Below are 144,179 nucleotides of genomic sequence, written 5' to 3'. Positions count from 1 at the left end.
TGTAATTGGTTATTTGGTACGGCCAGCACTACTAAAAGTAATAATGAACTCACTCTGGGTAAATTGGTGCATTTACTAGTGCCAGGACAACAATTACAATTTATGTACATATTGTGCCCTTGCTGATAAATCTCATGTGTGGTAATTACTCAAAAAATGTTGTGTTATTGACCAGCCAAGAGTTTAAACTGTACCTTTAAATATTCTGAAAAATTAAACTGGAGGATCTTTCAAAAACAGTTGATAATTTAAGTCTGAATATGTAAACATTATAAACAAATATGATAGTTGTAGGAAAATATGTCCCATATTTTTGTTGATCACTAAAGAGTGTATTTGATAGTATATGAGTGCATGTCGCTCTGTATGACAACTTAATGATATAAACATGAAGCATGTAAATACACAACATATCTTTTGTTTCTTCAGATCCAAAATAATTATAAGATTTGCTACAGGGCTAAGCAGTTGGTTTCATTTGTTCCATAGTCCATTTCTTACTCTGTGTTTTCACTTATAATGCAAATGTGTAGCTAAAATATCAAGGACAATAAACATACATTTCAGATATATATATATATATATATATATATATATATATATATATATATATATATATATTTATGTCTAATATCTTCATCATTTAATTTAATCTTTTCGGTCCACTACCGTTCAGCAAAAAGTATTTATTAAAAGTCTTGCAGGTTGTGTGTTCTCAAGAAGATATATAGGCAGACTCATTTGTACTCATAATAAAAAAGCAAAACATCTCTTTAAAATTGTCATTATTCATTTGAACTGGTTATAACAGGATGTTATGTGTTATTTAATGTCAATGCTGTTTGATGAGGTCTTTTACATGTCATTTCCAAGTCTTATTTGTATCCTGGTTATATTCTTATGGCAGAATCTCTGACTATTATAGAGTGAAGGATTTCAGTTATTTACTGTATCTCGCACTTTCCATTTCTGCCCAGGTGTCACATTGGAAGAAAACAGAAATGTCTTTATAAGGTATGGGCACATAATGTGAATATTAAATAAGCCATTACACATTGATATTTGTATGTTTATAATCTTTATCTACTATGTGTAGTATTGAAAAATAACAAGAATCAATTATTCAAAAAAGAAATCAATAAAGCAGGTTGGTTTCATTATATTTAATGTTGTCTTTAAACTTAGACATATATATATACAGTAGTGATCATTGATCAGAATGAATCAGTTATTGAACCTATTATTAACACAAAATTATTATCCTGGCAGTTGACCTTTTGTAAAAATAAACATTTTGAACACTTCTTTTTAAAATTTCACTTTCAGCAGTATTGGATATGTCATATTCAGTAAAATTTCAGTTTCATTTTTAAGGCCTCCAGAAAATGATTCCTATGAAAAATTGCACCCGTATACAAACAATGACATCCAGATGTATAGCTCACTGAAGATCCCTCAAACATCCAAAGGTAAGTTCATCAGAAATTTTTCTTTCCACTTAAACTGTATTGACCATGAAATAAAAAGACTAGATCCTAATCTTGTAAATTTGCCTGCCTACAACCTGTAACTGCATATGATATATAGCTTTGATACAGTTTGTCAAATAATTTGCAGGAGGCATATTTATCACTTTGCTGCTACACTGTCCAGTTGTCAGAATTCTATAGTTACCTGCTTCCCTTTACGTTCATCAATTTCACTAATTGTGCGTGTGAAAACTATTTGCAGTATACAGTGTTATTTTAATTGCTAGTATCAATACAAGGTGTTATCTGCACTGCATATATATTGACAGTGTCCAAATTATTGAGATCAATGTATACTTCGACATAAAGTTGACTATCAGTTAGGTTTCCTCAGTTAAGTAATGTTAAGTTGCACATAGCCAGTCAATGCACAAATAAACTTCAATTTGTTGCATTCTGTTATCAGTTTTACTTTAAATCCTGTTATATTCTTATCATAAATGATATCTTCTAATACATACATTGACCTTTACAAATGGTTTATAATAAAAACTGAGCTTATTTACATTTTTTTTCTTATTTGCAGATTCTGAAGAAAAAAAATGAAAATACATGGATAAAAAGGCCTGACACAACTGCTGAGTACCAAAACCAAAATTAGGAGCTAATAGTGACGTTGTTTGAAATTCATGGCCTAATCAGTGTTATTAGAATATTTTTTTATTTACAAAAATGTAGTTCTACAGAACTATTACACATCAACTGTTTCCAGTATAAACTCATATGCTATTTTATAGGGGTGAAACGATTCGTTGATATATCAATGCATATATATTTTTTGTCAAAAAATACACATATCAATTTAGGAGACTGAAAATAGATACAAAATGATACTTACCGTATGCATGTTATTTAGTCTTCAGCAGTCCAGATTAATTACTCTTAGTTGCCTTGTTATTCTATCAAGTTATAATCCATCTGAATAGCAGTTACAGTCACATCCACTCATCTTTTCTGTAACAACAAAAAAGACTATTTGAGAATAGCCACTTTATGTCTACCAGTTAACACAAATTATGGGCCTCGAGTGGCTAAGTGGTATACCATCTCACCTCTGTAAGCATGGATTCGAGACTCTGATTAGACCAATGTGGGTATGTGAGATAAACTTGCTAGTAGCTTGACGTGGGTTGGTGGTAATTTCTGGGGTTTTCCCAGGTTCTTCCTTCAACATTAATACTGACTGTCACGTATAGCCTATCTTGTGCTGAAAATGGAGTTAAATCCTAAAACAACACAAAGTGATATGGCTTGTAATATGGCCCCCCTCTCCAAATCCATGCTAATTATCTTAATCTAGAAGTATGTTCAGTATATACTTAGCATTCCAAACATTTTTTACATGTATAGTGAAGTAAATTTATTTATCATATAAACATCACTTTCACGCGAAGTTTCCACTTTGAATTGCTTCTTGACTCCTTTGGTAGATTTTAAAGCAAGGTGAAATATGTTCCACTGAATTATCATTTGTGTTTATTGCTTGTACCAGTCCATATTAAACAATAACCAACAAATATAGATGAATGTTGCTTATTCTCTGCGTGACAAACAGGAAGTATTCACAGAGCAAGAGAGAGACTACATGGGGAAGTCATTAGATATGTCATGTACTTAAGTGTATGAGATAAAAATAATACCACAAAGGCTGATAATTCTGTGCAAAAAGTTTCGCATTACTGTATGCTTCTTCAGGCACAAAATGTTTTGAAAAAAATGGATGATGTATTTATACTTTAAAATAACAATTAAGTCATTTACATAATGTCATAAATGACATGATCAGCATTACAACTGTATATGTATATGACAGGATCGTAAAGATACATGAGTCTCTAATGAAACCTGAATCAATAAAATAATAAATTAGAGACAAACAGTCATACATACAATTATATTTTTATAACATATATACAACATATTACTTTTTTTAAAAATTTAATATTTTATGCAAATGTATATAGTGCATTGGTATCAAGGCCATTAGGATACAAAGTATCTAACTTATGAATCCAATAAGTTTCTTGTATGAGTCTATTCATGTCACCATGCACAATCTCTATTGACATGAAAGAAAATCGAGAGAGATTATTGGTATTAAAGTGTTTGAAATAGTAGAGAACTGATGATTTTATAATATTATTATATGAAAGTGATGATTATTCACTCTCTTAGAAACTTGTTGAAGTCTTACAGGTTATCAAATAAATCACATTAGTTTTTATGCAATTAATGTTATAACGTAGATAAAATATTTCTTTTGTATTGGCGTTACTAAAGATACACTCTTATGTTTGCACATTGAGAGCAACGATGACAAAAAATGTCTTTTATTTTTTTCTGTCCACTTAATTCTAATTAAAAAATCTTGCAAATTCTTGGGTCTTCTATAAGCAAGAATTGTTTTATTTTTGTCAAGTGTTTTTATGCTGTTCTTATTTGATAAATATAGAGAGTCCAATATTTATCAACTATAAGGTCTATTTTAGGTAATGAAGCATTATATTGATTGTGAAAAGAATTATATTTTTCGCTATTGCACATTTTGCTGTTTTTATAGTCTCATGTTGAGGAAAATTACGGGCTTTTCTCAACACAGAATAAATTAATTGTATAGGATAATTTCTGTTTTGGATTTTTTAAAAATTCATTCAACCAAATTTTGTATCTGAAATAACATGTCGGTATATTTTGGCCTGAATGTATGGTATACTGTTTGTACATGAGATGGGATCATATGAAGAAAATACAACATATTTGTGGATATTGGTTTCCTTGACATGAATGTTGTAGATATAGTGTTTTCAATATTTTAATTACATTTGCATCTAAAAGTGGAACATGCATACACGATGTAGTACAAGTAAATTTAATCATCAAGTGAAAATTATTTAGGCGATCAATGAATTCTTTTTCAATTCTTCAGATGAATGGTTCCAGAGCCTAAAGATGTCATCTAAAAATTTACACCAAACAGATAGATTAAACTTTTCGTTTTGATGAAAATATATTTCTAATTTATCCATGAACAGGGAAGCGTATGAAGGAGTCATATGACTTACCCATTATTTGGATGTAATTTGTATTACTAATTGAAAATAATTATTTTCCAAAATAAGTTTTATTATTTTACAAATATCTTCACTAGATCATGTGCTAATATCTGGAGTGTTATCAAGAAAATATTTGCATGCTATAATATCATCTTTACATAGAATGTTGATATATAAAGAAGTTACATCTAATGATACCAGGATTGAGTTATCCGATAGTTGTGGAATAGACTTCAACAGGTTAATGAAACCAGTAGGATTTTTAAAGCATAAAGGAAGTAATTTCATTAAAGGTTGTAAAACACTATCAATACATTTGGATAGGTTTTCAAAATATGAATTGCAACTTGATATAATGGGGCGTCATGGATAATATAAATGTAAATTATGGTAAAGACTTTAATGAGATTTGGGTAATATATAGAACTCATATGTACATATGCTAAGAGGGAAAGTATCAAATTCTTCATATACCGAATTGATTTTTCTTGCGATATCATTAATTGATGTTGAATTGTTTTATTTATTTCTATTGATGGGTCTTTGTTAATATGTTTGTATTATTTTTCATTATTAAATTGACTTTCAACTTCTTGTACATAAACTTCTTGATTTATGATAACATTAGTGTTGATTTATCAGCCTTTTTAATCACAATACTGTCGTCATTCATTAAGTTACATAAAGACTTAATTTCATCCTTAGAAATACTACTATGATATTGGTTTAAATGATTACCAGTTAATATCTCTTTTGTGATCGCGTCAATATAAAAATCTAATATGAATTATGTCCACTAGGTGGTGTAAATGATGATTTAATTGTGTTGAAATAACACTTTTTTAGAATAAAAAGAATCTGATTTGCTCTCTGAATTGAATGATTTATAAAATAATTTTTTTATGCATGTAGAAAAATTAAAAATTTCTTCAACTAATCTAATTTTATTGTGATATTTCGGTTCGGGACAAACTTTTAGCTCTTTGCCTACCAGTGTATAGTCATTATCAGTTAATCTTCTATGTGAGAGGTTTAACATGGCTTCTTTACCTCTCTTAATTTGTTTTCTTTGCTGTTTTCTTTCCTTCACTCCCTTCTACTTTTGAATCTGTTGAACCTCTTATTCTTTTTTCTTGTGATGTCTCCATTAGTCTTTGTAAAATTTTTACCAGGTTTGACAATCGGTTAGAATACAGGAAGGGCGTGGTCTTTAAGATTATCAAAGCACTGGACTAATTATAGGCAAAAACGAGAGTTCAGGAACATTTATCTGGCGCTGATACTGTTTTCTGGGTAAAAGCAGAATATAAAAATCAATGGGTAAGATTTGCTTCCAAAGCTGTTAATATTCGTTTATGCATGGTACTTATTCCATCCATCTTTTCGTTATTTCTAATATTATCATTCTTGTTACTGCTTTAGTTGTGTCGATGTACTACAATGTTCACAGATCTGTGCTCATTAGAAAACATTGCCAGAGCCAAAGCCTAGCCACTTCAGGTTGTAAACCCTATTATGAAATTATACTTTAGGAAAGCAATAAACAATGTGATACTTATAAACACACAACACATTATTTGTTAACTAAAGTGCTATTATTTAGAAATGTTTTAATGAAAATAATATAAAAGTATTTCAAACGCGTGTTGATTGTCTTAAATGAGTTCTCATGGTCGTTTTTCATATTTTTTTCATATATATTATTTATTATTCTCTGTTCTTGTTTTCTGACATGAAGGATTTTGTGTCAGGGAAACACAGTTACACGCACAAGTTTGAATTGATAGGAAATAAAACAAATTACCAGTATCAGGTTTCAACTTATCAAGATGTGGGAAGGGAGAATTCGGAAAACATATCAAGATCATTGACAGTTTATGAGATTCAGGAATGACAAATCTGCGAAAATGGGTCATATTCTTCTAATGCTGGTACAGCACCGTCTAGTTATACAGGGGCCTGTCCTTCATGAGTAAGGATTAGCCAATCATATTCTCTACGAAATGAATGTGGGGGTTGCTATGTATATATGTATGTATGTATGTATGTATGTATGTATGCATGCATGCATGTATGTTGTTGTGGGGTTTAACGCAATTTTTCAGCACGCGATAGGCTATACATGGCGGCCAGTATTAATGGTGGAGGAAGAACCCGGGAAAATGCCGGAAAGAACCACCGACCCACGAGAAGCTACTAGCAAGCTTTCTCACATACCCACATTGGCTGAATCCTAGACTCGAACCGCCGCAGACAGAGGTGAGATGGCAGTGATCTGTAATGAAGAGCGCTTTAGACCACTCGGCCACTCGGGGCCCCCTCATGCATGTACGTATATATATATATATATAATAAGCAGACAACCATATCATGAAACCATGTAAACTGTAATGTAGAACTTCACCCCGAACACACTGCGTTCATATGAAAGATAAGTGATACTGGATCAGATGATGAGAACGCTTCCAGTCAGAGTTGCCTTGTGTCCCAATTGATTTAATATACCCATATTAAGTCAGTCAGAGTTGCCTTGTGTCCCAATTGATTTATTATATCAATATAAAGATAGACATATAAATTTAATTCGCCTGAACCGAGTTAATAACCACTAGCACTGTCCATAATTTTCATTTTGTTGGTGTCTTACTTCGCGCAGCACTCATCCTTTAAGATTCTTTTTGCATTCATTTACTAATCTATATCATACTTTTCTCATTATGAATGACAATAAATGATAACCTTTATATGGTAACTTTTTTATAGTTTGTACATGATTTAGTATAATGTTACAAACAGATATATACTGATATGTGTATATTCAAAAGACAGGTCATACATGTATTGGAAGCTCAAAGAAATCTTCAGAAGATTAAATGAAATATAATGATGATAAAGATAGAAACAAACAAAAGCATATTAATTATTTTCATATCGAGTCTAATTATTTCTGTTTAAAACAACTGTTTATATAGAAATTAATTTAGCAACATGCACAATCTGTATATTTTCCATTACATTAATTCGGGTCCATGATTGCTTTTCTACGTCATTACAGTAACTATAACTTTTTAAAAACTCTTAGAAATAACAACCAATAAATAAAATGTATCCATATTAGATACACAAAATATAAATATCTATGCTATTATATTTAATTCTAGTAATATACATTGTGTTTAATTTGTTACCAATGTATATTATATAGTCAATAGTTTACATCAGCACCAATATTTTTCATATTAATGTCAATGGATAAACAACAACACGAATATGAACGTTAAAATGTGAACAAGTACAGTTTATTTTTATAATTTATTGTACCATAACTTTAATTTCGTTTGCATTACTGTATTTCATCTGTTACAATATGTGTATATATGGAGAAGGTTAATGCAGCATTAAATGTGTGCAGAGAGAAAAGACTTGTAGTTGAAGGACTCTGTTAATATTGATCAAGTCATCTCCATATCTTATTTATTTTGTGTTTTCCAACTTATACAAGTAATTCTTATGCATTAGTCTCATTATAATACCATCATTCCACCCATTCCATTCCTAATGTACAAAGACTCAATGCAGAGGTGGTAACTGCTTATTGTGTCTATCTGTCAGATGCATTTGAATTGGGACAAAGTAGTTCGTCAGTATTGACCCAGATATGCATGTCGGGATTTAACTGTTGTATATTCTGAGGTCAGTCAGTTATTTGTACATTTTCTTTTATGAATGAATATACCTCATGAACTTTGTGATAAGCCATAGTCAATTAATTAAAGTAAATGAACCCTTGCTTAAACAACTTCAGCATACCTTTGCTGCCATTGATCTTCAAGCAATTGAAATAGCGGACAACATATTTTGCAAAATCATTTGATTACTTCTGGATATACTTGAATAAGGAAAAAAGGCACCATAGTAATGTAGTGTGACTGAAGCAGTTAGACTATAATCGATGCAACATTGTCAACATTGTCAACTATACATGTAACCTCAGAAGATGCTACGCATCACAAGTTCTTGTCCCATAATGCAAGAGATTGTCCCTGATATGCATGTCTTATTACATATACAATCAGTTCTGTATAGCTTGTTGGGAAGTCAGTTGATCTAGGGTATATAGGTCACATTTTTAAGTATTATCTCACATAGCTGGCAGTGTATTCTCACAGCGTGAGAGGGCGTAGACAGGACCACAACTTGAAGTTTTGTGTGCACAGGGATGAGTTCACACATCACATAAGACCCTTTCAGTTTTGGCTCCTACTATGGGTAGGGGCTTTGGATAAGGAAAGCTTGCCTTTACAGATCACCTCTTAGATGAATGTTTGATAAGGTGCTATATTTTCAGATAACACTGGATATGTTGTTGGACATTGTCCGCCTCAGTTGTACTTTCATCTGACACAAATGTTTAAACATCCAGCGCTGATGTATAAGTTAGTAATGTATACACGATTCTATGGTTAAACATTAGCCTGGTTATGTCTTTTGACTAGCAGGTGTTAAAAAATTAAAGCCAGAGAATACAAATGTGTTTGTTTTTTCTTCATATTTTAGCACAATTATAATGGTGATAAATTGTAACAATTATTCCTGGTCTGCTCTCATTTTGTAGTTACTTGATAGGCCCAAATGAAAACCAGATTAGTCCTTCGTTTCTTGACAATGGGCTTCCTTTCTATCTTTGGTTTGGACAATACCCACATTTACTAACCTGCTATTTCCAATGACTTCATATACTGTAGATTTTGTAAAAATGTATGATATAATCCTACAAACTTTCCACGCATGCTGTAACACTAAGCCTCAATAAGTCTAAATTAATTTGTATCTCTGAATGATAATTGTAGTCCATACCTAGTTTTCCGGCAGCTCATTGACCCTTAAGTGTAAAGTTCATCAGATGTGCAAAAATGGAATGAACTTAAAATAAAAAGTAAAAGTACTTAATAATACCTTGTAAACTATGCTATTGTATCTGTACTTTCCCATTTTTATTACATTAATTTTAGTTGTCGTCTTAATTGTTACTGAATGCAACTGATATTATTTCCTGACCAAAATGCATGCTGGTTTAATTTCTAGTCTTACCTGGACAAACAAATACACGGATAAGATATTTTCTTAAGAAACTTTTTTTTCTGTCTTGATTTATTGCATCCTCATTTAGTTAATTCACATCAAAATGGCCATTTATAAAAAGTGGAATGTGTTGGTTATGTTTAACACTGCATACTCCTTCATATTACTGTTTTAAACTATGAAGAAGTACAACTATTAAAATGAGGCAATATAACCACTCAAGACAGTGCATACAGAATGATGTCGTAAATTGATCTGTTTAACAGTCATCCATTTATAAGTCATTGCTTGTTGTGATTAATTCAACATCAGCAATATTGATCATAAACCAGAATATTGTATGATCTATAATATGTGGTCCTTCCATTAGCACAATTTTATCAAAACTCCTCATAATTCACTCAGTGGGATGCCTTGAAACATCATTCATGCATTCATTCCATTGTCTACTTTTCTTAGACCACAATAATGCTGCTCACAAATCCAATATGGTCACCACAATAGCCATCTTGATAATCTGTTATTGCTACACCCAAATCGATGATCATACCAATATTGAGTTTTCACAAAACAAATGAATTCGTATAATCTTTAGTTGATCCAAAATGAATATGGTACTGATCTGCCATTCAATATGTCCAACTCGGCAGATATCTTTTATCGATAGTACTCCTGAATGGTTGGTTGTATAAACATGATGTTTCTGCTAAGAGATTTTTGTGTGATGTGTAGTTGGTCATACATGAAAATGGCATTGATTTGAAATTCAATATAGATAACATGGCAGACATATTCTAAAAGGTTATCACTACTATATTTGAATGCATGATCATAGCAACATCATAAAAGGCTTCTTGTGATCATAAATTAATGTGGTTTCTTTTATATCCAGTTAGAGTCAATTCTTCACCTGGCATTATGTATGTTGGATGAAGAAGCTCTACAGCTTTGAATAATGCAACTTGCAGCAGAGACTAAAAGTTTGTTCGGTGACAGAGATCGCTAGTGATGAGAAAAGCTTGAAAACGAAGAATATGAGGGCTATTTTGGAGGAGGGATCCTTAGTTTTGTGACAGAAGATCAATCCTGTGAGGTAGAGACCTGGGTAGACCAATGAACATGTATAGAAATCCCTTGAATTATGATCATTTTGTCAATGAGAATTATCTGAGCAGTGGAAGTTCTGACTCTTGGAGAACCTGAGTTAGCAGGGGGGAATGTTGGGAAACGGTATGCGAATAGTAGATCCCACTGAAGGTCAAAAGTGTTTACTGCTGACACTTGCTAATCTTGGAAAGGAGATGACAACAAAGGAAGCCTGTTGTTGAGGTTCATCCTAAATAATTCTACCAGAGGTTCTCCCCAAGTAGGTAAACAATCTATGTTATTGAGTGGTGAAGACGTCATTCCATTGAGATGGTTTTACCATTCCAGGACTGAGGCAGTCTAGTAATATATTCTTTATCCCCGGGAAGTGGCGACGCCATAGGGTGATGTTCTCCAAGATAGCCCAGCAGGCACGTTTCCAGACCTCCATGCAAAGAGAAAGAACATGTGGTGTTTCCCTTACTTCAGAGATATTCTACAACGGACGAGTTGTCCTAGGCGACCATGACACATCAACCACTCACTCTAAAGATGCACCCAAACCACGCTAGAGATACTGTCTCTCTAAGTTGTTGATGTGGAGGGACGATTCAGTTTAAGTCCGAAGACCCTGGAGAAATATGCCCTTTGAGCCTAAACGAGAGCCCCAACTGGAACAGCAAACAGAAAACAAAGAGCCTCTTTGCATGCATTTAGTCCCCATCCAGGAATCTGACTGATTTTTTCCCAGTGCAAATGATAACGAAACGTTCATAAATAATAGATTGTGGGTGATACAAAATACTGTGTGGTTTCCATATTGCAAGAAGGAGGAACTGTGTAGAAATCAAGTCAGCAGTTGTGTCAGAATAAGTTCGCACTTGTCCAGGTTGGGCAGAAGACCCAATCAAGTTAACACTGACCAACAATGGAAAAGGTTATGTTGAAGGGAGTAAGTATTGAACATCACCAGTAAATCAATGAAATGCTGAAGAATATGTGATTCCAGTAGCCGGAAGTATGCCACTATTACTCACATAACAAGGGCAAGGCCTCTTGAAGTGGAAGAGATTCTGAATGGCACAAACCATGTTTGATAATGGACATACAGAAGATAGATGGAGTCCGCCCAATCTTGTGGGTGAAGAGCATTCCAGATCAAGGATGTGGTTTCCTTATTGAATGTTTCTTCCATAGGATAAAGCTTACAAAGGGAAAACCGATTAAAATGCAAAACCTTTTACCTTTTTCTTAACCAGGAAGATTCATGAATATGCAGGAGACGGGTCATTCATGACCCTCTCAACTAACCTGTTTTTAAAATGTAAGTTCTCACTTTAATTTCACTAGGTTGGACTTAAAAAATAAAATAGGGGTCATTAAGGGGGTTGTTCCCACAACTGGAGTCTGTAAAACGTGATCGTGATGGAAACGATGCAACTATCATCCATGATGATCGACAAGGGCTCTGAAAAATGGTCTAGCCGAGTATCTACACTTTTTCTACAGGATGATAGGTAGAACGATGTAGGACTGACCCTTCATTTTCAACGGGGATAAAGGAAGATAGGTTTAGCACTTCCTCTGTGGCATCTGATTCCTGAGATCCTCGAAGCTGACTGATGGCGAGGTCTAGTTTAATGTTGTGTATTGGGTTGAATCTGCTTTACTAATTTGGCGAGCGGTTTCTGGTGGCTATTCGCATCTAAACGTTCATGGTGGATTGCTGTGGGCTAGGAGCAATTGTGAAGGATTGATTTTGGTGATGCATCAGGTCTTGATACGACATTGTGTTGATACGTCTCTATAAGAGGGTCTTGGCTTGAAATAGCGCAGTACTAGAGGGTCTTAACTATGGTTAATCAACGCTTTCAAAGAGTCCAAAACATCGTCATGACTGAGATGTCGAATATTTCGAGAATGACATTGCAACAGAAAGTGCATGTTTGAAAACTTTGATCACAGCTTCCAGAAAACACTGTAATTATTTTCCAACAAGAAAAAGATTTATTTGGACTGTGTGCCAGATAGTCTGGGTTTAAGAGGCAGTAGACAATTTACTGCCTTGTCAAGTGACCAGCCAACTGACAGGAATGCTTGAATTTTGTTGGAAGTGTCATTGACGTACTTTTTTCACCAAACTAATTGCCGTCAACTGGGAAAGAGAATATATGATCATCAGCCAGCAAACTCAGACAATGATTGGTTAAGAATCAGTGACGGCATCGGCGCAGTCTGTGTCACGTCCCATAATTTAAAGTGCTTAGGCGTGGCAGACAGGATCGTTTGTCTGCCCTGGATAATGCAAAACCTCTAGCGTCCCGATTTGAAGTGACGTGATGTAGACGCGAGCCACATCATCATCTTAAATGTGTGTGTTAAGTGCAGTAGAACACGCGAGGCATGACTCTGAGGTGGAGAGCTCAAAATAGTTAGAATATACTGTACATCTGATCCTTCATATTGGGTACCAGACATTTTAGCTGTACGAGAGAGAGGTATGCTGATCTCTGTATTGTTTCATTACCGATTCGTAGGTTTCGTCGGAGAAACCCTAGGATAATGTTGCCTTTCTTAACAAGCTTGTCAATATGATGTTGCTATTGTATATAATATCCCAAACGCATGGTCCATAGTATTTATCAAAGGAACAGAAATAAATGCACGATTCAATCAATTATGTCTCACGACAATTTTGAATCTCACAAAGCCTGTCCAATACAGTATATACATGAGGTATACTAGCATATTGAGAACATCCCAAAAGCTAGTGGTGAAAACACTCCACCTTAAAAAGCCATTTTAAATTTAAATGATAATGCAATATAAAATAAATTGAAATAAGACCTAACATTAACACGATATACAGTTTAGCCCAATAAGGAACACCGTTTTCTGATATGGAAATGCTTTGTGCGCTCAAGTAGAAAAACAGTGGTAAATTTGCTGATAATCGTAAAACCCACCTCGGGGCCTGAGATTCTGTACCGGCAACCAACACGTCTTGAAAAAAGTTAGTGAAGATCTGAATTAAACTTAAGTCATTATGTTCTTAATGATAGAATACAATTTAATGATACAATCATACCTTCAGCAAACTGAGGGAAGAACATGGGTTTAAAAGCCCAGTCAATTAGCGACTACGTTTTAATATGACACTAGACACCCATATATTTGTTGGCTTAATACACATGGAGACAACGATATATACCACATACTCGTGTGGTCTAAGTGTTTGCTTTGCTTATCACTGATATATCTGTGTGGGTTCAAGTCTTAGCTTGGTGAACATTGGTGTATGAGAAAGCTTGCCATAGACCTCTCATAGATTGGTGGTTCTTCTTGTAGTTTTACAAGATTCTTCTTCAACCAGATATACTGGCCTCCATTTATTCGCTAATATGTGCTGACAAATGGAATTCAACCCACACAAATGAAATGAAATAATTAAAGCTGTCAACGGGTACATGCCCGTTGATAATTACCCGGGTAAGAAACTGCGCCATATAATTCAGGCAATAATATTCTTTAAAAGGATAAAAATGCTTGTGGTGCATATTGGGTTGATAAAATTCCTTTACTGAAGTTAAAGCTGATCACTTTGATCAATATTATTGTTTTCGTGGTCAGTTTAATCGTGGTCAAGGATTAATTTTGTTTCTTATCAGATATCATTATTCATTAGTAGGACAATGTTGATCAAAGATAATGATGGACATATTGCGTTTGTGTTTGATTGCATCCCAAAGAATATTTCTGAGGTCGGAGAGAAGAATGCTTATGTCACGTTCTTTTAGAGTTTCTAGTAGTGATGTACGTATGCAATGCTTGGTTACATCGAAACCTAACATATCAATAAAATTTATTTAAGAAACAACAGAAACAGCTATAGCACCTACGTTTGGGGCTGCCAGTGTCAATGTTACACAATGTGAGGTCAATGCACATAAAACATTTTGTTTGTGATATTTCTGTTGGATTTTTAGCAACTTGAAAGAGCTGGGCTTTCTTGAACCTCCTATTAAATCAAATATGTATATTTTAAAATAACCAGTAAAATCAACATAACTACTATCAAGTTGGCTAAAATGCAATTCTACAGAATAGTACGACATTGTTAATGTGTACCTATATAACCTACTGGTAAAGATGACTACAAGTCTGTCGAGTCGAGAAGTATAGAGTTAGTATAGATGACCTGGTATATTATTAAGGCAAAGGTCATTTACTTCACTGGATATATCATTGTCTTTGATGGTCATTTTGCTGTTTTGCCCATTACCAACTCAGGGATTTAAATTTTCTTGCACAATGCCATACAATAACTTTTAATTCATTGTGTTAGATTCTTCACCAGATTGTCATCGTGCGTCTTCCAAAGCGATACCTTACTCGATTAACTTTTAAGGTGCTTTGCATAGGTATTGAATATCTTTACATCATTTCTTTGACAAATTGATATGACATTATCATGTGGAACAGTTCTTTGATGTTTTCTTCATGCTCCAAATGCAGTATTGGATGGGTAATTTGTCTATCGCATTAGTCGCGTTCATGTTACAATGTGAGCTAATCATTGGCACGTTTAAAGACATAATATACGATCATTGTAATTATCTGATATCATATTATCAAACACAATGAAACCATCACGAAGGGGTGTGGTAATTGATAGCATTACTTTGGGAATCAAAGGCATGATGCTGTCTTAGGCTGTTGCACATCATTTCATACTGGTAATATACGTGCTCTGATCAGAGTCCAATACACTACCTCTCAAACATTTTCCTCAAGATTGATTCAAACCCGAATGCTTCCATTCATTGTGCCATGCTTAAGCTCATTAAGCTCATGCCTATTTTTTACATTTAAGGAAATACCTCGCATGAAATATGAATAGCCTTGGCAAAAAATATATGGTACACCCCTATCCGTGCCAATGTGAAAACGAATCTTATTTAGAATTGCCACCTGTTATCTCTTATTTCACTGCTACTGTGTCTCTTTCTTAAATAATTATAGTTTACATGTCTGATTGTCATTAAAATGATAAAAAGGATTCTTAATCATCGCGGCTTTAAGGCAAATGTATACCTCAAAAATTGATTTTGGCCCTTGGATGAGCAATAATTGGATTCATTTTTACATTTTCGGTTATTAAGTTTGACTAGTGGGGACCCAATCCAGGAAATTTTAGCTCCACTTATGAGATTCATTGGCACACGGAACATTCATTTCTGATTAAACGCTATCATGCGACATGCATCAAATTTATGCCAGTATGATATTATCGATGCTGAAAGCAGAGTCGCGATCAATACATCAGCAAACTTTTCATAGGAAGCAACGGGGGAGGGGTTGATTCAGCTCGGAAACCATGGTAGGTAATAGTGGTCAGATTTTGAAACAAACAAAACTATTAGTTTAGTACCTCCTATGCAAGTAAAAGAAGTAGATCAATCTTTTCATAACTTTGGAAAATTGCTGAGAATCAGAAACGATCAGGAGAGTACTGGACCGTTATTACATAAAGTGTTAGCAAAGTTCGTCAAGTATAAACGTCACTCTCGTTAATAAAGTACTAATTATGATATAGTTAATGTCTGTATCTTGGAAAGATATGAGTTGGCATTTGAGGCATATTGACAGATTTTAAAAAAAAGAATTGCAAACAAGAAATCAGCCACACCTATGAACAGTTTAGTCGAAAAAAAAGAACAATTATTTGATAGGTGGTGTGCACCTAAATATAATAATACAGATTATGACAACGTTTATTCTCAAATTAGGCAAAGAGTTCAGGAATGGAATCTCCAGAGATGTACAGACCAAACTGGATGAGCAAAAGGCAGGAACTTTCGATTGTTTTCCTCATACAGCTGATGATTCTTCCTTGAGTCACCAAGTCACCTTTGTTGGTAGATTATCCCCTGTTAGAAACAAACCATCGCAGTCTCACTTGAGTACTCTTAAATTTTACATTGGCACAACGTATATGAATAAAACTTCTGGTTAAACTGATGCGAAATCATTATTTTTCGTATGAGCACTTATAATACGAATTCGGAGCATCTTATTTCTGATTTCTAAAAGCTGAAAACTAAGCAGCATACTAAAAGAGATGTTACGAATCTATCGTCACAACTGAGTAGCAGAAAGAAGAAAAATAGAAACAACAACGTTCACACAACTTAATAAGTAATTTAATTCTCTAAATTATACAATGAAAATTTAAGAGGAACGGACCGTATTATGAATGCAGTCTCTTAAGTATATTTAATTGTATTCTTTGATGGCTTTTCACCGTATGCGTTATGCAAATCTTTTCTTAAATAATTGACCTTAATCCAAAATCAAGTTAACGGGCTTCCTGACTTGCGTCATTTACTTTGCAAGGAATATACTACATCTCTAATGGTCATTTATTAAATATTCAGATCATTGTCATAGATGGAAAAATGTTTATGTGAATCTGAATCTATGGCATTAGTTATTTCACTTGGAAATGACTAATCTTGCTGAAAACCTTAAATGTTTTAGACATGAAGCTTACATACATCCTTTTACTTTTTTATCAACGTTGTTTATTGGATACATTACTCATTCGTACCTTGACATCCAAAGTAGAGGCAGTCTTAATGGTATGTTTAGTTTTCAAATTTGGGTGGATGTATTTATTTAAATTATTCATGCGATTTACAAAGTACTCTTTACTAGCACTTGGTTAAAATCATTTTTTTTTAATTTCAGTGAATTTATTTAGAGCCATTTTGGATTATAGGATTGTGATACATCAAAAGACTGTGACCACATTCCATTCCACTGGTACGTTAGCACTTTCGAGATACAGATATTTCAGCACATTCAATATTGGAATGTATTTGGAACGTCTTTTGGAACTCCATACATCTGGACTTGTGCTACAAATCGTATCAATATTTGTTATTTAATTGACAATACAAGTTTTCTTTCTTTAAGTGTCACGTTGTAATCTCGGAAAATAAATTAGTTGTTGAATTTTACAAAACTGGTTGGTTGTTTGGTCTTTTCTGTTACTTACGTAAAGATCACACAGCGTTAACACTTTGAAAATAATCCTAAAATGTACTACAAACGTCCAACAATAAATGAGTGTTCCCAATGAATTCCAGGTTATCTAATAAGCGGATGTACCCACAGTCTTCATGTATCATAATTTCACTGTCCAGGATTAAACTGAATGTATTTATCACTGAATAATATTTTAATCTTTTGAATATATTTGTAATTCTAGTCAATGATCCAAAGAAATGTTTCCTGTCAAAGTATATCCAGATAAATATTGATTACATCTGCAGACTAATATTATCGTAAGAACACAGGAAATGGGAATGAATTAACCGTCAATTTATACACGTTATGCTCTTACATACACCCACACGGCACTAAATCGATGCATCACGTGACCCATGTGATCGACCCATCCAGTGGAAATTGTCCCTACCAGGGTTATTCTAATATTAATATTAAGGACCGTAAACACTTATTTAGAGTTCCTAAGCAAGCTGCGGGAAAGCACAAAAAATACAATCACAATACATATATACATCAGACAAAATTATTCCGAATGTTGTTATCAGTACCAGTTCAAAGCAATAATAATTTACTTGAAAATTCTGACTTTATTATGGGTAATTATTAACCATTCATTTCGAAAGGTTCTATATCAGTTATTAGTGGCTCTGCTGATCCTATTCCTATTAAAATACTAAAGGACACAGGAACTTCTCATAGTCTTTTATTATCAAGTAATTTGTCATTGTCTAAGGAGTCTTCTTCTTAAATCATTCTCATTCAGGGCGTAAAGTGCAATGTTATTCAAGATCCATTCCATAGTGTAAATTAATCATTAGGTACTCTCGGGACCTATTAATAGCTGGGTGTGTATTTTTTTCCCATGTAAGGCGTTCATTTATTGCTAGGAAATCTTGACCAAAACATTAAAATTTACAAACACAAGAATATATATATATATATATATATATATATATATATATATATATATATATATATATATATATATATATATATATATATATATATATATATATATCTATATAGATATCTATATATATATATATGTATATATATACCTATATACATATATATATCTATATATATACATATATATATCTATATATACATATATACATATATGTGTATATATATATCTATATATACATATATCTATATATTTATATACATCTATATATACATATATATACATACATATATATATATCTATATGTATATCTATATATACATATATATACATATATATATCTATATGTATATCTATATATACATATATATACATATATATATCTATATATATATATCTATACATACATATATATATACATATACATATCTATATATATATATACATATATATATCTATATATATATATCTATATATACATATATCTATATATATATCTATATATACATATATATAAATCTACATATACATCTATATATACATATATATATCCACATATATATATCTATATATATATCTATATATACATATATATCTACATATATATATCTATATATACATATCTATCTACTATATATATATATATATATATATATATATATATATATATATATATATATATATATATATATATGTGTACATGAATACTTTATTCCAGATGTTCGAACCCAAACAAAGAAAATTTACCTTGTCGCTGAAATTGTAGATTACTACTCATGTGAATCAGTATAGGTAAAAGACGAATCCTCTCTAGGAACTTTGAGAAGAAATAAAATCACTACTTTTTGGAAGATGTTTTTTCTTTAACCAAGTAAAAACGACTATAGTTCACTGTGTATTCTTTTGCCGAAGCCCACTAATACTTATGTATGTGTACTGATTATAGGTAAGTGGACTGTTTCATCAAAAATAGCTTCATTTCTAATATCAATAATCGATGATTGATTAGACAAAATTGGAAATACGAACTATAAACAAGTTTTACCGATTGAAAGGATTTTTAACAAGTTCTACGTACAGTGGAACGGAAGGAATCTGTCATTTGCAATTCTGGATGTACTTTGCTGATATAAAATGATAACATTTGGTATGAAAATTTCTCTTTAACATTCCAGCTTTTAATGAACATGGTAACATCTGGTATAATGGCTATGACGCATAGAGTGATGAAGTCATTGCATACTGGGCACTAGGAAGATAGGATAATTTAAGTAAAAGTGAATATTTAGAGTTTGTATTACATTTTTAGGACATGTTGTGGAATATGGCAAAGTGAAACCTTTGGAAGTTCAGGTTAAGGCTATCTGTGAATTCTCTGTGCCTATCACTTAAAAGTAGATGATGCAATTTTGGGTGTGGCTGGATATTATCGGTATTATGTTTTCAAAATGTTTCCATGATTGCTGATCCCCTAAAACATTTAAACACGAAGACCACGCTTCGTTGGTCTGACACATATCAAAAGCCTTTTGACAGATGAAAGGCCATACGTATGAGCTTCAGATTTCAGTCAATCATTTCTGTCATATTAATTCAGTGGGAGAAGCTACTGTCACAAGGCAAGTTGTTTTTCTTCACCGAAGTCCTCAGATGCATTCGTCTCAAGTGATTTATCAGCAAAGGAAAGTTATCAAGCAAGTTATCATTCATACCAGGAAACAATCTACTTTGAGATCTATTCTGCATAGTGGATACCATTTTATGATTGGTGCAATATGAAATATCCTTCTGCAGTCACATATATGCTTTTCTTCTTCAGCCTCAACAATGACATATTACAGAGCAACCCTTTCAAATTCACTTAAATTTTCCAAATTTTTTCACCATGCCACATAATCTCAATTTATGGATCTCGTTAAGTACTTGGTGTAGCAGTGGCCAGCGTCTCACTCCCATTTGTTGTTTTGTGGACCTTGGTCAAAACCACAAATGAACCTTTGATACTGTTACAATCAAAAATATCTTTCTTCTGGCTGAGGCTTCAGCGAGGATAATAAACGAATTGCACACTACTCTGTAGAGAATTTATCGTCATGGGACAGAGAAAATTACAATTCTGTTTCCCTTCTGTGTCAAACAGGTTTTCTCGCAAAAGACCAACTTTCCTCAATATTGATATCTTATATATAGATTCCCAGTCCAGTTCTGTATTTTCAGGTATAGTTTAAAATCTGCATCAAATTATACCGTCTCTTAATTGTTTTCATATATATTGTATTTTTCAAAGAAAATAGATATTATATATTATTTTATTGAGGTTTGAATTTGCAGTCATCTTCTACAGGCTTGTATAACTAGTTGATTTATTAACGATTGTATTTCCAGTCATCTTAACCAGGCTTGTATAATTAGATGACTTATTCTTGATTGCACAATGTTACTTATTTGGTACTTGAGACATACTAACCCATTTGTTTGGTAAAACACCAAATGAACCTTTAAAGCATATGAACTGTTATGTATAACTTTTAGTCTTTTGTCCACGATTGTCGATTGTACTTTAAAATAGTGGTCATTGTAAGCATACTTTTTTACCTAAATTTGAGTTAAATACTTGACCTTCTTTAAGAACACGTAAGGTTCTGGAAACGACATTGTTTACAATCTTTTAGAATTTTCCATTTGTTTACCAGCAACTACTACTGCGACATAGGTCAAGTATAAAAGGAGCTTTTTTTAAACAAAGTCTTCATTCCTGTTTCTAATATCAGTATTTGGGGCTAAATAATCATTGTTCTTAGTTGTGTTCAAGTATAATTTGAGAGGAATTGTTTTTTAAATTTATTAAATGGAATGTCAAAGTGCTCATTGATAGCTTGGACAAAAACTACATTTTGATTATTTTTAATTCATTCAAAGGCATTTTAGATTATATAATTTTGACATATCAAGACTATGGGTACATTAGAATATTCAATACTGACGGTATATCAGCACATTTAAGATTATTGGAACTCATTGGAATATTCTGCCCTATTGGATGTGTGATTAAAAAATTAACATTAATAGGGATTCCTTCCACCATTCTGCAATTTCCTTTTGTAATATTCACTTTGTAATCCTGGTTTTAAAAAAAGTTTGTTAAATTTAAAAACAAAATTAATGGTTGATTTTTTTTAACTTAAAAAGACTTATTGGTTTTTGTTTCCTTTCATTATTAGATTAAAATAATAGAATCGTAGCGGAGTGCACACATCATTATAATATTCACAATGTTGCTCCAAACTGATTGATAATATTCAATACAAGTCCTTGATAAAAAAATTCACCAATCAAGTGTCTTCTTCTATACTTTTCTCAATATCTTTATGTTGTTGCTTTGGGTTTAGTGATATTTTCAGCACATGATAGGCTGTACATGTCGACCAGTGCAACTGGTAAAGGAATTCACCAAGAACTAACAACCTACGGGAAGTTACTTGCAAGCTTTCACACATCCCCGCACTGGCCAATTCGATACTCTAACCTGACTTTACAGACTTGGTTGGTAAAGGCGTTTAAGACCATTGTCCAGCTAGGCACCTCTGGAATATTCTGAGAACACTGCTGTCATATGTATCCTATACTGTGCGTAACAATGACATTGAACCCAAACTACAAAAGCAACAAGAACATATCATCGGAGGATGGAACTAAGGCGACATTTTTGAATTACTGTATTACCTTCTCCTCCTACCTCACTCATTAGCAACAAAGAGTAGATATTTCTTCTAGGACTCATTTTACCTTTGGTACATCATGTGACCAAATGAAATAACCAACTTTCTGTAAAGTGGATATCTCTATTAAATGGGGTTCGTCTCTCCATTTATTTTTTAATCTATTTGAACACATCAGCAAACCGTCCTGACCAGTTCAGCTACTCAACAGCGACAGTAAGCTGTTGCTGCTATTAAAATGTAGTTTTTGGAGGTGACTAATGCCAGCCAACGACTAATTAATAATTGTCCACTCTGGGAGAGGACATATTTGCATCAAACGGACAAGTCCATTCTGGTATATAAAAAGAATTGAATGCAATATTTACAGGTAAGTATTGAATGATTAGTTTTATGACCATCCACTCAAGAAAAGGCTACATCTAAAACATTATCTACAGCCGAACTTGGTGGATAGCTTACACTTTATACGTATGAACCCTATCATTTTAGGGCCAATATGTCAATGTTCAATGACAATGTCTGGAGAAAGAAAAACGAAACAATTTCCACAGAGTAACTTGAGTTCTGAACTATCAACAGTTACTAAACCTTGCAAATGACTTGTAATTGGAATAAGAAACAAACTTGTTGATTTGGGCATTTCTCCAAAAGAGCATTTGTACTGATTCGACCAAGATCAAATTGTGATGGTAGCTTGCAAGTGAGGTAAGACAGAAGCCAGTCAATTTTAGCGTCAAAAGGCCACATGTCAAGTTCGCTGTCATCCATGAACTCGATATATTTAGCTTCCCCATGGAACGCGGTTTTGGAGTTATGGTGACTAACTGAAGAAAAATAAAATTAATTCTACATCAAATTCTTAGACAGATATTGTCTATACCTCGCGCCTGGCATAATATTTACACGTGTTGATTTCAGGGTCAAATGGGAACAGGTCAGGGTCACTCTTACTGAGGGACATACAGTGCATTCGTCGAAATAAGTTTTGTTTTCAAACATTTACCTTTAACAAACTATATTAATAGCAATCTGGATTGGACTAATAAAGCCTATTGAATGTGAAAATCCTTCAGATGATATGAAAATCATTACGTAATACTTATTTTATCCAGATGAAATTCCAACAGTGACACTGACTGCAAGCCGTTCACCTTACTTTGACATTGGAGGATCCTTTTCATCCACATGTGCTATAAATGAAGATGGAGGCATTAAGAATGTTTATCTAAGCATAAACGGAGCAGTCTATGTCTGGATCATACTAAACAGGCCATTTATCTGCGTGCTGTTTAAGATGACTGTAACAATTCCTCATACCTACAACATCACTTGTGAGCAAAGGATGAGCGTCCATATAGTAATGATTTGAACTGATGCTACTGATCATAACGTAGAGTGGGGTTGTTAAATGACAGCTCTATCAGGAATATGTAGTAAACCATGTAACAATGTATCTAGTATCAGAACTGTTCAGAGAGATAAATTAGCAAGTTAGCCACTTGGGTAAGAGAAATGATTAAAGTGCAAACCTTTGTGACTATTATTTGTCATTCAGGGTGGCACTCCTTGTATAACTTTGTTCAAGGGTTATAGTAAATTGAAATAATTGGAAGTCAAAGCTTCTGGGGCTGAACTTTTTCCTATCCTTCTGCGGGCAGTATGAATTTCCTTGTCACTTGTCCAATACAAGCTGATACAAAGCTTTTATGAAAATGGAAAACAATAGCACATTGTCTTTCTCCAGAACTACTTTCAAATTTAATTAATATGATTGATCCAAATATCTGGCTAAACACTCCACTTTTCTAGATGCCAGCTAATTGTTCTGATCATCAATACATATTTTTAAAAAACGCAAGAGGCTACTTCTAGAGTCATCTGACTGTTATGAGCAGGCAACACTTCCTTTCCATCGTAGTTTACAGTGTCATTAAGATAGTGGTTCGGTCTAACATCATGTTTAAGCACATAATATGTTATACATTATGGCCAGTATAACTGATCAATGAAGAACCTGGAAATATCTTGGAAAGAACCACAGTTGCACCGGAAATGACTGACAAATTTTCACACAACCCACATGAGCCACTCATTATGGTACTATTACTATCAAAACCTTTAGTGCTTACAAGGCGTAGAATGCAAAGCATTATTTAGTAATATATACACCTGTATGCTGTTTACTAGTTGTGATCAGTTCAAATATACAGCAAGTTATATCAGACAACTACAAATGATTTCAGTAATTATGTTCATAACGCATATCTGTTGCAAAACATGGTTATATTTTGTAATGATGACAATGTATTTTGTAAAGGAATACAATGTATTTATGTAAAAATAGACCACTTTCAGTAAATGGAGGGAATGAAAGGGAACATGCGTTTAAAAATAGTCAATCAGCAAATGTTTTCTAGCAAGAAACTGGAAACTTTTTTATTTTAGGCTGAATATGCAAATGTGGTAATGACACATACCAGTTAGTCGAGTGATCTAAAGTGTTTTCATTTACATATAACTGATATCCGACCTTTGTCTGTGTGGGTTCTAGTCAGCCCGGTTAGCATGGATATATGACAAGCTTGCCAGTAGACTGTCGTGGGTTGTAAATTCTTCCCGTGGTTTTCCCTGAATGTTCTTTAACCAGCTATACTTGCTACCATTTATAACCTATCGTGTGTTGAGAAATAGATTAAAACGCACAAAAACATAATGACAAAATGTTGCACATAAGTGCTCCATATTTTCGTTTCCGTTGAATGTTTTACCATGCTCATCGATTTGTTTTCACAAGCCTACTTTTGTCAGTTAATCAGGTGATTGATAGGCAAAGGTTTCGCTTGGAATTTGATCTATCTATCTATCTACATATCTATCAAATGTATTGTGTATGTCAAAATATTAATTTATGGTCATTTCATATCAAAACTTCATATTTTGTGGAAATGGAAATTTCGTGTTGAAACTCAGTTCAGTCAGTTTGAGTATAAAAAAGTACCAGAAATAACCCAATAATATATGCTGCTGACAATTACTTAGAGTCAAACAGATGCTGATAAACTATCAAATTTAGCCATAGTACATAAAATACAAACAGCTTCAATTATTTACTTTTTTGACAACAAAGATGATGTTATGAAATTTTATGAAAAGTGGTCGTTCTTAAGACCTTGTAAAATCATACCAATCTCTACTGAAATCTGGCAGCCAAAATAAAATACTAAAATAATGCTGGTCTGACGTTAAATATTGTTACTATAACTTGTTATAGAAAAAGCTGTCATTTCTAAATGCTTTGTTTACTTGTAGTGTACGTCTTGTAAAATTAGTAGCCGTGTGAAAAGCATGCACATAACTGTCAGCGATAATAGAACCACCACTGAAATGAATTAATGTTCTGCTTAAGAAAACACTGAATAGGATTTTTCTCATACTTTCTTTTTAATTTACTATTATGACCTATTTTCATATAAATGTAGTACTGTTCGGAAACAATATTAAGTTGACAAGAATTAATTGCACTGTACATTTGAGCTGATAATGCTGCAACAAATTAGTTTAAATGCGTTGTTTACTTCTGAAAATATGTTCACAAAAGCCTGTTGATGTTTCAAGTTTTCAAGCCACAAAGAGATTCTTAATCATTAGAAAACTGGCATCGCCTCTGTATTTCTATGGAGTATACAAGATCGCCCTATCCTTTTCTAACAAGTACTCACCTTTATCAGCATGATATATAATTGCAATGTTAATTATATTGTTTTACCTAAATTGACACCAGGTTTTAAAAATATGATTTGCAAACTGAATACTGTCATAATAAGAGGAAAGACATAAGTAAATAAAAATAATTCTTTGGTCCACAAAACGTGGTATGTTCACTACCAGTGTCTTACATATAAATTTCTCAGTTGGCATGAATGCCTATAAGTAAGCATTTCGGCTATTGAGCAATTTCCTACACAATTTGTATAGTACCCAAAGCTAGCGGAAAGGCGGATATATGTATGTATGTATATATATATATATATATATATATATATATATATATATATATATATATATATATATATATATATATATATATGTGTGTGTGTGTGTGTGTGTGTGTGTGTGTGTGTGTGTGTGTGTGTTATGAGAAAAATATCTCTAAACATTTGGAATCTTTACTTTGATGATTTGGTGAGTATAAAGGTCATTCTAGTATATGAAATGACTTTGTCTTGGTTTTGTAAACATGTGTAAACATGTTTCTCAAAACTTAAAATTGCCCATGCACTATAGAACGTTTGTAGAAGTACAAAACGGAATATTTGACCAGAAACGTTTCTGCACATTATCAAGTTCTAGCATTTAAGAGGCAAATGAATCTTGCATGTGGCCCACAATCCCAAACTGTCTAAGCGGAATTTACTTTTTTAATGTGCATAATGGGTTAGGTTTGAGAACTGTATTTCTTTGTATAAACGAAATTATATTTATTGGATATAGTCAGCATGCCTCGAAAGGCTGATTAACGTGACACCTTTATTATGGACCATCAACTATTACACTTCATTACACTGAATCGGTGTACAGCTTAAACATAGCAGCATTTTTACACATTTTACCTGGAAAAAGTTTTGTTTAAATTTCGATGTAGTACAACAGTTTGATTGTAAAACGAAATCAAATATAACATGTAAACAATAGAAATAAAATGAACGTGTCAATCTAATATCGCTGTACATAAAAATTTGTATTAACTCTCGAAGGTAACAAGCTAGTTCTCTTTTTTTTTGGGGGGGGGGAGCGATCAGTAATATCTAACCTTTGCAGAAATTTCCTAATTCAAGCTAAGATCTTAAATGCACTTTTCACATGCCTGAGGCCCAACTATCACTTGCACCACATTAAAAAAATTTTGTTACCTTGAGCCCCCAATGAATATTTCATTCAAACAAAACAATTTGGCACGTTTTGAGAACGATAATTTACTAATTGTGGCTTTTTATATCAAAGCTTGCAGCGTCCTTAAATATATCATTCGGACGACCAATGTTGGGATATATCACAGTTTTAGGATCCAAGATTACATGTCCTGTTCTTGATCGATCACCAGATCAGTTGTACATAAAGTATGAGCATCGCAATGAAACGTTTGAAACATTCTCCTTCTGTGGTCTAGTTGGTTCTAATTTAAAACGATGTGAATGTGACGTACTGAATGACCACCATGGCAGTCATCTTCTGTATCATCTAGTTACTCAGATGAGTATATCAGCATAGAGTTCGCACGATAAGACATCTTATGATGTATGTTTGCTACCACGTGAAAATGATTGGGATCTAAACCCCAATATGAATTCCCCAGTGAACATATTGATAATCTTGATATTCCTTCTTCCCTATTAATATCATTTTGACAAGCGTTTATGATGAAAACATTTATTTTCGTGACTACCTTGGTATATTTTTGTCTAAAAAAATGGAATTGATGCGACGTTTCATGAAAAGGCGTCTTAAAATGACTGATTGGTTTCCAATGAAAATGACACAGATATAGCAACCAGTATGGTCACAATGGCAACTATCTTGAAAATCTTGTTTCTTTCTATGCATCCAATACGCATATTGGAAATCGTAACAATAAGGTTTTCACAAGTTGTCATGTGGTATATAGTTGGGCCTAATTGAAATGATATTAATCGGAAATCTGATGTTAATATGAAATCCAATATTGATATCATATTAAACTTAATTAGCTATTCATTGGTTTTCACCAAAAGACGTATAAAAATCGGTCCAGTTGGTCATAAATGAATGAAGCTGATTTTATATGGACTTAACAATGGTTAATTGAAAAGACTGTTGCTGCTAAAAATAGAGATGATTTCCTGACTTAGGAGTTAAATAAAAGATATGATTGTATCTTGAATTCATTATGTAAAGGAAAAAATTAAACAACTAATTTTTCAGGCTGAAGATTAAAGGAATTTGTATGGGTAGGTATCATCTTGTATCGTTTTTTCATCCTTTCTAAAACCATAATGGATGAGATAACCTTCTGGGATTGGTACGTGAAAATGATTTGCTTAAACATTCTTAAAAATGACTGAAACAAGTGCTTATTTCCATATGTTTCTACATTTTTTCTTAATGAGGTATTAATTATGCTTTTAAGATCATCAGAAACAGATGTGGCACATACCGTGTTTGCCGGTGTATTAGTCAGTATGTTTTGACTAGACATTCTTTGCTTTGCCTTATACTCCAGATGGACGTATGTATGGATTATCATGTAATTTTTTTATGTAAACAAATATCTATAGAAGTACGAAAAATATGGTGTAAAAATATTTCATTTTGGAGAAGAGATAGTTTACAAAAAGTTATAGAACGACACATTGACAAGAATTTTAAAATATATATATCATCGTCAGTATTCAATTAACTTACATCAGCTGTAATTGCGCTAAGACTGTATGTAATAAAATGTTTAAATTTGATTACAGATATAGAAAAGCTAGAGAATGCATAACCATGACAAGGACAGGCATTCCCTTACATTGTTCTTCTTGCGCCCCGTGACGAAACAAAATATACCCCGAGATGAGAGAGGATTGTAATCTATATTTTGTAGTTAGCATACAATTGTGATAATACTCGTTTACAAGTGCATAATATTCCATTATCAATTAATGTCACTATAAATTATTCCGTCTAGTCTTGTTGCCATATCCATTGTACCGAGGACCACATGGCTCTGAAGTGTTATTTACATGCTAATTACATATGCTACAGCAGTAATCAGGTCATTCAGGCTTACAAGTGTTTGATATCAAGATTTGTTGTATTAGTGAGGCTACCAATAGGAAAATGATGTTGGTCACGAGTCTATGCTCTCAAAATAAGTAACAGAAAAGAGTGAAGACAACAAACGTTGTTCAATTTAACAAATAATTTATTTTTCTCGACAACAGAGTAACAAAATAAGAATCATAACTTACGGTATTCCACGAATTAAAACATAAATCATTGCAGTGAAATGTTCTAAGTGAATCTCATTTCAAATCCCAATGAAATTCCAGACTGAAGGCGATGACGTCTGTAATATTTGGCGTTGTACTGATGTTTCAATAGTCTCTTGTTTAAACACAGTTAAACACAGAAAATATTATTCCAATTTTTGAATTCTGAGTAAATTCCGGTAAATGTCTTTGTCCAAGAATTATCTGTGCATTTTTGTATTTCCAGGGAAAACAATTATAATACACTAATTATGAATATTTAAACTTTGAAATCAAAAGTTATTTTATCGGGTAATATTTTCATTTTTATAAATATTTTCTCAATGTCCTGTGAATGTTTTAGTACAGCTTGATGAGAATTGCTGTGGTTCTATAGATTTTGAAATATGATTGCTAGATGCCTGCACTTTTAAAAAAGAATAAACTAGAGACAAGAACAACAGATTTTGAGTGAAATATACCTTTTCCATCTAGTTCCAGAGAAATGGTACCATTGGTATTGGTAGAAGTTGTTATAAAAGGGACCACATTTATGTATTGTAACCATTAGCAACATAATGGTAAAACCAAATGTGCTATGGTTTATTTCAACAAGTTGTTGCAATTTTAGGTGTATTAAATAATATTTCTTTTCAGTGATCGTGCTTTTTGTTTTTCCTTTCCTTTGGTTATTTTCAACATGTGCAAGGATTGATGTTGTTTTCTATCACATATCATTTATTATGAAAATATCGATCATATATTACTGGAAATATCACTGTGTTTAATTGCATCCCAATGAATATTCTGAGGTATGAGAGAAAATCGTATTTGTCATATTTTTTAGGTTAGTAGTAACAATATTTATATAGTATGCCTCGCCACATTGATATAAAAATAATAATAAAATTCATAAAATTAACTACCACAGAAACAGTTATAGCACCTAAGTTCAATGTTGCCAGTGTCAAAGACAGACAATGTGAGATCAATGCACATAGAATAATCTGTGTGTTATTCTTTGCTGAATTTTTTTGAACGTGTCTTATCAAACACATTTATTTTGAAGTCACCAGCAGCATTCAAATTGCTACTATAAGGTGCGCTAAGATGCTGTCCTGTAGATGAATACCATCCTGTCTTTGTTAATGAGTACCTATATAAGCAACATGTAAGGATGAATAGTAGTCAGACCTTATGGAGCAGTGTATATATTAACTCTTGGTAATAAAAGATGTGTGCTTCTTTCTTTTAATTTTGATTTATGAGTTCATTACAAGATGAAGACAGACAGTCTAAATAGGAGTATTGTTAAAAAAGAGACTGACATATTGGGGTCCTGTAAAAACTTTGAAAATGTGATTTTATTTCTAAGATGAATTTTTCAAATGATTCCCTAAGCCAGGTCTTGGAGCGTGTGAGTATGTCAGGTTTGAATTTTTCAGAAAGACTGAAGATTTCTTCCGAAAAGTCAAATATATTTTTAAGAGACTGGTTTGCTGAGAGACTTGTGGAGTTAAGATTCTCCATTAAATTTTCTCCAAACTGGCAGCTAGCCAAATTACACCCAAATATTCCATCACTAAGATATGCACCAATCAGTGCATCCAATCCATTTCTGCTTATGCATCAAATAATGCTGAATGCCTTGTGCCACTTATTTAGCCATTCAATCTTTCATAATTCAGTATGTCTTTGGTTAACTTATCACATATAAATTGATGCCTTTCTTGAAACATCATTGTAGATTTGTACTCATGTTCCGTGTGAATTTTTCCAGGAAACTTCAGACGGGATTCTTAAGCTTCTCATGCCTAAATGATACACTACTCATATTAATGAAGCTTTAGCGAATTTCAAGCGGTCTTAATGTGGATTCAACATGACATTTAATATGCAAATTGGTTGTTATAAGATTTCACTTAAATAAAAAAATCCATATAAGATTTCAGCCTAATATAAAAATCCACCTGCATAAAATCTAGTTTGAAATTAAAGCCCTCCTAAGATTTTCACCTGAAATGAATGTCCGCCTGAGGTTTCCTTCTACATTGTCCACGTAAAAAGCCTCCTATACAAATCTACTTCAGATTTCTTTTAAGCAAAATGATGATACTCAGGAATTTCTGGTTCAATGGCCGTCTGCGTGGGTAATTTTTCACAATAAGCAGTATACGCCTTCGGTAACTTGGATGTCAGCATTGATGTGTAACGATCACAGCGTAGGCTGGGTATGTCACTCTTGTCATGTTCTGTGAAAACTAACTGGTACTGTCGATTCAGTATAACAGCTTTGTCGCGTGCCAATGAATGTAGATTCGGTTCGGTGGCCTTCTGCGTGCGTAATATTTCACAATAAGAAATATACACCTTCGGTAACTAGGATGTCAGGCATTGATGTGTAACGATCACTGTGTAGGATGGGTATGTCACTCTTGTCATGTTCTGTGAAAACTAACTGGTACTGTCGATTCAGTATATCGACTTTGTCGTATGTTAATAAGTGTAGTTTCCAGTGTGCTTAAAGGGGTGCCACACCGAATCTGTATCTCCGTGCAGACGTATTGTAGTTCCGAAATCTTGTGTGCTTGTTAGGTTCGTGTTCTTGTTGGCACATTCCAACTTCTATAAAGTTTTTAATATATATTCAGCAGGCCTAACGTTCTAAGCATAGAGAGCTTGATTTTATTTCTTTGTAAAGTTTCCGGTCTCTGGCCTTTCCTATTGTATTCTGTCTTGCAAACAACTTGTTCCACATTATGTGTTGGGCTTAAGTCGATCATTCACGATAACGCTTGTTTGTCCTGGTTTTAGATATTGTCTTAGACGCCGTACATTTATTCTTTTCCAAAACTTCTGCAAGTGTCGTTTGCATGTATGACATTGGTTTCTCAAATGAACGACACTTGTGACGTTTTTTATTCGTCATGGTTCTGGCCCTCGATTGCCATCCTATACTGGAAAACTTCATGTGAGGTTTTCTTCATTTCCATTAGAGATAAGCTGTACTAGATATAAACTGCTTCATTATCAGCAATTCCTGGTATGACATCACACTTGGTGAATGCTGGATTGTTACTTGTGAAGAACAGTTGAAACAGATTTGAGGAAAATTCAGTTACCCGTGTTGTTCTATCTAGAACCTATTACATAAATGAGACCTTTATGATATTCATTAGCTGTGGGCATTGGTCATTGTTTGTTGCTTGTGGTAGTGGCCACGCTCTTTTTCAAGTCAATATCTAGCATGTTGAAGTCTAGGTGAGCACCGTGTGGGAATTTTGTAAGGCATGAGTGAAAGTGGTCTAGTTAGTTTTTGGCAGTTAATGATAGAGTTGTTAAAAGGCGTCGATGTGCAGTTATGTTGCCGCTTTCACCTTGATTGTAGCCAAATCTAACTCAAAGTTATTGTCTGCCTTAAGTTCTTCTGACACGCAGCTGGAAGGCTCGTCAGATATTAGATACTGCCAAAATAGAATCCCTCTGGACGACCTGAAGCTGAAGTTTTCAGTTGAATTTATGTTGCTATGTAGCCATGAATCCGTACTAATAATTATGGTGGCCTGAGTAGAGGAGATCATACTGCTAATTATTTCCTGGTCCTTTTTTTGATTGCCAGTGGATGACGTATTCTCATGGGCAAGTCAGATCTAGTTCTAGTGGGGGCATGCGTTATGGAAGTTTTTCGATGCTTCCGTGGAGATGTAGTAGCAGTTTGATAGCTAGAGCTTATATTACTGACTGCAGTGGTAACTGCTGCTATATGAAAATGAAAAAGTGAACAATACTCCATTACATAAATTTGGCGACCAACATTGAATACATTCCCAACTTAAATTGGGGAGGGTTTCAAACATTGCATATGGCATACCCATACACTCTTGATGATAACACACGTCAAATGAGTCACAGTACACACAAAGAGTTGCTGTCCATTTACATGCTTTGTCACAAACCCCACAAGAGGAGTTGATGGTTTTTGGTCGGGATCATGTAATTCGGCCATCAGTAGGCTACATAGATAGAGAGCTAGTTTTTTTTTTTTCCTGGAGACTAGTCATTTTACCTTCGACATATATATTGCACCTGGAAATAAGATTACACTTATAAATTTTGGGGGTTAGCATCACCTTGACTGAAGAACAAACGAGTGTTTTCTTCAAACAAACATGATTTTGATATTTTCTTCAATAAATTTTGTAGATGACAAGCATGGAGAAAGATAGAACTACTGGTTTTTATATCAAAAGGTCAAGTGACAAGGTTGCTGGACAGAAATAGAACAGCATATTTTGCCCAATAACTTTATTTTGGACCATGCATTTAAAAGTCTTACATTTGAGGTATGGAAGAAGTCTTTTGATTTATGGTCAAGATCATTGTGGCATAGAGAAACATGGGTATGTAGAATGGTTTGCACTTGGGGTAATACAAGAAACCCTATAGCTTCTTGGGGCTAAATTTCAGATGTTTAAATAATGATGGGTCTAATAAGAAACTAACGGTTTCTGTACAACATATGTAATTCAATATCACATAAGTTGGCGAAAGTTCCATATCATTAAGATTCATTGGCCAGTAATCAATAGAGTCTACCCTTCTATTCAATTACGGATGAACATTTAATGTTCATGGTACTCACGTTAAAAAGAAAATAGTGTTTATTCATTTAGTCAGATCTAAAAGACCAATGAAATCTGTACCAATTAACAAAATGATTGAAAGTGATTTTAATTAATCTTTCATTGTCGTGGTAATGTTCCTTTTTACAATTCCATTATCTTCGGTACAGGTAATAGATAGGACTGGTCATCCGCTAGTTACACCAGTGCCTGTACTAGATGGATCAAAATACATATTTTCGATGTAATACACCCTTTAATTAAAGCCGACCACGTACCTTTTCTAACTGGTACAAACGATCAGAAAATCAGTCACCAATACTAATCCAGGATCAGTCTGTTTCCACACCAGGCCAGAAACTAGAGGTTGAAATGTTGAAAAGATATTTTACAGTACACTTAAGTGATATTGTTAGATTATGTATATATAATATGAAGCAGGGGATGAAACCAATAGCGGATACATGTCAGGGGCAACAGATGCTCAGCTTAACATTTTGTACACGTACATCGATTTAAATTTGATATTAGTAGCATGTCGTCACATCATTTAGATGAATCTTTGTTTATTTTCCTGTAAACAAAACGTAATAAAGATATTTAGCTCAGGTGTTTGACTTTTGATGCATATTGTGATCTCAAATTGATTTTCCGCTATTAAGATACACTTCCTGTATTCCTGTGTTACTTTGATTCACCAATGAAAGCATAGTACGTCAATCAGTACATGGCACTTTCATGCCAAGCGGGCATGATCATGTCGATGGGCAACATAGGCAAACAGGCTATCATTCCGTAGTGGTGGCCAAGAAAGTTCAATTTGCAATAGTCATGAAAATTGGACAATCTGACTTTAGGATTGTACGCCGTGATTGAGCTGTCATGGGATTATTGTATGTACCTTTGTACCTCAACAATGGTCGCATGTGGGTCATACTCTGAAGAAGAAATTTTGAAAATATAATAGTGAAGGTATTAATAAAAGAATTGGTTTGATCATATGTAAATTCGTGCTAAATCCGTGTTTCTCAAATAGCAAAATTAGTCTGAATGTCAGTTATCATTAGCATGGAAGTTGCAAAAGCAATGCAACAGTTTACTGTGTTGATGTAAATGAATTTTATTACAGAACACCAGAGAAGGTATCTAATTTTCTGCAGATAAAGAGATGTTCGTATGGATCCATGAATATGTTGAACAACAATTCTATTTAAATCTTCAAAGATGGAACAATTGTTTGTAAAAAGAGGATAATCTGACCTCACACAATCAGTTCTGTGGATGGGCTACTGCATTTTCATTGTCATAAATCTTGCTGAATATAGGCTTGGAAAGGTCTCCACAATCTTAGAAGGCATCCTTTGGCCATTTGATCCCTTACCAAAGTATATATTTTGACACATATCCCTAATGAAAAGGTGAGACAATTGTTCTTCTTTTAAAGAATCTTTTGGTACTTCATCAAATATCAGTGATATTTCTCTGAAATTTCAGAGATCGTACCAATATTTATGAGATTTTCAGATTGTAATTTCATAGGTTTTTCATTATAAATCTCAACAAGAAACATTGACATAAACATGGACCTCTATTCATCCTGAACGCAATTTATTTTCAGTTTATTATGTATTAATTTAAACGTGTTTTCATGTAAACTAATAACCTTCGTTTCTAATTGCTTAACTTGCATTGTTAGATTTTGACACAGGAATTTCCTGATATGCTTTGTTTCATCCTTTTTCTCCATTTTTAATTCACTGAAGATCTGGCCTGACTAGAAAAAAGAAGAAAATTCTTAATCAAGTATATAACTGAAACAGTGAAGTGATGTAATTAAGTGTATAATGCTTGGCTCCCACACCAACAATTATGTGTTTCCTATTGGATTGTTTTTTGCATTATGGTACGCAGGTCATTTTGTTTGGGGAGGGGGCCGATTTATTGTGATTTTCGTGATTTTCTCTTTTTAACATTCTTCAAAAGTATCATGGTCACATTGACAAACACGGACAATAGGCTGACCACAAACACATAGTTTGCCTTTCATAAATGTGATTGGCGAAGGAGAAAGTTTCCTAAGTAAAACTTCACATGGAAGTCAACATTCTGCACATTACGATAGGAGCAACTTTAGGCTTCTTGAACGTCTGGCCTTCAGACAAAAGGAAGGACACCTAATGTATCCCACTAAACTGGTCCACTGTCCCTAGCCAGCCGACCAATCAAATCAAATTATGCCGACCTCAGCGTCCCCGCAAAACCTCGCACTGTCTTATCTCGAATTACTATCCCACATTAATATATACAACATTAGACGTCATAAACATATTTATGAAACAAAATAAATCCTCTTATCTAGTTGACATGTGTTAACCATCAAAGAGAAATTGTTTGCCTCTCATTGCCATTGTTTTTGTAATTTACGTAGTTTTAAGTGAACATCTAGTACTGTTGTATTGTGAATTAACCATAGCAGCCTGGAATGGTTTGTGCTTCGTGAATGGTAGAAACGTTAAGTATTTGCCCTGACATCAAAATCTGTTTAATTTATTGTGTTTCTTGAGTGGTAGAGTTTTTACGATTGTACCGTGGCAGCCTGTTCTTTTCAGTTTGTTGTCCTTCATGAGCGAAAGAGGTGTTATGATTTTACCATGACAGCTTGAAAATTGTTGTGCTTCATCAGTGGTAAAGTTGTTATCATTTTACCATGACAGCCTGTACTATTCAGTTTGTTGTGCCTCATTAGTGGTACAAGCAGTATGTCAACCTTGTCAGAACTGTAGTTGTTGATAAAGGTTGGCTGGTGTAATTTGGAACCCGTTTATTCCTGGGAAATCAAGTATTCTGAATTTAAGGAGTATATATGTAAGAAGAGGTATAGTTGGCTTTAATATAAAATGTAAATCAGTTGTATGAATCTTCCCGATGTTTTGTCTAAATCTGACTATTTTCCCCATCTTATAAAACAACTTGTCCCAGCATTGTTACAAGATAGTATGTGATAGCTGGATAGGAATGTAATATCAACGCTTATTAGTTGTGGAGTTTATAGTTATTTGGTTGTATTACTCATTAGCATGTTAGCTAAGGTAACCATCTTATTCGGACGAGCATGTTGATGTATACAGATTATGCAGTACAGTAATGTATTTGAAAAGATTCTTGACTATTGAGAAGTAGGAATATACATGTGGTTGAAGAGGGCATGAATGAAACAGTTCCTGGAGACACTAGTGCCCTGCAAAAGTGAAATAAAATAGGACATATGTGATAGTCTTCGTGTACAGTGTAATTTGGCTGTTTCAAGGCATCAAATCTGTTGTTAAAGTGTATGCATTTTAAAGATTGTGGTTATGCTTCAGAATTAGGAATGAAGGCAATTATATTAATAACAATATCGAGATTGAACAAATAGAACAAAATTAACAAAATATTCTTAATAACATATACGATGACAACCCAGTTTGTAAGGTATTCATTTGTACAGTTTCTGATTTTCGAAATCTGAATACCTTAACAGAGCATCTATACAATTAATGGGAACGCAAACTGATTGACACTGACAATGTATTTGCTACTTAGTCTGATTTGATGCTTAAACACTTAATGGCTAAGGACATAACCCATTCTAACAAAAAAGGACTTTCACACCTTCTGCAATAAATGAACATGTTCAAATATTCTAAGGCATTTACATTAATCAAAGATGTTGCAGGACGTTCATAAAACCAAACAATCTGGAGAGGTGTTATAATATGAACCTGGGCATGGCTTTGATGCATGCAGACATACCATGAAAATTCAATGTTATTACTGTTTGGAATATGGACAAATGGACGTATACTGCAAAATGTTTCTTTGTAGCGACAGGTACTAGGCTTAAGGCTAATTTATCTACTGTTTAATACTACTAAGTTAGACCAATTGAATATAGTATTATCATCTAAGGCCCATTATAGTCATATTATATGTTTAACAGAAACACAAATAAATGAAAATCATGCAAAGGACTTGTTTATTGATGGCTATGACACACCATTTTGACGTTTCAGAGGTTCAGTTAGTGGAGGCGTTGATGTGTATGTAAGTACTGTTTTATCAGTTGAAAGGATATATCGTACAGAATCAGATGAAATTATAGAAATATGAATCCATTTAAATCAATCAAAATCTAAGCCAGTTTTTGTGGACTTTGTCTATTTCTCCCATTCAGCGAAGGTTGAATGGAACGAGCATTTTGAAAAGCAACTAAATAAAGTGATTTCTGAGCAAAATGAAATATATAATTTAGGTAATTTCCACAGAGTTATTATCAATAATCAGATTAACAGACATTGTTTGAATTTCACAGAACGTGTTGGTCTAACCAAATTAGAAGAAGAACCACACAGAGAAACTGACCTCCCAAAAGCAAATATGAAACAAATATATATCATAGTGATCAAGTAACTAACAGAAAACACATTTACAATCCAAAACTCATAAAAGCAAACCATTTAAATCATTTAATATGATGACAAAGACACATTTCAGGGTGATCCCAGTAATGTTTCTTGGAATATTCTCTATGTTTGATGATTTGGATGATGTTCTTGATATATGGAATCAACTTTTTATACAGGCGGTTGATAAAAATATACCATTAATTAGATTTTGAACCCAACTGGGGTACTCCAGGCATTCTATATGCCATGAAAATCCATGATTATTTCAAATATGTTGGTCAACTAGCACATTATAAAACATGGAGGAATAAAGTAACCAAAATGATCAATCTGGCGAGTTACTATAAGTTGGCCTTAGAAAGTAAATGCAAAAAGAATTCTTTGGTGGAAGATTTTAAAAAACTAGGTAAACGTTCCACAAAGATGTCCAAAATCCAACAATTTAGCCAGGAATGCCAGATTATTGGTGATGATGCTGAAACAGCACATAGATTTGACAAAACATTTTGTTAGTATATTCTCCAGACATAAGGAACCATTTAAAACTCTGAAAAGAAAAATTTCACCTTTCACAAATATTTTTATATCTAAGATACCAAATGAAAATGTTTCAAATTTTGCAAACTATTCAGGCAAGGAAATCAATATATCTAGATAATATTAGACCACATACCATGATGGCTGCTGCAGAATAATATCTTACAGCATATCCTACAATCAAAGCATATCCACCTCAAAGTTTCCCCAAAAATTGAAATTGGCAAAGTTATCCCCATTCACGAGTTCGGCGGCAAAGAAGATATCAATAACTATAGACTCATATCTATCTTACCAACTCGTTCCAAAACTACTTGAAAAACATGTTCATCACATTCTTTTGTAAGAGTCAACAAATATTTCTTTAACTAGAAACGTAGGGGAAAACGTAAAAAGAATTTACATAACTTTTAATTAAATCATAAATAATCCTCGAGATACTGACACAAGTCCTACAACTTAAAGATCTGAATAAAAGTTATCGTTATTCGGAGAAAATAAATCCAACTCTGAAAATGTTGATGTGCCTGTGGTTCCCTTACCAAGGTGGTGTATCAGCAATATTTTGGTGAGTTCTACTGTTACAGAGAACAAATATATCCTTATTTAAAATTTCACAATAAATCCATGTCTTTGTATTTGTAGCTAATACATAATTTGAATCAATAAATTCTAGCCAAATAAACAGCTGGACACAACATTATTACATATGTTTCTGCCTCAAGATATTATATCACAAATACACAATTTATAGCAAGACATGATAATATAGTTCTCTAATTGACCCCGGGTCAAAAATAACATTTTGTAAAAAGACCTAATAGCCAACAGTAGGTTGCACATATTTACAAAATGAAATCTTTAATATTTAGAGAGATTACATTTGTTAGAAATATATGGTATACAACTAAACATAAGAGTATGATAACCGTCTGTCTTCATCTTGTAATGAACTCTAAAATCAACTCAGGTTATTCTAGTCTTATGTTTAGTTGTATAGCGTATATTTCTCCCTTGAAAATAAGTCTGAGTGGTTTCTTTTCTACAGTATCTAAACCTTTGACGCTACGCTTTAGCCATCAATATATGCTCATTGATCACATATTATCACCACTTTGATCTGATGAGAATGAAGTGTATACTTCACTGGCTTTGCCAATAGGTACACTTGCAATATCAAAGTACATTGCTCTCCCTCTTCTTTTCAAATTTGCAGCAATTTTCTCGAAACTAAGCAATATTTAACTACCTCCTTCTCTCTAAAATGTGTATGCCACTCTAACGTGTTTGGCAAAACCTGATCCCCTGATCCTGTGTATGCAAGCGAAGAGTGCTTTATTTGTCAGATCCGATACCTTTAACTTAAACTGAATTCGCAATTCCTTCCTTTTACATTTTTATTTTACTCTCTTACTTTTGCATTTGACTGTTTATCTGCATTTTTTCTTTCTGCATTCACATCTTTCGGGACCTTTTGCATTTGTACTAGCCTCTCTTCCTTTTCTTTTTGCATATACATTGTTCACTCTTAATTCGGCTGCATTGTTTCCTGCTGAAACAGAAGCTTTTGTAAGTCAAATTCCATGAGGTTCGTTAACTGCAATTCTCTTTATGTCCTATACAAATGAGACGGAAATTGCCTGATCAAACTCAAAACACTTTTATCAAGAATACTCTTGTTCATATAATACTCTCTCAAAATACCTTTGATCTCTTACGAATAGGTCAGAAAGATTATCAATGCTTAACAAGCTTAGGTAACTCAACCTTTCCTAAGGACCCTAATCTTTCCTGGCTTGGATAATTAAGTTCTCTCCTTTTGATGTCATGATGAAAGCTTGTTGATCTATAAGAATAACTTTCCCCAATATATGAAATTAAAATACCTAAGACGAAGAAAATTAAAAATCAAAGTCAAATTTAAATTTCAAAAACAAATGTGATCCTTTAACAATAAAATATCTGAAATATTAAAATCATGAAAATATTAAAAATAAATTCAAATTTCCGAAATGTTCTTAAGAAATTCAAATCACAGACAAGTACCCTAATTATTGCTTATGATCTTTAAAAGGAACTTATTGGTTAAAGAAATCCTATGAATATAAATCGTTCTATCAACTCCAACAACTCCAACAATTATAAGCAATCTGAATATGTTTCAAAGGTATTCCAAATGATAACTGAAATGTATTGATGAACCAACAATACAGAAGACTTCCTATGTTATAAACCCACATGTCTTTAAAATAATTTATGGTAATCACAACTATAAATCAACTGTAAATGAATTCACAGACATTCCAATGCAACAATAAATCCAGATGTTTCTAAATGAGTTCACCATAAATCCATACAGCTAATATATATCCAAATAGTACTGGAATGTTTCAGCAACATAAGTACAATAACTGATAAAAATTAAATGAATCGATCTGCTCAGGTAACTGCTACAAGAATGGTTCATAATACCTACTTGAATTTTACTATAGTTACATTCCGATTGTAAATGAAGTTCTGTGAGTACAGGAACGATTCATATTTTCGCACTGATTCACACAATGTTCAAATTTGTGAAATGATATTCCTTTATCTAAACAATGCCTTAGTCCGCATAGACCAAATGATCACTACATATATGTTCCACTTGTCGCTTTAACCAATCAGAAACTATTACCTTTTTAGAAAACACCTAGCTGATGAGCATGGAAAGCATGAACTGTTAAAGCATCATTAATGATTAACCAAAACAAAAGGGATCAGAGTAGGAAAACAGTTATGTGTAGGGATGGTTACTTTCTTCATAATTCATTGCGACAGTAAGATAGGATGTCTTTCCCAGTTAACATTTCAGAAATTTCACTTGCATATTCGCTTTATCGCGTTCTTTAACGGCGTTTTATCAATATCGTTTAAAAATGTGTCTCAACAGAAACAAAGTAAATGTAAAGAAAATACGGACTTACTTTTTCTGAAAACTCAACAGCCGCATTTATTAAATTCAGCACCATATCTCATTTACAAGTTCTTGGAATGAAATTACCTTATTAAACTTATCAATGACGTATTTTGCAACTATGCGTTACTATATGGGGTAAAATGAAATAAATACAATTTTTCATGTACCTGACATTAAGCAAAACATAATATCTGTTGTTATTGTCAATCCTTTCAAAGTTTGGTTTTGCATAATAACTTGAGTTATTCACCATCTACAGTTACCAAACTTTGTTTACCACTTGCACTTTAGGTAAGTACAGGGCTGTCATAAGGGGGAGGTGAATCGCGAGACGACCTGAGGCACCAAGCGGTTGGTGGAGGCAGCATTTCGCAAAGTTTGTCATTTCAGAAGTGCCATTTTATCTACTGAAAAGTGGTCGGGATATGCAGTGGGTGACTGGTTCGTGTTCTGGACTCACAACCGAAAGGTTGCGGGTTCAAATCTAAACAGAATTTGCGGATGGCCTACACTGGTTGTAAGGGAGAACCCTGCTGATTATAGAGTCAAAAGATGTTCAAAACGTGAGGTTGCTTTGAATAAAAATCATTTATACAACACAGCATTTGTTCAACATGACATTGCTTCCGCTTGTGATAAAAAAGTCCTGTTAATTTTGGAGCAAAGGTCCAAAGGGAAGGTAACATCATTATATGTATTAAACACTAATAGGTTTGTAGATAATGTTTGGTGGAATGTGTATTGAGGGCAAGCAATGTCGATGACGACTGCAGAGAGAAGTAAATGATTAGCAAATAATTGTAAGAGTTTGTCAAACTTGTCATGTAATGTCATTTTTCGATTTAGATGTATGATTATAATTAATTTGCTTTCATTTAGTTATTATTTGTACCATATACGGAGAACATCCTTGAGAGAAAACACTGGCCAAAATTATATCCAAAGAAACATTCAGCACTTTTCATAATGTCTAACAAGTTTGGAGGAGTGTGTTTGTGTGATTTGGATTTTTATCGTAGCTTTAACAATTTTTCAGTAGACCTCTACTATGTCTACAGGGTGGCAGTTTATATTGATGTCTAGCACTGATGCATCAGACATCCAGCATGATATCCTACCCAGTCACATTTTCCTCATACCAGGCAGAACAGTCCTAACATTAACCTCTTAATGCTGAGCGCAATGTGAGGCAGCTGTTAGTACTATTTTTAGAACTCTTTGGTATGACTCGGCCGGGGTTCGAACCCGCGGCCTCCGTCATCCGGGGAAACGCTCTAACAACTTAGGCCAAATAGCGTCAAGAGGTGTCTACTGAATCGCTAACTGGGTCGCCTAGTCGCTTACCGGGTAGCAGAGTCGTCGACTGGATCGCTGAGTGGGTCGCCTAGTGAACCACTGAGGCGTCGATTGTGTCGCTGGCGTGGTCGCCGAGTGGCCGATTAGGTCGCTGCGTCACCGACTGTGTCTCAGTTTCTTCGACCGGGTCGCTACCTGGGTCTCCATCTTTGTCGTCGACAAGGTCGTGGTAGCGCCTCGCTATTCGATCTAGATCAACAGAGATAGAGAAGAACAGTACGAAATGATTAGAGAAGAGATATCTTCAGTTAAAATGTTTATTTTTGCAAGGTATTGGTTCCAAAAGTTTCGCGATTCTTGCACGAGCCTTGTAAGGGCTGTTTTCTCGTCGACGTACGATCTCGTCCCTACACTTTATTTATAATCTCTGGCATGGCCCTTTCATGTTGGCAAAATATGACCAAATGTGCTTTCAAAAGTGCAGATTTCTGTGTATGTTATCCACTTACTTAGATTGTGTTGTTTATCTAGATTACGACTATTGGAAATTACTGTGTATGATATTTATCTGCCCACCTTTTGTATCTCATATTGTGTGGTACTGCTTTATTCTACAAAAGTAATGATAAAGTAATAATAACACAGACACTAACTAGGCCATCATTTTCTGCCAATATTTGTAGTTCATAGCGTCCTGGTGCCGGCAAACTCGAAAGAAGATTGATAAAGTGTGAACGTGAACATGATCATCCCGATGCTGTATTTGAAATTGTATTTGGCACGCTCTATAAATTTATATATTTTAATATTCGCATTGTGGAAAGTGCACATATCCATACACGTGTCATCCAATTGACATGCTTTAATAAAGCAATGTAAGAAGTTACCTTACCTTTACATCAGCTATATAAGTAGTCAGTGCTAGATTAAAGCCCATAAGCACTGAAAATATTATGGTGCCACCCCCACTTCCTACAAAATGTGAAACTCAAATAGACAATATTAACAGCAAAATAAAGCTAATTAAAATACTTATGCTGGCATGATCAAAGTGGTTATGTACAAGTCATTCAATATTTATCATCAACTGTTAATCAGAATTATTTCTGGTGCTCTAAGCACATGCATAGTGTACTTAATGGGTAATATCCAGCACCGCAAGTATTACATAAAAGAAGTAATGAAGTACCAACAATTTTTGTTTGGTTGATTGAAGAAAACATGATTTGTGTTTAATTAGGCAATGTACCTGAACATCTTAGAATATCCTTGAATGCTTTAAATAAACCAAATTGTATGATCAACTTGAACAAAATAGTTCAAAGTTAAATTAAATGGTGGTCTTAACATAGTACATATAGTTTTCAGTACTAATGTATCAGTACCAAAGCTAGTGTTAAACGATGTCAGCTGCAGAATGATACACAGTGATGATGTTTTTGATATATCCTGTGTATTTATGAACAAAATGCCAGGATTTAAAACAGCTCTGGCACATGTATATTTTGAAGACAAAAGAAGAATTCAGCTGCTAAATTTATGTTAGTCATCCTTGAGTTGTTCTTTGCTCTTCCTTTTGAATATGACTTTGCTCTTACTTTGGATGTACACTATTCATGACCAGGAAAATGTTAAAATATATTAAGTAATAAATTGGCCATAACATATAGTGTCTTACTCATTTCGATACGATATCAGGAGACAGAACTAGTTTGTTTTGACTGAATTGAAAGCATCTACATTAACTTTGATAAATATGAACCTTTTGATTCTAGCTTGTACCGGGTATATTGAATTATAAAAAATGACGTGCATATATTCACACAGCAAAAGCTAAACTTACAGCAAAGTTTTATTTGTATAATCACTGCTTGGTTGTGAAGCCCATTTAACACATTATTAGCATTATTATTTTGAGAAAATGGAAGGTAAGTACATTTCAAATCAAGATAAATATAACTCTTGACCTTAGGATTATGAGGTCAACAATCTACCAAATGAGCTGCCTCAGTGCTCCTGTTCTAGAGACTCCAGCAAAAATGATACCAACCAAGAAGAACCTAAACAACCATTCCTGCTTGTTTATTAGATGTTCACTGAAAGTATTGGATATGCAAACATTTTTAAATGAATATAATCTATCTTTAAAACATCCATGAATGGTAGAATGTTTTACAAAACAGCAAGTCTTATCCAGTTCATACATATGTACATTTTCAACCAAATTCAAAGTTACATTTAAGATGGGTGCCAATTTATAGATTTCAGTAATTGTTCTAGATTTTCTGTATCACTATTACCCCAGATATAACTGTGCTATTCTGGGACATATCATAACACATGCAGAGGCAATGTATTTCCCTGACCCTGAGGGAGATAAGATTGTATTATGTTCAAGAGATAAAGCAGTGAGTTTGATTTGTTATGACTTCATCGTTCTATATTTTCCAGCACAAATATTGTCTATCATCAAGCAAAGTATTATTTTACTATCAGACTAATGTATATCCATTATTTTTTATTATTATTTTGAAGTCATCTTTCACAGCATTTACTCTTGCTCAACTACCTATGATCATGACTTTTCATTTTTCTGCATCTATATTCATACCAGTGCACTCAGTCCAGTTATATTTACCAAATCGAATATAGGGCTAATCACATTGTCATTTGGTCCAATGTTATACGATGTCATTTCATCTACGAACATGTTGGTGGTGGATAGCTCATTGTGATATGATAAATCATTGATCATCAGCAGAAAGAGTGAATGTCTAAGAATTTATTCTTCTGGAACACCAGTCTTTCTCTGTTTTTTTATCTCAATGTTTGTTTAAAATATAAACTTGTTTTTGTTTACTAAAATATTAGGTTTGAAACCACATTAAGTTTTCATGGTTAATTTGATATATGTTGAACTTTTCCAGCTGAGACGAAAGTTTTAGGAATTTAACACTTATATCATCTAGACCCATAGCTGTTCTGACATTAAGTTGGCCTAATTCATGTAAACAGAATTCAATACTTACTTTTGATATTTTAAACATTCTTCATTGCTACAATGTTAGGAAATATGCTTATTTAAATCATCAATGGATAATCTTTTTATGAGTTGTGAGGTCACCAGTATTTATATATATATATATATATATATATATATATATATATATATATATATATATATATATATATACACAGACTAATCATTGAGTGCATTTGCAACATCAAGTTCTTGCTGAATATCACCATTTTCATGTAAATGGCAGGTTATTGACAGATTTGCCCTTCAAGTCATTGAAGGTTTTCCAGAATTGTCTAGGGTTCTTTTTCGGAATACAATTTGTTATTTCAGTGGCATAGTACGTTTTCCTTTCCCTTTACTCAATGATTTGATTCTGTTTTTCCATAATCTGTAATTGTCAGTATCTTTTAATTGTTGAAATATATCCCTTGTCTTATTAGCATTCAGTATATCACCTGTAATCCAGTTTGGTTGATTTTGTTTCTTAACTCCTGTAATTCATAAGAGCATGGGTGTTCATGATCTCAGTAAACATATATATCCAGATGTGAAGAGCATCTGATGGGTCATCAAAAGATTCAATTACTGACCAATGGTTGAATTTCAGTTCTTTAAGGAATATAAGTGAATCAAATCTTTTCATTATTTGATACTTTATATATTTGTGATGATATTGATTTTTTTACTTAATATTCTACTTAATTTAAATGCACAACACATATAATAATGATCACTATTGGGGAACTGTAACTTCTATAATTCTGTTAGTGTTTCAGAAACCTCTGCTACTTTAGTGGGTAGAAGATCTAGCTGTGGAAATTTAAGGGAATTTATGATTTAAATTCAGCTTTGATTGGTGCATAAAGAAAATTGTAATATATTAGTCACATTCGGACTTCTTTATTTTCTATATGCAAAGGTTCAAGCTTATTTTTAAATATAGTATAACAAGCAGTGTCATTGTTTGGTGGTCTATGTACACAGTCTAATAATAATAATAATAATAATAATAATAATGATAATAATGAGGACTTTGTATAACGCCTAATCTTAAGAAGCTCTAAGCGCTTTACAAAATTAGACAACACCAATAAGATAAGAAACATAATAATATTATTACAAAAACAAACAACATGACATTAGAAAAACGTTAAAAAATAAAAGACATGCTGAGAATATTTCAGGTAGGAAACATTATTAGGTCTTTAAGTTAGTTCTTGCAGTCGAAATAAGTGAGTTTTGAGAGCCCTCTTGAATGCGATCATTGTCTTTGTGTCTAAGTTCAGTGGGCAATTCATTCCATGTTGCTGGGTCCTGATATGCAAAAGAACGCTGTCCATATGACTTTGTTTTCATAGTGGGAATAATGAGTATACGATTGTCAGAAGAGGAGAGTAAGTATCTTGCTGGTGTGTACACATGGGTGAGGTCGGATAGGAATGAGTGGACAGAAGGAAGAGAACAGGTCCAAGAACAGACCCTTGTGGAACACGACAACATAGATCAACTGGGCTGGAGTGTATTCCATTTGTGGATACAATTCGTGTCCTGTTGACCAAGTAGGACTTGAACCACAGTAAGGCTGTATCATGAATGCCAAATACATGCTGGAGATGATGAAGTAATATATCATGGTCTATTGTGTCAAATGATGCAGACAAATCAAGGAGGGTGAGGACCCTAATCTTTCTGCTATCCAAGGCAGAGAGAATGTCATTAGCTACTTTTAGAAGAGTAATTTCAGTACTGTGGCAAGGCCGATATGCAGATTGTACATTGCTAAAAAGACTATTTTAATTCAGATGAGATACAAACTGGGATAGAACAACCTTTTCTAAGATTTTTGAAATGAATGGGAGATTAGAATATGGGTGGTAGTTCTTTAAATCGTTATGGTCTAGTGTTGGCTTCTTCAACAGAGGCTTTACAATGGCAGTTTTGAAAAATGATGGGAATTACCCAGATGAGAGAGAGGTATTAATAACATCAGTTAGCGAAGGCAATACTGGATCTAAGCACTCAATCAGCAGTGATGTTGGAATTGGATGAAGTTCACATGACTTTGGTGCACTCTTCATCACGATTGTACGTATGAAATCCTTAGAGACAGGTTCAAATGCTGCAAATGGTTGCCGCTCAAATTCTGTATCCCAGCTGTATGGTGACGACGAGTCAATTGAAATTGCGGTGTCAATCTTATCTCTAATGGTTCATACTTTGTCACGGAAGAAATTTGCAAACATGTCTGGAAGGTCGATTAGAGAGAAGATAGTTGGAAGTGGTGTTGATTTGTTCCTAATTGACATTAGCTTTTTAGTAATCTCAAAGAGCTCTTTGCAACTGGAACTTTCCATGATCATAGTAGTGTAGTGGGTTGATTTCGCTGCATGGACTATATTTGTGACATTCTTCTTAGAGACTTCATAGATTTGCTTATGAATAGTGAGTCTGGTGGAAAGCCAGAGCCTCTCAGCTTTATGGCGGTCTCATTTAGCAGTGTGAAGCTGGTCCCTAACACAGCTATACCATGGAGAACACTTTTGAATTGATACTCTGCACTTGGTAGCTGGGGCATGTTTGTCAAGTAATGAACGCAGACAGTTGTCGAGTTGTTCTGCGGTAGGAGGTAAGCAAGTTGTTAGGTGTGCTTGGATGTTGTGCATTAGTTTGGTTATATTTATCATACGGAGGTTTCTCTTAGTAGCAGATAAAGGTGGCGGGTTAGGGACTGATACGTCAAGATGGCATATAATGTATATAATACAAGTAATGTTTGGACAATATGTGGCATTTGTAGCCAGATTATTTCTGTATCATTTTCCTCAATATCATATCATTTGAATGAAATACCATCTTTAATGTAAAGAAGAAGCTTGACACTCTTCTGGAAAATTGTATCTTTTCTTCGAAAATTGTAATTAGGAATTTCAAGTTCATCATTATGAAAAGGTTCATGTTAGAAGGTTTCACCTAATGCAGAATTATCAGTTAGTGAATTATTTCCAGAGAGAAGCAATTTGATTTTGTCTAGTTTCACAAAAAAGATAATAGCTGTTCACATATAAAACTTTGAGCCCTTTATGCTGAAGTCACTAATTTTGAGACAATTCTAAGTGCTGATGGTCTTAAGATTAATGGTATGTCGAAATTAATACTTTCATTCTCAGCATATAGACCATGAGATCTCTCTAAATGTGTTCTATACAGTGTCCTAAATCCTATTATCAACTATTTTTCTTTTACAGAACTGTTTTTATTGAGCCAGTTAACTCAGTAGCAGTTAACACATTATGGTCACTGATTTATCAAAGCAATTAATGGGTATCATCACTCAATGGGGTGTCTGTAGTTTATTTTTTGTCATCACATTTGATACATTTTATAGTTTGTTTAAAGTTTCTGGAAAATTGTATTTGGTAAACTTCTGACCTCATCTTCATTTTAATAATCTTAAGACTGCATAGATGAGTGGAACATTGCACTGTGTTTATGCCTTATGTCAATATTATAGACAGTGATGACAGGTGAAATTTGCTTGTATGTCTGCATGATTGCCTATTATGCCCACATTCGAAACAGTTGAAACATCTTGATATCGGATCATAGTTAGAACAGTTAGCGTGGTTCCAATGTGATCGGTATTTCTATGCCATTGTTAGAGGAGTGGCAGATGACCTTTAATATTGGAGAAAAAAATCTCATTTATGTCATGGACAAAGCGGGATAACCACTTGTTATTCAAATGGATTCTGTCTTTTGCAACTAGGTTCTCCAGGACTAATCCAGACTTCATCACAAATGCATGTTCAATGTCTGTCATTTTTTAATTCCACTCATGACATAGCTGTTCAGTTGGATCATTCAACTCATGAATTTATGTTTCACTTCTTGGGCATGTACTGCATAGAAAAACATAGCAAGTAAGATTATCAAAGTATATGTTGTATAAGATGTTATAAAATTTGTATTCAATATGGTCAGTAGGAACATTGTTCCTTACATCATTGCCACCAACACTGATGATAATGGTGCCATACTGAGAAGGGTCACTTTTCCCTGGATGGAATCAAATGTATGACCTGTTTTAATCCCCAGTTTAAACTTAACTTGAACCCAAGGTTTCAGGCATCTTTCATTAACATAGCTGATAATGGATGGAGTCTCCAGTTATAAGAGCGTTTATTCTGAAATTATGTTGTCTGATTTTTTTTCTCCCTATCACTCTGGTGGGTTAAGTGGTTAGAGCATCTGCCTCACATGCATAAGGTTGCAGCTTTGACGTCCAACCGAGTCATACCAGGTGCCTCACTTTGTGCTCAGCATGTAGAGGTTAGTGTTAGGACTGGTCGGCCTGGTGTCATTATGTGACTGGATGTGACATGATGCCACATGCCTGCAACATGATGCCCCAGTGCTTGAAATCACTATAAACTGCAACACTGCAGACATTGCAATGATAGGACTAAAAGTGTTAATGCCACGTTAAAACTCCAAAGCGCACACACATTTTCTCCTCTGCATTTAGTCAAATCTTGTGTATTATGAAATCTGAATCTGTTATGTCTAAGATGGGAAGATACTTTACTGCTGTTTGTGACATTGCTTCGTTGAATTTTGTACTGTAGCTTGATGGACTTAGGTTTTTTCTTTGAATTCTGGGTGAGGTTGGAATTATTTTATTTCAGGTCGTTTTTTCATGTATTCATAATCCAGTACATTTCAGTTATGTGCTTTTGTTGTTATTGTCTCTGCGTATTGACAATTTCTGTTTCACATTATAATGTCTTCCTGCACTGTTGTTAAAATGTCCAGAGGCAGCGTAGCCATATTTAAGCTGAAATCTGACAGCTGTTCTTCAAGGTTTCTTATGTTCATGACAGTGAACTCCTCTTTGGTTTTTAAAGACTAGCATTTTTTGACAGTTTATTTGATTTGCTCTCATTTTGTGCACATTCTTGTTGAAGCAATTTGTTTTCACTCAAATAACTTTCACTTTCTTTAACTCCTCCCTGCAGTTCAAAGTCTTTACCTGACTGAGTTTCAGCTTTTTTGATTTGTCTTGGGGAGCAATTAATTATTATTTCTATATCTAGCTGGCTCCCCATAGTTTTCCTGGCCAATGTGGTCCTTAGTTTCTGTTTCCTCTAAGGGGAATTTCCCCAAAGTCAATTGCTATAAGAACACCTATTTCCATATCTGAATTCCCAATAGGAAGTTGTACATCATCAGCTGTTAAATGAATAGTATACAATATAGATAGAAATAGGTGTGTTATTTTTATATTTTTCATACTGTCTCTGTGCAAAGTATTTCAGCAATCAAACACACTTCTTGTATTCCAGGGAGGACCTACTGTACGTCTCCTTTGATTAATTAGCCAGGTTGTGTAATGGAGAAAAGGACATCATTATTGAAAACTATATCTTAATAAATATCGTCATATGATTATAATTAAATAATACAATAATCTGCAAGTTATAAGAATTTCAGACTGTTAATCTAGTATATTGCAGCAATTTAATGTTTCATTGTCATTTCAATTACCTTATGATGTGCAACTGAATCTAGTATTCAGCACATATTTAAATACAGCAATCAGCTACAAGCATGCATATTTGCTCAATTTAAGACAGAAAATAAAATGTCTCAACACTGTACAAGCTATGACTTAATCTGATGATTAAATATACGCGAGTCCATATGTCTTTATACTGTGGGAACAATGATCTGATCAATGCATGTGGCCATATTGTTAACACTATGAGAACCATGATTTACTCTAATGAGTAATTTTATATGTATATTTTCGAGTACTTTATGCTGAATAACATAAATTATTTACAATGACCCCTCAGCTTATCAAAACGTTTGTGTGAAAATGGAGAGACTTGAACTATTCCTTAGGCCATCACATCTTTAGCAAGGGACAATTACACTTTGCATTTTCATAAATGTGCTTTTATGAATTGACAACTTTTACTTGATAACATAATTATAATAATACATATGTATTATCAGTTTTTCCACAGGAAACAAGTTTAGATGTACCAAGCATATTTATCTAAGTCGGCCATTTATTCTGTCACGTGAAGATTGTTGAAGAACTAAATAAATAGTGTTGTGCTGCACATATCAGTATGCATGAATTATACACAAGGATTAAATGAAAACAGTATAATAAATTAACAAATGAAATACTCACTGAATTATAAAATATGTTTAGTCTCATGATTTACACCATGCAGATATATTTAACTTCCTGGTTTTATTAAAATCAAAATGTTTATGTGTGAAATCAAGTGTCATTTGTGAATAATAAAAGTTTTTCCTCTTTGATCGCACCGTGGAATCTTAAACTCTCATAATGGTCATTCTTTATCCTCTATTAATTCTTATTCAATGTGAAAATTCATCTATTTAATAATTCTTCTTCTTGTCCCTCCTTGTGTCGATTATCTTTTGCTTTTCATTCCTTCATTTCATTTGACTTTTGTATATCTACTCTTTTTCATACCCACTTATCTGCTTCGCTGTTTATACGTTTTTTATAAATTCATTTTAATAATAAAACTGATAGATGAAGTTGAAAACTAAGGAACCAGATTTGTAATGGCTTTTTTTCAGAGAGAATATTCTTAAGATTATTTTACTAAATTTGTCATTAAGACAAATATGTTTTGAAGAACGCTTACATGAAATACCGTCTCTCTCTCTCTCTCTCTCTCTCTCAATAGACAGTGTCTGTTCTGGTCAACCGTGTCTTATAACTTGCAGTGGAGGGATAAATACCTATAAATCACCACTGTGCCCTTACATGTTCATCATTGGCAACTCCACTGTAGAGGGACTGTTTGATATTACTTATTGCCCTTTGAAAAGCCAAGGAATGTAACACATCCATCATCGGGCCATGGAAAGAACATTAAAGACTGAATTACTTAATTGACACTTATGAGGAAACTAAGTTTCTGCATAAATAATAAATAAAATTATGACATTACACATCAATAAGACGCAGTTATGGAGAGGGTAGCTCAGGAAATAATACACCATTAGAGCTTATGAGATGGTCTGTTGTCCGTAGTTTGTTGCCTCTACTACTCATCCTAAACAACTTGAAGGATTACTTTACACATTCCTCCTATGGTTGAGCTAAATCAAACTTGTGTTTCTCGGACAAGCAATATGGCTGTTATAGCAGCCATTTTTAAACTTATGTCAACACTACATGTCCTGAATATATATATACAATTATATACCATGAGATGTATAAACTGTTCATTAAAAGGAAACGAGGCTTTCCAAGTTTCCTTTCAACGAAAAATTTATATGAATGGAATAACATTGATACAGCATACATACTATACATATAATATATTTTAACACATAAAAATACACATATTTGCACTCTGAATGGAGATACGTTATGCTCCATGCAACTGTGTATTGACGAAGTGAATGAATTAACTCACATCCCTGCGAATGTGTCCGCTACAAAATGTATTGCTACGATTTTTCTTGTTCACCATCACATATGCAAATTATAAGTTGAATGTTTCTTTTTGAGTCCCTTTTTTATTCCGATTTATTAAATAAATATAAGACACTCATGATTAAACATCAAATATGTTTTTTTATGAAGAAAGTAGTGCACTGCAAAACACGGTTCGCTTCTTGTACCCTGAACCTGAACCATCAAGCATTCACATACTGGTGTATGGAAATTAACGTGGAATAGAAACTAAGCGAAATGACAAACCAACAAGAGGTAATTAAAATATTTTAATATATTGACAGTTCGTCTAAGTCATCATTCTGCTTTAATTAATATTTATAAAGCTATAAAATCTCTCTTTCTCTCCTTTGGATGGTTTGACTAAACTATAGGTCCAGAGACACCATCGTATGACACGAGCAAAAATCCCCAACGCTTGTATTTTCATGGATTTTTGCCAGTATCTAGCTATGATAATCCAGAGAGGAGAGGCAGAGGTGACCATTTGAACATTTGTATATCTAACAATTAATAATCTTTGTTTAGAACATTATAATAGGTTTAAGAAACAACAATGCATTAAATACTCTACAGTATGTGTGCCTCATAACCAACAAATGTAACATATAGGCCTAGTGTCGACTAAATATTGCAACCATGTATCATTGCTATTATGAACACTGGAGAAAGTGTAAACATATTGTTACGATGAACCAGATTACTGTCTAATGTATGTGGAAAATAGAAAGTAGCAGATATTTGTTTTCTGCTTTCTAAGTAGTTTGTAATTTATTTGTTACACTCTCAGATGATTGTGTGTGGTTCTGTGTGTTTGTGTGATTTGGATTTTTCATGTAGCTTTAACAATTTTTCAGTCATACCTCTATGATGTCTGCAGTGTGACAGTTTATACTGACGTCTAGCACTGGGGCATCATGCTGCAGACATGTAGCATGATGTCCAACCCAGTCATATTATCCTGACACCAGACCGACCAGTCCTAGCACTAACCTCTTAATGCTGATCGCCTAATGAGACAGCTTTTAGTAGATGGTATAGCCTACACCTGCAGATTTTGTGTTCCAAAGTTTCATACCTGCTAAAGTTAGTGTACCTTTAACTTGTTCAGGCAGATTTTCGAGGACAGGGGGACGGCTATTCTGATCAGCTGTTTACTTAAATCATGCATGATTTCCACAACTACAACATGTCAAGAAATCTCAAATACACGTGTTATAGATCTAGATTAATGGTAAGATTCTGCTGAATCCACCTAGTCTATATTCCCCATCAATTATTTTAAACATATGTTAACGATAGTTGGAGGCACAGAGCAAAGTTTTAATCAATGTGTTTCTAAATAAACATGATGGGAACGTATAATAACTGGTGACTTACATATTCAACTGGCAGATATGTTATGTGATTGTGTGACAGTTGTACCAGCAAGGAAAAGTGCTTGGTTGGAAGTATATTCTCGTGTTAAAGCTGAAGGCCTGTTGAGCTGTTAGTCTCCATGAGGACAATAGAAGAACTGTGATGGACCCTAAAAGTTACTGATGCAAAGAAAATAATCAAATCGGAGCAACAACTGCATGATGAAATCACCAAGAGGACCATTCTATTCATGAAATACCAATGACTGTGTTACCGTCAATGTGATTTGTGGACTCGTGTGGGAATAACCATTGGCCATGGTGTGGCAGGAATCACAAGTGACTGTGGCAACTATACCAGACACACAAATTGGAATTGTTGTTGGAGTCACATCAATGGTAACTAGTGTGACTGGCAATGCTAATAAAATAAATGCCGTGACCATTCCCTTTGCAAACTCCTGCCGGTTTAGAACTTCTTGAGGCTTCACAAAGCAGTATTAACATAAATTTTCATTGTTGTTATTCTTTTATACATAAATCGATATTCTTTATCTAGCCACTTTCACCCTAAAAAGAAGCAGCAGGTCGATCTCATGTGACCGTACCTTTTTGTTGATGCATAGCCCAAGATGTATTATGTGATGGCTGGGTTGAGATGCTTGAACTTATCAATATCACTAACCGTTACAGGAATGTCAATGCCAGCAATGATCGAGCTTGCTTGGGTTTTGACAGTACATGCCTGGTTAGCTGACGTTTGTATCACATGCTGGGTAAAGTCCAGACATAATAGTCTACTCAAAATAGCGATGCCATTGTTTGTCACATTCGTGGCAGATCATGGTAGAATGCACTTTGGCAATGGAATGTAGCATCGGTCTTTAAGCAGCTGATGCTGCAACATAATAAGATGGACTTTTCAACAAGGGCAAAGGTGTTGCATATGAAATAGGTCTCCACTTTTAATGACGCCTCCTGGCTCATTCTTTACCTTAAATATTTTCCAGGTCTTGTCATCTTTTTTCAGCTGCACCATGAACATGAGACTGCACTTATGTCCTCCTAAGCTCCCTTGCAATAATGTCCTGCACGCTAAGAACCACGTCACTGAGATATATAGCATCAGCTTTGAGCTTGTGCTTTTCAGGTATAGCAGACTCACACATATATCAGCTCTTCTGGAATCTCAACCTGTACATGGGAGCTGGAACTGGCTATTTGGCTGGAAGCTCAACCCTGTGCTCAATAGCCAGAACTGGTAACTTGAACAGAGGTTCAATAGTAGCCATTGCTGGGGCTTACCACGAAGCACCACATTCCTCTAATTATATATGAAGCCTATCACAAATATCAGCAATCGCAATGACTGTAAGGGCTATCGCCATTCATCCAACCCTACAAATGCCTTGTTGAGAATCTGCTGTTCACAAACAACTTCAGTAAACTGCATCCTTGCCTAGGTTAGTTTAGATTTCTTGATATGATGTTCCCCTAAAACGTGGGCAGAGTCGATGGTGGGTGCAAACATTCCTGCCCCAACTGGTGTGAATGCTGATGTGAACATGCACCTCTCTCTCTCTCTCTCTCTCTTCCCCAGTGTTAAATATGGACATTTCAATTTACCCTAAACTCCATGTTTTTGCTAGGCAATTATACCCTCTTGCATCTATTTTTTTAAATAAAAAAATGCTGCCTCTCAGTGAAGACCAATGAAAAGGAATTATCTAGTGTCTCCACAGTCTGAGTCAGGCTTATAATGAACCTAATCTATAAGTCTACACCTTTTCTTAAATATTATCTTGTATTCTCTCAAATAATATTGTATGACAATCTGATCATACTTTCCTTCCATCAAAAAACATAAATATTGTCTCCTGATGTATGTATGTATGTATGTATGTATGTATGTCGCTATATGTGTATTTATGGGATTTAATGGCACATAAGCACAATCCTAGCTATATAGTAATGCTGTAAAAATAATAATTGTTCAAATCTTCATGCAAATAAAACAAAAGGTAAAAGTATTAAAGTTCTTTGAAAGATTAATTAATAAAGGAGTAACAGAGACAATGATTAAACTATAGGTTAACATGTTATTATTATATTTAAAAAAACCTGACTTAAAATATTTAATTTGCATCCTATATAGAAAAAAGGTTTAAATGAACTGGCGGAAAATAAAAACCCAACTGTCTCACAGAGTGGAAATCCCTAGTTTTACGGTCCTTATTATAATATTTAGTAGTCAGTTTCCATAAAAATAACTTTTTTAATGCAAGAGCTGAATACCTGTTGACTAAACATATTTAGCCTTAATACTGTTGACAAAAGCTTTGACTTAACATCATCTGTATTTCAAGACAGTGGAGATATATGTACACACACACACACACACACACACATTTTTATATAAGAAACCTTATAATACAATGTGATGTGACTTTGGTGATATTGATATGAGACAATTTGATTTATCAATGTCATAGTGTATTGACATACACATAATTCATTGTTTTCAAAGCTTAAGTACCATTTAAGTCCAGCAGCTTACGAAGCGAGTTTGACATGTAGCTGTATCTTGGACCATTAATTTGACCTGTCCAGTCTTGTTTTACTTGCTTTATTTGCCAATGCCTTCATTCCTTACAAATAAATAGTAAGAGTCATCTTTGTATTTTTAATATTACATGGATGGTTGAGTGTGAACTTCTCATGCATGCAAATGACAAAAGCACATGATCAAAATAATCATCAAAGAATGAGTGGATCACTTCTCCAAAAACAACTGAAGCTACTATTCAATCTAAAATTAAGATCATTTTCCATGTCCAGCATCCCTGATCATTTCAGTTTGATATTTGGCAGCAAATCTTGCCATATGATAGATGTCTGAATTTTCTAAGACACAACATCCCCCAAAGTCCTCTACGGCGTCTGTAGCTGATAGTTCAGATCTTTTTCCACTACATGTTTCTTACAGAGTTTTCAACACATTATATCTTTAACTGTAGACATAATAGTGTTTTTTGATAAAATTGAAACAATGTAAAAAAACATTATATGTCCCAGTTTCTTTACATCATCATAATGACAAGATCTTGGACTATACTGACTTACAGTGAGTTGCAACCTCATTATAACGTTGTCCATGGTAGCCATAGAGTCATCTACTTTATAGTGAGTAACTCCCTCATTACAACACTGTCCAAGGGAGTCATAGAGTATACTATATTATAGTAAAACTGTCTTTTAAGGAAGAACATTATTCATAATATACTGTTACCTAACATAGTATGATCCATAACCAACACTAACCTGTAAAAGGAATCCATGTTTATAATGAAGGATGATATATTGAAGGAGTGCTGTACAAGATTCATAAAATGTTATTACTGGACAAAATTATATAAATTGGCTTTTAATTTCACTACCATTAATGTGGAAATTACAGTACATTTTCATGTTGAGACCTAGTCACAAACAAAAACTTAAAACCCACTGAAAAGTGCATAAAGAGTGTTAATAAAATAACAACCTTAATAAATCAATCAGAATGGGAATTGATTCAGTCATGCATCTATGAAGTTTATAACAACTGCTATGTAAAACTTACAGACAAAGAACAGCGTGTAACATAAAATGAGTTTATTTCCTTTGACAATGAGTTTTGACCTCTGGGTTCAACAGCAAGGTTACTTTATTCTTTATTCTCTACTTTATAACCAAATTGTTCTCTTAATTGCATCTTACACCTTCTTTGCCACGCTACAAATTATATATTATAAATTCAATATGTTTTTCTTCTGAACATGTCTTTTATTTTGAAAAAATAAATCAAGCACCATCATAAAATAAATGAAAATTTCCCGCAAAGATGCCTGGATTGGAAATTGCATAATTCTTAATTTGTATAATGAAAATAGACAAAATGAAAAATCTCACTTTATTATTATTATTATTATTATTATTGTTATTATTATTTAGTTTTTGTTGTTTTTAACTTTGCTATTATTAGTAGTATTATTTCTTTTTCATTTATTTGATTAAGTGATTATTTGTTCATGTATTTTATTGATTTATTTTCCAGTCTTATTGTATCACATATTTTCAACTTGAGACTAATGACTGGATGTTTTGTTAAGGTACCAGGTTTTGTTATGAATGTGGTTTCACTCATCACTGTTGACTAATAATGTAAGAAATGAGAACTACATCAGGAGTCATCTGCAAAAGTCATCTACATGTACCCTTTTGAAGAGAAAGAGTTTGAACATTTTAATTAAACTGGCATTACTATATATTGTAGGAAGTGTTCTAGCGAAAATCCCATGTAGATATGTCTGAAGTTTAAAAAATATTTTCCATACTTTCTTTTCCTGTTGGGGTTCAGATTGGAACCATTTTCATTCATGTATACCTATGAAAATCTATCATGCATATTACAGCTCAGTTTCATAAAGTGACCCTGCAAATGGTCTTAAATTAAAGATATAAATTGTGATCTTCCAGCTATTATTGCATAAACAAAATACATGAACAAGACATGATTTATATATAGGTAGTATCAATCAAATTCACCATATCTTTTTTTTTTAAATCAGCAGTAAGTCTTATACTGTGGACAATAATAATAAAACTCATAATGTAAAATACTTCCTCAGTTACCTGAGTTTCATTGTATCTACATTACAGGTTCATGGTAAAAAAATGTTTATAACGTCCATGATTCTAGTTTAGTTATGGCAATTATCAGTTCACTAAGGATGCAGAAATACCATCTTCTTGTTCATGTTTCGACTCTTGTGTTTTCATAAATCTTGTTTTCACCTGTAATATTGAAATAATTTTCAGTACAATATCAAAAGAAAATGTGTTAATTAATATTTAAACTGAATCCCTTCTTCCTCTGGTTTGTCATGAGCCAATTTTGTAAAAATCCCTTCTTACCCAAGTTATTCAGGTACTATTGTATTACAAATCCCTTCTTACCCTAGTTATTCAGGTATCATTGTATTACAAATCCATTCTTACCCTAGTTACTGACCACTCCAGTGGTCTAGTGGTTAGAGCTTCCACCCTGGATGCAGGAAGTCATGGGTTCAAACCCCAACTGAGTCATATCAAATGCTTATAAAAACAGTACTAGTAGCTGCCTGGCAGGGCACTCAGCATTAAGAAGTTAGTGTTAGGACTGGCCGGCCTGCTGTCAGGATAATGTGAGTGGGTGGAACATTATGTCTGCAGCATGATGCCCCAGTGCTAGACATCACTATAAACTGTCACACTGCAGACACTGTTGCATTATAACTGAAATATTTTTAAAGCTATGTTTAAAGTACAAATCACAGATACTCTAGTTACTCATAAACATTGTATTACAAATCTTTTTTACCCTAATTACTCAGGTACCATAATGTATCAGAAATCCTTCCATGCCTTAGTTACTCATGAATCATTGTCTTACAAATCCCTACTTACCCAGGTTACTCTGGTACCATAATGTATTAAAACTCCATCCGTGCCTTACTTATTCATGAACCATTGTCTTACAAATCACTACTTACCCAGATTACTCAGGTACCATTGTATTACAAATCCCCTTTTCCCTAGTTACTTATGCAAAATTATATTACAAATCCTTTCATGCCCTACTTACTTAGATTACGAATTCCATCTTTCCTAAGTTCCTTGTGTACAGAAATTCCTTATTTCTCTAGTTACTCGTGTACTAATATATTACAAAAGATTGTAACCTTAAACCACATAATGTGCAAATACTTTTCTGTTTATGTAGGGTGTATTTATTGTTAATTTAATGAAACTTATATTTACAATTTTGAATGATCACATGAGATGAATATTCTTCAAGTATTTGTTAAAATAATGAAGCTTTTACACACAGATTGTCTATCTATCATAATATATATATATATATATATATATATATATATATATATATATATATATATTCATATTCATGTTTCAAATTATATGTTTATGGAAAAGTGACAAAATAAAGTATACATAGATGATAACAAGAAATTTTAAAAAAATAATTAAAATCAGTTTTAATTCAAATGGAATATAAAATGTTAAACCTAACCATCTGCACTTTAATAGAGAGACAACATGGAGATTCAGAGAGCACGTACTGGATAAACATGGTTTCAAGTCAAATAGTGAGCAATAGTCAAGGTCATCAATTGTGTTATTTTCTTGAACTCATAATTCAGTAATAATAATAATAATAATAACTCACAGTTACCTTTTATAAAGTTTCCTTGATCCTGAGGGATACAAACTGTCTCCTTGGTATTAATATATGTTGGCTGAATTTCAGTGGTTTTGGTATCATTCTCTCTGAAGTAATAAATGATCCATATGTACACGATACTATTTTACACATTGTCTTCCATGTCACAGTTGTCCTAGATAAAGACATTCATACACTTGAAAATAAATTCCTCAACTATCCACTCTCTAACCTATTTATAACATTACTGACTCAGGTTCCACTGAACTATTTATCTATCAATGAATCCATTCTTACATGAGTATTTGATTCATGCACATAATTATACTCATAGATGTGCATATGCACATCATTTATGTATGAATACATTATCCATGTATCTGCCTTATCCATTCATCCACTTATCCATTCATCTATTGATCTGTCAAAATTACCTGAAGCTGTTTTTGGTGTCAGCACAACTCTTTATATCTGAAAGTAAGTTTTATTTGAATGAAAATTATATTCACAATATAAATATTACATGCGTGTAAATGGCATAATTTGTATTTGATACCCTAATGTCTAGTTCTGATAAAAAATAGAAATTATATTTTTAAGAATAAAAATGTAATATTAACTTAATTTTCTTTGAATTCTCTTACAATACCATAACTTCTTATTGGTTTTCAAGTTTCAATGACACATTTTAAACTGAATCCATAAACAAAATTTCCTTGTTTGGATACCTCTTACAGTTCAGTGTTACATTTATTTTTAATGATATAATACTTAATGCTGATAGTCTACTGTCATACCTGTTACGTGTAATAATAATAATAAAAATAATAATGAGGACTTTGTATAGCGCCTAATCTTTAGAAGCTCTAAGCACTTTACAACATTAGACAACACCTATAAGATAAAAAACATATAATGATATGATCACAAAAACAAACACCATGAAATTAGAAAACATTAAAAAAAAAATAACAATCATCCATGGGAAATTGACAAACTAACCTTTGTGCAAAAGTGACCTCTAAATGCAGGCTTACCTTTCAAATTTCCTTCTTGAAACCATCATTCAGTGAATATTATTATTATTATTATTATTATTATTATTTCAGGAACAATTCCTATTCAAGCAATTCACCATATAGAATTTATTGGTGGTAAATTCTGGCATAAAATAAATTCATTGAAGGGAGTTAGCTAGTTAGCTCAGTTGCTTGCATATTGTATCTGGAGTCCATTGTCTAAAAAGTAACAAGCCCATGACAAATACAGAAAGAGTCAACCCAATGATTGACAGGTCTCCTTTGTTCAAAGGATGGTAATGTCTTCTAAGTTTGAACACTGTTCTGTTCATGTATTTAATATCAAATATGCATAGGTTTTCAATTCTGTGTTCCTGCAGAATTCGTCAGCACATTCCTTGAACATAATGAATCAATCGAGTATCATATATGAAATAGTGAATACCTCAATGGCCAATTATCTTTTCCTGGATTAAAATAAATAAACTTATTAAATGTGTGCCAGTCAAAATTTTAATTTTGAAGTATGTCTGTGTATATAATGAAGATTTGACAGAAACATTGCGTTTATCAGCTCATTTTCCTCTGATCAAAATGCATTTCTTAATGCAGATTTATAGTGACTTTGCCACACTGTTATAATAATTTGACTGTTATTTTGCTTAATTATTACAATAATTACAGACTATTTATTTAACAAAAATTAGTAGAATTTTAAAATTTGAACTTCCTTTTCACATCTTAAACAATAATATCTAGAAAGAGTTTACCATGATCTTATCCCCAAACTATTATTATTTTGATATCGGAGTACATTTCTGCTCCCAAACTTATTTATCATTCAGTAAACACTGATATATATTTTTGAATCTGTCAAATTTGATAAATGTAATTAAGGGGTAAGGCTACAATTATTTCTTTATTAACCCTGTCTGTCTAAACATGAGCATAGTAACCAATGCATCCTCTCCCCCCAAACAAGGCGTGAAAGGGGCCAAGAATGATAATTTACCTCAACAATAAACACATGAGAAATTTCTTTACAGAATGCCCTAAACAAACTGGAAAACTGGTGCACATGCAATGGCATGGTGGTAAATACTGGTTAAACTAAAATATTACTTATCTCAACATGGCAAAGAAGGACAAATCTTAATAGTGATGAACTATGTCTGACATGGAAGGATAAAAATTTGCAAATGGTCTGTCATGAAAGACTACTTGGTGTTCTGGTACATAATAACCTATCATGGACTGAACATATCAAACATATCAGTAAAAATGTAAATTTAAGTGCATGGCTTCTCAGTAGAATAATACATTTTCTCCCTGAAAGGCACAGAAAACTATTTTATAACATTTACATACAACCCTATTTAGACTACTGTAATACAGTATGGGGTAATTCAAATGATGAAAACATAGCAAAGCTGGCACATCTTCAAAAAAGAGCATTTGGGCTAATATCAATCAGAAAGAAAGCAACGACGATTTAGCTGGTAGGTTAAAAATATTACCTATTAAAGATCGAATCTGTTTGAGAAAAGCCAAATTAATGTACAGGATATCTCATAATAGTGCTCCTGAATATTTATAATCACTATTCCAGTATAGGCTACTTGGTAATACTCCCCACCTGTGATCCATGTCTACCAAACAGTATAAAATTCCCAAACCAAATAAGGAGTTATTTAAAAAAGTTTCCAATACTCTGGAACACTGCTCTGGAATAGTATTCCAGTTGAGATTGGAAATGCCCACTCTATTTCCTTCTTCCAAACCCTATATATCCAGTGGCTTCAGAGATGCAGCTTAAATAAATGAATTCCTTTGTATGAGGGCCTCAAGGTACATTAATTCTTCGCTAATTGTGTTACCCTTTTTAAATAAGGTCATTATTATTATTATTATTATTATTATTATGAGTGGCTTTATTCAAGTTCTTAGCATAGCAATACAATATACAGGTTTCCCAGTTTAAGGCTATACTGGAAAATAAAAGTATAATTTGCATGACAGACACCCTTAATGTATTGCTTGAAGTGGCAATAAACCACTGTCTAGTTAGGAAAAACCTGTCTATTTACTGTTGCAAGTTGGTCTCCATGAAAATATATAACTTTTGTTTGGAACACTGCATGGTGAAACGTTGGAATGGCAATTGAGACCAGGTGACAACTATATAAAGGTGACTATTAGGGCATGTTGGACATTATTTGAGCAAATAAAGTATACAAAGTAGGTATATCGATCATTTAAAGTGTAAGGCATAAATTGCCTTTAGAAATGCAACAATTTCATGGACCTGGATAATTAATCAATTAATTAAATAAAACAATAATAATAATAATAATAGCAACAGTATGACTATCAGAAAGATCAAATAGATTAACACTGGGAATGATCCAAATAAAACATGAAAGAAGTTAAAATAGAAAATATATTGTTGTATATTTATATTGTGCAAATGTTTGTAAATTGTAAATGAAGATTCTGCCTACCTGACTTTGTCTACGAAGTTTTTGCAAACTTGATTTGTGTCATGGGGTTTACTAGAATTAGATTTCAAGGCCTAACCTTGTTTACAAGTTTAAAAGGTTGTGGAAGTTAAATTATTTACAATTAGGTTGAATTTCCCATTGAAAATGTGGATTTTCCAGAGAAATAGTTAACATGTTTGTCAAATAGGGATGTGTGAGTTTGGTAAACAAGCATTCAATCTACTCAAAGATCAGTCTTTAGGATATAAATTGTTGTATTTACTTAAACTGCCCGTTTCACTTTCTTTCTGTTACATATTTTAAGATCTAGAGTCATAACAATATTAAAACACACTATTGTAACATGATCACAGCAACATTTTTGAAGTGTAAGAAAAGGAGTTGGTAAGCTCCCTCCTCAACCCCATCTCTGCTCCCTCAAACTTTGACATTTAAAGCAGATTTTAACACAAGAAGCCATATATTGTACTAATAAATTATTTGGGAACAATTAACTATGTGTCTTTCCATTTTGCTTCTTCAACAACAACAAGAACATTAATAAATACTCCTATTACTACTAATTCAAATGCAATTTTTACTATTATCACTATTACTCCCACTGCTAGATATGTTAATGTTGTTCTACAATAACTCACCAGAGAGTTCTTGGTATAAACTGCCTTCATTCTTCTTGGCTTGTAGGGCCTCATAGTCCCCAGCAGTTGGTATGCAGGAAGTACCTAAATTGGCATTTATATTGATTTTTATCGATTTGTTTAATGATTTGGAGAAAAGATAATAATTCTGTTCTAAAAATAATGATAAAATATTACCAGAAATAATGTATTTGATGGAAGTATTTATTACAACACTTTCAACTGTCAAAATGATAGTCACCTAGATGTACTTCATTTGTGAACAGTACTGCAAATCGCCTTTTGAGCATCCAGCTTATTTATATTGTCTTCAAATATTAAAAGTGCGAAGGAAGTCTTATTAATACATATGTCAGCCTTTTGGTGTATATATTATTTTATATTGCATAAAATGTCTTCAACATTTCAAGCAGTTGAATCGCTGACTAACAGAGCTTGAACACCAATTAGTAATATACAGGACTCACAAAATGTGTAAATGTCATTGTAATTAAGCTCTAAGTTACTATAAAGGATGAAATAAAATTTCTCCAAAATCTAAACAAATAAAAGCCTTTGGACTAATTTAAAAAGAAATTGCATTACTTTACTACAAATGATATTTAATGAAAATGTAGCCAGGGAATACAATTAAACTCTAAGAGTAAGCAAGGTCAAATGAAATGATTGTTTCAAAAAAACACTAACCACTAAAGGCCCTCAAAAAAGAAAATCTAAAAAGTGAAGGAACATTGTTCTAGCTTTCAAAAATGTGACCGCCCTAAATCATTGATAAAAATGACTTGAGAGCTTACTTTTAATGTATCTTTGTAAAGTGAAGTGAGAGTTGCATTAAATCTTGTTGATTTATATTGGTGCACTATCACATAAACCAGCTTTAAATCCATTGAAAATACTAATGCCATATATCCCAATAAGAAGATGAATCCATCTTGATCTTATATGACTTTGGGTATGTTCATGAGAACTTGATACAAATCTGCAATCCTGTTGATATATAAAGAAAATCAATAAGCTTAAACTTGAAATGTTGCATTTATGGAATGTCATATCTGACATGAGCAAACACATAATATAATTTTCGTTCTTATATCAGGTCACACTGATATTCAGATTTTTAAAGTTCACAAATGAGCTAACTAATAAGAAATTTCCAATTCCAGATATAGATATACTATCAAAATGTTTTCTCAAAACTTTGGGTGCTTTCCATTTCAACAAAGAATATGACTTTAAATGGATTTACTGGTCAACAAATCCTTACATGGGTTGACTCCAAATTATCTTCAAAGTAATTTTAAAATTGTGGAAGATGTACATATACATAAACTAAGATCCCTCACATAACCATGAATAATGTTTAACCAAATTCTGAGTTGTATAATATTGATTCTGTCATAGCCAAATTAAGGAACTCCATTCTACCCAATATAAGATCAACTGACTCATCCAAGGGTTTAAAAAACTTACTGCATCATCAACATAAACAATTGTTTGTATCAATTTGTTTAATTCAGTACTAGTCTACTTTCCAAAATTTGTTTGATATACTCACATAGTCATGTTTTACTAATCTTTCTTTGAATCCTGTTTGAATTTATCTTTGGTTCCGTACATATATTTTATATATCAGTTATACAGTCTTGTATATTTTTGATGTGTTAAAATAGCACAAAACTTGTAAATATTGTACATCATATACATATCAAGGATAAGATTGGTCAGTTGACCAAACAAGCTTATTCTTTAAATAAAGTCATATTTATTTGTATTCTTATTATTGTTATTATTATTATTATTATTATTGCAGTCAATAGCAACATTAAGTCTTTCTATTATAATTTTAAATCATTGAATCCAACTCTAAAAGAAGGCTTAAATCAAACTTATTGCTGAAATGTTTATAAATTATCAATGAACCACTGTAATTTAGAAAATTGTGTGTATATACAATATGTTTGTCAGCCCCAATCTTACAAGCTTGGCTTGACTTTCCAAGGTTTATATTATGGTTCATGCATCATTGTGACTTCACTGCTTGAAAATGGTAACATTACCATGTATATATTTGAAATTGCCTGTTGAAAAATCTTGTCCATTTCTTTAGTGATGAATATAACAAATATAACTTTGACTATCTTTTTGAGTATAATGTAGCTTTGTTGAAAGAACCCTTTGGCATAAATCATATCACATTCTCCTTTAATGTGCTTAATGCATCCTTCTGATCATATATATCTAAACACTTAGTCCCGGATCTAAGTCCAACATATTCTGTTTTCTGTTTTGCATGTGTCAACTTATCTCATATCGCCATAAATGTACCTTAACTTGCCTGAACTTGAATAGGTTAGAAAATTATTTCATGTCATAACTCTTATTGAAAGATTTCAAAAAGCAAGAATAGCAAATGTATTCTGAAAAAAGGAGGAGGCTAAGCCTGGAATCATTTGAATGTAAACTAAAAGAAAATAATGTGCAAATGCAATACAAAAACAGAACAAGAAATATCTATACAGTAAGAATACAAAGAAAGCAAGAGTCCCTCTAAGGCACTGAGGCTATTCTCACTGAAAGGACTTTCCTGGAAATCAAAATAATGATATTTATTCACAAGAATTTCAAAGAGGCTGCTGCAGTTGCCATCTTTGATTTAAGATCTTTACCATTTTAATTTAAGATAAGCTAGCCATGACTAGACTTCTTTTGGAGGAAAATAACTTATCAAAATGACCATTCTTTTAAACAAAGCAGCAATAACTGAATGTTTGAAATGGCAATAATGAAGGTCAGGTTGAATCCATTTTAATTTAGAACCAGCTGGATATCATGTGAATTATGACGAGTAGCCCATGTCAACTTTCTGTTCATGTAACAATGACATGATTCTGCAGGATAGCTGCCATGGCAGCCATATTGGAGTCCAGTTCAAGACCAATTTCACCTGGGACCAAGCAGACATTTTAAGATATGACTTTACAGTTACATTGTATAACTAAAATGTGTTTCAAATTATTTCAAGACTGAAATAGAGTTGCAAACTGTGCCCTAGATTTTAAAATGCCACTTTAAACAAAATTATATTATGTATACTTCTCTTAACCCTTCGTATGCACTATATTTTTCTACCATAAGGGATTTTAAATTCCATCACAAAATCATGGACAAGCTGGTGGTAAGATCTGCACTATCTGAGGTCAATGAGATTACAAGAACAAGATGAGTGATTTTACTAAGCCCTTTGAGATGGCCAACATAGTTGCCATATTGATAAGATCTGCACTAAATTTATTCAGAACCACATATAGACTACTATAGTGTTTCAGTGAAAGTGAGAGCTCCACGATGATATCACAATGCTGACTACTATGGTGTTTAATGTGAAACTAATATTACCTTGCATTCAGAAGAAGGATCCATAGAACTATTTTCAAAATGGCTGTCAAGGCATGCACTTTGGTGAATAGATTAGCATCATTTTCAAATGGAACAATATGTATAGAACTTAGCATAAATTTTTTTGTAGCCAAATGTGCTACAAGAGTTAAGAAATTCACTAATCCTGCTGAATCTTTGCTAGTCCTACATGACAAAGTCAGATACATGTCAAGATTTACATGCCACTGGACCTTTCAAATTAGGAGAACAATTAGCCCGAGAAAGAATTGACTAACTTTGGACAAGTAGATCCCTGGACCAACTACAAATTGCAATAAGTGTTTTAAATACCATTATGACCATCCACTTCGAGGATATTACCCTTATGGAATTTTCGTGATATCCACAATGGTGGCTAGTTTGGGATTTCTTTGGCACTATATTCATTTAAGTGAACTATATATTACAAGAAACGTTTCAGTGAAAATCCCATGGCACCATGACCAACTATATATAATGTGAAAAACCCATGTTAATATTATCATGTGATCAGGAATAGTCATAAGAAAATTACATGACGGCCACCATGGTAGCCACGGTGGTGGTCAGATCAGCACTATTTTCATGTTTGTTTAACAACACATCATAAGTCTTTTGGTAAACCTCCATGTTAATACAACCATATGATAAGTTTAGGATCAGTAGAAATAGCATTTCAAGGTGGTACATGACCATCTGTTCAGGAGGGATGTTCATACAAGATTTTCATCTTAAGTATTTAAGTCATAGAACATGAGTATAAAGGCATTAGTACATACCTTATCAGTGAACATTTAAGACCAGGTGTGTTTCTATACAGAATAAAATGTCATGAATGAACAAAGTACTTGTTACTATTAATTATTATAATTATTACAAACACCTAAACACTTTTGGCATCAAAGCATGCTCATGTTTCATAGCATGGAGTACCTGCTGTAAATGAAAAATAGAAAGACATTCAATAAATAAATGACAATAACACCATAAGGGCAAATATTTACAATAGTTGCTCATCTTAAACATACCATCTGCAGCTTTGTTTGTGTAACTGTGTCTTCTCCAAAGACAAATGACTACTGCTGTGATGAAAATAACAAAAACACCTCCCCCAACTCCTCCAGCTATTCCGGCAATTGATGGTTTAATATCTGCATCTGTATGTGGCTCTGAAAGATAAATATGAATTTTTAATTTTAAATTCAATATAAAATGTATTATTTAAACACAAGTAGGCAATGCTACATAAAAATACTTGTTATTGAATACTAAACTGTGATCAAAAGGAAATTATGTGAATATAAGGTTAATATGCAAGATATCTTTCCACCCAAATTTAAGCTGTTGGCTTATAACAAGTCATAATGCCCTGAATCTCTTACAGACCTCACTTGTCAGAAGAAAGGATGAAGTGACAAGTTGCTTCATCTAGTCTTAGAATTATTTTTCTCAGGAGATTATATATATATATATATATATATATATATATATAGGCACACAAACACGGTGTCATTGCACATTGCATGTTAGCATAAATTGAAAAAGGCATCTTGGATGAGCATCACCTTTGGCATCCCCATTTGAGCTGAGTTGCATGTATCACCAATGCTATATATATATATATATATATATATATATATATATATATATATATATATATATATATATATATATATATATATATATATATATATATATTACAAAATAATCAATACCAACACAGAATGTGTGACCGGTTTCTTTTTAATCAATTTAATTTTTTTAATTTAATTTTTTTTCTTCCCCTAAATTATGTCCCGTTTACAATTAGATAAGAATATTTTCATATTATTTTACTTTGCAGAAAAACTTAATTGGTAAAAGTATAATCTAATATCATAAAAATAAGTTTACAAATTCTTTAAAAATGTAAGTGAATTTAAAATTAATTCTCAATATAATTATTTATAAAATACTTGATAGTAAGTGTTATGCACACCATATGTTTTTAGTATACAAATTGAGTTCTGATAACCTATTTAACATTTGTCAAGATTATATCAAGATATATTTTTTAATATATTTTATATTTTATTTTATTTGTTATTATTTTTTCTATTTATTTATTTATTATTTTCTATACCTCTAATAAGTGTGCATTATACATAATACAAATATTTATAAAACTGTTTATCTTTGTTTAGTAATAAATTATATATATATATATATATATATATATATATATATATATATATATATATATATAGTACCTGCTTAGCCTGAATCCTCAAATCATCATTGTGAATTTTTCCATGAAATTAATCATGTTTTTGCTCCAGCAGTGGTTAGAGTACATAGTATTACCCTTGTCAATCCAACTATAACCATATCTATTTTTTCAGGTGATGAAAGGGCCAATATATTTTTCATTCAATATTCAGTGACGTATCTTTGCTAATGAGGACAATATTTCTAGAAAATTATGTTATCAGTAACATGGAAAAAATTATCTTTGGCTGATTTGATTCACATCAGGCAGGAATGATATAAATTTTACTTGTTGTTTCTTTTTACACAAAACTACACTGAAGATCACTTTGCACTCTGTGCATGAACTTTGTTTTGTACCAGAGAATGCACAAAGATATGAACTTTATAGTTGGCCCTTTCACTAAATTAACATGGTTATATGCATTCACCTAGATTGCAAGCACTTGTCTATAAACTATCAAACATTTTCAGGATGAATTTTAAAGCTTGAGGAAAAAAGATGGGTAGGACATGTTGAAAATCTGCCATGCATGTACACTTCAGTATGTGTATATCTCTCCAGGCAAACTATTTGTCTGCTGAAAAATGTATATGTGTTTTTCTTTTAGACAGCATCTATTAGACTACTCTTGGGATTGAAATCAGATGTCTATCTCTTGGAGATTACAGGTATCATCAAGCTTGTGCTGGTTACCTGAATCGGAGTTGTCAACAATTATTTGTATCAAAATATTTTGACACGGTACCAAAATGATAATGCTGACATTAAGCTGATGGGTACTCCTTTACAATATATCATATACTCTGGGAGGACATTTTTATCAATTAAATAATATATACTTAGTTGTAACTGTATCTTACAGTAAAAATATCCTCGAGCAGTTTCTTGTTTAATATGATCTTTATAAATGGGTAATTTTAAGCAAAGCTGATACCTCATTTGCAATCTGCACAACAGGACTTTGCATTCCAAAAAGTATTATAATTTTACCATTCATGCATTCAAATTAAAACCTAAATACACCCACAATGATCCAAGTTGTTTTACAGTGTCAGGTAAATGCAGTATCTAATGTAAATTTGCTGACATATGCTTTTCACCATACAATACAGAGAATTAGCAAAAGAATTTTATAAGAAGTTCATATTATCTTAACACCATTTTCAAACTTTATACTAGAAAGAAGGCTGTTTCAAGATATGTGGAGTTTTGTAAATAAATCTAATTCATAAAAGTTTGAATTTGTTCCATTTATTTCTGATTTATTTTATATATAATCTCCTTTCTAATTTATCTGCAACCATTTTATTATCATGAACAGTATTCTTGACTGATCTGTAATGTCATTCTTCATGCAACATTCTTACAGCAATGAACCTTGCATTATATTGTGCAAGCTTGTTTTTTCATACAAGCTGCACATGCTTATTGTTTATTCCCACAAGTTTGCACTAGCTTGTTGTTAATCCTTGCAAGCTTGTATATATTTAGGATTGTGTAAGCTTTGAATATTTCTTCCATGTGTTTTTTCTTCAGTGCAGATTTGTGCAAGCTTGCTGCAAGGTTCCAAATACTAGCTTGCACATTAATAGTTTTCTCAAGCATGTCACAAGCTTGCTTGAAGAAATTATGATTTCAGTTGGGTTATTTTCACGAAATTATCTTTGTGGTAATTAATTATTTTAAAGAATGATGCATTTCACTAACATTATATCAGTGGCGTCACTAGGGCTGGTGTCACCCAGTGTGGTAACTCATAGTGTCACCCCCAAAGACCTCCTTCCCGCACAAAAATTCAAACATTATATAGACAGTCATTTGCAGTAACTCAGAGTGTCACCCCCATGAACCTCTTTCCTGCACAAAACTTAAATTTTGTTATAAACGGTAATTTTGGTGTCACCCCCCTCTGATGGTGTCACCCAGTACAGTCTGCACCCCCACACCCCTACTGCATTATATTATCCCTGTCTCATTCAGCGATTTGTTTTGAAGAATTCTTTAAACATTTAGGGGTAAGGTTTATTAAGTTTTAAACATACCTTAATTTTAAAAAAAAGATATTCAATTCAAAAAATGTTGTTCTTCTATTTTTAACAGATTCTTTGCCTCTAATGTGTCAAATATTGATACAAGTGAAAGAGTGATAATTTATTATTTAATACATTTACAAATAAAGAAGTCATGATTGTTAAATATATAATATACTTTGTATATAAAAACTATTGTACCAGACCAAATGCAAACTGTAACGAATAGTCAGTGTTATTTGTAGATTTTCTTTAATGCTATAAAATCTGTGGATTATCCTATTTTATATTTACAAGGCATTATGCTACATTGCTTTCTCTGATATTTGGTTAACTTCTACTGTGCAGGATTTGATAATTAGTTATGTCTTTGTAGTTTTATAACAATGACCATATTCAATATTGGATCTGCATAATTTGCACAAACTGGTCCGGTGGCCAAAGTGGTTAGAGCATCTGCCTCGGATGAGGGAAGTCATGGGTTCGATCCCAGGCCAAGTCATACCAAAGATTGATAAAAATGATATTAACATCTGCCTCCCTATGTGCTCAGTATTAAGGTGTCAGTGTTGGGACTGGTATTCCAGGTGTCACGATAATGTGACTGTTTGGACATGATGTTACATGTCTGTGGCATGATGTCCCAGTGCTAGACATCACCATAAACTGCCATACTGCATACAACGTACCGATATGACAGAAAACTTGTTAAAGCTTTGTTAAAAATCCAAATCACACACATACATAATTTGCACAAACATGAAAAGCACACATGGAAAGATGATTCCTATAAAACTTTGTGAACTGCTTTTATTGTTAATATTGATCATATTCAATTTTGTTAGCTTCTATTAAATTCTATCTTTAGTAATGGTGGTCATATTTGATGATGGCTCAGAATTGTTTACAAAACCTTGTGGCAAGAATGTTTTGAGTCAAATTTGGTCAGATTTACAATGTACTGAGTTGTTAATCATGGCACCCACATTTGATGGTAGATCGAAATTACGTATGCACGTTTGCAAGACCTACCAGTAGGGATGATAGCATGAGAAAACATGGATATTACTCTTCGTTTTACTAAAGTTCTCATTTGAATTAAAAATAGGCTATGCATTATCATGTTGTGTCTTAGCTTTTAGTCAAGTAAAACCACAGTTTAATTTTATATACTGGGCAGAGATCTGAGAGTATTGGAGTAATAGTAATCAATGCCAAATACTGATCCATTTTAGTTATTGAGAGCAAGTCACAAACACCGAAAGCGACTGTGAGATGTGAATGCTGAAAACATGTCCATAGATGTTACCACAGCTGTATGTCAAAAACTGGCACAAATTAGTCATAAAGAATGGCAAAGTCGTCAACACCCGAGGGGACACCATTTTCATTACCTACCTCTATTGCTACAGTAGCTGTTTTACCACATAAAGCGCTGAAATGGGAGTGAACACAATGCTGGCTGATTCAGACCAAATTACAGGTTGACTCAGTCCAAATGATTGGTTGATTCAGACCATGCAAAATATAATAAAAAGGCAACAGAAAACACAAATCTGATTTGTTTTTGTAGTTATATAGTAAGAGCATGTAAAATGTTGATTTTCAGCTCTTAACTTTACAATAGCTGGCTATTCATAAAAATGACTAGCTGAAACTGGACGAAATTGATATGAGCTTTTAGGTTTTTTAACCAAAGTAATTTTTTTGATGTTTACTACAAAGAAAAATTAATATCTTTAGAAACATTTTGAAATTTTTTATATGATGCCAGTACGTCTGACTTTTAACATCATCAAATATTAATATATATAAACTGGTCCTTCACTGTTATTGATTTCTCATGCAAATCATAGTTTGCATAATATTATATTTATCAAATACATGTTGTGTAAACAGTTATCCATGAATAACACATGATTCAAACTTACTTTACTGTTATCACAGAACATTTTTTGTCTGTTTTAATAAAACCTTGAAAGAGTAAACTGACTTGTATATTTCTTCATTCTAACCAAACATGAAGCAAATAATATTTAACATACATATTTCAGCTGAAGCAAAAACAAGATTCATTTAATGCTTGATTTCTGAATAGAGAGTTGTACATATTATCACAAATAATGTAATTAAAAATGCCATGTAACCAACGGTTACAACGTTATTTAAAGTCAACATTATATTGTTTGTTGAATAATGATATCGAATTCAGTAAATTGGAAAATGACAAAGTGCTTTTATTATAGTGGCATAAATCAAACAAGGATGCAAATTGACAATCAACAAAGTATTAAACAGACAGTTGTAATACACTGATACAATTAAAGCAGCAATGATTAAACATTCTTTAAAAATGGAGAAGTCATGAGCCCATAATCAGTCTCAAAATTTTTCAAGTGAGATAACATTTGTATTACATGATGATTTCTTTAAAAATTATAATCAATTAGAGATCCACGAACGATTAGCAGAATATAACATAGAATATTGATGTATGATACTGCAGTGAAGTAAACTGTAATTTGACAGGACCCATTTTCATTGTAGGCTATATATGCTTCTGGTTGCAGTATTAGCATATTTAGTGCAAGATACAGAATAAAGATTTAATTCTACATAAATCTACTAAAATCATTAAAATACTTACACCAATATATATATATATATATATATATATATATATATATATATATATATATATATATATATATATATATATATGGTCTTAAAATAGGCAATATAAATGCATGAGAAGCACCAAGCCTTGCAAAATGAAACAAATAATTTATTTCCCAAGAACACCAAGTGAAAATGTGAACAAAGAACTGTGGTATTGGAAGTTAAATCCCAATAATTCTAGAATTAAGACACAAATCCTAATAGTTAAAGTTCTGAATAAACTTCAGTGGAAATCCAAGTTAAGTCCAATGCTGAAATGTTGATAAAACAATCAAACAATGTACAGGATCCTAATTTGAAATGTCAGTATAAATTTGAGTATCTATTTCCAGGAATGTTATTTTTGCAGAGCATTTTGTTCTTCCTGAGAAGAATCACTTGAATTAAATAGTTTGAAGAAATAAATTCCAGCCCAAATTAAATGCTGGACACAACATAATTGATTCTGCTAAGTTATTAAAGCATGATAAAATAATCTTTTCAGAAAAAAGATTATGCTGTCTTCTACTTGACCTCAGGTCACAGCTAACATTTTCTAAAAAAAACTATTATGTAATGAACAATTTCAGTCTGGAAGGTTCTGAATGTTTATAAGATAAATGTTAGTTATAATCAGAAGCTCTCTTTACAGAATTTAAAAAAAAACAAACAATGCTGGTCAAGTAGAATATGATCTTGATTTTGCACAAGATTAAGTCCAGCATACAATGTTTCATTACAATAGCATATAATAAAATAAAATAAAGATATATAATGCTACTGAATAAATATATTTACATATGTTCAGTTAGATAAAGTTAAATAACACATTGTTAATTAGAAACAATAAATAAAACGCAGTGCTTTAAAGAATGATCAGTAAATATATTGCATCTTTAACAGAGAAAAGCACATTTTTGTTATAATTTGTTTATTATAATTACTAAACAGTCCATATGATGCCAACAGGATATGAACATATGATATTGAACTGAAGTAAATCATGAATGTGACATAAGAATAGTTTAATGCTTTAATATACAAGTGTTATTTAGTAGAATATAATGTAATACACTATGCAGGATATAAACATATATATATATATATATATATATATATATATATATATATATATATATATATATATATATATATATATATATATATATGACTGCAGTGTTAGTATTTTTCTATTCTCTTAATAAAGATTCATTAATTTCATTTGTATACAAGATAGGGTCATTATCTTGTTTCATTCTTATATAGGACAGTGCAATTATCTCAAACAAAATTGGTGTCTTGTTTCCTTAAATTAAATTTTGAACTGCTCAACATACCTGGGAAATGTGTGTGTGTGTGTGTGTGTGTGTTCGTGATATGGATTTTTAACGTAGCTTTAACAATTTTTCAGTCATATCACTATAATGTCTGCAGTATGAGTTTATAGTGATGTCTAGCACTGGGGCATCATGTCTCGGACATGTGGCATGATATCCCACCCAGTCACATTATCCTGACACCAAGCCGACCAGCCCTAACACTAACCTCTTAATGCTGAGCACCAGGCGAGGCAGCTGTTACTACCATTTTTGTAAGTCTTTGGTATGACTCAGCCGGGGATCGAACCCACAACCTCCCACACCCAAGGCTGATGCTCTAACCACTAGGCCATTGGAGTGGTCTACCTGGGAAATAGTAAGATATATCATATTTTAAACAACTGTAAATGTCACATTTAAATCTAAGACACAATTTCTTGGTATTTCACACGATCCTTTTCAGCCTGTAATATGGTCAGAATCAGCTTGACATTTAGTTGTAATAACCCTGTACTTTGTTACAAATAAACTGGGTCTGACAAATCCATGATCTGGACTTGGGTCACAATTATCACTTTCTGTTCAGTTCCAATGAATGTAGTCCCAGTCTATTTTTAGGGTATAGTTTCCTCTCTCATTATTTTGGTGACACAAGAGTTAAATTCAAGCATATTGATTTAAACAATTCTGTGAGTATAAGCCAGTTGAGTAAAAGCCAGTGACCCAGTCAATAATTCAGCCTTCAATCATATCAGCAACCCTGAATATGAAATAGTCAGCAACACATGGCATACAACAGTTGACAACAGGATGACATGGGCAAGATCCTGAGAACAACCTAGTTGGCAACCAGGATTTGAGGATACAATAAAATCCCACTGGGTCTGAGATCAGTCATATTCTGGAGTTCCAAACCACAGAACAAATACAGCAGGCATTTCACATGTTACACAATGTAAGCCAAATAACACTGTTTGGATTTTACATTGATAAACATTAATATGATGAAAAATGTTTATTAACATACACGAATCTCACCAAAGATTATGGTATATATCTCACAGCTGAAAGCCTGAATAATATCACAGTTACTTTATCAATTATGTAATTCAGGTAACGGTAAAGACTATTTCCTTAAAGAACTCACCTGTTTCAATGTAAACTGGAACTTCCTGTGAATACATTCTTATATTTTTCTTATTGACAGAAAACATTCTGAAGACATATCTGCCTGGCTGTAGCTTCTCAACTGTCACATGAAATGTTCCATTAGGAAGTCTGTATCTCTCATCCATCTCTGATACTCCATTTATACTCGTGTTTTTCCAGGATTCATCCAGACTTCCTGATGGTTTAAATTGGATTGTAAATGTTTGCTGATATCCTCCGTTGAACCCAGGAACAAAGTAAAATTCCATGTAGTGTCCTACAAACTTGTAGAAGTAAAATTGCTCTACAGGGGATGGTGGTGCTGAAAGAAAATCAATTCTTAAATAAAGTTTTGTTTTTAAATCTAACTACAAGCAATCCTCTATGTATAGTGAAGGAGTTTGCCTTTGAAAAAAATGGTACTCAGCCACTATGATCTTGAGTTTGAACTTATGGCCACAAAACATTCAATATTTTAAAGGCATGTACTCATGTTTCTCAAAGTATGTGGTCTATAACCAAGTTATAGTTCTATTATGCAATAACAATTTTTTTCTTTTTTTAGTCACAGTGACCTTAACACATGATAAACTTTTGTAACCCGCATGTAAATCATCCACATAGCTGGAGAGAATAAACAATTGAGAACTAAACCTTTTGTGCAGAAAAGCTCTTTTTCTTCTTTCAATAAACTTACCTTGACATTTCAAGTTTGGAATCAAAGTGGATAGGGTTTGTATTTTAGATGTCAATGACACAGATCATATCTCAAAGGAAAGCCAGTAAAAATTAATTACAATAGTTTAGTAGTTGACCTTAGAAAATATGAGACTATCTATAGTGAAGTTGAGGCTCTGGACACATGGCAAGGGAATCCAACATTTTGAGAGTTCAGAGTCCTAGATTCCTTATCCAGAAATAAAGTGGATAGTCCATAGTAATTTACTTTGATCTGCATTATACTAACAGTTTTCAGAATGATGCAAGAAAATACTGATCATGTGCAAAACAAACTAGGGCTACAAGATAATATGAAGTAAGAAACTAAAACGAAACTAATTTAATTAGTTTTGGAAGAAACTGAGCATAACAATAATAGCTAAAATAGAAATATATATTCAACCAGCTTCTTCAGATGAACGGTTTGGTAAGCATGCATGTAACTACAAGCAATCCAATGCTATCAAGCTTACCTAATGCCTGTAAATGGACATTTAGATTTGTGGTTCCCTTGTTGTTGTATAGTACCAATTTATATTGACCAAAGTCAGACTCCTGAAGGTGACTGTAGTGAAGAACTGCTTCCATTCCTTGAAGAACTACAGCAGTGTTGTGGAAAATTGTGGATACATTGGCTTCTGTGTGGTAAACCTGTGTGTCTGTATCATTGGCTATTGGAGTGTTGTTCCATGTCTTGAAGTACTTGAGGTCAATTATCGAAGGGTTGCTGAAGTAAGGTACCCTTATACTGGCAGACATATTGGTCTCCCCAATAAATGCTGTATCACTGGCAAAAGCCACAGGAACACCTTAAATATTAAATGTACATAATGTAATGCAACTAGCACAAAAAGGTACAATTATAAAGAAGTTAAGCATAATACTATCATAGATATTCAATGCTAAAAACTGAAGTTCAATTTTATAAAATGTTAAATCTTGGAAAAGATAAGCTTAACCTTGTACCCATATCATATGAAGTGTGAAAGCAAAATAATGGCATTGTTGCACCACAATCTGAGATATACTTTGCAAATGATCAATATAAAATTTATATTTGAGTTCTTATTTCAGTTTGTCCCAATTATGACCACATCATTCGGTTAAATTGCATATGTAACTTGTGTTTATATAGATTTTGACCCCTATATCAGTCTATTTCGGGAACTTATGCAGCTTTACTTAATTTCAGCAACTGTTTTTATAGAAAGACCAATGTAAATGCTGTTATATGTGCTTATATTTCACTATGGTACATGTATTCTTAACCCTAGGAAGAACTTTTCTGTCAAAAGCACTGATTTATATTCAAGCAAATAGACAAGTTTTATTGATTTAATATATATGATAGTTTTGGACACTTTCACCTTTGCTGCCGGACGACACACATGTTTTAGCTACCATTTGTCAGTGTACAATTCAGCTAATATCAATACAGGGCACACATTTGTAGTGTACCTGATCTGGCGGCTATGTTTGAAAAAATGCTAATCCATGCTCTAGAGGATATTTCTTATTATTTTCTTTATAGTTTCTGTATAAATATTTTGAAGCATTTGAATGTGGTTTTGAACTCAAAATTATAAATAATAGTTTCTCAAAGGATCCGATACTCTATTGATCACACCAACTTTCTAGAACTTCTTTTAAAGTGTTGAGTATTGAAACCATTTCTGGTAATATTCGGCAATAGCAAGATTATCAAATTAGCTGCTGTGGTGGACAGATAGGTTGTCAATGTGGTACAGTTTGTATTTAGGTCCAAACAAACAACAAGGGGTGTAGGTAAGATTTTTCAAAATTACTGATATTGTGTCATATTAGAAATAAGATTGTAACCATTTTCATTTAATTTCTAACAGATATTATAAGAAGTCTTTTGGTGAAAACCCAGTGCTAATACGACTTTCCATTCAGGAGGAGTAGCATCAATAAAATTTTCAAGATGACTGATGTGACTGTCATATGCATGGCAGATCAGCACCGTTGCCACTTAACACTAAGAAGACATCATAAGAAGTTTGTTGTAAAAACCCCATGTTAGTATGACTATCCTGAATCAGAAGAAGTTGCAATAGCAAGATTTTTAACATGGCAGTTGTGGCAGATACACAGGATGTCTGAGCTGTAACATTTTCATATGGACACAAATTGACTATCAGATAAATGTGTGCATCACTTTCCATGGAAGTCATCCAAGTAGATGTGGGGACTTAAGTGATGCCAACTTGTTGTCACGGAATTGTATTAATTCTTTAATTTATTAAATACATGTACTCGGGTTTTGCTTTTTGTGTACAATGATACCCGAGGGGTCTTTATGTATGTTGCCTTGTATTTTGAAATAGTGAGTTTGATTCATCCTATGCCGCACATGCGAAGTGCTCTCGATGGGAAGAACTGAATGCCTTCAGTGCACAGACTATATCTGTGTATAAATACATCACCGTAGGTAAAACTTGACAGTCAGCGGTCTACTTTAAGGACTTGCCCATTTTCAGATATAGAGCTGTCCAGAGTGTCTGTAGTGTCCAGAGTGGCTAGAGTGACCAGAATGACCCGAGCGTTCAAAGTTATCAAAGTGATCGAGGTCCATGTGGTGCAAGCTGTAAAGCCAACCAAAGGAATTAACCATAGCAGCTGTGAAGCTGAACTGTAGCAGCCATGAAGCTGAACTGTAGCAGCCATGGAGATGAAATAAAGTGTGCATATAATCTTTTAGCCATGGGCTAATTTTGGGGTTCGTAGAAGCCATTGTATCTTTCGTGACAATAAAGATAGTTTGTATATATGTCCCATTTTGTTTGCATAATTTCATTATCTAAGTGAATTAATTTTACTACATGAATAAAATTATACATTGTTTACTAGCTGAGTAAACTATATCCATCTTTTCATTGTGAAATCACTGTGAACCATTCACCCTTTGTCTTTGTATTTTGTGAAGTAATTTATTTGTATTTTTCATTATTAAGTCTGTCCGTTTGTATGTTAATTAATCCAATATTTGGATTATGTATACACGCACATATTCCTAATTAATTCCTCATTCAAGTCATTCATTATTAAACATTGTATTTATATCATCGTTAAAAGTGTCCTGTTGTAAATTCGGAAATCCCACCGACTATTTTGCTACACTTGTGTTAACCGATCAGTGAATAATTGACAACAGATCAATCCATGAAAAACAAGAGTCCCAAGTGCTTAAAAGTGCTTACCTTAATAACATAAATGAATATTTGACTATGGAAGCTTAGATAGCATTGGAACTGACAACTATACTCTAACGCATTGATCATCTAAATTAACCTATTCTTCTATAGTTCAAAAATTGTTTTCAAAATATAAAGGCATATTAAAAAAGTGTAGATATTGCTCATAAACAAATTTCTCCAAATCTTGGTGTTATTTAACCATGTACCATGCTGTGTTGAAACTTAAGGAGAAACAGGGCGGCTAACAACTTCATCAAATAAGATGCAACAACAGATGTCCCTTATTACAGAACCTGAAATCCCAGTGATACAAGAAAATGTACCAAGTTCAAACAAAATCTTATCAAAATCTATCAAGAGAGCAGCTAGAAAGTCACAAGATTAGTCAGTCAGAAACAAGACACTCTCATAAATATGTGTAGATATTGCTCATAACCAAACTTCTTCAAATATTGCTAATACTAATGCATTTGCCAAGTATTATCAAAACTGGATGCAAAATATAGTATCTAAAGAGACCTAAGACACCTGAATGATGCTAGGTATTTTACCAATACTTATCAAAATGTTTCCAAACAGAGGAAACAAACACCAATACTTATCAAAATGCTTCCAAACAGAGGAAACAAACACCAATACTTATCAAAATGCTTCCAAACAGAGGAAACAAACACCAATACTTATCAAAATGCTTCCAAACAGAGGAAACAAATACCAATACTTATCAAAATGCTTCCAAACAGAGGAAACAAACACCAATACTTATCAAAATGCTTCCAAACAGAGGAAACAAACACCAATACTTATCAAAATGTTTCCAAACAGAGGAAACAAACACCAATACTTATCAAAATGCTTCCAAACAGAGGAAACAAACACCAATACTTATCAAAATGCTTCCAAACAGAGGAAACAAACACCAATACTTATCAAAATGCTTCCAAACAGAGGAAACAAACACCAATACTTATCAAAATGCTTCCAAACAGAGGAAACAAACACCAATACTTATCAAAATGCTTCCAAACAGAGGAAACAAACACCAATACTTATCAAAATGCTTCCAAACAGAGGAAACAAACACCAATACTTATCAAAATGCTTCCAAACAGAGGAAACAAACACCAATACTTATCAAAATGTTTCCAAACAGAGGAAACAAACACCAATACTTATCAAAATGCTTCCAAACAGAGGAAACAAACACAAGCTCAGATATTCAAATACAAGAATTTCACATTTATATCCTGTTTGTAACCACATGCATTTATCATTTGATGATATACCATGACTCATGAAATTATGCCATCTATCCATTCAAACCACAATTAATGGGAACTTTTTGTTCATATATAAAACTATATATTTCTTGAAATCATTTCCCTTCTTCTTAGATGTAAAGAATGGCATTTGCTTTAAAGAAAAACACTTAATAAATTTTATCAACAATTTCCTCGCGATAACAAAATGAAGAATGTAACTAAAATCATATAAACTAATGCATGTCCTTTTCAGCCATTAAAAGCCTTTCGGTTGATGCTACTGAAACCCTTGTGTGCTCCTTAGTACCTTGAAGACTGAACTATTGTAATTCACTCCTATATTTCATTTTTTGGGGATTAACATTAAATAAATTGGTTTCTATATGATTGTTATTCAAAAGCAATGTATGGCCACTTAACAGAAATAGCATCTCCTATAAAAAGTAATGTGATCAAATTTTCCTGACAAGTATGTTTTACATGAAATACTTGATAGTGTAGGCGTCAGTCTTTGCAATATTGGTTTAATATAAGTCTTATTGTTGATCAGATGAACAGCTGATTATTTGCTTTCAAATGTTCTCAGGAAATGTACTCATTCCCTCATTTTGGCTATGCAGGCAAAATTCTGTCTGTGGCAAGTAAAACGTTACAAATACGTGTCCCTAGAGGTAGCTTCACAGAGAGAATAAATATGTGTGCAGTTTCTACTGTTTACAAGTTCTTAAGTTTAGCATAGTTTAACTTTAACGAGCATCAATTAGTGATTACTTTGCCTATTTTTCTTACATGTTAGCCTAGTACACTTTATGTTCTTTATACATATATACCTGATGCAAACTGATATTAAAAGGAGTCCAAATCATGCAAATTTTATGCAGCTAGTACACCACCTGTTGTATTTATTATATATTTTTCAAAGGTATTATGCATTAGAAGGCCTTGCAAGTGTCAAAACATAAAAAAGGAGTATAATTTATTTTAGCTTTTTTAGTATCTTCCTTTGCAAAACTATAAAATATAGGTTGTGCTGGGCAGCGCATGTGGTCTTTTGGTACGTGCATGTAATATAGTGTAGAGTACTGCATTGTGTTTAGCAAATATAGTGAAATTATGTCAGTGATACCATAATGTATGTTTTGTTTCTTTTTTAAAGCAAATTTGATATTTTGATTGAATTGTTCATTTCTAGATGTTTTTATCAATTATGTTTTATGTGGACATTATAGGTGACCAATGCACACTTACTGTTTGACAAATAATTCAATGGATATAACAATGCTTAAATCGTTTTCAAAATCACTTTATCAAAGATTATTTGGATATATGTCACCAGTTGATAATTTCTATTTAAATAGATAAAATAAATGATCTGAAACAATTCAGTTGTAAGTATAACTAAATTATAACAAACAATCCAGCTTTCATAATTGGTGACGTGTTAGGAGAGACTAGCCTGTTAGAATATCAAAGCAATACAAGGAAATTTTACGTATTTTTGATAAAATTATCTACTGAACGTGTCTGAAAGAAATCTAGCTGAATTTTTTCAGTTCATACTGTTTAACTTAAACATCCCTCTTCCCCTTAAAACTCTAATTCCAAAACCCTCATAAATCCATATATGTCTATATTGTACATACATGTATCTGTCTTTGCTTTTGTAACTATATATGCATTACAACCTTTCATTTTCTTGCCCTCTACATTTACTATTTACATACAGTATTCTTTGTTAACTGCAATTATTACACAAAAGAAAAAAAAAAACCAAAAGAATTTTTATATAAAATCTGAAACAATTTAGTTAAAACATCCAGTATTTTCATAGCACAATTTTAATTTCCTGGTCAACTAGACAAGGTGACATGCATATAATTTGCATATAATTTGTAAAACTCCGAATATGATACCTGCTACTAATGCGTTGCTAAATTTACCAATTAGGAGGAAGGTATATATCCAAAAACAAAAGCTGTTATAAGAAAACAATGCCCTTCCTCTTGCAGCAGAAGAGTTCAGAGTAAGAACGGTAGATGACCTGGCCACACGCTATATTGTCATGAGGGGAACTAATGAATTTATTCCTTCTCTCTGGTCCACCAAAGATCGAAGATTAAATCATGAAAACTAGCATGAGACTACAAGAAGTTTTGTTTCTTAAGGTCATCCAAAGAGAAGCAAGGAACATTTCAAGTAGGCACATAATGCACATGATGCAGTAGTAGCCACACTACAATTCTCATTAAAGAAAGGTCCCTTATGGCGAGATAATGAAAAACTAATCTAAAAGTGAGGACAAATCCTTTTGGAAATGGTGCCTGCCAAAATATCACAGGGACATTTGTGGGTTAGGAAAAGACATTTTTAACTAAACATTTTCCCTTTAGGAAAGTAAAATTAAAACGTAAGACCCTAAATAAGTAGTGAATCTATCGCTCAGCACAGATACGATTAAGACTAGGAATATCAATAGAAATGGGAGCTACCGCAGGGCACTGATTCTAAGCCAGAAACTAGGGTCACCAAATAGGAATGGAATCATAATTACCAATGTACTGTAAACAACCCTTTTTCACTCCTCCTCACTGGTGACATTGCGAGGCAGAAGAATATATTAAGGGTGGGGTTCCCAAAGCAAGATTCACTCAAAGGTTCATATGGGGATTATAATAATGTTCAAATAACAAAAAAAAGTTCCATCTAGGTGATAATGAGCAAGATCGGAAAGATGAGAGTCCAGCTCAAAAGTCTAATCCTCTGAGGATGTGAGATTATTAGAAACGACTACCTTGTAGCTCTATGCAATAGAAACAGAACATTTTCTCTCATCTTGAAAAAAGAGAAACTGTAACTGCATTTGAAGAAGAGAAGTTAGGGTGAACAAGTTTTGTACTGCACCAATAATACAAAATTCTTCACTTTGCATTATATAAATAAACTTTGGAAGTGGATTGCCTTCTAGCCTGAATGATGCAATTGGCAACCTGGTCTGAGTGGATCAATTGTTAGAGGTGTACCAAAAATGAAGATGGAGAAATTCTATGGTTTGTAGGAGACACCTCCTGTACAGTGCGACACCAAATCCTGCATCTGCGGTTAATCCCCTGGTATTATCTAACACCAGGTTGAGAAACTCACTGAAACATAACCATTGTGGTGATACAGGAGCTATGGGATTGGGCCAGAGAGATGTATAATTTCATGGAGAATATTTTGAATTATTTTGATACATGGAAATGAGAATGCATACAGCAAAAAAAAATCATACTGAATGAGGCCGACACTCATGCGGGCACTCTCTTTGGGCACTGGAGAAACATAAAAGTGATGCCTGTCATTCAGTCTCATATGATCTCTCCCGCAGTTGAAAAAGCACCATTGCTAATAATTGGAGCAGATACCAATCTATGAGGATCATACAGCCCCATCTAAACAAGCTGTCTGCCAGGATATTCCCTTTGAACCCATTAATGCAAATTATGTGAGTAATCTCTTCTGAGTCTGTCCATGGGAACCAGATCAGCAGTCATGTTCAGAGTTCCCAGCAAAGGTGAGCATACAATTAAGTCTTAGCCATAAGTGAAGCATTGAAGAGCACAATCAGAGCAATCCTGTCTGGTGAGAATTATCCTGCCTTGATTGGTGTAGAAATTTGTCATGGAAAATAGTGGATTTGTCTTCTTTAGAATGGAGATTAGACCTGAAAGAAGTCACAGTAAACAAACGAAGGTATAACTTAACTGAAATACTGAAGGATCGAGATATGTAAAAAACTAAAATAAACCCCATTGACAACAATCACTTTAGTAATGGTTTTGAAGCAGAGGCAGCAGAATGGAAGCTCCTGAAAATGAAATACATCCACAAAATAACCAGTTTTTTCATGTGGGGGAAGGAATAGTGGAATTTGAATGTAAGCATAGTGCAGATCTTTCGAGCTCACCCAGTCATAGTGTTCCTGGACGAGGCAGTAGGCCTCATCCTGGAGTTTTCTTCAAGAAAAAATAACATCAATAGATCAAAATATCTTGGAACAATCACTTTCCTTTTCTTTCAGTTGCTTTATTCTGAGGAAGATTGTATGCCTCTTCTCCTAGGTGTACCAGTTAGGACTGGTGAAGGAAAACTGGGGATATATGATAGAGGAAGATGTTCTCAGAAGTGAAAATGATATCACTCACTTTAAGCTGAATAAACCCACACATCATTGATGAAGCCAAACTTTTGAAAAGAAGGTTAGTCAAGCACCTACAAGAACTCATGAATGGAAGATGAAGGAGATTTGAACTGGAACAATATGTTTGTTTAATTAAGCTGGCCCTGATTGCAACAACTGTCCAGGAGGTTCCCTTAGTCAGTCAGAATGTGCTTGCTTCCTGACTAGTTTTATTGCACCTGGAGATTCGGTCAGAGTCCACTATTGCTGACACCTGAAATCCTGCTATGCTGTGGAGGGCATGAGATCTATGAAGAATATCTCGATCTCAAGATGTATGGCTTTTAACAAGACAACAGATGACTTCGAGATGAAGCAGAGAAGCTCTGACAAGAGCACTAAAGAATAGTGAGCAATTGTGCATGAACCAGTGAATAATAAGCAGGTGATATGTATATTCCACATACTTTTTCTGCATTTACCTACATCCTACAACATCTCTGAAAGAGAAAAAATACAAAAAACAACAGGACAACTGTAAAATGAAACAAGGGTTCATACTATTAACATAAATGCCAATTATTAAGAAGGGACTAAAAGCGAACAGAACACAACATCTCATGAACAAGGTGCGAAAGCCTTCAAAAGAAGCAAAAAGAAACACAACGTACTCAGATTATACCAAGGACTGAACGGAGAATTTTACTGATTCAACATAACAAGATGTAACACAGGCCAAAAATGTATTTCAAAATGACAACATTATGGCATTTCAAAATGTTAACAAAGATAAATTTGTATAAGCTCTCCAGGCACAAATGTACTTGCAGAATATCCATGGAAACTGAAGAGGTATTCCATATGTTGGCTATGGTTAAGGACTCAGGCTGATACCAAGTTTGTTTGAATTATAAGCCTCCAGTTTTTAATGGGAGGAGGGTATGCTTAGCTTGGACTTGGGACCTGGTGTCCTTGAAAAAGTAAGCAATGTAGTAGCATTAGGAATCTGTTCAAACACTTAGCAATTAATTTTGCATAGAGTGCATCCTAATTCATTTCACCTATTCAGTCTAGAGGATTTAGTGCAGTATTGCCCCTTAACATGACACAACTATGCTGTACGTGGCAAAAGAAATGTTGTTGTTGTTGTTCTAGGATTTAACGCCATTTTTCAGCACAAGATAGGCTATACATGGCGGCCAGTATAACTGGTGGAGGAAGAACCCTGGAATACCCAGGGAAGAACCACCGACCCACGAGAAGCTACCGGCAGGCTTTCCCACGTACCAACATTAGCCGAGCCTTGGACTCGACAGAGGTGAGATGGCAGTGATCCGTAACGGAGAGCGCTTTAGACCACTCGGCCACTCGGGGCCCCCCAAAAGAAATGTAAGAATATTAACATCCTGTAATGCTTTAAAGATGCTAATACTTAAACAAATTGCTAATTAGTGCATTTTACAAAGTTAACTACGAACAATACCAAATTTGTTTACTTTCTTAAAGTTCTATAGCATAATCTGCCTAAACATGCAACTGCTATTATTATTATTTTTTCCCTAGCATCACTAATATGATCCTGTCTATGATCCTGTCTATAGTCCTCTTGCACCCATTCTAGACTTCTAAGCTCAACATTTACCTTGTAATAACTGTCATCTGTTCTTTCCTTGATGTGAAAATGGCTATTATAATTAAAAAGGAAACGAACTGTTTATTCAGACGTATTAATTTTCAATGGAATATTACCTGCCACAAGAATCAGATCATGAATATAACCAACCACCAAAACAGTACTGTATCTATGCAAGGAAGATATTAAAATCTCCAAATAAATTCGCACACACATCACCAACAAAACATATAATACATATCTTGTGCGCTTGCATATTATTGTTTACCATTGTTATCCATCATTTTATCACACATTAATACACCTTCACTCATAACAATGAAAGCCTTTGAGTTACTATGTTTCATTATAAATTATATTCCAACCAAATGTGCTGATTTAAAATTTGAATGAACATGCAATTTCATTAGAATTAATCATTCCTGCTTTATGGGTGATTTAAATAACAAAATGTTATGTAAACTGTTATGTATATCTATACTGTATGCTTCACATTTGTCCATGACTGTAGAGTGTAAGGGTCATTTTGTAAACAACAAATTACTAGCTAACTTTTGTCAAGAATTTGAGACCTTACTTTAATGTTTATTTGGATCTGAATTCAGGACATTCATTTGTCCAATGGAAACATCATGTTCTAACTGATCTTTGTCAGAAATTAAGCACAAAGACCTGGCCTTCCTTATGAATTTAATGGAAATTTCCATCAGAATTCCAAAGGAAACTACAATTCACTTGTAAATGACCTAAGTCCTTGGAATTTTGTTGTGTTGAAAGTCTGTGTATAAAAGAAGTCCAAGTGAGCAATTACTAATTCTTAATTTGACATCAGTCTAGTGGAATCTATTTTATTTGTGTTCAGATATTTTTTTGAGCAATTATTTATTTAAATTAATCATTATTATTACACAGCGCTATTTAACATTTTGAACTAAAACACTTTTGGATTATTGCAAATTCATCCAAAAACATTCAGGATTTTTAAAAATTATTATATGTAAAGACTGGCAGCACATCAGCATGGCAAAATGCACGCGTCTATAGTCAGTGCACATGCGGAAAGCATTATCTGGTTGCGGAACAAGTATAAATGGTGAACTCCAGTCACTTTTATTTCGTTCTATGAAATCATTCTCCAGCAAATACTGAATTTCTTTTTTCAAGTATTCCTGTTTGAGAGGGTTCATCCTGTACGGGAGCTGTTTCACAGGTGTGGAATTTATAATTTCAACATCATAGTAGGTTTTATTTGTTCAAGTAGGAACATATGGAAATAATTGCTCATACTCAAGTAATAACTGTTAAGTTCATTATTTTCTTGTTGCTGCTAATGTGAAACATTCTGGTCCAGACTTTTCATAATTTCTGAATTCCAGAGATTTGTTACTCAAAAATCAATACAGTCCGATTGCATTCCCTTACTTAAATCCTCGCTGAGTCTGAGTGGGACATGTACAACTAAATTAACTGCACGATTAACCTGGCTATCTCTATCAACATACTCCTTTAACATATTTACATGGCAAAGTTGCTTTTGTTTTCACCTCCCAACAGTATTGATGATATAATTTAAATACTTATTTTCTTTTCAAGAGTGTAATGACCATAATACTTAGCCCGAAGAAGAGTTTGTGGTACGGGGAAGACAGCCAGAACTCTTATCACCAGAGTGAAAGCTCCTTTCATTTGTATTATTATCATAACTTAATTTCAGTTTTGTCTGAGTAGAGTGCAGATTAGTTCTTGTAAACTCACAAGCCTTTGGCAACTTATACTTACAAACGGAAACATTCAAGAAGATTAAATTCTGCATCTTCATTAGAAAGAAGTTTCAATTTTTTACAACTTCAATGGTACAAGCACAGTATGTCCAAAAACTAGTTAAAAGGGACTAAATCCTAAAGATTCTTGAACTGATTCCCTTACAGCAAACAATATCAAATGAACGTCTTCATCCCAATATTTTCCTTTATCATAACAATATGACGAAATCATATTTTTCAAAGTCTGATAAAATCTTTCTAAAGCCCCTAGGCTCTGAGAGTGATAGAAGACTTGAATTGTTGGATGCTTAATTTGTACATAACTTGCTGAAAAAAATCCACATATAAAATTTGACCCCTGATAATACTGGACAGATTTCGGAAGGCCAGATTCAGTAAAAAAAAAAACATTTATCAAAGCTTTTAATATTACTTTAGTTTTAATATTCCTCAAAGGAATTACCTCCGGTAATCTTGTAGACACACACATTATGGTCAACTAGTACTGATTACCTGACTTGGTCTTAGGTAAGGGACCAACACAATCTATCATTATTGTGCTAAATGGTTCGTCAAATGCAGGAATAGGTTGCAGATGAGCCTTAGGTATCTTCTATTTGGGTTTTCCTACCGTTTGACAAGTGTGACAAAATCTGTAGTATTTGCAAACATCACTATATATATATATAAATATTGGCCAATAAAAGTGATTCAAGATCTGGTGACAAGTCTAACTGATGCCTAAATGATCAGATATAGGAGTTTCATGGGCAAGACTGAGAATTTCCTGTCTATATGATTTTAGAACTAAAAGTTGATAGTTCACTGACCACTCATCACAAGCAGGTACCTCAGGTAGTCTCCATTTTCTCAAAAGATCCCCATCTTTAACAAAATAACAAACAGGTATTTATGTGGCTTCATTTTCATTAATGGCCCTCTAAAACAAACAGGAAATCTCAGGAACATTTTCCTGCTCGACGACAAGTGATTGTTGTATGTCGCCCTGAACAGAATAAAGAGAATCAGTAGGTAAAAGAGGATCACTGTGATCAGTACCTTCTGATTGATCCAAACAAGGAATAAAAGTGACCTCATCAAAAGCCTGACTAATACATGTGTCAGCTAAAGGAATAATTTCCTGACTAACATCATTCTCAAGAGCTTTCTTTGCCATAGCTCTAGTAACTGCGCAAGCTGGATATAAATCAGGGAATTCTTTTTCAATAGGATTGACTTTCTGATGCAAGCAAGGCTTGTTAGTTATAAGTGGATTAAACACAACCTTATACCCAGCTAGGTCAACAAATTCTCTCGAGCGGTAAAAACGATGCTTTTCCAACTGTCACGTGTCCTGAGTCTAAGTCTGATGACAAATTTACACAATGGAAAGAAACATTAACAAAGCCGCACTCTACTCCCTGAATAAGAACACTCTCATTAGAAGAAGTCTTAGAAAAGGTGAAGTACCTAACAAAAATAGACTTTGAGAAGCTCCTGTGTCCCTAAAATTTTAATAGGGATAACATTGGCCAAATCACCCAAGAGTGATATAGAACCCTTCCACAGGAATGGTTTATAATTCTCCATAATAAAATCAGACTGGGGTTTATTTGACCCAACAAATATATTCCTTTCAGTATATGACCATGACCTTGACCTCTTAGAAATATGAGCATTTGGAATAGGTCTGTCTTGATTATTTTGCTTATTTTTCAATTTGTAGCAATCAGAAATAACAGGTTCTCTGTGTTTGCAATAGGTACACATAGGAAGAGATAAGGACTTCTGATCAACCTTGTCAGACACTTGAATTATAAAAGTTGTGCCAGATTGATATTAGGAACGGTTCGTATTAGGCTGAAAAACTTTTTAACCAGATGACTGCTGAGTGGAAGACTTACTGACTAAAGAAATTATGAACTAATTAATACTAGTCAAGCAGCATTTTTTAAAGTTTTGACATTGTGCTCATTAAGATAAGCCTTAACGTCCCTATGGACACAGCTCACAAACTCTTCAAGTAATATGAGTTGTATGAGATTTTCATAATATTAATCAACTTAATTGGCTAAGCATCACCTATCAAATAAGTGCTCTTTTTCTCTTGCCAATTCGACATGAGTTTGTCCAGTTTCTTTTCCACAGTTCCTGAACTTTTGTCGATAAGCCTCATTTACTAATTCATAACCCTTCAGAATGCATTCCTTAACCAGATCATAGTTAGCACTTTGCTATACTGACAGGGAAGCGTAGATGTCTTGGGCTTTCCCAAAAGTGTACTTTGTAAATAAGAGACTTCAATGCTGTCTTTGCCATTTCAGATTTTCAGCAATGTTTTCAAAATGAGGAAAATACTTATCTACTTTTTTCTCTAAAAGGGGACAATAACCGAATATTCTTAGTAACATCAGATCTTGCATTTGTGTGTAAAGTGGAGGATTGCTTTTCACTTGCCAGCTCTAATTCTTTTAATCTAAGTTGATATTCCCTTTCTTCCTTTGCTCTTTGTATCTGCAATTCTCTTCTTCCTTTTGTTTTTGCAATTTTTCTCTCTCCTCTTTATTAAATTGCATTTGCTTCTCTCTCTATCCTCTTTCTGCAACTGCATTTTCCTCTCTCTTTCCTCTGTATCTAATTGCATTTGTTTCTCCTCTTTCTCCTTCTGTAACTGCATTTTCCCTCTCTATTTCCTCTGTACCTAACTGCATTTGTTTTTCTTGAAGCTCAAGCATTCTTAGCTGTATTTCATTCTTGTATTTTAATTGTAATTCCATAACTTGTAAATTACAGTGAAATGGAGACTGACTATTCAAATACAAAGCACATTTATCCAAAACATTCTTTTCCATCAAATATTAGACCAAAATATTTTTTATTTCTTGCTTCGTTAAAGATGGCTATGCCTCAAAAAAGATCATATTTTCTGGCAAGGTGAAACAATTCATCCTTTTCAAGGACTCTAACTGTTCCTAGGTAGGATCTGAAATAAAGATCTCCACTTTAGATGACATTGTGAAAGCTTGTTGGTATCACTAAAGATTGCTAAAATGTGGAATAATGCCTCAGAATTAGGAAATTTTAAAACAAGGTAAATTTAAATTTCAAAACCAAGTTTTTCAAAAAACACTTTAGAGAAATCTGTATCCGGACAAGACCCCAATTTTATGTTACAAGTCTATGCTCTTAAAATAAATAGCAGAAAAGAATGAAAAGCATCAAACTTTTGTAAAATCAGCAAATAATTTTTTCTCCTAAAAGAAAAAGTGAAAAAGAAAAAGAACTTAAGGTATTGCAAATTAAATCCCAAAATAATCATAGAATTACAGACACAAGTCCTAATAATTTAAAGTCCAGAATAAAATTTAGTAGAAGTCCAAATTAACTTCAAAGCTGAAGGTGTTGAGGTGTCTGTTATAACCTGAATGTGTCAACAGTTTTTAGTTGAATCACAGTAATATAATTCCAGGTTTGAATTCACTATAAATACCAGTGAATGTCTCTGTCCAAGAATTGTATCAAAACACTTTTGTATTTCCAGATAAAATCACCTAAATTACAGTAATTTTAATAAATAGATTCCAGCCCAGGACACAACATCTAATACAGCTTGATTGTGCTAGATCTTAGAGTACCATTGAAATTTATCATCAGTGACAAGATTATATAAGAAAATATAGTCTTCTGCCTGAACTAAGGTCACGATTAGCATTTTCTAAAACAAACTACTACCTAATGGAAAATAACCTTCTAGAATGATCCTGATGTTGACAAAATAAAAATGTTAATTATTATGAGAAATCTATTATTAAAATTAAAATATAGAACCTTGACTATGTTAGGTAGACCAGGTCAATTCTAATAATCTTGGTCTAGACACGAATAAACATATTTACTTCTATTAATAATGATCCTGATATTAAGCTCATACACACTGAGAATATTTAGTGATGTATTAGTTGTTTACATAATAAAATAAAAAAGTCAATTCAGGTCAAGCAGAAATGAACTCAATTCTGGACAAGGTCAAGTCCAACATACAATGTTACATTATAATAACATGTCATGAAATAAAACAAAATTTAAACAAAATAACTAACAATGCAGATTAACTATACATAGCAATATTACCTAGCTAATCCTTGTCCATGATTATAAATTGTACTTTAAGCTTTCCAAACTTGTGTACAAGGATTTGAGTTCATGACAATGTTTTGTTTTTTTATTGGTAAAAGGCCCTGCTTTACCCGATTTTTGTCTTGTTCTTAACTACAATTTAAGTAAAAGACCTGACCCTATTTACAACTTAGAAGATTCTAAAACTGAATTCGTGTCCCACACTATTCATCTTGTTGTTTCTTAGTTTTCTATAAAGTTGTTTGCATCAAAAGTATTTATTCCTATCTTTAAGTTAATTTGTGTTCAGATTATATTTTTGAGGACTCCTTTGTTTAAATTATTAAATTGAGTAAGAAGGTGCTCATTCATGTTTGGACTAAAACACTATTTTGGGATTATTTTGAATTCACTGAAGACCGTTCTGGATTATATCACTGAGATACATTCAGACTATTGGCACATTAGCTCGTCCAAGACTGTTGGCCAATAATCACATTCATAGTATAATTGATTCGGAACACTATACTTTTGGACTTGTGATTGAACTTGTAGGATTACTTTAGATTTAATTCACAATACTGAAAGTTTCTTTTATATATTCAGTTTATATACAAGGGAAAATAAATTATTTGTTAAATGTCATTGAACATGGTGTTTTGCTTTTTCTGTTTCTTACTTTAAAACCATAAAGTAGTAATAACATATAATCTGTGAATATGTAAGTTTCATTTTATATCTTACTACTGGTAGGTTGGCTGATACCAGAAAACAAATATATTGTTTTGGAGCCAATATGTTGATCTCTTTATATTTCCATACAAGGTCACTACACAAAACTAATCCCATTTTTGTACCTCATTTATCAAACTCTAAAAGCATAATTACTTATTTTCATGTTAAAAATATATGAATTATGATAAAACTACTTAACAAAACAATAAGAGTACTTTAATGTGGATAAGCTCAGCCAATCGGATGCCAGATTACCTAATTAATATGCACTGGACTTGTTCAAAAGCAAATTCATCAAACAGCTTGATGGTAATAGTTACTTTATGTATCCCAATATGTGATTTCATTGAAAAATCTATTTCAGAAGGACCATTTATTCTAGGGGTGGGGGAAGAGGAGTTATGTAGAAATACATTTTCAAGAGGGTTTATACGTTTGCCACCATCAAGGTCAGAATTACATTTTCGTTCAGAACACAGCAGAATTTATAAACATATTTTAGTAAGAGGATGAGGTGAATACTGGATGATTAAAAGCAATATATGCATAATTTGTCATAGTTTACTATCCTTTTCTGTACCTATATACAAAAATTTAATCATTTTATAATTCATTTTTATAAGACTGACTAATGAAAATAAATACAAAAATGTAAAGACGTGGAGAAAATGTGATTAAGATTGGGAGCTTAATTCCCAAGCTAAGTGCTACTAAATGCTTTTCTCAAAGTAATATATCTTTTTAGACTGGTTCATTTATTTACATTAATGTTCCTACAAATGAAGTATAGCTCATAAAATAAATTATGAATAAAACAAACTCATGAGCTAATTTGGCACTATGATTCTATTAGAGCCTACACTCATATCATAGACATGGCCCCAAACCTGAACTCCCAAAATTACTATTACCAGTCCACATTTATGTTTTACTGTAAATTATGTATATACATAAAATATTGTCTGTAACACCAGGTGGCTTTGTACAGTATTTTTTGAGAACCAAATTATCTCAGCTGTTAACTATCACATATACAACACGATATAAAAACATCTGAGAATATGAATTCTCTGTAAATATGATTCAAATTAATATTTAAAAATGGTATTTTCCTGCTCAAAGTTAAGTCTTAGCATCATTATTCAACAACTAGGCACTTTTCGCTTTGCTACTTCCTTACTTACATAATTTAAATCATATTTTCATAGTGTTTCAGTTACTTCATGTCTATTTTTGGAAATTTCATAATATCAAACACATATGCAATTACAAACTACCTTATGCTACAAACGCTTGGTTAGCAACAAGGATAAAACATGCTTGAAGAAATAAGAAAACATTAATCCATACCTATTACATCTATTGAAGCTTCCATTGACTGGACAATGCGTCCATCAGGTCCTGTTATACCATTATCAACTAAACATGTGTAGGTTCCCATATCTGCAATAGTAATGCTTGGAAAGCTGATTCCTAATGTTGACTGGTTTGCTAGAATGCCTTTAATATGTCGCACTTCATTGTTTCCCAGTTTGTGAATCCAATCATAAAATTTGTAATTGGAGGGTTCACCATTGGCTGAACATTCAATATGAACTGCAGAATTTACTTCAACTATAGGTGGTGTTACCTTAACATACATCTCTGGAGCAACTGCAAATTGAAGAATGTTATAAATTATTTAAAGACAGCAAGAAAAAGTTTTGAGAAATCTTATGAACATTCCCAAATAAAATATAGTAAAACTGTGAAAATCTCAACCTTTCAAAACTTTTAGCATGGATAATTATGGATAAAAGGGGTTAGGCATGAGTCCGAAATCTGCTTGTATTTTGGATAGCACGGTCATATAACACAGCGGTGTGTGCATGGAAAACAGATTCGTTGCCATGTTTGTAATGAACTAGGACGTAAGCAAAAGTTGTGCACATACCAATAGGTAGAAGGCAGTGATGTACCGGCCTATGCTACACATATCCAGCAACAAAATGCATTAGAATATGTGTATGCTTTTCAATGTAATACATGTAATAATAATTCTATAAACAGGTTCAGGCACTATTTGATTTGTGTACAAAGTGCAACTTGTTAACTTGTAAACAACTATGTGATACTGTTTAAGTTACTTCTCCCTCTGAGGCTCCTCAAGTGTCTAATATATCAATGTATTCTTGTATGTATGCAAATGGGCCTCATATTGAACATTCTCATGTGTCCACTACATGTGGTCATGGTACAACAGATGGATCTTGTATGTTATCTTCTTCATATGTTTATGTAAATAATCAAGGCAATGTAAAGAAATCTGTCAAGTCGAAAAACAATACATTGCATACTACCATGTCTGAAAATCAATCCTCTGCTCAGATGTTTCATGTCTTTGGCCTCCTCAAAAGAGGTCTGCAAGTAATCAACCTAAATATTCAACACATCCTCCCTAAACTGAATGAGATTAAATTAATAATACAGCAAACTAGATCAGTCAATATTCCAGGTCGATGTGAAACCTTTCTCTCTGATGATACTGATGATTTGGCTCTCCAAATACAGCGGGTCAACTGAGACAGAAAAGATAGGGAATCGATGGGGGTGGGCATATTCTTCTCTATGTAGACAGTTCCATTAGTTATAACAGACGTGTTGATCTAGTGACTATTGGGGTAGAGAGTATCTGGATCGAAGTAACCCTTGCCTAATCTAAGCCAATACTCTTATGTTCAGTTTACAGAACACCTAGTTCCACAGCTGATTGGATTGATAGATCTGAGGTGCAAATTCAAAAAGCGTTACTAAAGGAAGATTTAGAAACTATTATATTAGGTGATGTTAACATTAACTACTTGCAAACTCCACCATTAACATGAATAAGTAACTTTGAAACTTAAAACTTACTCAATTAACTAAAACCCCATCTAGAGTAACATATAAAAGTGCTACTATCATTGATCATGTCTATACTAATAAACCTGAAAACGTAAGTGACATTAATGTACCAATGTATGCACTGAGTGACCACTACCCAGTCTGTATAATTAGACATGTTCCAAAATCATCTAAAAATGGTCAATACATTGAAATACAATAAAGGGACTTTAAACAGTTTGATGAGGAATGTTCTTAAATGATTTAGTTTGCAAGCCCTTCCTATCAGTCTGCAATATATCTGATGTCAACACTGCTTTAGACAAATGGTATCAATGTTTAATGCAGCCTTAGACAAGCATGCCCCAAGTGGATTACCCCTGAGATCAATGAGGCTAGGCACCTAAGAGATGATTTCCACAAGAAAAAAGACATGAAAAGCTACAGAAAGTGGAGAAATAAAGCTAAGCCCTTGATATATCAGGCAAACAAGAATTACTATAAACAGGCTGCTGATGTAAGTAAGAATAACAAAACATTGTGGAAGCATCTAAAACTGCTGAACCCACCAAAACAGTTGTTTTCCCCCTAGACTTAAGCAAAATGATGATACAGCAACATCTGTACAAGACATATCGGAAATGTTCAATAATTTCTTCATAAGCGTCTCCAGTAAGAGTATTCAGAACCAGTCTAACAACCCAATTGAACTTGATGCTCTTCTATCATTTATAAGAGCTAAAATTCCTGATGATAATTATTGTTCAGTAGCTAATGTTAGTGGAGCTGATGTTTTTGATATGCTAATTAAGGTGAATATTAATAAATCTTCTGGATTGGATGGTACTGGTCCATGAATTCTTAAAATTGCGGCGCCAGTAATAACAAAGTCATTAACACATATAATAAATTTAAGTATAATGAGTGGTAATTTTCCAGAAACACTGAAATGTGCAAAGGTTACACCTATCTTTAAGAAAGGAGAAAATGAGGATCCAGGGAATTGCAGACCAATATCAATTCTAATTCTATTATCACAATTATCTGGAAAGCATGTAGCCATTAAGACATTATGGATGACAACATGGTGCTACTCAGTCTAAAAAGGAAAAATAATATCAATTTAACCAGATCTTTGCAAACGTCTGACATATGAATTTTACTACACTAAATTAAAAAGTAAATACAGTGATAGGCTATGTCAACTCATCCCTGATACCAATTTGTGTTGCAATTATTTAGAGTCAGACAATGTTTACAATGACTTGAAGGATGGCATAAAGTCTCAATGACTTGAAGAATGGCATAAAGTCTCAATGACTTGAAGGATGGCATAATGTCTCAATGACTTGAAGGATGGCCAAATATGAGATTTGGTCAAGAGTTTGACCAAGAAAGTTTCTCCAAACTGAAACTATTCTGGAGTCACAATAGCCTGAGGGTTTAGCAGAAGGATAAACTTGATATGGAAGCTCCTCCAATGGAGACAACACATTGGTTAACGTAGCATAAAGCATTTTGGGAAAGATGGTCTATCTCCAACCCTCCTTTTAAACACAACCTCATAAAAAGAAGTATGTCCATGGGCTGCAGGTCATGACAGGGTCAGTTATTTCCCAATTATTTCCCGCAAAATGAAAGCCCAACATCCCATAAGGATTAAGATAAATAATATGAAAGAAGTAATGCTGTTCTGGTCCCCTGCCATAATCTGACATCGGATAAGCTTATTCTCAATCCCCATCAGATGAAAAAATAGTCTAAAGAAATGAGGGTGACTCGACCCGATATTTACATGGTGACTGGCACCCAGTGCCTGGTGACCTAGTGACTGGTGAATAACCACCAGGCAACTAAAATCAGCAGGGACATCTATCTCCAAGTCTTAGAGACATTTATCATTTGGTCAGGAATTGTTCTCCGGGAATAGCATTAGCTGTTATAGTAACATGTATCGTATTGCTGATATTAAAAACTCAATTTACTTTGCACTCTATGGCCCAGATTGTGCTTAAGTGTTATTCGCATAAATATATATATATATATATATATATATATATATATATATTCTTTACCTTGCTTGTGAGATTAAAAAGGAACTCTTTACTCACCACTATGCTATTAACGTGTTCTCTGGCATCTAAATGTGTACCAATGAATATAAAGGAGAGGAAGGTAACACCTGTAGGACATCAACCTCTTTGGGCAAAAGACCAACATGACCTATTAACATGTGATCTCTCAATTGAGGTTCAACTATTAAACTGGATTTCTCAACAAATATTGTACACCACAAACTGCTTGCAGTAGTATTATCAACATTAGTAGTAGTTCTCATAGTATTGTTCTTGTTGTTGTTGTTTATTTCATTGTATGGCAATGACATCTAATTTAATTCTTACATACGCACACTTGCTTTGTATGAATGTTCTATCAAAGAGAAAATTATCTAATACAATGATAAACTGAGAATGGTTTGAGTTTCAAGGATACCAAAGCATATAATTTAACCACATACAGGCTTCTTTTGAAGAAAAAAAAAATGTTATTTTTCTTACAGGATTTATTGGCTAATCATCAACCTTCATTCTTTAAAATATGGTATTTTATATACCACCATGCCTAGGCTGGTGCAATACCTTATAAAATAATTAGCTGCCGTTGATCATTAATGTTCTGATTACTTCAACCATTAAATAAATCTTCAAACCATATTCTTAAAACTGGCAGAGTCTTTTTTATTTCTTTTAGATATTTTGGATGTCATAGAATTCCTTGAAAAACTTAAACAAAAAGAATATTTTAAATGCAACAGTGACTGTAGTGTTGATTTATTAGTTAGTTTTGGAATAAAAAAGTAACTAACTGACTAAAGGCCTATTAAAATTTCTGTATCAGATATGTATGGATAAATAATATAATTTCATACTTTCTAAGTCTGGAATCCCATATAGCACACTTGAATTTATGTATCTCAATTTTCCCTCAAGATCTGTCCTGTTCAATGAAACCCTGCTAGTACAAGAGAGACAAAGAGCCAGTGTATTGAGCCATTCAAGTATCATACAAAATGCACACATCAGCCACGATTGATCATGGTGTCCTTGCTATTATTGAGACATTGGTAGAAACTGAGTAACACTGACTCTCAGATGCAAATACAGTTAGGATTAAATGTTTGTTAAAAGTGAAATGAACACATCAGGCTGTTTTGCAAATGTCAAGTGCTGTTAATGCATGATCTGTGTACATTTTTGGTTGAATTGGAACATTGAAATAGCAACAAAGGGATTAGCCAGTTGCAAATTAAACCGACAAAATGACTTCTGTATAGTGATAATCATAAGCAAGATTCAGAGCATATGTCTTTGCCTAAACAATGTCATTTAAAACAAACAATTGCTTTGCATACATGAAGCTGTTACAGTCAATTCACTTGAGTGACTCCATAAAGTAGTAATAAAACAGGTTTGTAAATAACTGACAGTCTACCGTGGGAGGCAAATTACTGTTTAATACATAACTAGCAGCAGAGGGACTGAGCCCACCAACTACTTCGTTAAACAGGACCATCTATCAAAAACCTTTCCGATAGAAGTTCGTATTTCACAAAAATAACCCTTCTAGCCAGAAACTATGATGACTAAATCCTCTTTTCTGGCTAACGGGGTTATTTCGACAGCGATAACTCGCTATAAAAAATAGTTTCTACACGGGGTGACGTCGACGAAACACTTTGTGGCTCAATCCCTATGCTGATAATCATTTTAGGATTTTTAGTTAAAAAATGTATCTAACCCAACTTGGTATCGTGTCCGAGGATCATGTAAATTTATCGTCACAAACCCGTGTGGTTTTCGTTGAGCATGACTAAAGAAATTTTAAATTTATTGAGGTCCATGTCACCACTGCACCAAGTCTGATGAATATTTCTCAGCGTGTGCGCGTCAACTCCGTTAAACACCGCAAGAACGTTACAATTATCTCTGATCACTTTTGGAATTTGTGTATAACGTTGTGTCACATAAATGACATCAGTGTTTTTGTGTCGACCGCGGGAGAATATTCTGGCTGGATTTTTTTGTTTATCCAACATCACATCGTCGTACACAACTAGGTTGTTAATTGATCCATCAAGGTCGTCGACGGATGGAGCTTCTTCGATGTCAGTTATAAAATCAATAACATCTTCGTGAAAATCACTGATTTTCCATTATCGATTTTGCACTCTCGTTAAAATCTTTTAGCACTTGATAACATCGCTGATCGTCCACAGACGGGGCTATCAAATATAATTTATCCCACTTCATCCACTTCATTATTAAATTAAGTAACAGCTGTGTCTTACCCGACCCCGATGGACCTATGATAATCATTCGAACAGAATTTGGTAGCACTGAGTTATGCTTGATTGGCTCTCGTCGCTTTGACGCAGAAAAGTCAGTGATTTCCATTAGATATGTCATAAAATAATATGGATTTATATTGTGTGAAATGCCGAGCACGTACCCCAACTACGGATACAACAACAATTACAACAAAAAATAATCGACAAGCGCTTACAGGCAAGTGTGAACGATGTGGCACAAAAAAATTTAGATTTATTAAAAAAAAAGCGGAGGTGATATCGCAGCCAAGTTAACAGCGCTGCCAGGAGCTCCGTGGGCTAAATACCCAGGAGAAAAACATCTTCCAGGATATAATTACTGTGGTCCAGGAACCCGACTTGATATCAGACTTGATGCTCAGGATCAACCAAAATCCGGCGAGTATCCGATAAACGCTATCGATGCAGCGTGCCATGCTCATGATGTAGCTTACCGAAGCAAGGATTTGCAACAGCGCCATCTCGCGGACGTGAAATTAATTCATGCGTTCAATGCCATCCCTGATAAATCTTTCAAAGAAAGGTAAGCATCCTGGTTGATAAAAACTGCAATGAAGGGTAAATTAGTGTTAGGTACTGGTATATAATGGAGTCGATTTATTATTCCCCAAGCGGATACTGGAGAGGTAACGCGACAATTAGTAAACTCGCTGAAGCAGCAAAAGTTACGGCGGTTACTGCCAAAAATTGGTTATCCCGACAGGCAATATGGCAAATTTATCTACCGCGCCCCAAACAAATTCACTTCGCGCATTTCGATGTTAGTGTGCCAAATGAGGTTCATCAAGCTGATATATTACTTCTGCCACATGATACTATCCGAAGACGCACATACAAGTACGCGTTAACCATAGTTGATGTTGCCAGTAGATACAAAGATGCGGAACCGTTAACGACTAAAACATCATCTGAGGTTGCTTCTGCGTTTGAAAGAATTTATCGGCGAGGACCTACACCACAAGGTGGTCTACGATGGCCGCATCTGCTACAAGTTGATCCTGGCAAAGAATTTCAAGGTGTGGTATCATCGTTGATGAAACAACATAACGTCACCATACGACGAGGACACACTGAAATTCATCGTGATCAGGCAATTGTTGAGCGATTCAATAGAACACTTGCTGAGCGGTTATTTGGATATCAATACGCGAAGGAATTTATTCAAAATACGAGATCGCGCGAATGGGTTGCAAGATTACCAAGCGTGATAGCTGCGTTAAATAATGAAATAACTCGAACAACCAACATGAAACCTTCCATCGCGATCACAAAAACACAAGGTGTTTTTCAAAAAAATATACCCGTACGACGTGATTCTTCAGCGCAGCCGATACTGGGTAATGTTACTGTAAGATATTTATATGAACCAGGCGAACTTGAAGGTGGTAAACGAAGAGCGACTGATCCCATTTGGAGTGTTACCACACATAGCATATCCACCGTGACAAGATCCACTGGCAGACCAGCAATCTACAGGTTGGATTCAACTGCTCCTCAACGCGGATTCACCCGTGAGCAACTTCAGGTAATTCCCGAGGACACACAATTGCCGCCAAAATCACTGAAGTGACTTAACTAGCGCTGGCACCCCGACGTCGATTACACTCAAGACAGGTCAACATGACATTATCACGTGTATGACCGCGACTGTTATCTTTTCTGTCTACGGTAAATTGTCTTGAATTTTTATTCGAATACTGCCATAGCATTATACAATTACAGCTCGCGCAGTGATTATTCTGTTGTTGTTTCAGCGCAACGACGAAGTCATCGTCAAGATCAAAATCGCGATTATTTTTTTTGTCACTCTGTTTGTAGCCGGCGAGTTTTTTTCTTATTACATCACCATCGGTGATCCTGTTGTTTTCATCGCTATCAGCGTTTGATTTAAAATCCGCAGGATTTTCCAAGACAATTCTTCGCAGTTGAGATATTCTTCTGACTCTGGACACCGCCAAGTAGATTAAGTTTGACCATTCGATTCGATCATCAATGATCCAGACAGTTGTATCTGAAATAGTTAGTCCTTGAGAACAATGAATGGTCATTGCGTATCCTAGCGTCCACGGGGATTTATTCATCGCTAGTGCATCCTCAACAGCATCGATGTCAACTAACACAATATCATTCAATATTAAATTCTGTTTCTCTGTCTTTCCTGGAATATCAACATCTATATTTTGTAACCGCGTATCAGTTGGTCTATAACATAACGGCGTTGGCAGCATTGGAAACTTTATTTTTTGTAACCGAAATAGCTGTTGTTGAAGTGTGTCTCTGACTATCTTTCTACTTGCCACTATCAAATCGTCTGGTTTCCACACGCGTAAAAAGTCACTCATCGAAGTTTCAGGAATTATCTCGCGCATGATTTCACATTGAATTTTATTCGGTTGTAGCCTGATTAGTGTTTTAAATTATTTCAGCGTTGCATCAAGTGCTCGGTAATCATCAGACACTTCTTCGTGATAATCAACAAAATTCCTCAGCCAATCATGCGGAGATGCGCCGACAAACGGAGGTGGTTGACCGTGATCGCCGCACATAATCACTGCGGTATTTTTCGTTAGCAGCCAATCAAGAAATGTTTTTAACGTTTCCAGCGGCACCGTACATATCTCATCCCAAATTATTATATCATTGATATATTTTGTTCCCATTCGATCTGGCGTCCACGTACCGCCGCTGTATTTGAAAAAGCTGTGATAAGTACAAGAATTGACTCCTCGCTGTTTCATCTCTCTGGCAAGTCTGTGTGTAGGTGTTAGCACAATCATATCTGAATTCCGAAATAATTCAATCGCTCGAGTTGTTTTACCAGACCCTCCCGGTCCATTCAAATAAACAGTTTTGTGTCTGGTGATTGGATCATCCACAGACGGTGCGGAAGATATTTCTGGCATCGTTGATTTATAATAATCATCATCTGTTGCAACATCAGCGGATTCACAATACTCGTGTAACATCTCGGCTTTTATTCTCCACGAACCCCATTCATCTCCGCCGCAGAATTTCATTATATCGGTCAGTGATTCTGAATATTTTGTATCGATATAAAATGAATCCGTGGAAACTCTGACTGCGTTACCAGGAAATCGATTTACCATCGATAACAAATTTATAGAAACATAAGCCAGCATTGAAGATCTCAAATGTGTGTATTGAGGCGATTCTCCGTCGATATAACTTACAATTGTGCCCAACTTTTTCCCGTCGGACAAGAACACATCCTCCCTGTTACAAATATGTCTCTGGCAACCGCGTCGGCGATTACAACTTAATTGTATATCCGAAAGAAACTGACTTCGGGTTGGTCTCCACGAATTTCTTTCTCTGGCGGCGTGAGCGGCAACACTTGGAACTGTAAAACAATTAACCAATAACTGTTCATCGCTGGCATTTCTCATATACGTTTTTGCGAGTTTTTTCATTTGTTATTGCAACGATTCTGTTCTGTATAATTCTCCGTTGGGTCTCACAAATTGATCATAGTCGCCATCTTCAGAGCTCCTAAATAACCACACCGACACAGGGTCGGTTTTACTCAGCGCGTAAATAACCTCGTATATGTTTCCAGAATAAAACTTGACAACACGGTCTCGTGGAAATATTGTAACCGCATCAGTCCACGCGTGCGAATTATGATCAATAATTTCAATCGGTGTTCCTGACTTTTTATAATGCTTCGAACTGTATAATATCTCTCCGGTTAGTGTTTTTACTGTTATTGAGTATTTTAATTTACTTGATAGCGCAGCAACATCATTTATTGTTGCCCCGGTATCTTTAACCGATTCACCCCATGATGTTATTTTTTTACGTCGCAGGTCGGTTAAACCGTTTCCTCGTTTTGTGTTTTTAAAATGTTCCATTACTCGCTCGACTACACAATTCAACGTCGACGCAGTCATTCGCATCGGAGCGAGTTTATCAATTTTTGGTTTTTTTACAGGATATATTCCATAAATGACTGCGGTTACAGGATACGCTCGAGCGTAATATGGTATATCAATCCCGGTCAGCATTCCTGGTTTACAATTGCTGCTTAACAGAGCGGTCTTTCCGTTAGCAAGAACAGGATCGAGTTTGTCACGGATAATCCACGTATCGTCTTCAACGTTGACGATAAATTTTATTCTGAAAAACTATTTCTTTTCACGTTGATGAAAATCAATATAATCAATAATTGTTTTTGCTCGGGCATCAGTCATTGTAGCATCGATGATGTCCTCGTCGCGGATAATTTTAAATGTCGACCATACATGAGATGCGCCGTCGTCGCGGAATTCTTTCTTACCCTCGTTGATAATATCGAACAGATCAGTTAGATGCCGTCGTCGTGAATCCGGGTTTAGCCTGTCAAGATCGAATCTCCCGGCGCCATCTGCGGTTAGCCTCGAAAACTCTTTCATGTTATATTTAAGACAAATATTTAAATAAGAAAATATTATATATACAATGAACAACTGCAGATGGTTAAAAGTTGGATCTGTAACAGTCTGTGGTAAGCCCTGTAGGAAGGAATTCTGCGGTGAACATATACAGAGCATCAAACGAGGAAGCACAGGACCTATTCGTTGCCTGCGATGTGGCATTGGTGTCAGGGGTAAAACACAATTATGTGCGGGTGCGGGGGGAAACGATACCGGGAACTCAAGCGATATTACAATAAAAAAAATAACGGAGACGCGCTAAAATCCGAGAGTGATTATATAACTAGGTTTTCAGACAAATTATAAATTAGACAAATATATTATTATATAAATGAATCAAGAATTTGTCCCACATCCCACAATCAAAAATTACGAAGCATCTCGCGAGGGAATAGTCAGACACTGTAGGCGGAGAAAACCAGTTGGTGCTGTTAATAATACTGGTTATTTAATGTTCACTGCTGGAAAGAAACGTTATCTTAATCACAAGTTTGTGTTCGAGTGTTTCCGCGGAGAGATCAAAAAAGGTCTTGTAATTGATCATATTGATGGAGATAAACTTAATAATAATTTATCCAATTTGAGAGCTGTGACGCAGAGCGAAAATTGCAAGGCTGGTAATACTGGGGGGGAAGAGAGAGTCTAGGGCAGTTGTATCCATAAACTTAAATACAAAAGAAGAAATAATATTTCGCTCAATGACCTCAGCTGGCAAGTATTTCGGTATTTGTGCACCCTCAGTACGAAAAGTCGCAGAAAAAATATATAAATCCGCGTTGGCAAAAAAGTATAATAATCAGAAAATTATATTTCGTTATCACGATGATTTTCCTAACGGAGATAACTCCGTTAGGCATATCTCATGCAATTAGTCCCCTCCCCTTGTGCAATAGGTAAATTTATCGAGCGCAGTATTACAGGTGCGAGCAGACGATTTTCTGCACAAGGAAGTAAATAACTTCCCTTGTTTTTCCCCTTGACAAGTCAAGGTGACAGCGCAAGAATGATTTTATCTTCCGGATTTTATCAAAGCAAACGCGTATTTATCTTTTTTTTCACAGACAATATCGCTATTTTATTACACTTGTTCGGGTTTATGGTTCATCTGTAGTTTCCACACGATAATATTTAAGAAAATACGTTTTAAACAAATCACGCTGAGCTATTTCTGAACTTTCGGGTATCAGTCGGTTTGTATACAATATCGTCCTAATACTATATTGGGGTTTCGAAACCCAACGAAGTTGCACAACTTTCTCCGTTATCGCCCCGTTTCGGGGTAACCTTTTACCCCAAACAGGGTTGATTTCAGGGGTACGTGTGCAACTTGTTGGATGTAGAATTATAACCCCGCATTGTGTTTGTACCGTCCTAGGATAAGTTATGTGTTTGTGCCGTCTTAGGATAAGTTAGAATTAAGTTATATGTTTGTACCGTCTTAAGATAAGTTATGTATACAATTGCAAAATACAACTGCTGTAAATAGCTTCTAATGCTGTAAATACAACTGCTGCTGTAAATAGCTTCTACTGTAAATACTATATGTTTGTGCCGTCCCTAGGATAAGTTAGAATCAAGCTATATGTCATGTGTTATCCCCATATGAGCCTTGCTAGCATATCAAATGGTAAGCTAGGAGGTTCACAAATGGGGAATGTCTCGTCGTTTCGCAAACACACCCTCTTGGCTTCTAGACTGTCATTTGGCAGTTTAGGAGCTCAATCGGGGGTAGTGTTTCCGCCCCCTCCTGAGTTTGGTAGGATGTCATAAGACACCCTAGAGACTCAGCGGAGATGTGATGTTTTTTTATTTTAAATATTTAAAAATATATATAAATATGAATCAGGAAAATATCAGTAATGTGATTGATGCTATTAAAAAAATTAGAAAAACAAGGATTTAATATATTACTAAATGTTGAAACTATTCTGTCTGATTTTGAATCATTATACGAAGCTAAGTGCGCAGGGCGTTATATTCTTCCTGCTCAATATCGATTCATAAAGATGATCCAAAATAATTTGTATAAATCGCTAGCCAGCGTAGCGGAGACACAAATAAATGAATTTGTTCCACTGTCTCGTGCAATCGAAAAGATCAGGCTGGCACTGGCAGCCGAGTATGAAACTATAAAGATAATTAACAATCGGGTCCGGAAATTAAAGCATTGTATGTCTGCTGATGAAGTCAAGGGTGAAAATCCAGAGAATTTAGAAAGCAAGGATAGCTTTGTCACCGATGACGAAGTCATCCTTGACGAAGTCAACGGGAAGTAAATACCTCACCTTGACTTCGTCAAATACCTTGATAAAATCAAAGAAGTGAAATCGGGTACCTAGAAGTGAAATCGAAAGTAAAAAAAAAATAATATTTTTTTTTTACTGTGTAAATTATGCAACTGTCCGATTTCGTTGGTTTTCATAGCAAAATACCCCACAAAATTCGTGACTTTGGTCTGTTTTGTTAAATTTTACTAGCAAATGCCGTTATGAATCTGTGACTTTGGTCTGTTTTGTTGGTTTTCATAGCAAAATACCCCCATGAATCCGTGACTTTGGTCAGTGGTAAAAAAATATATATAAAGTAAAATATTTTTAAGGAATTTTCACTGCAGGATCTTATCGAGATGATCCCGTGAAATGCACGAGTGAGCAACATTGAGGATTTGGTCTGCATCACAAGTAATCATCGTGATATTGTTTTCGCGGAGTTGCTTCAGCTGAAAATCTGTCAGTAAAAAGTCATCATTGCCGTGTTTATCAATGATTATTTTAACAACGCCCGGGGGATGATTTCCGGTAAATATTTTTCGGATGAATTCTTCAAGCGCGCTTTTGTCAACGATGGAACATTTCACGTGTTGATACATACTATTATTTTCGCGTTCATTTAATATAATTTATTATGACAGTGCTGTCGCTGATGGTGATGTCGTTAGCGTTTCCCACAGTGCTATCATCGTCGTCGTCGTCAGCGAAATCACTGTCGGAAACGCTACCGTTTTCAGAGAGATCTTCATCACTGACAACAAAATCACTGTCAGAATCACGCTGTGATTCACAAACACTTTGTGTTTCCACGCTAGCGTCAGAACTGTCAGAGAGATTTTCATCATCATCATCATACTGTTGGTAATTCGAAGATTTTTTGGACATTATTATGATATGATATTATTAATTGAAAGTCCTTGAAAAATATTTTGTATTTTTACGATGGAAATCGTTTCACGATGAAAGTCCCTGAAAAAATCTTCGATTTTTTACGACGGAAATCGTTTCTGAAATTCTTCGAATTTCCATTGAAAATCTTAAGATTTTACCAGCAGATTAATACTAGCAGTCTCCCCACGCAGGTCCAACAGTCTATGTTGCTGGTCAGTGACTTTAAAATTTATCCTTGTCAGCGTCGGATTATGACACCGCAACGATACCGGATTGATTGGCTCTTGCACAATCAAAAATCCAGGTGGCTCTCTAGGAGTAAATGAATACAGTATAAACCCTTGCTGGGCTTGATTCGATGTTGTCGTGTCTATGTTGTAACTGCCATCGATGACATCACATACAAGATTGACCGCGACGACATCAGTGATTGCTACGATACCCGGAGAAATATGCCGGCCATCGCTCGCTGTGGAATTATCATGTGCCAAGATAACGGGTTCTGGTAGTATTCGTTTGTGTTGTGCAAGTATGTCATCGAAGTATTCATCGACGAAATCAGTGACGAATTTTTGTAGGATGCCCGGGGAAATATATCCTGGTAATTTAAAATTCGGTAGTTCAGCTTCCGTCAGCGAGTACTTGCTCAGAAATTTTTGTTTATCGGGGGATGTGCTAGTGATTACCGCCTGAACCACGTGCTTGTTGATATACTCCATTTCTGAGGCAAGTTGATTTAATATCTCAATTTGTTTAATAATTTCTTCGCGTGAACTTGTCATCGCGGTGCTCACCGTGGATATATGTTCTTGGAAGTGTTGCCGTAGATACCCTCGGTGCGTTCCATGCGTGTCACTGATACCCTTCAGGTACTCAACGATATCGTTCAGATTCATAACAACTCCAACACGCACCCATCCATCTTCGGGTTTAGGAGTAAAATTAAACACAATATCGACACCGCGCGCGACAGGAAAAATCTTACCCTGTAAATTATCCTCGCGGATCTCATCAAGACGTTCTCGGTGTAGCGGTGTAATTGTGTGATATGACTGCGCGTCAGTCATGTAATCAGACTTTTCTGGTGCAGGTGGTATCGGTGGTGTCAGTGGTGGATTTCGAGGCCACCCTAGCACGGTTCTGATTGAACTGTTATAGATATCAACGGCGTAACCCGGCGTTGAGATTTCGATGATCGTTGACAGCGTTGGCTCGTGTGCTGTTATTGATATCTTTGATTCTTTTCCGGTGACACGTTTTATTTGACGCTGTATTTCTTTGTTGATTTCTTCTATCTGATAACTCCCAGTGGGTAACGCAATGACGTTCCAATCTGGGGTTCCATCAGCGTTATTCTGATATGAAAATACAAATGAGCTATTCGGCGATTGTCCGTGAAATGATGTCGACCTGATATTGGGCCAACTGTGATATACTCGTAATTGTACCAACGCGATTTCGGTAACTGGAATTGCAGTTGGAAAATTAATATCGAATTCAGGTTGCGTCGAGGACACTGATATCATTGTGGTCCTTACCGGAGTTGTATTTGCGGCTATCTCTTGAAGTATCTCCGTCATTATTTATTTTCATCGTTTTCAAATGAAAACCGTTTGCGGTTTCAGTATTCGCTGCGCGCTCGTAATCGTTGCATATACCGGACATCAACGTGAATTCGGAATCTGATATGTTGTTGTCGTCTACGCTGGATGATATCAACGAGGACAATTTCGAGTAGGCGCTGTTGGCCGCGTTGGCTACTCGCGTATACTCGTGTAATTTTGTTATCGCTCACGAAGATATTTTTTTCGCGATGATGTTAGCAACTCCTGCGATCGTCGTTGAGGCAGAAATTGTGATTTTGATAGCGATTGCAGCAGTTACTGGTGTCAGCGCAGACAATAGCACACCCGTGGATGCAACTACCGCGGATACCGAATACACTGTTATGTCCAGCGCGGTCACATGCCGTTTGTATTTTTTTTATTTTTGTTGCGCATCTGTCAATGGTGTTTTTCAACGTTGATTGCCATTCGCGTACCTGATCATATCGATATTGTTGGGCATCTGGAAATCCTTCGGATTTCAATGTTGTCGTTGATGATGATTTCATTATTCAATTACGCGGTAACCAATTGAGGCGTTTCTGCGACGAATTCCAAACACCACCAGTAAGATGTTGCGGTTAATTTCTTGTCTGCGGCTTCAAGTATGAATATTTCTTCGGTTCCGCTGTTTAGTATTATAGTTACAACCCCGGAATACTTATCGGTGGAATGTCTCCAGGGATATGTTGTGAAGATTTCAAATTTAGCGGCTGAAAACACAGACAACCTGTACACGCCAGTGGCTGTTGCTGTGTATTTGATAGTGCTATTTTGTCGGGACCATGTTGCGAATCCCGATGATACCGTGAATACGATGTTGGTGATATGCCCGGGAGTAACTCCAGTGGGGACTTTAATCAAACTGCTTTTGTTAACGATCTCAGGAATACCCGATACGATATCCTGCTGTGTTTGTTTGATCGTGTCAATGTTGGTCTTGATATCAACGAGTTTCACATCGACGACTGAAGGAACCCCAAAGAACTTATCCACGGTCTCACCAGTTTTTTGTTTGTTTCTTCGAAATCTTGTAAACGCGCCCACGTGAACATCATACTCAGCCCGCAACGTAGTTAGTTTACCGTCAACGGTGTCTACGTATTGTTTGTTTGCGGCATCTTCGGGACCTTCCGGATTTTTTAGAACGGTTATTTTGTTGCCGTTCATGCTGAGTTCACCTGTCATTGTATCACCGGTCTTTGCTACACGCTCCGTTGCGACTTTTCGTGCATTATCTCGCAGCATCGCAATTGATATCGACGAATCTCTGATTCTGCCGCTGTCAGTGAATACAACGATGTTGTCCGTGACAGCTCCAATAACCCTGCGAATTATGTCATTCCACTTAATGTTACTGGTTCTTAGCTTGCCGTGCCTGTCTTGAAAAATAACAACCTCATCTGGGTCTATCCCGGTCAGATTTAAAAGATCATCAATTTCATCTTTGGTCGCATACGCTGATAAATCGATATCTTTTTTTTTCTTCCTTGGTTCTGCTTGATCTTCCGTAAATATCAACCATTATCTGTTATGGGGTTGTTTAAATTTGGAAATCATTGATTGAAAAAATCATTGATGATTTTTCAACGTGTATTCATGCACGACCTTGTGAGGAGGACTCGCTGATTTCGAGATCGCATCAAGAACATTCAGTACTTCACGACCGCATATCGGAGGATCAATCAGTGTTTGTGTTGGTAACGTTGACTGCCAAACTGGAATGTTGGAAAATCTTTTGACGTACCTGAAAAACTCAACTGGCGGTGCTAGCCCGTACGAATCAAAATAGATAATTCCACGTGGATCGATCGCGTAGGCAACCCAGTGAGTTCCAGGACCTTCGCTGTTGTCGAGATTAATAATACCGGTTTCTCTGTTATTCGGTCGTGCTGGTAATTCATCTCGCATAAATACACCTCTGAAGGATTTTATATGTAACCGTGAGGCAGCATCAAGTAAATCAAAATTGCTCAACGGAGACTACGTCGTTGAAAGTGTTTTCAAAACCTTTTTGGGTACCATGACGCCGGAGTTCCCGGTAGTCTTAGACCGGATCCCTTTTTTTGTATCCTTTCCCGGTGGCTTTCTTTAGTGCCATTCCAGCTGCGGTTCCAACAGCTCCTAACGCGGCTGCCTTTGCGACTGCGGAAGCAGCAGCAGCTATCAGTGCTGGTATCGCTGCGAGAAGAGGAAATATGCCGCCGGTTTTAACCATATCTTTGACCGCGGCCGGAGAGAGATCAAGTCGAACTCCAGTCGTTGATTGTTTCGCGCTATTGAAATGTTTTAGCTGAGTTTTAGTCAGCGACAGCTTGTTTGAACCACCCGCTAGCTGATCGTGTTTTAGTGTTATTGATGTCCCACATGTGCTCGCGTTCTTCGATTGTAATTTCTTCACCTGACCAGGAGTCAGTGTCACATTAACATGACTGTATGACATTTTATTTAATATGATGTTGATCTAATTGCGCTTTTGGAAAACCTACAGGTTTTCCACTGGTGCATCAATGACTCTCATTCGGCCGCCAGCACCTTCAAGCAACATTGCTTTATCGGAAAGTATGACCGCGATTGCTCTAGCACCTCCAGGAACTACTGGTGGACCAGCTGCCCAGCTGGTACTCGAGCCAGGCGAGCCCGAATAGTTATATCGATGACAGATTTTCTGAATAAATCCAAATGTTCCAACGAAAAGTAATAGATCGGATACAACGTTGTAAAATCACGCTGAGATATCTGCAGCCCAGTGTCAACGTTTTGATCACGCCCATCATAAGACATCAATCGATAATATGCCCGTGCAACATCATTTTGTTCAAAATTTAGATTGATATCCTCAGCGGGTTCTTGATGTCCGTTTAATCTTAATGAAACTTCAGAAACTCCAAGTGTGTCAAATATCATTGGATTTGCTTCCTGGTTATTTATTCTGGAATTTGCCTGAAACGCGATAAATATATGTCGCGCTGCTGATACTCCCTGTTGTGATCCCAATTGCCACGTGAACAGTCCAGGAGCGTTGATAGAAGTACTATCTGTTGTCATTGCTTACCATGATATCAACGATTTTCCACCTTGATCCATAAAAGAAAGTAATTTTTGTTCTTCAGCGATTGATGGAGTCATTGTTGGCATCCACAGAGATAGTTTTTTTAACTCTACTTGACCAGGATCAACTCCAGCAGCTCGCCATATTGCATCATTATTAGAGTTTTTTCTGACAAGCGTTACTGTGTGTTTGGCACCAAATATAACCTTTCGGACATCTCTACAAAATCCAAAAATATGAGATAACGGAATTGCACAGGAAAACTCTTCTTCGCCGCTCAAGTTGAAATTTTCGTTCATGGCTGCAACTGCATCCCCGGCCGTGTTCATCGTTACATTTCTATTTTCGGGATGATCAGATGTGTCCTATACAAACACCATTGTTGGACCAGCTGATCTTGTGTAATCATCGGAATATCTTGCAAGACCAAGTATTGTCGTGGCAACGTCAACATTATCCAAACACGACTCAATATCTTTTCCATCAATCGAGTATGTGGCTTTGCTAAATAACGCCATCTCACCATTATTAACAAAACCAACACGATCGCCTATTCCGTATCCAGTACCGTCCGCTTTTAAGATTCTACCTGTGACTTCAATAAAAGCCTCACAAGGCAGAAAATATCTACTTGTGTCATGAATTTGAAACTCAATTCTCCCCGGCGCGTCAGGTGTTTTTGCATCATAAGAATAAAATTGATAATCACGCAAGGATTCATCCTTTCTAACTGGTTTAACCATATCAAATGCTACGTTGGATATGCGTTGAAACATCTTATTGTAATACATTATTATCTAAAACGAAGACCACTTCCCGCTACTAAACTTGAAGCTATATTTTTTTCTATTTCTTTGGAAGGTATCAGTGACGCTAGTTTTTGATTCGCAGTTTCATTTATTATTTTGCTAACATTTGCAGGCATATCCGCAGTGCTTGGTAATTTTACCGGCGGAGGCTTTCTGCGTATTAATCGTGCTAGTCTGTCCTTGATTGCCGTGAACACTTTGCCGGCAGCATCACCGATTACACCAGAAGCTTTGTCTTTGATAACATCAATAGCTTTTGACGATAATTGTTTTGCATTTGGTCCCGCCTTTGGAGCTATTCTTGTAAACAGTCCTTGAATAACATTTCCAAGTCCATCTCCATAATATGCACTGTAAACAGGATATCGCGAATTTACCACTCTCTCTCGTCGGGTCATATGATGAGAGTCATGTATGATCATTTTATTTAATTAGTTATTTCTCTAATCGGCTTTCAATCGCGGCGACTTTCAATCGCTGTCCACGAGTTCATCAATAAGTTCTCGATAGATGTGAGTATCCATGATGCCGCCGCGAAATAGTCGCTGACAGATATCAGCCGCTTCATTAATTATTTCCGGACAGTTATTTCCAGCTCGTTTTCCTCCGATGAGAACTTCTAGCCGTGATACATCATTGATGATATTATCAGGGCAAACAGCTAGACCAGATCCGGTTTTTGGTTGTTGTTCTACAATTCTTGGGGATAAAACATCTTGCGGTAAACTTTCAGGAGATGTTGTTAAACCAATTATCGGCGACCTAGTTGGCTCGGATTTTTGACGACGTGGACTTTGTTCAGATGCAACCTCATATTCACTTAACGGGACTAGGTCAGTATCTGCTATCCTCCGCCGTTGTTGTTGTAAAGGCGCAGAAGGTTTCTGCTGGGAGAATTCTAGTTGTTTTACCTGTTCGTTATAAACTCTTTTTACTTCTTCAAGGAGACCTCTGTATTCTAAATCATCGTCTCTGGCTTGTTTTTTGTTTTTATATATACGATATATCCATTTAATAAAATTATCATCATTCACGTTTTCAAAACCGGGTTTTAAGATACTACATTTATTAAACATACCAATTAATATTTTTCTGGGCAATTCTTCTCTTGTAGTATTTCTAATATCTTCAGCAAAACCCTCCCTAAATTTTGCAATCAGTCCAGCATTTTCCTTTATTGGTTTGGACGCGAGTTCAGTACGAATTTGCCCAATACCTTCAAGTATTTCTTTGACGACGGATGGAGGTTGAGCTGTTGGATCTCGTAAAATCTTTTTTGTTTGTTTGGTTCTTCTAGCAATCTTTTCAGTCCGCGTAGCAGTTTGTTTTAGCACTGGAAGAATACCCCCCTCATCCCCCAATAAAGCTTCTTTGGTGACCTCCGCAGCTTTTTCAGTAGCTGTTGTAACGGGTTTAAATAATTCTTCTACACCTGTTGCAAATTCAACTTGTGCTTGCTGCCGTGCTTGTAATTTTTCTCTGACACTATCACGAACAGGAAGAAATTTTTTTAATTGCTTCTAGTCGCTCTTGAGCTAGTCTAGCGGAATGTGATTCTCCAATGTTGGCCATTATTGTTAACTTAAATTTTTAATTCACAACAGAAATCCTAAAATATTTTACAACATAGCAGCAGAGGGACTGAGCCACAAAGTGTTTCGTCGACGTCACCCCGTGAAGAAACTATTTTTTATAGCGAATTATCGCTGTCGAAATAACCCCGTTAGCCAGAAAAGAGGATTTAGTCATCATAGTTTCTGGCTAGAAGGGTTATTTTTGTGAAATAAGAACTTCTATCGGAAAGGTTTTTGATAGATGGTCCTGTTTAACGAAGTAGTTGGTGGGCTCAGTCCCTCTGCTGCTTAACTTTTATAGATGAAATTTCATGATGGGAAATGAGAAAAGACATTGAGGTTGGGTGACTGTCTCGTAAAGGGGACAATTAAGGTAGGTGTGACTGCATGTATTGTTCTGAAGGTTTTCTGGTTTTGTACTTACATATAACAATGACTTTTGTCTGCATGCTTTTCGATCTGCCAGTGACAGTGTTGTTGACAGTGCATGTGTAGTTGCTTGCATCGTTCTTGTTAATGTTGTTCAGTATCAATGACTGATTTTTTGTGAGAGAATTAGAAATCAGTTCTTTTCTCCACTGAAAACTGCAAGGTGGGTTACAGTCAGCAATACATTCTACAATGATCTGGTGGGTTTCTATATCTGTAATTACATCGCGAGATGGACTGAGCATCATATTATCTGGACCATCTGAAACGTGAAAATAATATATCGTCAGTAATCTAAAGATCCTGTGCAGAGTATTAAGAACATTTCTCAAAAGTTCATGGGAAATTCAAATATACCAATATTGAAACAACAAAATATTTTCAGTAGTTTCAGTATATATTCAAAACATATGTAAAATGCAAATTCTGTTATCATTGCCTTTTGAGCTTGAAGCTGGTATGTTTCAACTCATCTGAAGACATACACACATTTCACTCAATTGAGACAATGTATTGTTCTGTAAATATAGTACAACTTGTTATGAGCAACCTCTGCTATAAGCAGCAACCTGTCATTTCCAAACAAAATAGTAATGCACGGATCACTTTTATTATATAAATGCTAAGTGGTGAGCGACCACCTGCTGAACACGACAGCGACCGCGATGTCTTGGCCAAATATACATTTTGACACTGCTATGAACAACCGCATCGCAAAAAGGGGGTTAAACTCCAACCTTTATTTAATCACTGCAACAACAACCGCTTATACCATTAGAAATGAACGCAATAGGCTGGCAAACGATATCCGAAATTTTATAGGTATGCTTATAGTGTTTTCAAGTTTCTATTGTAAAACTGACTAAAGTACATTTAGAGTGTTACCGCACTTAGCCTGGTTCCCGTCCTTATCGTAGCTAGCACCCATATGTTTGAGTAGGACCCAGTATCCTTATGAAGGACCATATCTAAAGAATACATATGTGTAATCATTTGTAACAATGACAGATTGATTAGCAACGACTGTTCTGATAAAAAACAAACATAAAAAGAACAACAAAACGAAATGAATTCTGGCTACCAGTGATAGATGATACAGTTTGTTAACTATGCTAATGTACATGTTACAAAATGCCATTGTAGTCCCGCAATTGTTGTTGCTGATTTAACTATAGTAGCGTGCACACAATTGTGCATGTACCACTTTTTTCTGACTGCACCGCAGCCTGCTAGTTGTTCCTGGGGAAGGCAATGGTGCCACCTCCCCAAGTCTTTTATGGGTTCAAGGAACCCTCATAGTTTGGCCTCAATCTGTGGGTCCATAAAGGTCCCTTACAGTTGAATGGTTGGCTGTCATAAGTGAGAAGGAGAGCTCGGGAATGGTCCTTATTACTTCACGTCGCTGGTTTTTTGTTGCATTTGCTTGGTGTTTCTTGCGTTTGTTTTTACTTTCTCAAAATGTTCTAAAAAAGGGAGGGGGGGTTTCTATGCTGTTTATAGAGGTTGTTAGTAGAAATCATGTATGAAGAGAGATTTTCAAGGTTATTATGGTATTACTAGTCAAGGTGTTTAGGGTGTGCTTCCTACGTTATGTTATTTATAAGTTTTTAGATATTGCCTCTTTAAGTTATTTATTTATTAATGGTTTTAGAGATTGAATGTTAGTTATACTTTATTTAGCAAGAGACCGGAGTTTTAGCTGATTACACGGTTCATTAAGGACATCTAGGGCCAGAGTCCTAGCTGATTACTCGGTTCATTAAGGACATCTAGGACATCCGATTTTGCGGTCTCCTTAGTCTTTTATAGGTGCTTCGTAAGTGAATTGTTTATTAATATTTTTAAAAAATTGAATATGTTATGGGTTTTTATGTGGGGGCTTCTAAATTTAGTTAGCTAGTTACTGGGTCTTTTGGTTTTGCGAGGATAGTAATTATATTTTGTTCCTAAGTCCTGCTGAGTCTATGAATTTATTTATAATTTTATATGCTGATTGTTTATTTTTATTAGAATCCATAAGTAACTCTGGGTATGTGTGTGGTGATCCAATCTCGTTTTGGTTTTTGATAAATATTTTCCTAGCGGGTTGATATTTTGGGCATATATTGGATACGTGGTATAGATCTTCGGTGGTGTGGCAGTTAAAGCAGTTAATGGTTGGTTTGGGTCCTATAAACCTTCCCAAACTCCTAGTTTAGTTTTTCCAGTTATTATCCTGTTTATGGTTTTCTGTTCTAAATATGTACCCTTAGGTAGCTGTATGTTCCTATCTATGGTTTTTTGGGTTTCATGGTGCTTTTTACCTTTTGTGGAGGAGTTCCAAAAATCTTGCCATTTTTAGTCTATATCTGTTTGTGCGAAGCTTAGTGTTTCTGTAGAGCTATAGTTAGGTTGATAGAGTTTTGATCTCCTAGTTTAGTTTGGGTAACTTTGTCTGCCGTTTCGTTGCCAGAGATTCCAATGTGCGACGGTATCCACATGAGCTCGACTAATTGATGTGCTGTGGTGATATTGTCGATTAATTGGCATGTTCTGTCAAGGAAATTTTCCCTTAGTGTGTATTGCGATTTTGGATCGATTTGATAACGCTTAGGGAATCGCTTATAATGACTGCTTTAGGTATTTGGTTGTCTTTGATCCATTGTAGTGATTCAAGTATAGCCCGGAATTCAGTGGTGTAAATGGAGCAATAGTCAGGTAATCTGGATCCCATTTTGTATAGTGAATTCAGGGATGACTATTGCTGCTGTTGTTCTTGGTGGCTTGTTTGCTTTTGATCCATCGGTATATATTTTAACATAGTCCGGGCATTTTTGGTTGATTTCGTTTAAGAGAATACAGGTTTTAGTAAATTTTCTTGTCCTTCTTTATTGGCTAATTTGGTAGCTTCAGTGTTAATCCTTGGTGGTTTTTGTAAGCATGGTGATTTGTTCTGGTCTGTATTGTTTGTTACCTGTTTTTTTAGTATAGGCATCTTTTCTCTCAGTTCAAGGATTACTTTGCCACTTTGTGTGGTGGGTATGATTTTGGGTTTGAAGACAACTTTACACTTGTTTATAGCTATCTTGGTGGGATGGTTGTCTGGGTGGGTATCTAATCGAATGGAGTCTAGGAGGAGCAGTTCTTGCCTACGTAATTTTAAGGGTAGTTCTCCTGTTAGTGTTTGTAGTTCTTCTAATGATGTTGAGGGGTGTTCCTGTGCATAATAGTAAGGCTTTTCTCTGGATAGTGTCAAGTTTTTGTAGTACAGGTTGCTTAGCCAAGTTATATGCTTGGCAACCGTAATCCAATTTTGATCTAATTAGGGTTTTTCAAAAAATATTTTGAAACCCCATTTGTCCGCCCATCTCTCTAAGTTGTCTCGGCTCTGCTGGATTTCTTTAACTACTGTTTTATTGGCAGGATTTCCATTCCTCCATATGCCACTATCATCTGCAAATTGTGAGAATTTTATTTTTGTGGAGGCTGCATTGAGATCAAGGTCGTTTACCATTAGGTTAAATAGAAGGGGACTTATAACACTGCCTTGCCTTGTTCCATTTTCAGGTGAAAATTCTTCCGAATGGGTGTTGCCTATTCTTGTGGTAATTTTCCGGCCAGTAAAAAGCTCATCAAACCATCTGTACAGTCGATATTACAACTGAGCACTAATTATGTTAACACCTAGAACATTAATAACAATAGACAAACCTCCAACTAAAACGAGACAAACTTTAACACTGGACAAAATCATTATTGTAAATGAAAGAAATGAAAGAGAACAGACTACTCGCAAAATAGAGGTTTAAACGACGGTACGACAAATTTAGGGTGTTATAAAGGAAAAGGAGTATATAAGAAACAATTTCATATGCTAATACATGTACATGTGATCTTCAAATGTTAATCTGATTTCATGTTTAATTGATAGCAGGATATCTTTATTGCTATGTAATTTTGTTTTTAGATGAATGCATACAATAATTTAGCAGAAACTATTAACAAAAAATAGAACATACGTATAGTGATTGTGGTTATTTTTATTTAAATTGTTCTGAAACTGGACCATGGAAACTGGTCATTTTGTATAAACCTGTTACTGGAGAGACCACCCGTCATGAGAGACCATTTTTGTTGGTAGTCTCTCATAACAGATTGTACTGTACAATCACACGAATTCTTACTCTAGCATCATTCAAGGTACTCCTCACATATATCCAAACAAGCTTGCTCAAACTCCACTCTTGTCTGTGACATCATGTTCATGAGCGAAAGAAGATAATCATTGCACAAAATATGCTTAATTGTAGCAGCAGATGGGGCGAACAGACCACTTGTCTGAAACCTAATTTGCTTAAAGTATAAGCTTCTTCCGGAATAAAAAAAAATAAGGTCACTACTAACCTGACCGAGAGTTGTGTTTACATACCGGAGGTCCCACCCCCTCTGCTGCTATAATTAAATCATCATCATCTTAAAAAAAAGTCACCGGCTAGTAAATCTCACACCGCTAGATTAGCTCATGAAAGACTAGAAGCAATTACGAAATTCCTTCCTGTTAGAGATTTATTCAGAAAAAACCTACAAGCACAGCAGGAAGCACAAGTTGAGTACGAAGAAGACACTAAAAAGTTATTTAAACCTGTCACTATAGCTACTGAAAAAGCTGCAGCTGCTGCTGAAAAAACTATATGGGGAGATATTAAGGAGGAGGAGGAGAAGAGAAAAAAGGGTATTTTTCCAGTATTAGAACAACCCGCAGAACAAACTGAAAAAATAGCAGGAAGAACTAAAAAATTAAAAGGGATTTTACGAAAACTTCCAACTGTTATAGCTGCAGCTCAACCTCCACCCGATGAAGAAATACTTGAAGGTATTTACAAAATTCGTACTAATAGGTGATATGAAAGATCGTGTACCAGAAAAGGAGCAAAGGGCCAGGGTTGACATGACCAATAAACTTAACTACGGCAGTATTGATCAGATAAGAGGAGCTAGAAACGTAAGTGAACTAGCTAGTTTTGCTGTGAGAAGTTATGATAAACGAGATAGCGTTTTAAAATCCGAGTATGCCAATGATCTGGTGAGCCGTGAGAATTGGTACAAGTGGATATATCGTCTACATTATGGAGTTGATCGAGTTAGAAGTAATGATACTAAATATATTGAATTTATTAGCAAAATAGATGAATATTCTACATTAATGCAACAACGACAATCTCCACCACAGCGACGATCTACTCAGCCACAATCTCCACCGCAGCGACGATCTACTCAGCCATAATCTCCACCACAGCAGCAAACTACTCAACCGCAATCTCCAGAAGAAGAGTTTCATGATGATGTACCTGGAGTATTATTGCCTGTCCTAACAGTGTTCTTTCTGATGTAGAACGACTAGAAATACCGATTGGAGGAAAAGGAGCTGGAAACAATTCTTCAGAAATTGTTAATGAAATATCTGATATTTGTCAAAGATTATTTCAAGGCGGAATTATGGATTGTAGCATTTATCGTTCTCTTATTGATGAAATTGCCGATGATTATCACAGCGACTAAACAATTAACTAATCAGTATATAAAAATGATTATACACACTGCTCAATGTGGACCGATCATGGTTAGGGTAGTAAACTCACGACTGCCAAATTACAAAACAATTTACAGAGATGGACTTGGTGATATTATTCAGGGTCTATTTAGAAGGATGGCTCCAAAAGCAATACCAATTGCAAAACAATTAGAGATGAAGGCTATTGAGGCTGTTCATGATAAAATTCCTGGCGCTATTGGTAATCTTGTCAGTAAAGCGTTCTCGACAGTCAAGGACAGACTAGCTCGATTAGTACGAAGAAAACAGCAGCAACCAATGAAACTGGCCAGCACTGACGTTAAGCCTGCAAATTTCAGTAAAATAATAAATCAAGCCACGAATCAAAAACTAGCGGAATTATCTGAAGAAGAAGAAAGAAATATAACTGCAAATTTAATGGCGGGAAGTGGTCTTCATGTCAGACAACGATAATTTAGATCACCATTTGGAAAATTAGTAATTATAATAAAATGTTTAAGCGTATGTCCGACCTAGCATCTGACATGGATGCACCGGTCCTCAAAGATGCGTGATTATCACTTCTATTCCTATGACACAAGACAACCAAATCAGCGGAGGAGAATCAAATTACAGGTTCAGGATACAAGTAGATATTTCTTGCCCGCTGAGGCGTTTATTGAAGTAGAAGGTGAACTTGTAACGAATGTTGTGGCTAATACGCCATATGATGCCAATTTGCGAGTTGGTTTTGTCAAAAATGGGATTATGGCGCTGTTTGATAGCACCACATACATGATTGATGGAAAAAATATTGAATCAGTTCAGAAGGATGTCGATATTGCTACAACAATAATTGGTCTAGCGAGATATTCTGATTCAAGATCAGCCGGTACAACAATGATGTTTGCTAAGGATATTACCAACAAAGCTGATCATGTTCAATATATTAAATTATGGACACCAGTAGGTACTGCATCTGATCCACAATCAGCTGATGATGGTCACGAATATGCAGCCAGACCAGGTGCTGCTTTTCATATCATGGGAAAAGTTAATGCAACTGACAACTTAGGCTTTGCAACACGCCGAGCAGCGTTGTCAGGAGATAATAGAAGTTTTTCGTATGCGATTCCATTGTCTCATATCTTTGGATTTTGCAGAAATGTTAGAAAGGTCATCTTTGGAGCTAAACACACAGTTGTGCTCGTAAGAGAGATGATGATAATGATGCAGTCTGGCGAGGTGTTGGTGTTGCTGATGCTGGTAAAGTAAATATAACGAAACTTTCATTGTGGATGCCAGTAATGATTCCATCTATTATTGAAGAACAAAAATTACTCCCTTTTACGGGTCAAGGCGGTAAATCATTGCTATCATGGTTAACAGTAACCACAGATGCTGTTCAAAGTAATGTTAATGGTTTATTCACATGGAATATAGCATCACAGCAAGGTGTTTCTGCGCCAGGACATATTTTTATAGTGCTGCAAAATAATGATCGGACGAATAGTCAAGAACGTTCACATATGATATTTGACAAACTTGGAGTTGATGAAGTTTCCTTGCGGATAAATGGACATCAAGAACCAGCTGAAAATATATTGTTAAATTTTAATCAAAATCACGCGTGCATATCATCGTTTGATGTCATTTATGGGACGTGATCAAAACGTGGATACTGGGCTGCAAATATCACAGATTTTATAAATCTGTATCCGATTTATTACTTTTTGCTGAAGCATCTTGATTTATCCAAGCAATCTGTCATTGATATACACTTTCGAGCTCATGTTAATGACCCGCCAGGTAGTGGTGCCTTCTACAGAGCAATCGCGGTCATACTCAGTGACAAAGCGATGTTACTTGAAGGAAGTAGTGGTCAAATGAGGGTTATTGATGCACCAGTGGAAAATCTTTAATCATGTTATTTAAAAACACAAGTATTATCATAAAATGCCATATCATCACGTTAGTGTCAGTCTGACTCCTGGTCAGATTAAAAACCTTCAATCAAATTCAGCAAAAAACTGCAGAATGAAATTATTACTAAAGCGAGATCAGATCACGGGCGGTCAAAATAAATTATCATTATCAGAACGTGAACTTAAGCATTTCAACAGCACCAAACAATCAAAAACAGGCGTCAAACTTAATCATTCTGCAGGTGCGGTTAAAGACTCAATTAAAACAAGCAGTATTTTCCCACTTCTCGCGGATATTCCAGCATAAATTGCTGCAGCCGTACCTGCCGTAGCAAAAGCAGCTGCATTAGGTGCTGTTGGAACCACTGCTGGAATAGCATTAAAGAAAGCAGCAGGGCGAGGACTATAAAAAAGAGGGACCGGATTAAGATTACGGGAATCTCGTTAGGGAAGAGGTCTGAGGCTTCCAGGATCACTTCATTAATTATTCCAGCATCAATATTTTGATTTACTTGATGCTGTTAAACAACTAAAAATAAAAAACTTCAGAGGCGTTTTTATCCGAGATCAATTGCCGGACCGACCAAAAAGCGCTGAAACAGGTATTATCAATTTCGATGATAATTCAAGACCTGGTACTCATTGGACCGCATATGCAATTGATCCATGTGGAATTGTTTATTTTGATTCGTACGGGTTAGCTCCACCTTGTGAGTTTATCAAGTATGTCGCGCCACTTCACTCAGTGGTTTGGTATTCAACACTACCAACACAAATAATGACGGGTCCGCCAATATGCGGCAGTGAAGTAATTAATGTACTCTACGCTATATCAAAGTCCTTCGCGGCACCTCATAAAGTCATGCATGATTATACAAGTAACCGCTTCGTTTTGAACAGATCTTAAATTATGATGGTTGATATATACGGAAGATCTTCTACCAGTAAGAAAAAAAAATCCGACATTGATTTGTCGAAGTACGCGACTAAAGATGAACTCGCTGATATTATGAACCCGGCTGGAGTTGACCCAGATGAGGTTGTTATTTTTCAGGACCGATACGGAAAACTAAAAACTAGCGATATCAAATGGAATGATATAATTCGACGAGTACTCAGTGCGGTCATGGATAACATTCCTATGTTTACTGACGGTGGTAGAATCAGGGATTCAAGTATATCATTTATAACCATCAGAAATGAAATTACAAAAAGTGTTGCTAATCGTGTAAGAAACACCGGCAACACAATGGCAGGTGAACTCAGTATGAACGGAAACAAGATAACAGTGTTAAGAGATCCAACATCCGACGAAGATGCCGTGACCAAAAAATACGTCATCAACTACAATACTGTTGACGGTAAATTATCCACACGTTGCGGGCCGAGCACAGCACCGTTGATGGTAAATTATCCACATTGCAAGCAGAGTATGATGTGCATGTAGGCGCTTTTGGAAGATTTCGAAGAAATTTTTTAAAAGAAACGATGAACCCATAGATAAATTCTTCGGCACTCCACACGCCGTTGACATAAAACTTTCTGATATCGAAACTAACCTAGACACAACTAAAAAAATATTAGAAGATGTAGTAAGTGGAATTCCTGATATCGTTTACAGAATTAGTCTGATTAAAATTTCACCCGGAATAACTCCCGGGCATATTACCAATATCGTATACACTGTGTGATCTGGATTCGCAACATGGTCACAGCAAAATAAAACTATTAAATATACCGCAACAGTCACTGGCGTGTACAGGCTGTCTGTGTTCATTGCTGCAAAATTCGAGATTTTTACAACGTACCCATGGCATCATTCCACCGACAAGTTTTCTGGAGTTGTGTCTATCATATTAAATAGCTGAAATGAAGAAATATTTATCCTGGAAGCAGCTGATAAGAAATTAACTGCAACATGTTTCTGGTGGTGTCTAGAATTTGTAGCTGAAATACCTCAATTGTTTACTGTATAAAATATAATGAGTACCTCAGCATCGTACAGGTACAATCAAGCACGTGAATGGCAAACGAAATTAAAAATTCGAGTCGAACAATATACGGTAAAATAAAGAAATATCAATGACGACTAGTTATCGTTGACGTAATCGTTTATTCAGTATACACTGCTGTTTTGTCCACCGGCGTATTATTATCAACGATAACAATGATGGCGCCAGTAGCCGTAACAATCTGTATTTCAGCTACAACATCAATTGCAGGTGTGCTCAAGATCATCGCACAAAATATAAGTACTTGCACGAATAAAAAATATTTCAACTACGAAGGATTATCCTGGACGAGTCAGTTATCAATGATGATGATGTTGACGGTGACATAATAAGAAAAAATTTAGCTGGATATAAACAGTGTGATAAAAAAAATAAACGCGACTTTGATCTTGATGTTGAATTTATTAATACGCTGAAACAGCAGCAGAATAATCACTGTGCGAGTTGTAATTGCATAATGTTATGGCGGTATCTGAAAAATGATCCAAGACAATTTACCGTAGATAGGAAAGATAACCATCTTGGCCATACACGAGAAAACACGATGTCGACCTGTCTTGAATGTAATCGACGTAGGGGTGCTAGTTAAGTGATTGCGGTGGTAATTGTGTGTTCTTAGGAATCAGTTGTAGTTGTTCACGTACAAATCCACGTTGAGGAACAGTTGAATCTAGTCTGTAGATTGCTGGTCTACCAGTGGATCTTGTTATGTTAGATATCTTGTGTGTCGTAATACTCCAAATAGGATCAGTCGCTCTTTTTTTACCACCTTCAAGTTCACCTCGTTCATATAAATATATTACGGTCATATTACCTAATACTGGCTGTGTTGAAAAATCACGTTGTTGTACAGGTATATTTTTTTTGGTAATTCCGTTAATGGTTTCATATTGGTTGTTCGAGTTATTTCATTATTTAACGTGGCAATCACACTTGGTAATCTTGCAACCCATTCACGAGATCTCTTGTCTTGAATAAATTTCATTCGCGTATTGATATCCAAATAACCACTCAGCATGTGTTTGATTAAATCGTTCAACAACAATTGCCTGATCACGATGCATTGCAGTGTGTCCTCATCTGATTTTGACATTATGTTGCTTCATTAACGATGATACTGGACCAAGAAGTTCTTTGCCAGGATCATCCTGCAATAGTTGTGGCCATCGTAATGGTCCTCGTTGATAAATTCGTTCAAACGCATCGGCTACTTCAGATGATGTTTTCGTTGATAACGGTTCTGCCTCTTTATATCTACTTGCAACGTCATTGACAGTTAACGCGTATTTGTATGTTATTTGACGTCTACGTACTTTAATCGTATCATAAGGTAAAAACAGAATATCTGCTTGATGAACTTCATTAGGAACACTAACATCGAAATACGCGTACTCAATTCGTTTTGGTGATGGTAGGTAAATTTGCCATATTGCTTGTTTGGATAACCACGCTTTAGCAGTAGACTGTTTGACTTTTGCTGCATCAGCGAGTTTACTAATTGCTGCTTTACCCCTCCAATATCCCCTTGGACTATAATAAATTGATTCCATTTATAATTAATTACCAACCCTTAATATGAGTTTACCTTTCATCGCAGATTTTACTAACCAATTGGCTAATGATTCTCTGATATTATTAATTTTTATGGAATCTAGCGAATGAATCAACTTCACATCTGCAATATGCCTATGTTGTAGATCTTTATTTTTATAAGCCACATCATGAACGTGACATGCTTTATCAATATCATTTACGGGACACTCACCTGGTTTTGGTTGATCCTGATTGTCAAGCCTGATATCAAGTCGAGTACCAGGACCACAATAATTATATCCTGGTAGACGTTTTTCTCCAGGATATTTAGCCCATGGGGTTCCTGGGAACTTTGACATTAATTTAGCAGTATCACCACCATCTTCTGTGGGTAAAAACGAAAACTTTTTTCTGTTACATACTGCTCACCTTCCACCATATGCTATTCTCGCATTTTCTGTTGTAACCGTAGATAGATCATTAGTTGGAGTTTTAACTCTACAACGTAAACATTATAGATTCATATTATTTATATATGGATATAATTGATTTCTCAGCGACACGAAAACAAGAGCCAATTAAACACCATCCTGTGTTGCCAAATTCGATCAGAATGATAATAATAGGTCCATCTGGATCGGATAAGACGCAATTATTACTTAATCTGATAATGAGATGGCTAAAATGGGATATGTTATATTTGGTAGCATCATCAGTTGATGATCAACGATGTTATGATGTACTTAAAGATTTCAATGAAAACGCAATATAACCGATATTGATGAAGTGCCGAGTGTTGATGTTTTAGACGGATTTATTAATAATTTAGTTGTATACGATTATGTGATGCTGGACAAACAATCATACCCTGCCAGAATATTTTCACGTGGCAGACATAAAAACACTGATGTGATTTCTGTTACTCAGAGATACACACAAATACCAAAAGTAATCAGAGATAACTGTAATATTTTAGTTATGTTTAATGGAGTTGATACGCATACGTTCCGAAATATTCATCAAACTTGGTGTAACGGTGACATGGATATAATTAAATTCAGAAATTTCTTTTCACATGCACAATCAACCCAGCACGGGTTTATAACAATAAATTTACATGATCCTAGAACAAGATATCGTATTGGACTTGATAAAATTTTTGGATAAATTGATAGCAGCAGAGGGGCTGGACCTCCAGTATGTAAACAAAACTCTCGGTCAGGTTAGTAGTGACCTTATTTTTATTTTATTTTGGAAGAAGCTTATACTTTAAGCAAATTAGGTTTCAGACAAGTGGTCTGTTTGCCCCCTCTGCTGCTATTGCTTAACTGCTCCAGCTCTACAGTGACATAATACAAAATGTTTAAAAAATGGTCACTGCTTTTGCGTATTTTGAGTTGCACCCTCCAAACTTACTGCACTCAACTAGTTTCATTACTTTAGATACATGCATAACAGTGGCACGTTTTCAATGCAGTGTGAAAAAGTCACTGTGAATTTAATTTCCCACTGTGGATTACTAACCTGAAAGTGTGTGCAAAGAGCAAGTGACCCCTTATTAAAATCAGTTCAAATGGAACAGGAAAGAAAATATCAGGCAATTTCTTTTCCATCTGAAATTTTATTTTTGACACAACTGTGACAGGAAAATGCAGAAAGATCTTGAAACTAAAAGCACAAGCAATGAGACCAGATATAAGGATACATTATAGTTAATCTAGGTCATGAATTATTGTGAGACCTATTCCTATTAACCTTACATTCATGAAAATGTGCACCGCCCAGAGGGCAGACTTTGCTTGTAACTAAGTATTTAACATTTATTTATAGAATTTAATCCCAGTTGACAAAGGAGGGATACACCAAATTACAATTTCCATTCAACCGGATACAGGCAGTGTCAATAGATAAGGCATGCATCTCACTTCATCGTCGCATTGAGGCGAGGTCAAGTAGAAACATCTTCTTTAGAGTGAGATCCTCAAGAGAAGCTTCACTCAATTTTTCGTGGGGCTTTTGGTTAAAGACCATAAAAAACAAGAAAAATTCCATCTAGATGTTACAGAGAGCGAGACAGGTCTCTGCTGCTCAAAACATTTAACAAGATAGGTAAAGTGCGAATCCAAACCATGTATAGTGCCTTGAGAGAATTTAGTTTGAAATGTCAGCTCTATAGCCGTTGATTGTGAATTTTCTTATGAAAGCAAACAAAAGGAAATCAGCAACAAAATTATAGTGGGGCAGCAAGGATCAAAACATTTCCTACTGCACCAATCACGGAATATTCTCCATGTTGCATCATAAACCTTGGATGCAGAGGCTCTCCTGGTCTGAATGATGATACTTGCAACTCAGCCCAAAAAATTGTTTTGGAAGAGAGATCGCTTGAGAACAGCAAAGAGTAAAGGTGGATAATTTGTGGGCTGTTGTGGAGGTGAGATCACCTGCACTGCGAAAGAAGATCCATCCTGAGAGAGACCTTGGTCAAGCGATATGCAAGTCTAGATGATCATTGAACCATGAGCACTGAGGAGACAGAGGGGCTATGAGAGTGATCTGTGCAGTGGAAGTTTTGACTCTTTATATAAATTGAGGAATCAGTCAGAATGGTAGGAAGGTTTACGCAAACTGCAGATCCCACTGGAGACTGAATGCATCCGCTGCCAATGCTCCTTGATGCGGGACAGGAAAAGTATAAAAATGGAAGTCTTTTTGTATCACATGCAGTATCTCTTATGATATTGTAGTCACATCCATTCAAGTTATTGTTAATACCACAAACTTTAATTGATTTTCGGATCAGATCTGGCTTGCCCCAAAGCGATTAGACTGCTTTCACAATCCATTCCACAACTGTTTTGTTTATCTCCACTCGTAATACGATACGCGGTGTCATTTGCCTGGGAAAGGCCCTCTGCTGCTTTACAAATAAAAATTTTCCAGCTTTTCCTCATGTCGGACTTGACTGGTTTATTTACAATGATGTCTAGTGGCTGTAGCTTGGAGGTGCATCAACCAGGAATAACTGCAGGCACCATGTTACCCCTTCTAAATGGCTGTTTTACAGCATCCATCACTAAAAGAGATCGTTCCTTTCCTGTATAATTGAGAGATATCTCTTTAATCCACTGCAGCATTACCTCCTCAACAACCCAACCTTTCCCCTACATAGATATGATCCATCCTTTCGGTGCCTAAATATCCTTTAGCTCCCTCACACCACAAAAACTTATCATCAGAGGCAACACATTTCCTGCTGTGAAAACTGCAAGTACTAGGGTTAGATGCTTTTTATCCGCACCCGTCATACGAATTTTCACACTTTTAACATGTTTCTTATCGACAGTTCATCCGGGAATGAGATCAAAGTACATGGGAGTTTCATCCAAGTTAATTATCATCTTGTCTTCAAAATCGTCTTTTCTTCTTCTTGCCTTTACGAATTTGTGAAATAATTTTATTTTCTCATCCAAATCTTCCGGGAGATGCTGGACCATCATTGTCCATGAAAGAAACACGGGGTTGTGTTGCTTTAAAAAGCATGTTGCAAAGTTCCTACTGGCTTCAAACTCAATTTCAAGACACACTTGACTGCGAGGAATCACTTTTTGTTTAAAAGTGTGAGAAGCTATCCTTTCAAAGTGTTCCACTGTTTCTATTTATTTTCAAAATCCCAGTGAAAACTGGTAGAAATAAATCAAAGTTGACTTCCCCATGTCGGCCGACTTTGCATACATATGTACAATTTTTAAAACAAAATCGCCACGCTAAAAAGAACCCAAAGTCTTCTTCCAGGGTAGGCTTGCTTTGCAATAAATTAAGCTTCGTATTTCATATCCTACCGGCAAGTTCATATAATGAGTTTACACTGTTACAAGGTGCGTTTATTCAACACCGGGACTTTCATTCATTTGTTTGTCATCTGTAGACATAATTGACACAAACGGGTTTCGAGTTATTCAGTGTAAATAGTATACACAAATTAACCTGCTTTCATTATACTTTTTGTATCCCATGGACTCAGAAAGATTGTCATTTGTACTCACAGTGAATATATTTCTAAAAATGATTTTTGTTTGCAAGATATTGTTATATTGTTACCCTGGATATTATACGTTCCTGGTTATTTTTTACCTTACTCCGTGTCACACACAAATGACACTTTTGAGCAATGGGATTAATAATTCTCACTCTCTCCCTCTCATCTGTATGTGATTTTTCTGGATCCAGTTTTTATTCTCATAACATTCAAATCCTTGAGGACAACCAAACATGATTTGTTCCTCAATATTCACATCAATGTGTTATGTTGTCTGACAAAAGCAACTGCCATATGGATGCATGCGTTAAATATACGGAGTTCGTGAATATATTTTTCCATTAAGAAAATGCTAATGTCGACCAAAAAAGTGAATAAATGATAAAAGTACAAGGTTAGTTTCTTTCATTTTCTTATCAAACAAGCATTTTTTTATCTACTTTATTGTAAAATGCGGTGTGGTGGTGGTGGGACACGTGATGTAGGTACAAAACAATATTCACCGTAAGTTCTGGGACACGACAAAAATAATAATTTTTTTCATGTCTCAACATATGCAGTAAATACAGTAGTTATATGGGTATAGTTTTGTATAAAAAATGATTTTATCAGTTGATAACAGAATATGTTCAAAAACTGAAAATATAATAAAGTATAAAGTAATCATGTCGGTTTCATATGCAAAATATACACACAATAATATATAGCTAGAAAGAGAAACACTTTTACAAAAATGAGATTGTATATTTCTTACAAACTGCTGCATAAGTATTTCTCATTATTCAGCACGAGCCAAGAAATCTTAAACATTGTTTGTTTTTACCAACAATGAAGTATGGTAGCTGTGGGCTCATGACTGTCCAAAATAATTTTCTCATGAGATTTTAGTTTTGACTCTTGACCCCTGAGATTTTAAGGTCAAGGATCAACTGACTCTTCAGTTTGGAAATCTATTGAGAACCCTGCCCAGCCATGATCATTTAATCCTATCTTGTTTAATTCAGTGGTTAGTACTATTGTAAAAGTACATTTATGCTCTGCAGTAATATGTCCTTCATGAAAAGAATGATCTAGGTAAAATCAACAACTAACCAAGTGAGAATGGCATGGGAGTAATGAATATATGTCATGTAAGCAAGAATGGGAAATCAAAATAAAAGTGCCCTGACACACATTCTAGCATTTGACTGGTTCAATGAGATTTCAAGGTCAGACAATGACTGTTTAAGCACTCCGAGTCACCATAAATCAGTTCCCAGAACCAGGAGCTTATGGCTACAAAGGATCCGACTAGATTTTAGCATTTTAATAATGAGAATTTCTTCCATCTGCTTTTTGTGGCACAGCATGAGTGTCTATTACATTCAGAAATATTTTGTTATAGCAAGTAAAGCAAAGAGATGAAGTCTGGAGAAAAGTTTATTATATCATTCTGAATTAATCTTAAATATATATCCTTATTATTATACCGCCATTTTTCTGTCATCGATATTAGAGAAGGCAAAACAAAAATGTGTAGTTCTAACTTAGTGTGTGAAATTCAAAGCAAAAGCAACCATACGACTTTTTAACAAACTAGACTTAAAGGATTGGCTTTCATTTCATCAGTTGTACCAGATATGATATATTAGAGAATACATATACTTACACTTCACATTAATGATGAGTGCTTCACTTTCATCTGACAGTGATTGATGATCCTCGTAAGCAAAACATGTAAACCTGGCTCCGTTGTCTTGTCCATAACTAAGGTTAGTGATGGTCAGTTCTGTTCCTTGGATATTATATCGTTCCCCTGGGGATATAACTGTACCATTCCTCTTCCACTCAGACATCATAGCCAGGCCATGATCAGGAGGTGCACTGCTGGATCTTGCAGAGCAATTCAAACGGTAGCTAATGCCAGATTCAGCAATAGTTAGTTCTACAATATGCGGTATGGTTGGAGAAGCTGTATAAAAGTAAAGAGTTCCATGAGACAATGCAATTAGTTTGAAATTAAATGAGGTTTGTTTGAAGAAGCTGTATTAAAGTAGAGATATCTAAACTCACTGTTCTCGTATTTATACTCATAGTTTGCTAAAATTAGAACACAACACAATGTTGTTGCGCATTATGAAGAAAATAAAAGAGCGTAATTTGTGTAGAGTATGACAAAATAATAAAGTATTAAACAAAACAGCAACAAAAATAATTCAAAAACCTGTTTGTGTCCAGTAATTCAGAAACAGAACTACAATGTACAGATAGATTCAATAGTAAGTCATTTAGCAACTCAAAATATTATAAAGCTTCCCTTTCTATGTTTCTCTAGATGTAGATGTCTTTTATCTTCAATAAACATCACCCTAAACAATATCATTGCTTCCATTAATTTGTGTCAGAAGTCCCATATAACTTTCCCTAGAAAAAGGGTGCTTAGTCTTGCCTGTTGCTATTGTGTAGCTTACTGTTTTCCAGATAGAAAATACCATCAAATTTATCATGAGAATTCATAGTCAATACTTAACCTCTTCCCATTCTTTTCCAGGAGGATTTTTTCAAATTCAATATTACATACCATTTTAAAAAGCATGAAACCAAACCGTAGATATATAACATTATACAGTTTTAAAATTGAGAAATTTCTGATGCAAGGCAAAGATAAATAAAATAGCAAGCATACCAATTCTTAAAGTTTTTTTGTGTTTTTTTTAAAAACTAAATACATGTATTATAGTAATATTGCTACTTGAAATGATAATTCTACCTCCAATTTGTAAGTGTATGAAATGTGGGAAAATTGTTATGTTGTTTAAATTTGAAGACCCTTTTTTAAATCTGAGAATAGAGAACCTATATAGCGGACAATATTGGAAAGCTGACAGACAAAAATTAATTTTATTCATGATTTCATTACAGAATAAATCATATATTAAAAATACCGGTGTTTTGTTGTTATCTTTTGTCCATTTCCTTGACTGCAGTCAAATTTCATCATACACACAAATATTTATACTTTTACAACTGTTTACAACTGTCTGAAACAACAAGTTACTTCAAGTATACCATGTGTACAAGGTATTAGGTTGTTCCTGTCACTTTGCAAACACAACAAGTATTATAAACGACTTGCTATGACAACATAATGTAAAACAACCTTGCATTGCACACAATCTTGGATGTTCTTGCTCCTGCTTAACTATTCACTCTACACATAATTTGTACTTTGTACAGATCTTCACAACATCATGGCAAGTAGTATCTCCCACTTTTTTCACATCCTTTCTTGCTCTGATATCACAAATAAGACCTTCTGCTAAATCTTCAAAAAGGTCCTGACAAGTTGGATACCTCTTTATTAATAAAGTCTGCATTTGAATCCCAAAATATATGTATGTTCTATCATAAAGCATAAAATGTTTGGGATCTATGTTGAATCATGTAGTATACAAGCATCTGGTTACAATTATCGACATACATCTTGTGTCGAGCAAGCATGAACATTTCTGGGAACCCACACGTGTTTTCTGGCATAATTGATGGATCCAACAGATGTAGGATCATGAAAAAAATTGGCAGTTATTGAGATAGGGTTCATGTTCATCCTTATACAATATGACAGTTCAACACTAAGCTGACGTTTTTTAAATCTAATGTGTTCTGGCAAATGTTCTGTAGAAATACCTTTATGACTGTTTGATGCATATTTATATCTCTCATGAGCAGTTCAGTAAACAAACAAGGACCTGTCTCAATATTATTCATAATGATCTTAATGTTCTTATGTTATAGGTGCGCTAATAATTCAGTAACCCTCTCCTGTACCGTACTTCTCCTTGCCTTTGTACACCGGAAATGTGTGATATAACAGATACTTTCAAAAATGGATAATTCCTTCATTCCTCACTATATCAGGAAATATTGTCTGAATGAAATTCTCCCCTTAAATATCACCATACTTTCATTATTAGTAACAATATCTTTAGGCATATTCAGTGACATGAACTTCCCATTCAAGTAATTCAGTAATCATTGTACATTCAGGATCCTGTCAGATTATACTGCTGGTATAACTTCATTATTCAGCAGATGCAGTTAATGTGATGTCATACGTGAGCTTGTAACAGGACAGGATACTATTTAAATTTTTGTCTTAAACATCCTTTTTTTGTCTCTAATAGACGGTTCTTGATGGGAGATGTAATACACCCATGCATAAACATACAGCTAAAAGTGCCTTCCCTGTCGGAACATTAATTGTCATCCATTGTAGTGCAGAGTGTAGATAGGATTTTTTCTGCACTCTTGTTTCGAAGAAAAAGCTGGTTTCTGTCACAAGCTATTGCCAAATCTCTTCATACTATATAATATAAAAATATGACGAGATGGTAATGCTTCAGCTGGGCTTTGAATAACTGCCCATCTCATCTCAGTATATTAGTGAACATTACAACAGTAAAGTTATCATCTGTCCAGTTAATTTGAAACCCTCTAAGTCTCCATCATTCTCATCAAAACAATCCTTCCTAAAGTATCATCCACAGGACATGCTTATAAAAATCAACATCACAATTGCCACTGCTTAAAATGTTCATATCTCTCCAATGAAATTGTCGATATTATCGTCAAATTCAGCATTCAAGTTACTGCCATTGTTTACCTCTTCATTAACCTTCTACCAATATTTCCTTCTTTCCAAAAGAGTACACATAAAATAATGATACATTTCATGGTTAATACACAATCCCACATAATGTAGTGTAAATACAACCAGAATCATATTTTGTCAGAAATGTGTTAATAAGTAACTAGTAGAGAGAGGGGTGTCTCAACATATTAAAATCTCCATACCCAAGGGATTCAATGACTAGTGACCAGTGCTCATTGAGTGGTCACTGGGCAATAACCGGTCGAGCATTGTCAATCTATATGAAGGCCATTACTAAAATCTACTTTATATCTCCCCATACCCGGTGGCTTACTCTCTTTTCTGCTGGAAGGGATGAATGCTGCTCGTTCCTCTCAGTTGGGCAAAACTCACTCTCTGTCCCACAGGATTGACAAGGTGCTACCCCCTCCCAAATAGGAGAGTGGAACTCCCTCTGCACTCACTAATTTCCTCCTTTAGAATGGGGCCCATGAACACATAACTTCTCTGAAGAGAATTTATTAACCACTCCCTGAGACACATAAGACTCAGGGAAGGAAAATGCTAAACAATGTGAGGAAGAAGACAAAAGTAACTTATTAGCTTCTTCTTTCCATTTTAAGTGCATCTGCATTCATCGAGGTCCCAGATCCCATCCAGTCATAGACTGCAAAGGGGACGACCATCTGTCATTTAGCAGTCTGTACAGGCTAGATAAGTGTTGTGGGTTTTGCAAGGTTCTTTGTCAAACCAAAAATGATGATTGCAATACAGACAATAGTATTCATCTTGCCAGCATGTTCTGGTTATTGATGCTGTTTATCTTTTATAATAATTCACACCTTTAATGAAACAACAAAACATAAGTATATAAATTCTAATAAAATGTTGCCTACTGCTGCTTTTATTAACCAGCCTTAATATGAATTTAAGAAATATCAATGTAGTAGCTATGCATGCTGTATGGACTGGAAAAGCATCAAAATGTGTAAATATTTCATTGGCTGAGCAACGTTTCAAGTTCGCATTCTGTTATGGATGGGATCTATTTCAGCAGATAAGGTTGATATCTCGAACGAACCCTTATCATTGTCAGTTTTCTATTTGATTAAAAAAAGAACTTCTTTCTCAAAATGTGTGTAAAACTATACTGTGTGATCAGATATAGCATGATAGTTGGGGTCCATAGAACCTGATAATGTTAAAGCCCAAACTGATGTATAAACAATCAAGTCAGTTAGCATAAGATAATGATGCATTTACCTAAAATATGGGGGGGGGGGTAATAAAAGCGGGTACAAAAATAAGTACTTTGGATTAAACGAAGACAAACTAGTCTGAAAAACATTTGTATATTAACAACTTACATTTGTGTAGTACAATATATAATCCATTAAATACCGTACTTGTATATAATAAATCCATAGAATATAAATCACATGTTATAAACTTCAAGTATGACTCACATCTAATTAGAGAACACAAATAACATGTATATATAAAAAGTAAGTCTTCATTTTGATATATATCTAATTGTCAATTAAAAATTTACTACAATTATCACAAGTAGCACATGGCTATAGCTGTATATATGTGCCATGTACAAGTATGTATACTAGCCTAGAGCTGGAGACTGTTTCATCTTACCGAGGCTACCCAGGGGATGAGGCTATTGACAGGGAAATGAAAACTTGAACAAATTAAAAAGTTTAACAAATATCTTTGCAGGATACCCCATCTACAATTATCTTGACCTCCGAATATATACGGTTTCAAAAGATTGGAATTTAGATTTGTGTTTTTATGCCACCCTGTGTAGAGACCTTAAGAATGATGTTTTCCTGCAATGTTCGAATCAGTTTGGAATATACAACAATCTATCAGATTCCATTACTTTAATTTACATTAGGTACTGACTTCCTCTTATGAAATGACTTTTAATTAATTGAAGATTGTAGTCAGCTTCCATTTACTTACAGAGCGTGCTATAGCAGGGTCATACTGTATTTCCTGTGTGTTTCGTAATGTAATTGTCTGCATTAAATAACCCTTAATTACCTTTTACAATTAATGACTGTTCTCCCAACACATCTAGTATAGACGCAGTATACAATCCAGCATCACCCAATGTGACATTCGTCAGGCTAAACGCAATTTGTCTCTGAGATGTGTCACCAGTAAAGTTCACCCTATCGATCTGAAAAACAACTTTCGTGTGGCGTACAATTATTAAATTGTTCCCATTTTTTCTTATATAGCAAAACTGGTCTCCTGGATCTTCTTGAAGTTGGAAACTGAAATTAGCTGTCAATCCAATAAATGCCATGATTGGGGTTGCCCCTGAAAATAAAATTTAAAATGTATACATGTACATTACATTACAGAAATATATGCAACCCGAGTCTCAATTGCTAAGTCATATATGACTCAAACATAAAACATGTTCAAAACATTTCTTGTAAGCATGCACTGCTGTATTCATCAGAAAAAAGTCTAATAATGCACCACCTCCCTCTCAAGAGGGAGTAATATGCTGCCTTGAACATGTCCATGTCCAGACCAGCAAGATACCTGAGGCCCACTGGTCAATGATGGAGAAAAAAAAAACACAACGCTGGATGGCAAAATTGGCTTAGCATTACCAACACTGTTTCTCAACGATATTTTATCACTCAGTGCTTGTTAATTTATCTCTGAGCACATTATAACACGGTTGATCATCAGCCGATAGAGATATCACATACAGCTGATTACTGGTTGACCATCTTTCAACCATATTCAGCAATAATTGTGTTTTGTCCGGATCCAGCAGGGCCAATGCCGAGTGCCGGAACTCAGTTTGGAAAAATGGTTCCATCACAGCGATCCAGAAAAACACAACTGTTCTGAATATGGTTGGCAAGTTTAGGTATTACATGTACTTCTGTGGAGAAATCGATAATGTTGTAAGTGGAATATGTGAAATTGTTGTTTTCACCAAGAGCATCTTCGAATTTTTTTTGCCTGATGTCATTGAATAAATTGTGTCATAATAATAAGATTATGTCTTCATATTGTATACAATGTCATGCCAAAACACGTACCAGAAATCCAACTCCAGTTCACACATTTAATGCACGAGCAGTGATTACAGGAACTTGTGCTAGATGTGGAGACTAGAAATTTACATTTGTAAGCGGACACCAAAGCCATCCCACCTCCAGTTCCATTCTTTCTAGTTTAAAAAAGGAACAGGCAAAAATGATATAGCGTCTGCATTAAAATAATTTAACCAAGACACCATGGAGTAAATATCCAGGTGCAAATTATCTTTCTGGCTAGAATTGATATGAACCTGGCATGTGTCTGGATCTGAGGCTCGATTCAAATAACCAAACAATGCCTGGTGAAGCAACTATTAATTCTGCTGCTGCTGTGTGTTACCGATATGACCTTGTTTATAAAGCATCAGATGTCAACATGCCACTTATCCAGGACTTAAAGACGATTAACCCTACACTGTGGGAGAATGAATCTCATGATGGATTAGCAAAGGAAGAATGAAAGAAAAAAAATTGCAATGGGTGGTTCTCCTTAAAAGTAAAATTAAACCAATAAAAACAAATAAGCAATGGATACAAAAAGCTGGACATTATCCAAAATATACTGTATATGAATTGAACCATGGCTTTTGTCGATTTCTCATGCAATTCATGTCAGTTTCGTATTATATTTGCTATATAGATATTGTATAAATAGTTATTGATGAATAACACTATTAAAATATACTTTAGCACTGCATTTAAAATTTTATCCTGTGAGTAAAGTATCGGACTAATATACCAGTTTATTTTATTTTCATTCTAACCTTTGACAATTTTGCAATTACAGATCTTAAAGAACATAAATATTTCATTTAAAACTTGGGGTGAAATGAAATGAGACACTTGTGCATTGAGCGTATCAAATCGATTCAAGATTCACATTCTACAATAAGATACATTATCGATAGACATATGAACTTGATGGTCTTTTGTATTAAGAAGATCTGTCTGGTACGGTGGTGCCATTTTATATTGACATTTTAGTTGTATTTCCAGTATGCAGGTAACAAAATTACATATAATCGCTGACAAAACCAACTTATTTCAAAAGTCATTACGGTGTTATCTTCAAAATAGAAGAAATAATGGAATTTCATCCAGCAAGGTAAATCTTAGGACAAGCACGGAAGGAAAAATGACTATCAACTGATGTGGCCATATGCACTCATTTCTGTCAGTGAAAAAGAAAACTAATAAGATTTACTCCCTTCTACAAATTAAAACAAGGTGAATACAACTCCTGTAGATTGGAATCGACTCCTTTGCTGATTCTATACTAATGTTTGTTTTATACTTCAAACACATTAATTCGCTAATTACACTACATATAGCAAAATAAATTGAGACATTCAACACTGGTTTCCCATGTATGATTTATATATTTTTACAGATCATTTAATATTCACCTTTGCTTGAAGCTTAACATTTGTGCTGTATCTATTTGTATCAAGTTCTGATGCAATGCTTCTGGTGTGTCACGTGATGAATGCAGTAACGTGTGATTGGTAGTTATTGTTTTACTCTGGACTTGAACAATTACCACCAACCAAAACTAAATGTAACATATTTCACTGAATTATAAATCGCAAGCATGGCCTTCAAATTTAATCTAAGACTAGATAATAAGCAACAGATAATCTTCGCATAAATAGTGGCTATTTAACAGTCAGTGAAATATTTATATCATACATGAGTAATGAGTTAGTCATGTCTTGTACATAGATATATATTATCAGTGGCTGAACGGAACAAAATAATTGCCACGGAATTGGGGGGGGGGGCAGATTTCAAACCACACCTTGTATTAATTTGCAGAAGGTGAATGAATGCTGCCAACAGATTTCTTTTTTAACTGACAGTAATCAGCGTATATGCCTGTTGCAGCTGTCTCAGATTAATTATCAGTTGAATGATTAAAATAACTACTGTAACAAGAATAACTACTGGTCAAGATTAATGTAACTTGCATAAGGTAAGAACAGCAGGGAGGATGAATCCTACAACTTTTATAGGGTTCCAAATGCCGAAATAAGCCCTTTAAAAACCGAGAGTAAACGCAATTGTTGCCGTCGTGTTGTCAGCGCCCTCCCTGCTGCTTGCGTGTGTCCTTTTTTGAAAACCAATTTATCCAAAAATCGTATCTAACCCGATTCGATACCGTGTTCGTGGATCATGTAAATTTATTGTTATAAATCTGCGCGGGGTTGATTGGGCATGACTAAACAAATTTCTAAACTTGTTTATATCCATATCACCACTGCACCAAGTCTGATGTATATTTCGTAACGTGTGTGTATCAACTCCGTTAAACCCAGCAAGAATATTACAGTTATCCCTGATCACTTTAGGAATTTGGGTATATCGTTGAATTACATAAATCACATCAGTGTTTTTGTGCCTGCCTCTGGAAAAAATCCTGGCAGGATTTGATTGTTTATCCAACATGACATCATTATACACGATTAAATTATTAATAGATCCATCAATATCATCAATAGTTGGCGCTTCATTAATGTCAGTTATAAATTCAATAACATCATCGCCGTTTTCATTTAATGATTTTGCGCTTTCTTTAAAATCTTTTAACACTTCGTAGCATCGTTGATCGTCTATACTTGGTGCTACCAAATACAACTTGTCCCACTTCATCCACTTCACTATTAAATTAAGTAACAACGGGTCTTACCACTTCCAGATGGTCCAATTATAATCATACAAGCAGACTTTGGTAGCGCTGCTTGATGCTTAACTGGTTCTCGTTTCCTTGTAGCAGAAAAGTCAGTGATCTCCATTAGAATAATATAATATAAATATGGGTTTATATTGCGTGAAATGTAGAGCACGTACCCCAACAAGTGATCTAACAACCATTGCAACAAAAAATAACAGAACTGCGGTTTCGGGCAAGTGTGAGCGATACGGTACAAAAAGTTTAAATTTGTTCCTGGACCGCCAAAACCAAAGTCAAAGCCAGCATTAAGTAAAAAATAAAAGGAGGTGATATTGCCGCCAAGTTAGCAAAACTACCAGGAGCTCCATGGGCTAAATACCCAGGAGAAAAACATCTACCGGGAT

General features: G+C 34.6%; 1 protein-coding gene and 1 long non-coding RNA gene across 2 annotated transcripts; both read right to left on the bottom strand.

Moving 5' to 3' along the window:
• Positions 1 to 61,887: 61,887 nt before the first annotated feature.
• On the bottom strand, positions 61,888 to 70,167 carry LOC149782435 (uncharacterized). Its single transcript, XR_016414641.1, has 3 exons — positions 70,057 to 70,167; positions 65,612 to 65,695; positions 61,888 to 61,924 (listed from the first exon to the last, which is right to left on the bottom strand). It is a non-coding gene; the product is annotated as an uncharacterized LOC149782435 (long non-coding RNA).
• Positions 70,168 to 78,395: 8,228 nt separating this feature from the next.
• Positions 78,396 to 136,747, bottom strand: LOC149782434 (nephrin-like). Its single transcript, XM_089935138.1, has 6 exons — positions 136,606 to 136,747; positions 135,040 to 135,342; positions 118,348 to 118,614; positions 97,392 to 97,694; positions 79,629 to 79,964; positions 78,396 to 78,757 (listed from the first exon to the last, which is right to left on the bottom strand). The coding sequence occupies exons 1-6, from the start codon at positions 136,745 to 136,747 to the stop codon at positions 78,396 to 78,398; spliced, it is 1,713 nt and encodes a 570-aa protein (XP_089791264.1).
• Between the last annotated feature and the right edge of the window lie 7,432 nt (positions 136,748 to 144,179).

Source organism: Sinohyriopsis cumingii, chromosome 15 (genome assembly GCF_028554795.1).
Source record: "Sinohyriopsis cumingii isolate HCF-2022 chromosome 15, ASM2855479v2, whole genome shotgun sequence".
In the NCBI taxonomy this organism is placed as follows: Eukaryota; Metazoa; Mollusca; class Bivalvia; order Unionida; family Unionidae; genus Sinohyriopsis; species Sinohyriopsis cumingii.
The sequence above is the reverse complement of the archived record's forward strand: the minus strand, read 5'-3'. Positions and strand labels throughout refer to the sequence as shown.

Bases quoted from the DNA above. Each gene is read 5' to 3' on its own strand.
- LOC149782434 (XM_089935138.1), bottom strand. From the start codon at position 136,747: ATGCAGACTTTATTAATAAAGAGGTATCCAACTTGTCAGGACCTTTTT. The intron at 135,343-136,605 runs GTACAAAGTACA...ACTTTTATACAG, and splicing joins CCATGATGTTGTGAAGATCT to CTTCTCCAACCATACCGCAT. The intron at 118,615-135,039 runs GTAAGTATATGT...TTCACGTTTCAG, and splicing joins ACTCATCATTAATGTGAAGT to ATGGTCCAGATAATATGATG.